Below are 144,179 nucleotides of genomic sequence, written 5' to 3'. Positions count from 1 at the left end.
GTTTCAATGTTGGTTGGTCAGCCAAAGGTGGCAAGACCCCCTAACCTAATGGCCAACAGCTTTCTCTTTAAATAGGCTGGATATGTCGTGCTGAGGTATGCTCCTGGATTGCAGTACCATCCAGGCATGTGACCGAACCATTAGGTTGTGCTTGTCGATGATGAGAGAATGCAGTTTGGTGAAATTCTGTTCAGTCATGTTTTCTGTATCAGAGAGCCAAGGGCCAGATGTATGAACACATTTTTCCATAGCCACAGAATGGGTACAACTGTTTCATACATCCGGCCCAAAATGTCCAAAGAGAATTAACATTGAAAATTGTACTTTTAGGACCTCTTTTTTCTTGGCCCTGCTTGATGAATCAGCATGACACTTTCCATGAAGGGACAAAGGTGGAACAACTTTGCTTTTGAAAACTTTTGTGCAGATTTGTCAAACAGTGCCAAAGTTATTGAAAAAACAAAAATGCTCTTTCCATGGAAACTATAATCTTGCTATAACTGCACCATGGTATTATAAATTACACAGAAAAAAACAAAGGATAAATTGATATTATAGTTAAGGGATTGAATAAGGTAAAAACTAATATTTAAAATACAAACCTTTGAAATTTATCATTTATTCTTTGCTGGGAAAATTATAACCTGCAATCCCCTGCACGCACTGCTTATGGCCTCACATATGACATCATCCAAGACAAGTTAAATGACATAACTCATTGCACCACTGATGACATCTCAGACTACATCATTAAAGACATCACTAGTGATAACACCATAGTCAGATAGCGCATAGAGTTACTGATTGTACACATATGGATTCACATCATAGAAATTGTGTAAGCCCTGGAGGCAAGTGTAACTGTGTATTGTAAAGGTTATATGGTGCTTGGTTTACAAATCACTAAAGGTTCGGTTGGCAGAAGTACTCCATTATAAACAGGGTAAAGGCTTTTCTTGTGAATGCATCCAGCAGGTCAAACCTGTAGAACGTTATTGGGGGAAAAAGGTCTGTAAAAAACAGGCAAAACATGCTATGTGTTAAATGGAGATTGTGCATGTTATGCTTAATTTTAAAGTTCACAACTAGGAATAGGAGGAATTTATCACACATGGGGAATAACCCACCCAATGCTGACCGACTAGTAATGAGTGTGTAAGCAATAGAAATGCTTGTTTATAGCGTACACTCCTGCAATAAAATAAATTAATAAATGGGATGGACGATAGCCTGCCACAAGTAATAAACTGGCACATGCATCAAGCAAAAATCCAGTCGGTAAAATACCGAATCGCTAAAATCACCCGTTAGCGAGTGTCAGAAACCGAATCCCAATGCATCAACCCAAATTGTGAGCAAATAAAGAATCGCTAAAATACCGAATCGCAAAATACCGAAGTCGCAATCACCGAAAACACTAATAGCTCCCGGAAAGTGCCAATGGCTAATAACGAATCGCTACTCTATGCAACAACAATCGCAAATAACGAAAATCCCAAAAATCGCAAATTAGCATGAGCTAAATAAGGGGAATCAGAACCTGGAGGTAAAGTTAAAAAAAAAAAATGATAAAGACATAAAAAAAGTCTCACATGTGCAACTGATCGTGCCAATCAGCAAACCCTTAAATGTGGCCCAGGAGACCCTGTTGGCTAGCACAAAATGGCTGCCCTCTACGTGCTTGCAAGGAGGATGCGAATCAATGCCGCAGGACAGCGCAGGAGAAGGGCCCAGGAGAGAGTATTCAGAGTGCGCATCACCTTGCTCGGACAGAATGAGGACGAGGTGTACGAGAAGTATCGACTGAATCGTGCCATGATCATGCGCCTCATTGCAGACCTGGAACCACTACTGCAGCACCAGACACATCGGACCAATGCAATCCCTGCGCACATCCAGGTCCTAAGCAGCCTGCACCTACTGGCCTCAGGAAGTTTCCAGGGGGTAATCGCCGTAGCCGGAGGCGTATCGCAAAGCACACTCTCACGCTTCTTCCACAAATTCATAGATGCCATGCTGACAATGATACACACCCACATCAGCTTCCCCACAACCCCACAGCAGTTGGACCGCAACAAACAGGCATTCTACCAGGTGGGCCATTTCCCCCATGTAATTGGATGCATCGACTGTACGCATATCCCCATCTGTCCACCCTCTGCCAATGAGTACATATTCCGTAACCGCAAGTCCTACCACTCAATCAACGTGCAGGTTGTGTGCGATGCCAAGCACATCATCACGGACCTAGTGGCACAATTTCCGGGGAGCACACACGACTCCTACATATTCCGACACAGTGGCATCCACAGGTGTCTACTCAACGGAGAATTTGGAGAGGGACTCCTGCTTGGTACGTGCACATACCTCTTCCACACATGAGCACCACACATGTATGAACATCACCCTTGCTAAGTCTTTGCTTCTATCTTGTAGGTGACAGTGCATACGCCCTGCGTGAATACATACTCACCCCCTACCTCAATCCAGCAACACCACAGGAGCAACGATATAACGCCGCCCACATAAGCACAAGGAATGTCATAGAGAGGACCTTCGAGATTCTGAAGAGTCGCTTTAGAATCCTACATAAGACTGGCGGTGCCTTGCTATACAAACCTGATACCTGCTGCAGGATTGTAGCTGTATGTGCTATGCTGCACAACATTGCGACCAGAAGGGGGATACCCATAGAGGTGGACAGGAATGACGACTACCGGGATGACCAACCAACCGCCCAACACCGACAGGCACACGTCCCTAACACAGCAGAGGGCCATAGGAGGTGGACATACATCATGCAACATCATTTCTGAACCAGGTAAGGATGAAACATGACAATTTCATTGGTGGTGCAACTGTTTAATGATATCAAACAAGATGAGGGAGTACTCACAAAAGACAGAGAGCTGTCTATAGAGTATTGGTATGAGGAGCAAAAGAAGAAAAAATTGTTTCTTAAGAAGACCTCTCACTCACCAACCTGGTTGGTGACATGCTTCATCATCGAGGTCCCACCCAGATAGCCGAGTGCCATCCGGGTGTGCTGCGACACCTGACTACAGTGGAGCTGGTTTTTTTTGAAGGTGAATAGTGAATTTTTTTGATAAAAATTGGCCGAATTTAACCCAATTGAAAAACTTTATTCTGGGGTAATCGGGACAATGATTACAAATAGTGAAGACACCAAGAAGGGTTAAATTGACCCCTGGTATCTAAGGATTTAGTGAAAAAAGATAATTAGGGTCTACATGTTTCAACCATATTGTTGCGATTGCTAAGGTTTTCATCAGGACCAATAAAACATGACTCGGGAGGTACACACTCGCTAAGGTGTGCCCTGTCCTCGGTCAAGAGTAGAAACCTAACCCGTTACTCACGGTTAGGGAACCTTTCTTCAAGTCTTTGAAAGGAAAAATCTGTGAAGGAAAACAAACGAACACAAGACAAACATGTAATACATATAGTCGTCATTCTATTCGTAAGGTCAGTGCTCCTACTTAATGCCAATAAGAGTAGTGTACATCACACGGTCGGAAAAACACTTAAGTGAGGGTGTGTGCTCACACAATCACAAACATACTTGATAATGCTGATCTATAGTCATATATCTCAATCTGCAGTGAGCATAGACCACACACATCTGATCCATCGCCACTCATGCAGGTCTCAAAAGAGTGGGCGTCTAAGTACTCAACTCCGAGTACAACCATACTAGTGCACCAGTGTAACCAAGGGGTAAACGGGAGATATCCCGATAACCCTGGTTAAAATAAACCCACATGTAACTAAAATAAAGTGGTGGGTGAAAACAAACAACAAGCAGCCTCACTCGATGTGGTGGGCATGCTAGTTACGAAATTATTGTTAAAAGTGAAGTGAACCGTACGTCGAGCTAGGGGGAGAAAACAAGCTTACTTAGAGAGCAATGTTATCGCATCTCCTGGGGAACGGGAACACGCGATTCGTAGCTTCTAAATCTAAATAAAGACAAAGTAACATTAATCACGTCTTAACTATCAATGTTGTTAAGCGGGTTATGGAAAAGACCGCGTTACCACAGGTACTCACTCAGAACCACAAATCAGTCTGCTATTGCGCCTAATCGTGAAATGCCCGATCTCCCGGTCGAATGATAGGGACTCCGGTCAGAGCCTCCCAGATAGGAAGCTAGTTCCGGGTCACGTGGGGAGACGCTGGCGTGCGTGGCACGTAATGACGTGCAGACATAATGAAATCGATGTACAGGACAGAATTCAATAAACAATAAAGTTACAAGTAAGGCTTCTTTTTTTGAAACAACAAGATATGCAATTCAACAACAATTCGCCATGAACTTTGAGAATTAATGCCACAGTTACAGCTAGACTTATTTTATATAGGAGTACGATTTCAACTCGCCAAAAAATAAGAAAGTAAACTTTACTTTCATAATTGAAAATGGACCACTGCATGATAAGGCAGGTTAAATCGAGAATCGTACCCCTGATCAAATCACGATCACACACAACACATTTTCTGTACTAAGATATAGTAGGGGTTACAGTGACATAAAAAAGGGGGAATTGAGCCAACAGTTGGAAAATAATCCCTTTAGAAGTAATCCCACGGGCCTCAAAGAAAGTGTGAAGGGGGCCTATAATTTGCTCCTGACCATAATAATGTCTGACATAACCATAAATCTCATTCGAATGGCTCATTAATAGTGTAGTATATTCATACTGGCCAGTAATAGGTGTTTTGGTATTCTGTGAGAACATTAGCTATACAGTGTACAATAATGTGATAAAATACTGTACTTCAAATGACAGTTTAAAAGGTAAGTATGATGAGACATTGTAATCCAGTAATAAGCAAATACTTATCTCGGCAACACGGTATTCCAAGGAATGTTCTCATTGAGGCCAGTGGTATGGGTAGATAGCCTATAAACCCATCTTTGTTCCTTTTCGAACAGCCTCTGTTGTACCTTGTCACCAGATTTTATTTGTTCAATGATTGTCCACCGCATGTCGTTTGTGGTATGGTTTTTGGCAAGGAAATGTTCTGTTAGCTTAGTCGTAATCCTTTTGCATCTGATGTTACTACGATGCTCGCATATTCTCTGTTTAATCTTCCGTGTCGTCATGCCAACATATCTAAGATTGCACGGGCATTTAATCAGGTAGACCACGTTGGTACTATTACAATTTGTGTGTGTCCTTTGAGTCCAAGTCTTACCTGGTTCAAGATCAAGAGTTTTTGTGTTACTGGTCAGATGGCAGACACTACAATTACCACATGGGTAGTGGCCTACAATGTTAGGTAAACCCCAGGCATTCAATACAGTTGATGGATTAGCCTTCTCAGTGGTTATTGGGCGGGTGTTCACCAAGGTGTCTTTTAAGCTCCTTGCTTTCTTGAAAGAAAAGAGGGGTTTCTCCCAGTGTAGGTTGCCAGTATTGATGATTGACCAATGTTTATTGATAGATTTGGTCATCAAATTAGATGCTGAGTTGTAGGTTGTTACACAAGTCAAAGGTGGTTCACTTTCTGGGTGATTCTTTTGTTCCAAGAGAACTTCTCTCGGTTGGTTCCTTGCTCGTTTTTTACAGTTTTGGATGATTCTTTTCGGATAGCCTCTATCGGTAAGTTTTATAGTCAGATCTTTGGCCTGGCTTCGATAATCTTCAATTTTGCTGCAGTTCCTGCGTAGTCTTAGAAACTGACCAAAAGGTAGATTCTCCCTCAGAGCTCTGGGGTGGAAGCTCTCAAATCTCAACAGATTGTTCTTCGCACTTGGTTTGTGGTGAGTTTTCGTTTCCAGACGGCCATTCTCTTTCATAATGACTACATCCAGGAAGATCATTGTCTTGGGGTCCACATTATGTGTGAACCTGAGGTTGTTATCACAAATGTTAATCCAAGATAGGAAGTCATTCAAGGTTTCGATAGGTCCTTGCCAAATGGCAAGGACATCGTCTATATATCTCTTCCAAAAGATGATATGTGACTGGAAAGGATTTTGATCGGTTAGTATGAATTTGGTCTCAAAATCGAACACATAGAGCCCCGCTACACTAGGAGCAAAGGTGCTCCCCATCGAAGTGCCCCCTATCTGTAAAAACAGATTCCCTTCAAATTCAAAGAAGTTCTTCTTAAGGGCTAGTTTGGCACATTCCAGTATGAAACCTTTGGGGGTTCTATATGTCCATGTTGCCATGTCAAGGGATTTTTTCAGAACTTCCAAGGTGTCATCTTGAGGGATGCTCGTATAGAGACTCTCTATGTCAAGGCTAACCAGAATTGTGTCTTCATCCACTGTTAGACCCTCGAGTAATCTCAATAGGCTCTTGGTATCCTGGAGATAGGTTGAAGTCTCCTGTACCAGTTCTTTGAAGAAGAAATCACAAAAGCGTGAAAGAGGTTCCAAAAGTGATCCGATACCTGAAACGATCGGTCTCCCAGGTGGTGGAATTTTGTTTTTATGCATCTTAGGGAGGGTATAAAAGTATGGGATCTTGCCTTCACTATTGGTCAAAAAAGTGGCTTCTTGTCTTGAGATGTGACCCATACTTTCTGCATGTTCAACCAAGAGGGTGATTTCTTGTCTCAAGTCATTGGTAGGGTCTAGTCGAATAGGCAGGTAGTTCCTATTGTCAGACAATAGTCTTAAGCATTCAGCTTGATAAGCCTCTTTATCTTGAATAACAACTCCACCTCCTTTATCTGCCTGCTTAATCACTATGGTGTCACAGGATTTTAAATTTCTTAGTGCTTGATCTTCTTCGTTACTCATATTGGAAAAAGGTTGCTTCACAGTGAGTTGTTCAATATCTTTGTAAACAGCTTGCTCAAATGCTGCCAACTCAACAGGAGTGGCATGTGGAGGAGGGATAAAAGTGGACTTCATCCGTAGTCCTGTTTCATTGTACTCCTCTGTATTGGTTGATATGTCGTTTTTTTCGAAGAAAGCTTTTAATCTCAACTTCCTGAAGAAGGCGGCTAGTTCACAATGAAGGTGAAATTTATCAAAACGTGAAGTTGGAACAAAACCAAGTCCCTTACACAAAATCCTTTCTTCCACTGAAGTGAGAGGTCTAGTTGATAAATTCGTCACTAGACTCTGCTGGTGCTCGGTCCTGGCTGTGGTGCTTGCGTCTTGCTCCTGGTGTTGTTCCCTACCGGGTCGTCTTCCTCCCAATGCACTTGATTCATACCTCTTCTTTTTCCCCTTCCCCTCCTGCCTCTGCCTAAAAAAGGCGGCCTATAGGTGTTAGGGGGGAATAGAGGTTGCGGAAAAGGTGGTTGCCAACCATAAACCGGGTATGGTTGATGTTGATGAGGATTGAATGCACCCTGAAATCCAGGTGGGATAAAAGGGGCATGTGGGTTGAATCCTTGCCAGTTGTTCTGGCTTTTATTTCTTCCCCTTTGTCGTTGTCTCCCGCTTCCTGTACTTGAGTTGCTACTGCCTGTAGAATCAGTGCTCGAGGTATCCAAATCCTGTTCATTTTTAGTGGAAGGGATGTAATCTGGGTCTGAATATGGATAAACCTTTGTGTATGAGAAACGTTTAAGGTCTTTTTGGAATTTTTGTACTTTCTGTTGTGTTAGATGATCTCTGTACTCATTGATTTCCTTATTGAGTTCATCCAATCGTTTCTTATATCCTGATATTGTAGTTCTTATCTGGCCTTCTGTTAATTGTATGTCAATCATGATTGCATCAGAAAGGCGTAGAGCTGTCTTGATGATCAATACAATCCAATCGCGTGTACAGTGCCACGCGATCTGAGCCCAATCCTTCCTAAACGTTGCATCATCGAGAAAGATACGTGGAGCATTAGTGACCAGGAGGCCTTTAGGTGCCATATTGTTTCTCAGGTATTCTTTCAATATTGTTCCATGTAATATTGTTCGTATACGATCTCTTTTCATTTCTGAAAATGTTTAATGCACAGGAGCACTGAGGTATGTGCGACCAAACAAGCTATAAAATGAATGCGCCCCAGGAAAACTGTAACAACTATTGGCCGTTGTAGTCACGGCTGTGCAGCGTCAGGAAGGGGAGGACCATGGTTGCCCCACCACGGTCAAGTATGACTGACAGTTAGTCTAGTGGCGCTTGCCACGAACGCCAAGCCTCCTCTCAGGTGTCTCCGACGCCTCACCACGGCCTGTCCCTGTGGAGCACCGCGAACTGTGGCGCCTGGTGCTGGCCTCTGCCACAGACACACTGCTCACACTCGAGGCAGCCTCACTGCCGTCTTCCCCTCCCAAAGCGCTAGCATTGAATGTACCGCTCTGCACGTGTTCTACTGCAGCGGTGACCTGTCCTAGAGCCTTGGCAACATCCCCGCAAAAGTGTCCAAGGTCCACCTGCAGTGACACCGAGCGGTGTGCCAACACTGCGGTGCTGTTGCTCATCCTTGTGATGGCCTTTGTAGAGGCTGCGGACCTGACCAAGTTCTGACGGTGACTCCTCCTCTCGCTCTCATGGCCTTCCCTCATGGCACAGGTGAGCTCATGAATGTCCTCCCTCAGGTACCCATTGCCCTCGGCCACCACAGTGGTCATTTCCCTCACTGCCGCAGTCATGGCACGCATTTTTTTGCCAGGCGCGCTATGTTAGAGCTGATTGTCGCCATGTGTCTCCCCTGCAGGCGCTGGACACGCAGCATCCTTTCCTCTATGCCAGCATTTGGGGAGATAGCAACGTCGCCTAAGGAGAGTGAACTGCGCAGAGACCTGCGGCGCTGAGGGAGTCTGACACGTGCTGGTGGTGCAGCAGGCGGTGGGATGCCTCGCAGACTCTGACCCGATGGTGTAGCAGGTGTTTGGCATGTTTCCATCACCTGCATGGGTGGAACTTGTGACCTGCGTCTCCGCTCTTTAGTAGCAGTTGTTGCAGCAGCAGGTGTTGCTGGTGCTGGCGGTGGTGGTGGTGTGGTTGCTGGTGGAGGTGGTGAGTGCGTATCCTGCGCTGTATCCATGTCCGAATCGGCTGGTGTCTCCGAAATGATCAGCCGGCCGCTGTTGTCCGAATCCCCAGGAGATGCATCTGTGTGTGAAACAGTGCATGGTTAGTGGGATAGTTACACCTACGTAGTATTTTAAACATACATGTCCCTCTGTGATCCACTAAATAAACAGTCTATATACAGCTTCTACTGATGTGGTGAATTTACTTATATATTTTCCTGTGCATGCACACCGGGCTGACTTGACTACAACTCCCATGATGCACTAGTGTTATGAGTAAAGTTGTGTGTGGCAAACCTGCATGCACACTCTGATCGTGCTGGGGGCTTGGGAATGGATTTACGCAATGCTGGGTATGGGCACAGGCATGCATCTTACCTTGGGCACTTGTCGCTGCGCCGGAGGTATCCATCTGGGTTACTCCCACGACGGCCTCAGGCTCGATGGTCCCTTCCACCAGCTCCTCCAGGGCAGTGTTGGCTTGCACTGTAGAAGGTCCGCCTCCCGTTCTGGATGCCTCCCGGAGCCTCTCCGCAATCCTCTCCTTTGCTCGCTTCCTCAGGTCGTACCACCGCTTTTTGAGGTCGTCAATGCTGCGGGGCGTCACTCCAACTGCGTTTACCCTCTCTCGGATGCGCAGCCATATGCGCCGCTTCTCAGGCTCTGGCACCTTTAGGGACAGCTTCACAAACAGCCGATCGTGCTTGCTGCTCACCCCCTCGATGAGGTGCTCCAGCTCCCGGTCCGAAAACTTGCGATTCCGCTTGCGTGCAGCCTCTGCGCTGGATGGTGCTTCTTTCTCCATCCTGGTAGTGTAGGAGGGTAGTGCAGTTAGTTTTGCCTCAATGTGCTCAGGCAGTCTCCAGTCCCAGCTCCTGTTTGCTCCTCTGGCGAGGCAATGAGGGTGGGGCTGCAGTATTTCCTGGATGGTGATGTCATAAACCCGTTCCCGGAGCGACCCGTAAGATCACGTAATCGCTAATAGCGAAGTCGCTATTACCAAATTCGCTTTTAGCTTATTCGGTAATACCGAATTCGGTTTTTGCTCTTGGGTGTTTGCTTTACTCGCTATTGGATATTCGGTAATATATAGCGATTTTTAAGGAATCGCTAAATTTTACCGAATCTGTTGATGCATTCACAAAACCGATTCCTTGATACCGATTCCTTATTTGTCGCTATTAAGGAATCGGTTTTGCTTTTGTTGATGCATGTGCACCCAAGTCACTAACCTGTTGGGTCCAGGCAAAGTTTCAGAATTTAAACCTGAGCTTAGCCCCTGGTAGCTATGGCACAGAGCAGACAGGTTTAAAACATAGAAAAATATGTAAACCAGTTAAAAATCAAAAACACAACACCCTAAATATCCTACTTAACTTTATAAAAATACAGAACAATTAAATGAGCAAAATGACATTAAAATGACAAAAATCCAATAAGAGTAAACAGAGATATGAGTGGAGCTTAGATGTGATTTCAGTCCAACAGAAATGAAGCATTGGTCAGATACACCAAACAGGTTGGTCCCTAGATTTTACCTTGGAAATGAACCTCTGAAATGGAAGGCAAACTCCTCAAGTGGGTCAAAGTTGCAGTATTTATCCAAGGACAGTTCCAAGAAGCCAGATAGCCATTGGATGAGGTCCAACTGATGCTGTTAGTTTTAGAGTGAAAGACTCAGAGCAGGAAAATTCTAATTTCACACCCAGAGAAGTCTACTCACCGGCCATACTTTTCACGTCTTTTCCCAGTCCTGCTTTGTATGTTCTTTTCCAGAGCTCAGAATTCTCCAACCGGGCAAGGTAGCAGGCTATATCCAACACTGAGTTCCATGAGGCCAGACACATTCTTGCTGAGGGCCAATGAAACAGATTTGCTATTGCGGTACATATCAACCATCCTACTTTGCAGACCACAAATCCTACATAGGGGTGATTTATTCATATTTTAAAGGCAGGATTTTACCCTGTCAAAAAAGTATTTTGACAGGTAGGGCTGCAGGTTTAGCAATAAGCCCTACATTCTACAGGTGACATTAACTTTTAATGCCTTGGGTGTAGTTGTACACCACATACTAAGGCCATAAAGAAGACTTAAATAAGCCAATCGGTGCAAGCCAATTTCTAAAATTTTTAGGGTCAGCAGAGCACATAGGACACATACACTGCACACTGGATAGCAGTGCTTTAGTGTACAGATTCTAAAAATAAGCTATAGAATTAGGCAGAAAATGGGGATGACAAACAAAAAGAAACTTTTTCTCACACATCCCTTAAAAATCTTTCTTTCCAAAATAATGAATATCAGAAACATTCTTTCATGCGTGTAGTATCTAATCGAATGGAATGATATGTTTTACTTTATTACGGTGTGAGCTACGTGTTTGAACAATGAAGTTACCAGCCATTGTCCTCCTGAATACATTTATGTAGAGATTGCGTATAAATATTTCACATCCACAAATGTAACCTTCTCATTGCTAGATCTGTAAGTGAATTGGAGGTCTACATCATTAAAATTCAATGCTGGAATATAATGTTTCAGCTCTTAAATGCTGTAAACACTTATAATCAAATGCCATTTATAAAACGTAACCAGAGAAGGCTTTGTGTAAGGCATGGGAAAGAACAGCATTATATAAACCAAAAATGAACAAATCAAAGGGGAATGGATCACTTGTCCTGTTGTTACCAGGCTCTGGGGTTCTGGCCGTCTTAAAAAAAAACTAATTCATGTGATAGTCGTGGGAGCGGTATATCTTGATTGTCAGCTTCAATCTGTTACGTGAACAGCATCATCATTGGGTCTTTAGTCATACTTTCCTCCACCAGGAGGGAGACCAACTGGATATTCACTGGATATTCACAGTAGGGATCAGAAATGGTGAGGGTGAGAGTGAGGTGAATTAAAATTACCTCCAATCCTCTGTTTCGAATTTATTCTGTCAAGGATGGAGCAAGCTCAAAAACGAAAATGGTGCATGAATAGAATCGGCTATCTCTATCTGCCGTGCTTTGGTGCCACCTTGGTCCTGAAGAAAGCCCCTTGACCCTATCGGGCACCAAAGGGGCTGAAACATGTTGACCATCCGACCAATCACTTTTTTGATACAGGTGTGATAGAACAGTAGCCCTTCTATTCATGCAACATTTTCGTTTTTATTCTTGCTCCATCCTTGCCAGAATACATTTGAATCCTGGTGGAGGAAAGTATGAGTAAAGACCCAATGATGATGCTGTTCATGTAGCAGATTGAAGCTGACAATCAAGATATACCGCTTCCACGACTATCGACTATCACGTGAATTTGTTTTAAGACAGCCAGAACCCCAGAGCCTGGTAACAACAGGACAAGTGATCCATCAGTCTAAAAATAGTCATCCCAAGGTCTACAAATTATTGCCATTACACTAACCCAAGCCTGTAATGGCAGAACCGCATCCGACAGAGATGGCAAACATGCCTTTAAGTGGCCAAATAGCACCAGTCAAAGTGATTACATCTGTTGATGTATAGATCTGGCACCATTTGATCGATATGGAGGTCTGTCAACAGACAAAACTGTGATCTCAAGTGTTATTGGATTCCTAGGCTGTAGCGTGTTAGACAGCCCATCTGATCCCTTTGACAATAGACTGAGGCCAACCAACAACATGCGCAATGGTGTCAAATGGCCGTTTCTGAGGGACGACTAGGGGCAGTTTACAGAATAGCAGCAAACCATCTGGGTGGTCTTTTAACCCAGGTTGGATGGGCAGACAATTTTGTGGAGAGTTATATAGTCTTTTCTTGGTAGAAGCTAAAAAGTCTGCAGGGAAGTTCCATCCCTCTACATGGTACAACCCTTCCTGTAGTAAGGCCAGGGCTGCCATGATGCAATCTTTCAAGCTGCAAGACAGGCAGGAGATCCAACCTGAAAGTGGTGGTTATAAAAACATCATACATCAAGCCAAAAGGGAGTGGGAAGTAGCAAAGTGGGAAGGGCTGCAAGAACAATATGTAAGGTGGACCAGTGGTCTTGTTGAAACTTGATATCTGCAGGCTCAGCCGGTGGATAATGCAGTGTGAAAACTAATGTCCATGCGGCTGATTAGGTCACTCACTGTTTTAGCCTTTATTCTGCGACTGGAACTGAAGAAGCCAGGCTCACTGTAGCAGCTACTAGTTGTGACATGCCAATAGGACTGACACATGTGCATGAAAAAGAACAGACATTCAGCATTACGCTGCAAGAAGTTAGATCTGCTATCTCTAAGATCGTCCCAAATAAGGCACCAGGCCCTGACAAAATGCCACAAGACCTCCATCGTAGTGAGATGAACGTCTGGGGCCCATACCTTACAGTTGTCTTAAATGGGACATTAAATGGGGTGTCAATCTCACCCCACTTAGCTAGGTGCAGAAACTGTTCCCCTGCACAAAAAAGGTTGTCCTTCGCTCCCAGTTAACTATATGCCCATAAGCCTGATTGAGGGGTCACAAAAGATATTTAGTAGAATTCTGTTTAGAAAGCTCCAAGAATGGCTGGCAACTAAGCAAGTGCTGACTCCCCTACAGGCCATCTCCAGGGACAGTACAAATACACTGGACCAGGACTTTCACATTTAAATGCTATTTTGGAAGGCAGTGGTCTTGTGGAGAGGCAGGCTCTATGTCGTGGTCTGGTATATAACGAGTGCCACTAACCTGAAAGCCGGATACAGCAGGAACGATGCTAGGTAATCTCCTCCCCTAAGAAGTGACACCTGCGCGCAGTGTATCTTTGCGGCACAGATAACACCCCTACCGGGGAAGGGAAAAAAGGGACAAAGCAAACAAAAACAGAGTTGTCGCCTGTACTGCGGACCCACTTGGCAAGAAGGGCGAGGTCTCTCTTCAGCTTCTACCCCTATGCCAATTTGTAACAGCAAGGAGAAGGACGTAGCAACAGGCTAGTTCTATAAACAAATATCAGCACACATGGACTTGATTCTATAAAGCAGTCTCGAAAATGTAAGTAAATGGATACTTATCAATTTGACGCTAGACTGGCAGGTTATGCGCCAACGTCGTTCAGTTTCATGCTGAAATCCGGCGCTATCATAAGCGCACCATGTGATCTGCCTTCCAATCCTGGACCAAGGTTTATGGCACTCTGGCAAGGGGGAAACTGACGGGACACAGGGATAGGGAGGAGCCCGACTCCGCTGCTGTGTCGCGTTATGATGGTGGTCAAGCAGAAAACAGTGGTCAAAAGTAGTTCAGCCCTCCACGGGACTGCGAGCCTCTGGTAGTTCCGAGCGAATGAAACGCTGGGAGAAAGAGCTTCGGGATATTAACGATACACCCCCCCTACTTCCGCATCTGGGAAGGGAAGGTAACGGAGTAGTGGGTGGAGCAGGGGGCATGCGCAGCGCTCTCCTTCGTCTCGAAGAGCCTGCGGCGGTTCACGTTGGGAAAGCAAGCGTCTCGCTGGTTAGCTTCGGGAAGTTCGAGCGAAGATCTCAGTCTCTCCAGGTAAAGCCTAAAACGGCTTTGACTTGTTGCTGTCATCGCGGTGCTTCTGCGCTGAGGGGAATACACTGTTCTCTCCTTCGGGTGGATTAGAAGCAGGCAGCTTAACTCGGAGTAGGAAATATGTGGCTTCTCGGCAGGTATCAGGAACTTGTGTGACAAGCACCACTTCACGTGGGGGCGGGGCTTATATAATGAATGCAGTTCTTCCCCAGTGCACCTTGGGAATTGTAGTTTACAAGCCCCTCTGTCATACATTCTCATTCCGTACCTGCTCTACGGCGCCCCCTCTGCTGGACCATGACACTCTACATAGTTTTTGTAGACTTTTGGTCAGCAATCGACCAGGTCCTGAGATTGAAGCTCTGGCAGGTAATGGCTGACATGTGTGTCCCTAAAAACCAACAAGCTAATATTGAAGACTCCATGAGCAGAACGATGTCCAGGTCAGGTGCGGTCAACAAGGTGAGTTGACAGACCGCTTCCCTGTCACAAAAAGGGTACGACAGGGCTGCGTTCTATCCCCTAACCACTTTACAATTTATGTTAACGATTTTATTGATCACCAAATTTACAACCAACAGGTCAAGGAAGCAGCCCTCTATGGGGTGCAGCTCTGGGGACAAAAAGATGAAAGTACTAAGTTTCCAGGCATACCTGCAGAAGGAGGAATCCCATATCCAGAGGCCCCGATTAGACTAATTAATATCCGTGAAATCATCAAACAGAATTACATTTAGGTATTTAATCTGCATCGCAACATATTTAACTCAGAAAAGATAAACAGTGACATCTGGTCATCCACAGACTTCACTGAGCTCCCCTCCTTACCCAAGCGACGCATTATTTTCAACCATTGTCCATGAGAAATACAGATTACTTTTGAAATATCGCATTGCCTTTATTGATTGTTCAGCATTACAGTTTTCCTACCCATATCAAAAATTCTTCAATTGCCTTTACTGTGGCCCTCTTCCTGACGAAGGCACCTTGGCTGTTCCGAAACGCGTGTAGAATTCGTTTTCAGTATGGTTGTGAGTCCGTGTGATGGATATGAATGTGAATGAATGATTTTCCTATTTTTTCCATTGTTTATAAACTTAATAAATGCCAACTTTTGTACTTTTGATAAATTTATCGTTGTCATTGGTTCTTTCTGATAATTATCGTGTATGTAGGAGTATCAATAATGGTCTACATTTTGGTTGCCATAAATCTGTACACTTGTTATCAACATTGAACCATGGCTGGATTGTGGGCCTGGTAATAATAAGAGAGGAATCAGACATAGTGTGTGTGTGTGTGTGTGTGTGTGTGTGTGTGTGTGTGTGCGGGTTTGTGTTACTATCCTTGTGGGGACTTGGGTGTGATAACACACTCACGCTGTGGGGACTTGATTGCACTGTGGGGACCTGAGCCCAGGTCCCCACAAGGCAATGTCTTCTAAATGATAAAAAATGACTAAAGGAACATCTGTGTCAATTTTTACAACATTTTGAAAAATTGCCTTGTGGGGACCTGTGTTTCATCAAGTGTGTTTATATTTCTGCTCAGCTCTGCCCCTGTAGACAGGAGGCGGTACTGCAGTCTTAAACACACTTTGCATTTAAACACACTTTCCTCATTGGAAACTCCTACTTGCAGCAGAAAGGACAGATCTCTCGAAGGAAAAGCTGCATATCCAAATATTTTTCATGTCAATTAACCATTTCCCTATTTATTAAAAGGAAACTTTATTTTAAATGAAGCTATTGAATTTAGATTTAGAAAAAATATTATTATAGGGGAGATTGAATTGTGTTTCTTCTTTGGAATTTGCCTAAAGTGCTTGCAGGTTTTACATGGATGAGGGAGGGCTTCTTAGATTGTGGTCAGGGCCTACCAGAATATTACAAGCACACACTTTTGTGATGCAACCCGGGAGCAAAGTTCAGGCTTGGATAATACCACTACTCAGTTTTACTTGTGTTTTTATTTTGGCCTTTAGTGGCAGACACTCTTTACTAATTAGGATGAAACTGCTAAGAGCTGTTGTCACTCCCAAACCGCACAGACCCGGAAGGGTCACGCCTTTTTACAGGACGGTTCATGTCTCATTAACACACAAGTAGTTTTGTTTCTCTCTTGATATGGTGAAACAGAAAGGAGCGTACTGCAGGGGTCAAGTATAAGAATAGTTATGTTCTTTTGTACTCCAAATACCTAAAACGGTCTTTTCTTCCTCCATCAAAAACAAAATGTTAGCCATATGTATGTATTTTTTAATATAGCGCTGTAGTTTCCATATATTTTAGTTATACTCAGTGCTTTAAATGGGCAGGTACTGTCCTGCACTCAGTAAGTACACTTCTATATTTCCATTTAGAGCACTGCCTATACTATTAGAGAGTAGAATCACGAGGTAACCCTGGCGAATATGACCTTACAACACAAACAATTACAACACATGCTTTTACAACACGGTTTTTACATTGCAACTACCATTAGATCGCATGATTTTACAACACATGCCATTGCTATGCATTTTTTAAATCTACCATTACAACGCATACAATTACAATGCATAATATTTATAGTGCAACAGTAGGGTAAGTGTTGGATAGTGTAAGGGTAAAAATTACTATTCCCACTCCAGTAAGTGCAACAGTAGGGTAAATGTTGGATAGCGTAGGGATAAAAATGACTATTCCCATCTACCCCAAAGCCCATAACCACCCTAAAACAAAACAAATCCATTACAATGCGTTGCAATGGCATGCGTTGTAATGGTATGCGTTGTAATGGCATGCATTGTAGTGAAATGCTTTGTAATGGCATGCGTTGTAATGGCATGCAATGTAAAGGCAGTTGCTTTGTAACAGTTGCGTTGTAAAAGCAGTGCGATGTAATGACTGTTGTAATGGATGTTTCACACCCCTGGCTGGGTAGAAGGAAGGAAGGAGGATGCAAGACACTTGGAGACCTCTTTCACGCTGACAACTGCATCACCATTGAGAAGGTGGTGAGACATTTGGGGTGGTCCCTGGGTGGTTCCTGCAGTTTGCTGCCCTGACTGGTGTGGCACAAATGCTGTGGCCCGACGTCCCTCTGACTCCTAAACAGAACTTTACTCTGGTCATACTATTAAATTTGGAATCATCCAGACGATTAGTCTCTAACTTGAATGGAGCCTTTAAGGACAACCAATTTCAAGTCGCCTTCCTGGCATGGGGTCAGTGGGAAAGGACTTACCGGAACCCATATCTGATGCGGAATGGATCAAAACTGGTGCCCTCGAGAAGGAGGTGTCATTCAATGCACACTGTAAGTTGGCCCATTTCAACATTCTTCACAGACTGTACTTGGCCCGCATGAGGCTTAGCAGGATATGTCCAACTCACACAGATGAATGCCTGAGTTTTAGGGAGCACAGAGTGGGATTCTCCCACATAATCTGTCGCTGTAGCAAGATAGACCAGTCCTGCATTCAAGGCTGCTATATGATGATCCAACACTCAATTGTGAGCTGGTCCCTGAACAGACTCTTAAGCATTCGAAAGACCAAATTCTTCACAGCACTTAAGCAGAGCTTTTTATTTGAATATGATGCTAAATCTTTATGGCAACACTTCACTTGGTAATAAACGCTGCCTCTTTCAGGCACTAGGATCCTTCAAAAGTTTAGCTTGTGACCACATAGCTTCCAATGTGAGAGCCTCAGGAAACCCCAAAAAGATTTTTGGAAAAGATTAAAATATTTTAGAAGTGCTTCCCAAATAGCACCCGTGTCCGGCAATAAGACTGACTTCCCCTGTGGCCACAGATTGTTATACAATTTCTGTGGAACCCTGGAAGAATAGTGTGGCAGTAAAAATGCATGTCTGTTACTTGTACAAGGAGCTTGGTGCCTTGATATTCCAAATATCAAACTGCTTATCATAGGGTAGTCTATTAGTACTGTTTATACCTCTACTTCACCATGTGAGGCCAATATTTATTATAATTTTACATGAATGTTTCCACAACTCTGTGCAATGCTTCATTATGCAAAGCGTTCAAATGAGCAGTGCTGATCAACTTTTGCGCAAAAAAAAAAAAAAATTGCACCAAAATTTGATACAAGTGCTACAGCATAATAATTTGCTTGCCAAATCACCAGGCCCAGGGACTTTGAAACATTTTGTTAGTTCTTTAAAGTGCCTTGCTAGACACCTCTGTACTGTGCTTGCTTCATACCAGTTCTGGATGGGTAGATGTTTGCACTTCCCTTTGTGACCAGTTGCTCTTGAGGGCCTGTATTTACACCTTGAAAAATTAAACATGCTTCTCTGTTGTCCATGCAATATTGAACAAAGAAGCAGGAAAAGGTGATGCCCTCAAAGTAATTTATTTTCCTTAGTTAGATGCTTTCAACCACAGCTCTTTTTCATATTTTAGAAATGATGAACACTGAGGGTGCAGAATAACAAATTCCCATTCTTTATGGGTATAAAGAAACTATTTGCAATGTATATTCTTCCATAATCTGTGCCCCTTTAAAAATCAATTTTGGCACAGCACTGGAGAGAGACGTTAGAACCAATCACTCTTTGACTATGTACACGCCTGCTTTAAGGACCCACAAGTTGTGAAGCATTTGCTGATATAGAAGTGTTGTGTGCTGGTGGTGGGCGCAACAGGTAACATACACATAGCCCTACATGTCTTGGTCACGATTATAGTTATAAACACATTTGCAGTGCACCTTATAGTTGTGTTGATTTTGTATGTACACTTATTTATTGTATGAGCACGAAATGTATGCCAGGGAGCAGGTGTGCCACAATTGTATATCCAGTGCTACCACTCCTCCTGCTATAGCAATAGGTACCCGAAACAACTTCCCTGTACTCTGTTCAGAACCTAAATATTAACTATGAATTATTTAGGTGAAGGGACAGCATCATGATATTTCTCGAAATTGGTGCTTTAGTATCAGACAGCAAAGGTCAGAAATAAAAATAGTCAAGCTTTGACTGCTATTTCTGAGCTGTACTGTCTGAAAATAATGTAGTAACTGACATAAATATGGCGTAAATACGTTTTCTTTATCCACTACAGGCCTACAGAAGCAGGTGCTCGCACTGCACCAGAAAAGCTTGTGTAAGACTATGTTAAACGACAGAAATTAAAAATGCATGTACACACTATATAAAACAAAAGGTATGCCTGTTTCATTCTGCACTTCCCAATTGTCTTCAATTCCCAATTGTGTATATTGTGTGCTGTATGTAGCCTGGGTAACATTACACACGGACACATTCAATTTTGTTTGTTTTAGGCACTTGGAGGTTAACTGATTAAAGTCATCAGGTCTTAAAAGAGAGGTGCGCTTGTTTGGCATGATTCTAAAATCTGTGAGGCCTTTCTCAAAAGCGTCTGTGAACACTCCCTGCTTTGAGAGGAAACTCAGGGCAGGGCCTCAGGATGCCGCTGGACTGGAGATGCAAATGCATCTCTCAGCATAACAAAGGGACAATTAGCATTGCAAGAGACCCGCGGTCTCTTAACTCTGACTGGGGGATGGGCCCTGCCTCTAACACACCTTTCTACAGAAAAGCAGCATAGGATTCAGGTGTGCAAACCGAGGCTGTCTCTGTAAAGCTTCAAACTGCGAGAAGTTAAACAAACCAGTGCAACTGTTAAGTGATGTATGATTTAAAGGCGCAGAATAGTTTACTGTGTAAATTATTTAATTTGTACTTACAAATACTGCAGCTCCATGGCGAGCTTGCGCAGAGTGAAAGGGTTACATGATTCTCTGATCTCTTCACCAGCTGAACATTTGGAGTTACGGTGCTGAGGTTTTTTTTAGGCTTTTCGCATCTTCAGTAGTGCGCACTACAAACGGGGATATGTGAGTAAACACAAATTATATGGCTGGGGACTGGAACACATAATGTTGTGACCAAAGAGAAATCCAGGAAAGTAGAGGATGTGGGGAAATAACCAGAGCTGCCGCCTTTAAGAACTGGGGAGTGTTGGAATTTCGGCATAGGATCGATATCTTCTTATTCTGGATGCATGTAAAGACTGCTCACTATATGATATTTTAACATGGCTTCAGCACCAAATTATTTCAGGTCTTCTGATGAGGTCAAATTAAAACTGCTGTTAGCGCTAATCTCTCATTGAAGACTAATTGTTAGAAATTCGTTTCTTTTACAGTGCCAAAGTTGCAGAAGGCTTACATGGAAGTTTAAAAAAATATTATTGACATGGCGCATTTTTACAAATGCCTGACGATTAGGGGTCCATGCAATTCACAATATTTGCTTTTAAAGCATGAAAGCCTTTTTTTTTTACTCCATAGCGTGCAGGCAAAGCCCTTTCCTCAGTCTACCATTGAAGATGTTAAAATATGTGCCTTGAGAGGAAGCTTATGGCAGGACTTCGATTTGGGCAGCTAACAACGTGCAAATAGGCACCTGTGCATTACAAGGGCCATTAGAATATCAAGAGGCAGTGTGCCAGGATCTAATGAAGTCAGTTTACCCTGCAGACTGGGGGATGGGCCCTGTTGCAAGGAAAACACTTTCGAGGAACAAGGAGCATCAGGTGCCTCTGTTCTGAGACCCTGGCTGCAGCAAGGATGGGGCTGTGGTGTTCAAAAAGAGGCCGACTGATCGCATCCTCCTGCTCAGCGCGAGTTTACATTGAAAACAATGAAACAACAGATGCAATTTTAAAGCGCATAGTACATTTAAATGTATCCATGTTTTCTACATACAGTTATAAATTCACAAATAATTCCTTCTACGTCTACAGATGTCTGAGGCGTTTTTACTCAGTAAAAGGGACAAATATTTCTCAGATCCCTTCAAATGCTGAATACATATTTGTAGCTTTTTCATAAGGTTCTCACGTTGAAGTTAATTGACGGTCTGGTATGTGGAATATGTGAGTAGGTACGAATGGTAAGATCTAGAGTGATGTGGGAGGGAAGAGGATGACTTACATCCAACATTTATAAATAGAGAAAAGCATAGTTGAGATTTAAGAAGATGAAGTGTCCACTGACCCCGTCAATGCAGGGTCAAATGGCAGTAATAACAAGCATTTGCAATGCAATAGGTCTCACATTAGTATAAGTTTTAGTATTTGGCTTAGCAAATATTAATGCAACATTACTAGCTCGAATTTTGTTAATGTAGACCTATAGAGTGTAGTGTGGTACAGTGAAGTGGTGTAGTATAGAGTAGAGGAAATTATTATAGAGTGTAGTGGAGTTGAGTAACGTGGAGGAAGGTTTATAGAGTGGGATTGTGTGTGCTTATATTATGATAAAATATAGTAATATTATGTATTTGCTGTACCAATTTATTTATAGTGTGTTCTGTTGTGCAAGGTAACTTTACTTGTAACTGCTTGTTTAGTTGCCTGTTTAGGCTTTAAGCAGTGCATATAAAAAAATAGTATCATAAGGAATTTTCTGTAAGCAGAAATGAGAGGGAAACATTTTGTACAGCATGCAAAAAGCTGGTAATTTAGTTGGAAAGATACAGTCAGTCATTATCATTTTCTGAGCTGCCCTGTCTGCCCTGTTACAGCTGTTAACTGTACATCACACAGGAGTGTGTGTTCTTACTGACAGTAAGCTGTGTTAGTAGTTGCTTGCACTAACTTGTTTTTGGTAAGGTGACTGTGAGAGCCATTGTGGTGCTTGCTAACAAAACTTTTCAGCGCGCCAAGCATCACTGAGTCAGAAGAGCCAGTTGTGTAGCTTTGTGTGACCGGCTGCGAGGTATGTAGGTGGCACTTTGCAGGTAGTGGGCAGCATGCAGGACCGGGGCGCACAACAAAGTAATACAGGTTGTGGGGTGGTGGCACTTTGCAGGTAGTGGGCAGCATGCAGGACCAGGGCGCACAACAAAGTAATACAGGTTGTGGCTTATGATGTGACTCGTATTAGAGTTCCTTGTTATTCACATGAGTTTAATTTCTGATATTTATGTTTCCCTAATTTTCACTGCTTGAGTTTTCTTACGAGAAAATGTCACTGATAGTCATTGAAATGTCACCGATAATTACACTGAAATTAAGAAGATGTCACACATAGCAATCCAATGCCTTGGTAGCTATGTAGCTGAACCATAACATTTAAATAAGGGATGGCACAGAGCTAGGGAGCGAGCGAGCAGGAAGTGTGATGATGCCGTGCGCAGGACACGTGTATATATATATATCTAAAAGGTATCCCAGGACGGGTGCATATTTTTTTGTGTTTTTAGTGGTTAACGCTGTTGTACGTGTGCGAGGAAGGAGGGGGCGTGTTAATGTGCCGCTTGCCGTACGTGTGCACATGTCCTGTCCTCGGAGTTTTGCTAACGGAGTTATACGCGTGCACAGATGCTGTTTGTACGTTTGCACATATTTGGGGTGGGTGGCGAGAAGCTGAGCAGCATTGGAGTAGCAGTTTAAACGGTAAGTCCTTGGTAAAGCATTATGAGTAAGTTTGTGGCACGTGGCCTGCAGAGGTTTGGGGCTTGCGTTAATGCGCAGTGGAGTTTTTAGTTTTGGCGGTTGGATAAGCGGTGTTGCTGAGTGTTTATAGGGAAGTGGCGTCGGTTAGGGCGGCGGCTTGGAGTGTGTAAGTGAGGTTACAGTTTTTACTTGTGAACGTCGCTACTTTGAACATAGTCGCTAGCTTTGGCAGTAGATTGCAAATGTGAGTTAAAAATGATAAGGAACAGTGAGTTTGCTTTATTGTTTTAACACTTGCAGCATGAGACAGCTTGATAATGGCTGTGCCAGGGACTTAGAGCAAGGAGAAGGTAGGGATTGAAAGTTGAATGGGCTTTAGAGAGAAGGAGGGAGGGAGGAAGAAAGCAGAAGGTGCGTTATGGTAAATCGGTATTTAGTGGTAATTCCGGTAAAATGATGCGGGCAACAATAAAACAACTGTAAAAAGGCATGTGTATGGAGATATAAGAATGCAGAAGAGGCCAATATTATACAAGCATTCGGCCGCGCGGCCGTGAAAACGAAAGTAATAGCGATCGCGATCGAAGCGAAAGTGATCGCGATCGCTTGGACGGGAGCGCTGTGGGGCAAGCACGCGAGTGGTGCGCACGCAGCAGTGATTGGCGGCTGCGCGCGTGCACGCTCACGTGCACTCAAGCTTTAGGCCACAGGCAGCACTTTAAAAATCCCAACTACAAAATGTCTCTCCGAGCCAGCGCATGCGCTGGCCCCAGCGAGACCTAAAAATGCACAGCGGACTACATTGAGAACTGACAAGCCCATTCAAACAATTTCGCTTATGAAACTTTCCAGTTTGCAAAGCAGGCTGCAAAGATTAAGTGCAGAGTTTGAAAACATTTGGAATTTGTCCAAGATAATAAGAACGTCCTAGGACAGGGAGAAATGAGGCGAAAGAAAATCATGGATAGAGGGAAACTGAAAGAGAAAAAGACAGAGAGATACATACAAAGTCCGAGAAAGAGAAAAAGGGATGTGAGAGAGACAGCAAGCTGCAAAGATAAGTCAGGGGGAGTCAGAGAGTGAGAGAACAGGACAAAAAGAACGGGACAGAGAAAGACAAAAGGAGAGAGAGACATGGGAAAAGACAGAGAGAAATACATTTGCAGACCTAGAAAGACTGAGATAGAGAATGCCAGGAAGAGTCGGAAAGACAATAGCACTTCTCATGGTGGCTGATATGTTTATGAACAGGATTTCTGGCCTTTGTTCAGACTTTACAATCACTTCAGGACAGCTGCCCCTTTCATGGGATTGGAACTATTGGTAATGGCACCAAGAGGCACACCCAAACATCTACGCATAAATATGCCTTATAACCAGGGCAACTAGAATTGTGCAATTCTGAGGTTGCCTTTTATATTACTAACTTGCCGCATTTGCCACATAATCTGTCATCTGCTGCTTAATCTGCAAATTTTACCAACAAAAAGTTTCTAGTGCAAAAAGTACTAAAAATGTGTGTCATCTTTCAGTTGCTGCTTTCTGTAGTTGGTTGTTAAACTGGTCCTAACGGGGTGAAATCTTTGCGCAGAACACTTCATTTACATCCCAGACAGCTCCTATATGCCATATTATCTATTGTGAGGTGGCTTCGATGTTTACCAGGTTTATCACACAAAACATCAACACGCACACAATAGAACATGCCTCTGTTCAATATGCCTCTGTTAGGTCCTAAATTATCAAGTATACGATTGGTATAGGGTCGGTGTGGATGTTTGGGGGCAAGGGATCTGTTAGGGTTTTGGATGGGTATCGTTTTTTGGGTGATGAGACAATTTTTAGGGTTAAGGTGGGTATGGATTTTGTGGGTGGTAAGGGATTGTTTAGGATTTAGGCTGGGTATGGGTTTTTGGGTGGTAATGAATTGTTAATTAGGTGTGAGGTGCATTGTCAGAGCTGCTTTTGGGGTCTTAACTACTGGAGCACCAGGTGGATTCTGAAGCTCATTGAAATATCAGACGATAAACTAATACTCACATGGAACATATCCATAGAGAAGAGACTATTCAAAACATGGTACTTACAGAGGAGGCAGTATCATGAAAGGAGAGAGAGAGTATCCACAGAGAACAAAGTTGTCCTTTACAGAGGAGAGAATGTTGGCTTCAGTTTATTTCCAGGCTACTTGCGATCCTTATATAATGCATAAACCTTGTACTGAGACTTCTCTACGTGTATGGGTAAATTCAGATTATGAGGGGTTGTGCATGATGGTGCACCTTGTGCAATGTACATGTCCATGAGTGGACATTGAGAGGCAGGAGTTTACTCCACGTGATGTACCACCAGAAATTGTGGATGTCATCCTAACAGAAAGGTGTTGTACTATAAAATCCAACTACACAGAATGCTGGGACACGTTTGTGGCTTTCAGCCTCCTTTTGTTTGCCGAATCAACCTTGTTCAAATCACCTGTTGTAATGCGTTTTCTCAAATGTTTGTTCCTTATGTTTCCTCCAAAATCCCTTGTGATGCCAGAGTTGGACTTTATTTTGGTTCTTATGATGTTTTCGTGAGTACTCCTTTTGAGGCAATTTTTTCTAATTGTGATAACATCAGCACATCAAGTGAGTGAGCTTCCAGCTCTGTTAGTTCAGAACCCTTATACCACCTTCTTTCTGGACAAGCTGGTGCTGAGGACCAGAGCGGCTTTTCTCCTGGATGTTGTGGCCTCTTTTCACATCAGGTAATCCATCACTATTCCGATATTGTTCACCCTTCCTCACCCTTTTAAAATCATTTGGGCCCAAGTTTTTATATCAGTCATGCCAAGGAACATCAGGTGAATGATCAGCTTTTTGTGGGGCTTTCTCAGGCAAAGAAAGGCAAGGCAGTGCAGAAGAGGACAATATCTAGGTGGATCGTTATCTGCATCAAGATCTGCTATACAGTGGCAAAGGAGAAACCTCCAGAAGGGTTGAGGGGACATTCCACCAATGGCCAAGGCTGCTACCACTGCATTGGCATATGGGGTTCTGGTCCTCGATATCTGTCAGAAGGAAAGGTGGGCATCAATGCACATGTTAATGAAGTACTACTGAATTTACAGCCAGAACTGATGGAAAGGGCATTTTCTCTGGTTAGTCCTGCAGAACATTTTAGTCTGAGTCATTTCAAACACCCACTCCCTGGGTGGAAAACTGCTTAGGCATCAATTTTAATGGTGAGAAATCTGTGGTTAGAAGTATCCATCAGAAAAATAAGTTACATACCTTCGGTAACTCACTTTCTGCTGGATGCTCTATATAACCCCAGACTCCTCACATTCCTCCTACCTTCCCATTTTGTGGAATGGACTCCTTTCCATCTAAAAAGGCCCGAAGTTAGAGATATGCACACTATGCTCCCTGGCATAATTTACTACTTTTGAGATTTCTATCTGAGGGCATCCAGGATGAAAGTGTTGTCAGAGCATTTGGGTGGTGCCTATATACAGTTTTGGTTGACACTTCCAGGGAAGGGCAGAATCAACACATGGCTGCATGATGCTACCTTTCAGCATGTAGGGACTATGCTGAAAAATCTTCCAGATCCAGTCTGGCACCTGGGAGTAGTCCAAAAGTGAGAAATATACAGTTAGATTGAGTATCCATGAGAAAGAGTATTGTTGAAGGTAAATTACTTGTTCTTTAGTGCCGCTACCCTCTCATATATCGGACTACCTCTACCCCTGCTAATAACATTGTTGGTCTACACCTGCCTATATCTTGTCTCTTTCCCATACGTTCTCCACTGCTTATATCCTACTAGCTCTAAAATTCAGGCTTTCTTCTGCCTAGGAGAGGGAGATACAATCTTGGCTTTATAAAGATTGCATTATTTCTACTCTGGTTGCCAAACTTGATTCCACTTCCAGTCTTTTTTTCACTAACACGTATGGCCACAGGAATAATGGAATTCTGTGTTGTTTTCTGCATAATTGTGGATTTTACTGTGCTTGCCACGTAATCTATCATCTTCATATATTTTAAGTTCAGTATTTCATGCTGTGCCATTTGCTGCTTCTTCTGAATCCTCTCTCTCTTTCTCTCTCTCTCTCTCTGTCCCTCTCTCTCTCTCTCTCTCTCTCTCTCTCTCTCTCTTTCTTCAAGCATCCCTCTCTGCCAAATACATCTGTGTATGTGTGCACGCAAATAAATACTTGTCACTCCACACATGCCACAAATATTCGCTTTGTCAATGTTTTTTTACTTTTAGAAATAGTGAATATACAGGTCATTTTATGTTGTGAGTGCGAAGCGTTCTAATTTTCCACTGGGACAAACTAGCACCTTGTTAGGTTGCTCGCTAGTTCTTTAGCTGTTCGGTGATGTGCAACAGGTTGAAAGTAATTTAGTTTGCGAGCATGTTAAGTGGTTAACAAAATACATGTGAAAAGGCAGCGCATTACTTACAATATTAATGTTTAGTTGTATACAAAACTTAAATAGCATGAATAATATTGTCAGAGACAAAAATTGTACAAGTTGCATAAACACATGATTTTCTAATCTAGTGAAAGCCAGGAATTTAAAACATGCCATGGCAAACAGACATATTACATTCTAAAGTTGCATTCCATGCTACGATATATTTTCTTCTTCCTATTTAGAAGCCAGCAAAAGAAATGTATAAATAAACCATGTTGTGCGAGAAACCCCAAACTATTCTTTAGAACCATTAACGGAAAGGAAACCAGAAGCAGGGCTTCTACCTCAGCACAGCCATTCACAGAATGTAAATGCACGATCGCGCACAGGAAAAGGTAAATTAGCATAACAAGAGACCTGTGGCTGACACACCTAAAGCGCATGAAAACTCCCAGAGTGGGGGATAGGCTGTCCTGCAAGGAATGCACCTTGAAACTCAGCCTACAGAAAGCAGCATTGAATTTGACGGACATTATACCCTGACAGAAGCTAGTACGTCCGAGGCACACGGAAGAGAGACTCACAGTGACACTGGCTCGAGCTCGGAGCAATTTTATAACACAGACCGAAAATTAAAATATAGCATGTGTAAGTGCTTTACAAAATTCCATGTGCGTAAGCACACACTTTTTTTGTTAATGATTGCATTGTTAAAGCCTCTCTTGGTTGCAGGTGGGTCAGAATTTGCGAACTGTTAAAGGCATTACAGATGAGACACTTTTACAGACTCAGCAATATGAGTTTTTTTCTTCCTTTTTTTTCTTTCTTTATGTTTTAAAACATGGTTTCCTTGACTGATTCAAAATAGACCTGTGGATACGTGACTGCATTACAAAATATTCCTTTCATTTGGGAAATCAGTATGGGGGCAGAGAAATCAATGACATACAAATGCAGTTATGGAGGAGAAGAGAAAACAAAACGAAAACCGTAAAAAAAGAAATACAGGGAGAGGAAGAGGCAGGAGAAGGAGAGTGTGTGGAGACCAATAACCTTAGAGAACTCCTATAAGTGAAGTAAACATGCACATAGAAACATGATCTGCCTAGGAGAGAGCACTGTGCAAAATTAAATATAGGGAACTGAAAGAAATAGAGACACTGCAACTATCAAGGGAGGATGGGCAGACACAGAAACGGATGGTGAACAGGAGCAGCTGGGGAAAAGGAACAGATAAGAAAGCAAATGGCAAGCAGCACACATTGCATTGATGTTGTCCCATGTCATACTTGGGTAGATATTCTAGACCTGATTTTTTCCTTGCATTGAAACACTTGTGTTGAAATTTTAGTAATATGCAAAACAAGAAATACAAATATTATGATGTAAAAAAGAATTGAATGAGCAAAGACATACTGGGTGCTGCTCGGCCTGAGAGCTATAGGAACTCCAACAGAAAGCTGAGATTAAAGAGGAAAGGCAGGATACAGTACTATGTAACTATTTTAATTGATTTTTGTGTTGAAACACATCCCCTCACCTACATCCAGACTAGTCGTTGAGAATTGCAGAATTCCCCAAAGCATATACATGGCAAAGCAAACCTGCCAATATAATAGCCCGTAGGGAACTCCCCCTCTGCCCTGACTTCCTAATCCCACCTCGGTTCAGGATTGAGCCAATGCTTTTGATGACAAACATAGTGGCAGGCAGCATGGCAATTCTATAATAGGCAATCAGTTCAGCCCTGGAATCTTCTTCTTCTTTGCCATTTGACGGCGAGGGCTCTCAAATAACTATAGTCTAGAAGCTCTCCAAATTCTGTTCATAAATAGTACTAACAAGGTGAGCACTTCAACTAAAAGGCTTCAGGTTTACGTTTATGTTTTATTGACAAAATTAGTTCCTATATTGCTAGCAGGTTGCACTCTATCTGCTTTTTGATTGTCTTTTTTGCCAAAGTGCTGTCAAGATTATGAGGCTGCACTCACAGCTGGCGCTACTTGTTCCCCCTCCTAGAGTATAAGGGAAAGGTCCCAGTGATCAGAAGACCCAAAAGAGAAGCTTTGAGGTCCTAAGCTGAGTGACATCAAACATCAATAAAAATATCCATAACTTCAGATAGTGTCATGGTAGATGTACTAACGCACCCATATCCTGCATCCCTTTCAGTGTCTATCTGATTGTCTCAGATGTGTGATACCAATCGAGAGCTACCTAACATAAGCTTTCTCTACCTCTTGCACTCGTAGTGGACTTATAGTCGCATTTAGAGACCATGTCTCACTCAACTTCAATGAGCTCCCTTCCAAGATCTTTCTTCCATTTCTTTTGTCGAGATGATTTTCCTACTCTTACATTAAGCAGAAGTAACTTGTAGAGGTTAGAGACTATGGTGCCGATTACGATCCGGCAAAAACCGGGTACGAACCGTCGGTCGGAGCATTTTCTCCGTGCGACTCGTACCCGGTCGTAAAACTTCACAAACATGGAATTACGATTCGCACGGAAACACCATTTCCGTACGAATCGTAAAAAAAAAACACCGACCGACGAAAATATACATACAAATGTGCTCCGGAAATGCTGCGACGTGACGTCGGGACGCTGTCAGGCAGCGTTTCACGACCCAGGAACCACGATTCGAACCGACAGCAGTCCGGACGGCAATATTTTCACGGCACCAAAAAAGTGCCGGAAAAGCGAAGTACGTCGCGAAACGACCAGAGTAGGTGGCCCGGTACGCGCCGTACCCAGCCCCCGTACGTACGCGCCGACCCCCCCCAGCCCCCGTACGTTCGAGTCGTACCCCCCCAGCCCCCGTACGTTCGAGTCGTACCCCCACCCGTGTATGTACACCCTTGTACGTGTCGAACCTCCCGTGTATGTACACCCGTGTACGTGTCGAACCCCCCGTGTATGTACACCCGTGTACGTGTCGAACCCCCCGTGTATGTACACCCGTGTACGTTCGAGTCGTACCCCCACCCGTGTATGTACACCCTTGTACGTGTCGAACCCCCCCGTGTATATACACCCGTGTACGTTCGAGTCGTACCCCCACCCGTGTATGTACACCCGTGTACATGTCGAACCCCCCGTGTATGTACACCCGTGTATGACTCGAACGTACAGGGGTGTACATACACGGGGGGGTTCGACACATACACGGGTGTACATACACGGGGGGTTCGACACGTACAAGGGTGTACATACACGGGTGGGGGTACGACTCAAACGTACGGGGGCTGGGGGGGTACGATTCGAACGTACGGGGGCTGGGGGGGTACGACTCGAACGTACGGGGCTGGGGGGGTACAACTCGAACGTACGGGGGCTGGGGCACATGTCTCCATGGTTGCTATGGGAGTTCGGTGCGGACGGTGTTTTTTCCATACGGTTGTAACATCGGACGCACGGGATGGATCGTAATTCCTCGGTCGGACTTCACTTTTCACATTTGTACGGTAAATCGTCCGTGGACGTGTCGGACACATTTTCCGACCCGAGGACGTGTGGGGAATACTTCCCAATGCGATTCGTATGGACTTTTTACCATGCGAATCGTAATTGGCAGTTTGTACGGCACTTGTGCGATTCATACGGTAAAAAGACCGGATACGAGTCGTACGGGGAATTTTTTTACCGGATCGTGATCGGCACCTATGTGTTTACTTTTGCCACCCACTAACTCTCAATGCCATACCTGGTAATAGTAGAATAATTTGGATTCTGATAGACCAAAACTCAACCCTAAGTTCCTCAGAAATTCTAACCATTTTAGTCTTGTTCAAATCTTCTGTTTTGTAATATCTATTCTGCTTTCCGCCATGGATCCGTCCCTCCTCCAGAGCTCAGGTGAAATCTTGATAGTAGCCAATGGGAGTAATTGATGAATGAAAGGAGGTAAGTTCCTTTGTTATGCACACTTAATATCAGGTTATCAAGGTGATCCTTGAAATCAGTGAAGAGTACAGTTTCCTCTCAAATTAAGCTCGCTGCTTATGCAGATGACATTTTACTTTTTCTTTCCAATCCTGTAGAATCCATCCCCGCTTTTCTAGACGAAGTCCGAAACTACTCCTCCATTTCTGGATATAAGCTTAATCATGATAAATGTGAGATCTTACCCTTGACTAAATTCACTTTCAAACAAGACTTTAGCGTCTCCCAGTTTACTTGGTGCCCCTCTCATATTAAATATCTGGGATTATATATCACTTCTTCCATTCCAGACACTATCTCTTTATGCATGTCCAAATGCGCACAAAAGCTCACGGACCTCACTACAAGGTGGCATCCTCTATATCTGTCCTGGTGGGGTCGCTTGGAGACTATTAAAATGATGATTTCCCCCATTATTCTTTATACACTGTCCAACATTCCAGTATCAATCCCATCGCGATTCTTTAAAAAGTTCAATTCTATATTATCCTCTTTTCTATGGAACTCAAAAAAATCCAGAATGTCTCTCGCCAGATTGATTCGCCCTGCTTCTGAAGAAGGTGTCAATTTTCCTGACTTTCCTGCATATCAGAAGGCCTTTTTGTTACGTCAAGCTTCCCTCTGGTTGCATGATCCCACCTCTCCCTGTCCTTTGTGGGTTAAGGTTGAACGCGATCTCTTATCCCCATTCTCTTTTGCAGAATATCTTGCTTTCTCCCGTAAACCCTCTTCACTTCCCACTCTTATCCACAAGTATACTCTCAAGCTCTTATTGTCTGCGGCCCCTAATCCTCCTCTGACCATTGATGATTTCCTCTCTTCTACCATCTGGCATAATAAATATCTCTTAATTAGTCGTAAGCCCTTCTACTGGAAATCTTGGAGAACTCGAGGTTTGATTTGGATCGCGCAACTTTTCTCTGGTCCCACCTTTCTTTCTTTCTCTGATCTCTGCTCTTCCTTTGGTCTACCCTTATCCTTTCTTCCAAAGTATCTTTTACTCAAAGCTGCTGTTCTTGAGACTTGTGAGCGGATCTCGAACTCTCCGCCTCCCCTTGCTCCACCCATCCCTACCTCTCAACTCCACTCTTTCCTACGTACCGCCCCCAAGGCATCTCTTATCTATAAACACCTTCACACACATGAATTGCCTAGACCTAAATCCAAGGTTGAACATCAATGGGAATCTGATCTCGGAATTTGCTGGCCGATATCTATATGGGATAAGATTTGGGCAAAACTCCGTAAAACCTCCAGAGCGGCTTCCCTGACACAATCCTTATTCTTTATCTATAACAGATTGCTCCTTACACCTTCCACACTAAATAAGCGTTTTTCAAACACCCCAGATGTTTGCTGGTCGTGCGATACCCCTAATGCTACCTTACTCCACATGCTATTTCTCTGTAAACATGTGCACGACTTTTGGTTACAGGTGTGGGCTCAAATTAATGTTATTTTTCATACTTGTATTCCTTTCTCTCTCTCTCATCTCTTTTTAGGTAGCCTGTCTCCTTGTTGGGACAATGTAGATATGCATGTCCGCATTGTTGATTTATTACCGGCTATAGCTTTTCAACAAATTACTGTTAACTGGAAAAATGCATCTAATGTCTCTCTCAAAGCGTGGTGGTATAACGTCTGCCATAATCACAGACTTGATAACGCCTTTGTTTTTCCTGTTCACTTAGCAGCTAAACGTGCAGACTTATGGCTTCCCATTACGCTGTATTTAAATAACTGTGCTACTCGTTCTTTCAGTCCTATGCCTGTTCAACAAGAAGTCTCTAAACCTCCATGATACCCTTTTCACATTTTACATATTTCTAACATATTGTTTTGTTTTTATTCTTCTAAAATTTGCTGTTTAATTTATAACGGTTATGCCTTTTATGCTTCTTTTCTAATGCCCATGATTACTGTTTCATTGTAGTTTTCTTAGTTCCTACATTTTGATTTGTTAACCCTCCCCCCCTTCCCCTTCCCTCCTCTTTCCTCCCCCCTTTTATAGCTGATATTGTGTATTGATTATTCCTTTTTCATTCTTTAATAAAATTTCATTGAACTTAAAAAGAGTACAGTTTCCAGCTACTACACCTCTTCTCAACTGACAGAACTATTGAGAGGGGATGCCTGCAATAATAAGATCAATAAAGCATCACTATTTATTGGAGTTGGTCTTACCACACTTCATAAGAAAACATAGATGCTTAGCCTAAAAATAATAAAGATTATTGAGAAAATCCATACCTTCCTTTGCTAGGGGCATATATAGCAATTTGGTCACTTTCCTGGGGTTTTCTCATCTGACACCAAATTAGTATGACTTTTTGTTTTAGCAGTAAAGGGGACACCTGTGATGGTATTGTCTGGAAAAGGTACAAGTTCCTAGGTAATACTCATTTTAACGACCACATTCCCCCAGGCAACGTGAGTGCACTTATGTGTCAAGCTTGGTGATCCCTCGGTGTATCTCAGAGGATCGGAAGGTAGTTAGTGGGATTGATTGGACACTAGTGGGTGCTATTGAAATACCTACATGTTTGAAAGATTCATAGGTCCATTAAAGAAGGAGTAATTCACCAAGCCAACCTTCCTGTTTCAGGGGTGCCATGATGCTAAGTTCCTCAGATGTGGAATCCTGTAACCAAATGACAATATGGCCAGTAGTTCAATCAAAGGATGGCCAGAATGCATTGGGTCAGGTAGAGACACCATAAACTGTTCTACATATATTTGATAAATTGAAATCATCTTGGTTAATCTTTATCCCTGTAAAAGTAGAATTAAGGAACGTATATTTGACCAGTAATTACAAGGTCAGTCCAAAAATAACAAGAGACACTGGGCAGCCCAGAAAACCATTCCAATGAATAAAAAAAATGACAGGATCTGCTGTTGACTCAATTGCTCAGCTTTGACGCGGTATAACCGGCCATGACCCATATGCTGGACCTTTTAGGCCCAACCCTTCCATAAGAAGTTCTCATTTCAGAAAACAACGTTTTTTCCCAACTAAATACTTTCTCAGCACAGAAGAGCCAAATGGCATTCATACATGCATGGAGTAAATTCTTAACTGAGTGAAATGTCTGTTTGTTGTTCCATGAGGGATGTTCCTGGATTCCTGTACTTTGAGGAGGCTCGAGAAGGCATTGTGCCAGAGAGACAATTTCCTGGAATGGAAGATGAGGTCGCTGATGACAGTGCCCTGGTTTACGCAGAGACGATGGTCAGATATCAGGGTCTCGGGATGACTTTTCAGGATGGAATGTTCAAGGGATTTGGAGGCGGATTTGGAGAGATTAGGAGGATAGATAATGGTGTAGTAATGGTCTCCCGTGGAGGTCAAGCAGGGCTCTGCCATGCTGGGGAGAGTGATGAGACTACTGCCCCAGTGGTTGGTTTGTGTGGTGAGATGTATCCGCAGGTCTGCCCTACTATCAAGGTTTGCTTACGGAAAGTTCTACCGAGCCAAGATGGCCCATCATAATTGAGCAGCGAAAAGCAAGTGCAAGGGCAGTTAGTCATATGCCTATTCTAGGGTGGGGTTTACCAGGTCTCTTTCAGTAGAGTAAGTTAAAAGGACTGTAGAACAAAAGCCCATGCCAAGATGGCCACTGTAGAAGTCCTCTTTCTGTTATTGTAGATAGATTCTGGCTCACTCCTCTTTCTCTTGTTGTGAAAGCATGGATCTGTCCTCTTTCACTTACTATGAATAGGGCAAGTGAGGACAGCTTCTATTATGTAATGCAAGCGTCTTCAAAATGGATGAACCAGCACTTAAATGGTCAAGATGGCCATCTCAAACAGTTTCAATCTTAGGGTGTATACAAAGTAGGCGTCTTTCAATTGGTTAAGTCGGCACATATAAAGACCACCCCTATAAGATTATAGTAGATAGTGTGGCGCTCACCGTTTGTTAGGTTAGGCAGACAGTCAGCAGAAATCTCACAGCAGGCGAGCCGGGATCCGAAGTCAGAGGGACTCAGTGAGACGCCATGCAGGGCGCTCCCCGCTTCTAATTGGCAATTTGAGTCAGGGAGGTCCGCCAAGTGAAATAAATCGCAGGACTCGCTCGTCGAGACCCATGAAGAAACCAGACGCGTACCAGCCGGCTCTTCGCTGGGGCGCCGTGAAGAAAAATGGCATCAAAGGCGGGCGGAAGGCGGGCTCAACACCGGCATCAAAGGCAGGCGGGAAGCACAGGCCTCAACTCCAGCATCAAATGCGGGTGGAAGGGGGGCTCAGCATCGCCATCCACTCTGGCTGAGGACGTCGCGGCAAGCAAGACCAGCTCCTCACCAGGGCACCTTTGAAGTTTCGTTGGACGATCCCTCCGGTAGAGCAAGTCGAGGACCCGCTTCACAACAGGGCGCTGCGGTGTCTCCACGAGAGGCAATCAAGACGGTCGGCGTCGGAGGGAATGCAGCAACCTTCTCCCAGAGATCTTCGATGTAGGTAAGCCCAATATCACACACCTTGTTGCTCAGGGAACGCAGCTTGCGGTATTTTTGTGGAGTGCTGCAGCGCTAGGTGGATGGCAGGGTTTACCAGGGATAGATACCGATTTTGGTGATCCCCAACCTGGGAGCTCTGAAGCAGAGTTCCTACCTAGCGGCCATCTTGTCAGTACTGAAGAGAAGCTGCACCCTTCACGTCCACATAGGAATTAGAGTGGATGTGTGCTTTTGAGTGGTATAGTACTTTTTCGGGTTTAAGTTGGATATAGTTTTTTTGGTGGCCAGAGAATTTTTATGGGATTAGGGTGGGTATGGGTTTTTGAGAGGTTAGGGATTTTTTAAGGTTAGGGTAGGTATGGGTTTTTCAGTGGTAAGGGATTTTTGGGGGTTAGGGTCGCAAGTAATTTTTAGGGTTTAGCGCGAGTATCATTTGTTTGGGTGGTAAGGGAATTTTTAGGGTTTAGGGTGGTTTGGGTTTTTGGGTGTTAAGGGATTTCTTAAGGTTTAGTGAGGCAAGGGAATTTTTATTTCTAGGGTGGGTATGGGTTTCTGATTGGTAAGGGATTTTTTAGGGTTTAGGGTGGGTATGGTTTTTTGGGTGGAAGGGAATTTTTACTGTTTAGGGTGAGTGTGAATTTTTGGGGGCAAGGGAAATGTTATGGTTTCGGTGGGTATGGATTTTTGGGTGGCAAGGATTTTTTTAGGGTGGTAATGAATCGTTTAGGTGTAGCGTCTGTATGGGTTTTTGGGTGGCAAGGGATTTTTCAGGGTGGGTATGGGCTTTTGGGAGGCAAGTGAGTTTTTGGGGTTTAGGGTGGGTGTAGGTTTTGGAGTGGTAAGAGATTTTTTAGAGTTTAGGATGAGGATGTTTATTTGGGTGGGAAGGGACATTTTAAGGTTTTGGGTGGGTCTGGATTTTTGGGGACAATGGATATGTTAGGGTTTTGGGTGGGTATGGATTTTTGGGTGATAAGGTAATTTTTAGGGTTTAGGGTGGGTATGGATTTTTGGGTGGTGAGGGATTTTTTAGGGTTTAGGCTGGGTATGGGTCAATCGTTTAGGTGTAGTGTTTGTATGGGTTTTTGGGTGGCAAGGGATTTTTCAGGGTGGGTATGGATTTTTGGGAGGCAAGTGAATTTTTAGGGTTTAGGGTGCATGTAGGTTTTTGAGTGGTAAGGGATTTTTAGCAATTAGGATTGGTGTGGGTTTTGAAGTGGCAAAGGATTTTTTTAGGGTGGGTATGGGTTTTTGGGAGGCAAGTGAATTTTTAGGGTTTAGGTTGGGTGCAGTTTTTTGAGTGATAAGAGATTTTGTAGGGTTTAGGGTGGGTATGGGTTTTATGGGTGGCAAGCGAAATTTACGTGTTTAGGGTGGATGTGAGATTTTGCTGGCAAGGGATATTGTAAATTTTACAATGTGTATGGGTTTTTGGGTTGCAAGGGAATTGTTAACGTTTTGGGTGGGTGTGGATATTTGGGTGGAAAGGGATTTTTTAGGATTTAGGGTGGGCATGGGTTTTAGGTGGCAAGGGAACATTTGGGGATTTGGTCTGGTATGGGTTTTTTCGGTGGTAATGAATCATTCAAGGTTCAGTGTTTGTATGGGTATTTGGGTCACAAGTGATGTTTTATGGTGGGTGTGGGTTTTTGGGTGGCAACGGAATTTTTGGGGTTTAGGTGGGTGTAGGTTTTTGAGTGGTAAGGGATTTTTAGTGTTTGGGGGAATGGGTTTTATGGGCTTCAATGGAATTTTTAGTGTTTAAGATGGGTGCCATATTCTTGGTGGCAAGGGATTTTATAGGGTTTATGGTGCGTATGGGTATGTGAGTCACAAGCAAATTTTTTAGGTTTTCGGGTTGGTGTGGGTTTTTGTGCAGCAAGAGAGTTTTTAGGGTTTAGGGTGAGTATAGGTTTTTAGGAGATAAGGGCTTTTTAGGGTTTAGGGTGAGTATGGTTGGTTTTGTCTGGCAAGTGAATATTTAGTTTTTAGGGTGGGTGTGGGTATTTGGGTGGTAAGGGATGTTTTAGGTTTTAGGGTAAGTTTGGATTTTTGTGTAGCAAGGGACATTTTAGGGGTTAGGTTGGGTATGGGTTTTTAGGTGCAAGGGAATTTTTAGGGTTTAGTGTGGGTATAGGTTTTTGGGTTGCAAGGGAAATTTCAGCATTTAGGATGGGTGTGGCAAAGGAATTTTTAATGTTTAGAGTGGGTGTGGATTTTTGGGGGCAAGGCAACTTCATGGTTTTGGGTGGGTATGGGTTTTTGGATGATAAGGGAATTTTTAGGGATTAGAGTGGATGTGTGTTTTTGAGTGTTAAGGTACTTTTTGGATTTAGGTTGGGTATGTTTTTTTGGGTGGCCAGTGAATTTTTATGGGGTTAGGGTGGGTTTAGGTTTTTGGGAGGTGAGGGATTTTTTAACGGAAGGGTTTTTGGGTGGTAAGGGAATTTTTGGGGTTAGGGTCGCAAAGAATTTTATAGGTGTAGCGTGGGTATCTTTTTTTCGGTGGTAAAGGAATGTTTAGGGCTTAGGATGGGTATGGGTCTTTAGGTGGCAAGGGATTTTTTAGGGTTTAGGGTGGGTATGGGTTTTTGATTGGCAAGGGATTTTTTTAGGGTTTAGGGTGGGTATGTTTTTTTGGGTGGCAGGGGAAATTTTAAGGTTTAGGGTGGGTGTGGATTTTTGGGGCAAGGGAAATGTTATGGTTTTGGGTGGGTATGGGTTTTTGGGTGATAAGGGAATTTTTAGGGTTTAGGATGGGTATGGAGTTTTGGGTGGTAAGGGATTTCTTAGGGTTTAGGCTGGGTATGGGTTTTTTGGATGGTAATTACTCGTTTTGGTGTAATGTTTGTATGGGGTTTTGGGTGTCAAGGGATTTTTCATGGTGGGTGTGGGTTTTTGGGAGGAAAGTGAATTTTTAGGGTTTAGGGTGTGTGTATGTTTTTGAGTGGTAAGGGATTTCTCAGCATTTGGGATGGGTGTGGGTTTTTAAGTGTCAAAGGAATTTTTAAGGTTTAGAGTGGGTGTGGATTTTTGGGGGAAGGGAAATTTATGGTTTTGGGTGGGTTGGGTTTTTGGATGACAAGGGAATATTTAGGGATTAGAGTGGATGTGTGTTTTTGGGTGGTAGGGTACTTTTTCAGTTTTTTGGGTATAGTTTTTTGGGTGGCCAGTATATTTCTTATGGGTTTAGGGTGGGTATGGGTTTTTGGGTGGGCAGGGACTTTTGGGGGTAGGGTCGCTAGGAATGTATAGGGTTTAGCGTGAGTTTTGTTTTTTTGGGTGGTAAGGGAATGTTTAGGGCTTAGGGTGGGTATGGTTTTTTAGGTGGCAAGAAATTTTTATTTCTAGGGTGGTTATGGGTTTCTGAGTGACAAGGGATTTTTTAGGGTTTACGGTTGTTATGACTTTTTGGGTGGCAAGGGAAATTTTAAGGTTTAGGGTGGGTGTGGGTTTTTGGGGGCAAGGGAAATGTTATGGTCTCAGGTGGGTTTTGATTTTTGGTTGGTAAGAAATATTTTAGGATTTAGGTTGGGTATGGGTTTTTTCGGTGGTAATGAATCGTTTTGGTGTAGTGTTTGTATGGGTTTTTAGGTGGCAAGGGATTTTTCAGGGTGTTGGGAGGCAAGTGAATTTTTAGGGTTTTGGGTGGGTGTAGGTGTTTGAGCGGTACGAGATTTTTTAGGGTTTAGGGTGGGTAGGGGTTTTATGGATGGCAAGGGAATTTTTGGGGTTTATGGTGGGTGTGAGATTTTTGGTAGCAAGAGATATTGTAGATTTCAGTGTGTATGGACTTTTGGGTTGCAAGGGTTTTTAAGGTTTAGGGTGGGTGTGGGTATTTGGGTGGAAAGGGATTTTTTGGGATTTAGGGGGACATGGGTTTTTGGTGCTAAGGGAGCATTTAGGGGTTAGGGCTGGTATAGGGTTTTAGGTGATAATGAATCGTTTAAAGTTTAGTGCTTGTATGGGTATTTGGGTCACACGTTTTTTTTATGGTGGGTATGGGTTTTTGGGTGGCACGTTAATTTTTGGGGTTTAGGTGGGTGTAGGTATTTGAGGGGACCTAGGGATGTCTATGATCTCACACATTCTCTTTGGCATCCGTGGCAATATTATAGTCACACACCATCTCTGTAGGGACCTCAACATCTCTATAGTCACACACTATCTCTGTGGGGACCTGGGCATTTCTATAATCACACACTATCTCTGTGGGGACCTCAACATCTCTATAATCACACACTATCTCTGTGGGGACCTTGACATCTCTATAATCACACACTATCTCAGTGGGGACCTGGGCATGTCTATAATCACACTCATTCTCTTTGGTGACAATGGTAATACTATAGTCACACACCATCTCTGTGGGGACTTGAGCATTCCTGTAATTACGCGCAAGCTCTGTTTTGGCTTGAGCATCAACAGCTTCGCATTCTCTGTATGGGGCTTTGTGAATACGGAAAAGTAGTAAAGTTAGACTTTTGGTCTAAGCTTACATTTGTAAAACTGAAAAGTAGAAAAGTTAGATTTTTTGTCTAAGTTTACCTTTGTGAACGAGGCCCTATTTTAATGAGGACTTAAACACAATCATCTTCATGCACTATCTCTGTGGAGACTTAAACATCGCTATAATAACGCACTATCTTTGTGGGGGCTTGAAAAAAACTATAATAAAACATTATCTTTGTGGGGACTTGAACATTACTATAAAAACATACCATCTCTGTAGGGACTCTAGCATTCCTGTAACTAAACGCAAGCTCTGTTTCGACTTGAAGCACCAGGGGGTGCCATGAGGCACAGGGTCAAGACTGATTTGCATATAGCTGGGTCTGAACTGGGGTGGCGAAGTGAGCTAAAGAACAATGATGGATTCAATCCAGATCTGAGACTGGGGGTGAGTGATTGAAAAGTTTCAGCACTCCGTCCATCATCTCCTTGTGTTCGCTTTGTTCACCCTAAGTTGGCAGGGTATGCCCAGACGTAGGTCCCTTGGTCACTGGATTCAAGCAAGCCTGGCTGATGAGGGGGTGTTACCCCAATACCGGTCCCAGGATGCTTGTTTCCAATCAAGGAAAGACATGGCTTGGCAGATCGGGCTGGACTTTTCCCATGAGGCACAGAGTCAAGACTGATTTGCATATAGCTGGGTCTGGACTGGGGTGGCGAAGTGAGCTAAAGAACGATGATGGATTCAATCCAGATCTGTGACTGGGGGTGAGTGATTGAAAAGTTTCAACACTCCGTCCATCATCTCCTTGTGTTCGCTTTGTTCACCCTAAGTTGCCAGGGTATGCCCAGACGTAGGTCCCTTGCTCACTTTGTCACTGGATTCAAGCAAGCCTGGCTGATGAGGGGGTGTTACCCCAAAACTGGTCCCAGGATGCGTGTTTCCAATCAAGGAAAGACCTGGCTTGGCAGTTCGGGCTGGACTGTTCCCATGAGGCACAGAGTCAAGACTGATTTGCATATAGCTGGGTATGAACTGGGGTGGCGAAGTGAGCTAAAGAACAAAGGGGCATATTATCAAGACAGGCAATAAAATTATCGCCGCTTTGGCGGCAGAAAACTGCCGCTAAAACAGCGATAATGGGCTTGATAATATGCTCTATCGAATTCCAATTGAAGCCCATGTTAGATGTCCTTCACATCTAACATGGGCTTCAATTGGAATACCATAGAGCATATTATCAAGCCCATTATCGCCGTTTTAGCGGCAGTTTTCTGCCGCTAAAGCGGCGATAATTTTAACGCCTGTCTTGATAATATGCCCCAAAGATGGATTTAACCCAGATCTGTGACTGGGGGTGAGTGACTGAAAAGTTTCAGCACTCCGTCCATCTCCTTGTGTTTGCTTCGACGTGAACATAATCAGCTTCACATTCTTTGTATGGGGCTTTGTGAATATTGAAAAGTAGTAAAGTTAGACTTTTGGTCTAAATTTACCTTCGTGAATACTGAAAAGTAGTAAAGTTAGACTTTTTGTTTAAGTTTACCTTTGTGAATCGGGTTCTATTTTAATGAGGACTTAAACACAATCACCTTCATGTACTATCTCTGTGGGGACTTAAACATCGCTATAATAACACACTATCTTTGTGGGGACTTAAACTACACTGTAATAACACACTATCTTTGTGGGGACTTGAACATTACTATAATAACACACCATCTCTGTGGGGACTTGAACATCACTATAATAACACACCATCTCTGTGAGGACTTGAACGTCTCTATGATAACACACTATCTCTGTGGGGACTTAAATATCACTATATTAACATACCATCTCTGTGGGGACTTGAGCATTCCTATAATTACACATAACCTCTATGTGGACTTGAACATCATTAGCTTCACACTCTATAATAGGATTTAAGCTTTGAATGTACACACTATTTCTATAGAGACTTAAACACAATGATCTTCACCCACTATCTCTGTGGGGACTTGAACATCTATTTTGGCAACAATGTTAGCAGCTAATCAAGCTCTGGGTTCCACTTGACCATATTCCTTAGTTCCATATGTTAATTTCTTTATGTGTTAGTTCCCTTATCTCCTAAGATTTTAAGCACTGATAAATAGGTTAAATACAGCTTTAAGGGTCTTTCTTTAAGCGTGATATGATATTTTCTGGCACATTAACATCATCTGTCCATAATGTATACCCGTAGTATATATGCAGCAATTCATATATGAATAGATTATAATGTTGTTTGTGTATATTGTCGATAAAATAAACATTTAGCCATGTGCCTTCAACTGTATTAATTCACAAATAGTGTTACGGACTAGGTCCCCACAAGGATGGTAGCACGTGTTCAAGTCCCCACAAGTATGGTGCTGTGCGCACGATTAAATAACAATATATTTGCAAATTTGAAGCAGGATCCTGTATCCTGATTTTTTTCTTAACATTTTTCTGTTATTAGAGTATTTTAAAAACATTGGGAAAGGTTAGTCCCCACAAGGCAGGTATTCACACATAGTCCCCACAAGGATGGTAACACGTGTATGTGTGTGTGTGTGTGTGTGTGGGTGTGTGTGGGTGTGTGTGTGCGTGTGTGTGTGTGTGCGCGTGTGTGCGCGTGCGTGAGTGTGTGAGTGCGTGCGTGCGTGCGTGTGTGTGTGTGTGTGTGTGTGTGTGTGTGTGTGTGTGCGTGTGCATGCGTGTGTGATTGTGTTTGTCTTAAGTCAGGCCACTCCAGTTGGGTGGGGATCAAATTTAGAAGGGAGGCCTATATCCAAGTGCTGGAATATTGGGTAAACCTTTTCTGAGAGAATCTTTTTTGTCTCCCCTACTATCAACATGAGCTATTTCTATCAAACCTTGTATATGTGGGCCTGCCTTAGGAATTTGTCAGTGATACCGAGTTTCCAATGAAAAAGGGGTGTTGGTAATTATAACTTTGTGCATTTTGAAAAGTTTGCACAAAACCTTCCAAAATAGATTAACTCTAGGTTAGTTTGGGATATCATATTTAGTGCAGATCTGTCTTCGAGGAAGTTGGGGGGTGTAAAAAACTAAAGAGTGCAAAATATTAGCATTTTCCATTTAAGCTCAAATAGGAACGTTTGCTCTCTGATACAGCAAAAATTGATAAACAGAATTAAACATAACGTGTCTCAAAATAGAACTTTTCTCACAGGAGTGCCTTTGCTTGGTTTTGTGTGTATAGGAAACTTACAGTTCAGTTGTGTTTTAGATACTAGCATTTGAAAAAGGTGTCTGGTAGGCTTTGGATGGTTAAATTATAGAGCTATGTTGAGAGTTGATGTTTTGATTTTCTTATAACATTAGTACAGTTTGATGAATTTTCACAACATTTGACAGACCCTTTTCAAGTTTAGGCTTGAAAGGGGTCACAGTTAGGCCACTGTTGAAGGACTGCAGCATGGAAGGTGCCCTACAACATGATACAGAGCTCTTTGGATTCTACACCACAACAAACGCATACCAACCACATATTTCCACCCAACTTTTCCACGAAAAAGAGACCAGTTAATACTAAGTTAACTTTGGCTTTAGAAATAAGACAAATAATGTAGGCATAAAAAAATGTTGAAATTAACTTACATGCATTTTACGATCGGTTATGGTTACAAATAAAGCAAGAAAGCTCTCTAATTTCTCCACTATGGTTTACTCTACTACTGTAATTTGCCAACCAAATGCAATACTCATGACCTCACCACTGCAATTACAAATGAGAAATAAAAAAAAAGTTCTGGTGCCGAAGCTCTGCCCAGATGTCTTCAGCCAATTCAATTAAATGTCGGGATGCAGAATGCTAAGGCTGATATTCATAAACTCAGTTATTGTCTATTTTATCCATTACCTGGCACTTCATTATCTGTTATCTAACTCTTGAAGGTTCCATCATTCTACCTTTGTGGCGGTTTTCCATCTTTGTCTTCCTCTGCCTTTCAGATGTGTCTGTTTTTTAGGTCTCTCCTGAGCCAGCGCATGCGCTGCACTGCGAGACATTTAGTAAGTGGGTTTTCAAAGTGCTACCCACGGCTTTTGCTGGCCTAAAGCTTGCGTTCACGTGAGCGTGAACGTGCACGGCTGCCAGCTTTCAGCGCCCGAGGCGCCATCTGGAGCGTGATTACTTTCACTTTTGTCAGTGCTGCGCACGCACCACTCGCGTGTTTGCCGGCGTGCGCGCACACCCCTGCTTTCACTTTTGCCGTCTTTTGTTTTTAACTTCTTCAAATGCAAAGCACCTTGTTCTTTTAGCGCGCGTGTGTGCGCACACAACTTCCGGGCTTGTTTTTCATTAGTTTTGGGTGGGTAAATGGCCGAGAGGAACAGGGAGGTTCTTCACCTACTGAGCCGTGCTTCCTGCTGCCGCGCTTCCTGCTAACCATGTAAATCTGGACAATTCTTGGGTTAGTGGTGTTGTGATTCCGCCCCTGGCCGAGGTTAAAGCTCTCGGCACAGGGCGCACATTAGAGCAAGGCATGGGGTGATCCCTAGCAGTCTGTGAAAGGCAGGCTTGTCTAAGAATCCCTCAACTCAACCCCGGAGGAAGGCAGGGGATAATTACTACAAATACCAGACATTCAAGCCGGCTTACTCACGGGCCTGGAATGATGCCTGCTCCTCTCTCTGTCTCCTCCGTCCACACGCACAGCGCACAAGAGCAATAAAACAGCTCTCCGGGTGGACGTGCCCTTCCTTGGCGCACGGCACAATGGCCTAGGCGCCTCCCATCCCTGGTCTCAGTGCATACCGACGGTCTCCGTGCAGCTTCCGGGTCTCGGTAACCTCCAGTGCACACCCCTGGTCTCGGTGCACACCTTGTTTTAAAACTTTCAGCGCAAGGCGCACGCACGCGAGCTGTTTGTTCTCCGTACTCTTAAGTGCCTCCATGGCTTTCTCTGCCCCTCATAATCTCCATTCCACTCTAATTTGGTTTGCTTTTTTAGTTTTTAAAACCTTTTACAGCTCCTACGTGGTAAGAACTAAGGAGCTGTAGCGGGGGGCTGTTCGGTTCCAAGACTTTACCTTCTGCTGCTGGGAATCCCATACTAGGATGAGTGCACACTTAGCTTCAGATAGCAGTGATAGCGCCTTAAAGCCATCTTTTTACCAGCGGTAACATATCACCCTCATGCCTCATCAAAGCACTCACCCTCCAATGAGAGCATCCAGGCTACAGGTACTACTGAGAGCATTTAAAAGCAGTAGCACTACCAGCTTCATACCACAACAATGAACTCGCAGTATCATTAAATTAGCATAATGCTATATTAATGCACACGCATCATGCCATAATGCACCTACAGCTTCGATGCGAGCATGTCGTGCTTCAGATGCTACTGACAGCCTCTTAAAGACACAAGTCCACCAGACACCAGAAGTAGCACAGCACTGTCTCTCATTAATGCACTCACCCCCTCCAGTGACAGAATCCTGAGCTTCAGGTGCAACTTGCAGTATCTTAACACCATAGCTCTTTCAGCAGCACCTCAGCACCAGGCTACTTGATAGCATTTTTCTACACCCCCCACTTCCACCCCCAAGATTGCCCCTGAGCTTCAGTTATGACTTGTGGTACCTCACAGTTGCCGCACCATAGTGCAATGGCACGTTAATTCACTACCACCCTCCAATGACAGCCGTCTTCGCTTCAAGTACTGGAGGCACCATACACCACTGCCCATCAGTGCACCCCAGTACTAAACCTACTACTACCCATTTACCTGCATCATTGCATCCATGTCACTTCAAACTGCCAGCACCGACTACTGCACTTCCTTCCAGTGACAGCAGCCTCAGCTCCCTGTAGCGGAAGCATCTTAGGACGGGCACACTCCTGCCGTCACGCATGAGGCGTGACCGCACTCCAAGGCTAAGTCATCACTGCACTCATGGCATCGAGAACTGACAGCATGTACTGGGAGCACCTCAGCTCAGGGACTCTCCTGCCTTCAGACATGACGTGTCCCTGTGCTCCGGGGCCCAGCCATCACTGCACCCTTAGTGCCCACAACTGACCATCCCAACGAGCGTGCTGGACCACAGCACTTCCCTCCAGTGCCAGCCACCTAAGCTTCATATACTGGGAGCACCTCAGCATGGGGACTCTCCTGCCGTCAAGCATGAGGCGTGGGGGTGCCCTGGAGCTTAGTCATCACTGCACCCTCCCATCAATTAGGGCATGCTCAGGTGAAGTCACGTTCTAATGGGGAGTATGAAAACAGTTGCAACTATCTCACATTGCACCTCCACCCCCAAACCTTAAGTCCGTTCAATATCTTGAGGCATCTGTACACTACCTATCCTGTACTCTTTCATTACAAGCTTGAACGCATTGCTGCATCCTTGCCAACACGAACTGACAGCGCCACCGTCCCATTGCACTAACCTCCATCGATGGCACCCTCCTTCCAATGCACGCACAGCACCCCACACTAAGCCAGGCTCACCCCCTCTAGGGACGGCACCCAAGCTTTTGTGTACTGCTGAGAGCATCTGCAAAACAAAGTGCGTACAACAACTCCCACTGCCACCAGCCACCAGTGGACTCCTTATGCAGTGATAGCAATCTAAGCACCGGGCACTGCGGGCACCACAGAACTGCCCATTCTCCTCCACCGTTTACCCTAGTGTTGCCACCAGGCCGATATATTATCTTCCAGACCTGTATTGTTATCTCCATGCCACTAAAAATGTGGGAAAGCAGTGACATGCACTATTTTCCTCTTTTTAATAATAATCGGAAGCAGCAAACGCATGAAAAAAATATCATACTTTAAAAGTATTTGAGGGCAGTCTAAATTAATTCTATATAACTTTTAAAGCAAAAAGAGGGATAATTGTCATTTCTTACAAAAAACTACGGAAATTTGAAATTAAAGCATAAGAGCAATGCACAGAGCAAGAAGGAATGAATAGAACAAGCAGTAGAAATGTACACATTTTTTGAAATTTGATCATCGGAATTAGGAAATGTTTGTTCTAACTCTAGGGCTTTCTCCACAAAGATTTAGGCGTGAGTTGATGTGACTCCTGGCTTACTGTTGAATTTCTGGAGCAAGACAGAAGTACTCCTACCTTACTCCTGGAATTATGTAGTACTTCAAGAGTAAGTCACAAAGACATATTTGTAAATTTGGCTTTTAGACTTACGAGTTAGTCAGTAGAATTTATTGGCCGACCAGGAAAACAAGAGGTGCAACATGGCAGCTTTTATTGTGGGTCTGCAATACTAAACCCAAGTGAGTCTATTTGCTATAAAACAAATTTGCAGTGTTACAAAATATACAGAATTGTAGCTTTTCTGTGATTGCTGCCTGAAGTTGCAATCCATGATGGAATTAACCTTTTTCCTGTGATGTAATTGTTGCTTAGATCATATTGTATATGATTCATATATAAGAAGGCACTGATAAATTAAAGATAGGGAACAACTTTTTTTGTTCACTTATTTTTCATCAAATTTGTCACCCACTGTCATTTTTGTCCATCATTTATATTCAACTTAGTAGCTTGATTCCTGTCTGGCTTTCTAGGTCTGGAAGATCCATGCTTGTCTACATCTAAACCTTTGTTCAGGTATGTTTTGGTGCCTTGCTTATCTACAACTGCATTTACTAATTATCTTCAACCAAGAATTACCACATTTTACAATCAGATTTTCTTTGCAATTTGTGGCATTTACCTGTTAATGGGGATCCTCTTAAGGAGATTCTTGACACCTTTCACATGTATGGTAAGTGTAGAGTGGCACTCTGGCTACTGGGATTAGCTCCCCTTTCCTCTGGCTAATCAAGAAGAAAATATGATGGTCCTTCATAGCATTTCGTCTTTGAAACACACCAATGACTCTGTAGGGCTTGTACATGCACTGGATCCTTCACCAGACCTAATGCAAGAGTTACAATAAATTCCCTCTGAAGATTCAACCTCAAAATAGACATTATCAATGAGGTCCACTGACATCCATGTAGCCCCTTCAAGTGCCCCACATTTGTCGGAAATCCAATGAAGTTAAAGGATTGTAGGCATACCTTGATGGTGCATTTTGCTTTCCGCTCTGCACAGTTTACTCAAGACTGTGTAATGGTGCAATATATGGTTAATTGGACCTGCCTAAGTTTGGGCTACGCATTTAGTATTGACTTCTGATTTCTATTTGGATAGTTCTGATACCTCCTTTAAGAATATTTGAGTGCTTACATTTGGAGCATTCTCTGATATTCAGCAAGGCGAAATAGATGTATTGACTTTTGCAACCAGTTTCCATCAATTGACAGGAGAGACTGCATGGGTGGAAGACACAAGTGTCATTTTTCCATTGGGAATTGAAAGAAGCAATTTAGGACAAGCTGGTCATTATTCATTCAGAGATAGGGTTGATTGTGTTTATACTGAGGTGAAAATAAACACGTCGGGCAAGATTCCCAAAGTTAACCCCTTGTGTGCCACGCCCTTTCCCCGCCCTGTGCCGGCCGTTGCATTAGCGGGCGGGGTTCATGACGAGCTGGACTCGTCATGGGCACAGCGCAACCGCGGCCCATGACGAGTCCAGCTCGTCATGGGCACACAAGGGGTTAAACTTAAACTTTTGTTTAACTTTACGATTGTTTACTATTCACATGGGCAGTGGTAGCTCCTCCATTATAGCGAAGGAGTATGACCCCACTGAAATGCCCCCAGAGATGATAAATAAATGCTAATTAAGTTAATTCATTACGATTTTATTTTTCCTCACGTCGTCTGGAACAAAGTGTCAGGACGGAGTGGGGCCTGCTGAATGTCAGCAGCAGGGAGGAGGGTGGGCATTTGTACTTATTTAAAGTGTGCATGTCTCTTTGGCCGGATGTCTTGCGACAGTAACTTACATACGCACTTTATACCTCTCCACCCATCTGCATGAGAGCAGGCAGGATTGGCTTGGGAGCCTGCCTCGAGGAGAGAGGACGATTGAGGATGTAGCTCTCATTGCAGGACGGTGAGCATGTTTTATTTAATTTAATGAATTTCTTTTTTTTGTGTCACCCACCTCACCGCCCTCTGGACTTGCCAGCCACCACTGCACAAAGGTATTTCACTAGTTATATAGGACGGTCCTCTCTTTTTATGTGCTGACACTCCTCAGTCATAAAGATACCACTAGTAAAATACCTTTGTGAATAGCAAACTATCATAAACTTACACAAAAATGTAAGTTTCTCTTTGTGAATCAGGCCCATGATTTGGGTCTGGCGTATACGTTCTCAAAAGGGTTTGGGAAAAAGTCACCATCTCAAAAGGAGAAGAGGCAGATGAGTTGTGTATTGACTCCTCATATTGGATTTTTTTATGAGTTATACTGACAGTCATCAGTTTTCTTTTGACAATTACTTTGAGAATGAAAGAAAGAGGAGTTGTAAATACCTCAGCACTGTTGTGAAGTGGAGCTTTTAAAATGTTCATTGGTCAGGACTGGGCTATGAAAAATGTATTAAGGAAAAGAGGTAAGAGTTTCCCTGCAGTAGTTCAAACTTTTGTTGGTTTTCCATTTCCTACATCTCCAGTAGGGTAGCTTTTATGCCATTACAGGTTTTTTCAGAGACCATAAAGGAGCATTGTATTTGATATCATAACGTTTCCTAATTATGTTGTAATATTTGGAAGTCCTTGGTTGAAAAGACACAATGCTTTGGTAATTGGGCTACTAGACCATCATCATCATACCTGTTCTGCCATGATCATTGTTAAGCTGCAGAGGGTCACTGGTCACTAACCGAAGAGATAAACAATTGCACATCAAATCTAATTTTGGCTAATAATTTTTCTGTGTCACATCAATAAAATACTTTTTATTTATTTTTCTTTACTTAGCATAAGGTCTGCTTACTTCTTCCTCATAAGGAATATGATTGCACTATACCAGTTGCACATGGTGCTAGTGTACCATTTGTATGCATCTATTTTCTTTCGGAAAATGAGTACAAGATAAGGCCTATTTACAGGAGGAGAATTTGCTAAATCAATTGAGTGTTCCTGTCTCCTTTGCGTGGTCTAACAAAGGAAAACAAAAGTGTTATTAAGCTGAAAACCCACTTCAAAGAATGCTCACTCAAGGTCCAATTCTGTGTCCTCCAGAAGGGAATGTTTTTTCTGAAAAGGCAGTGATGGAAGCTCTGTTAAAATTGCAAGATGGATGAGAACTTACTATCCACTCTTTGCATGTTGTTTTGTCAGAGAGTGAAATGAATTACTCAATCCTTGAAAGAGAGCTAGTAGCTATGAATATGGCTGATATCAAATGGAGGCATCCTTGGATGGGTACTATGGAACTATTTGAAATTTGAACTGATCATAGGAATTTAGAATATTTATGAAATCTTCACATTAAGAACACTAGTCATACCAGATAGGCATTTTTTCGCAAGAGTGCAACTTCACTATTTCTGATATTCCTGGTTCATAGAATTGTTTAGCTGATGCCTTATCTCATCACTATTCAGACACATGACCTGCCTATGATCAGCTGATAATTCCATTGTATCATGTGGTTGGACCGTTCAGTCCATCTTAGAAAGGGTTAAGTTGACTCAAAATCAAATGGGTATAAATGGAGTCGAAGGGTCTTCTTCTTAAGATGGCTCTTGTATGATGAGATAAAATCACTATGAATTGCGAATTGTGAAACATTATCTGTCACAATTTATGATTTCTTATTTGGAATCTTTGTACATGAGGCCCTTACTTCAATAACCAATGGTCCGGTTGCTGCTAATGCATTTCATAGCATGATCCCATAGGATCTCTGGAAGGGATATTTTGCAACATACATCAGCATCAGTGCTGTTTTTTGTCTGATTGTTACCTACTCTTGAAATCCTCTGAGTTGTAACCAAGTAACACGCTACTGTTCTATAGGGTGACCAACCGTCCGTAAATTTCACGGACAGTCCGTAAATTGGACCTCACGTCCGTTGTCCGTGAGGATCCTTTTTACGGACGCCTTTTGTCCGTAATTTTAGGCATGTTAGGGAACAGAGCTGTTCCCCTGCGAGAGGCCTCAGCTCCGTGATGGGGCCGCTTCGCACTCCTCTGAGCACAAGAGCAGCCACACACCGCCCATTGTCATTCTGTATGCGGCTGATGATTGCCACATACAGAATGACAATGGGGCAGGCAGGGCTGTTACAGCATGTGGTGGCCTCCTCTTGCCACGGTCTAGGGCAGGGCATTCTGTCAGATGGAAGTGCAAAAACGCCCATGCTGCTGCTAGGTGAGAATCCAGTTAATCGAAGGAAGGCGGTAAAAGAAGTTCAAAGGAAAGGATTATAGTTATAGTATAGCAGCCATGGTTTCTGCTTTTTTATTTTATGCATCTAACAACCATTGACAGAGCCAATAGTTCTGGTTTGTTGTAGGTGAAACGTTACTTGTTCTAGGTGTAACGTTACTTGTTCCAAGTGTAACGTTACTTGTTGTATTATATATCTGGTTGCAATGACAGAAGCAACAAAAATACCAGTCTGGCGGCACATTATATTGAGCACAGATTTTTAGCTTATGTGTTTTAATCCACACATTTTATTACATTAAACACCCTTTTGGAGAGACCCCCCTAGTTTTTACATCCCACTTAAAGCTCTGGAAACAAAACCATGTCACAGTCACCCCACGTCCAGGCACTGTGCATCAGGCATGACTCATGCCTTCCACTTTTTCAGATTGCCTAAGTGCAGGGGCATAGTGAACCCTACCCCACCCCACCCCTTGCTTTAGGAACTACAGCGAGGGTGGAGTTCTTGATGGGTCTCATAATTAATGTGAAAAGGTGAGTGAGTAAGTAAGTGAAGGGATGGCTGGATGGATGAATGAAATGATGGATGGATGGATGGGTGGGTGGATGAGTGAAAGGGTGGATGATGGGCGAGTGAATGGGTGGATGGATGAGTGAAATAATGGATGAATTGATGAGTGAAAGGGAGGATTGATGAATTGATAAGTGAAAAGGTGAATGGACGGACAGATGAGTGAAAGGGTGGTTGTAAGTCTGGATGAGTGAGTGAAAGGGAGGGTAGATGGACAAAAGGATAGATAAATGCGTGAAGGAGTGAAAGAGTGGATGGATGAGAGAAAGGATGGATGGATGAGTGAAAGGTTGGATGAATGATAGGTTCAATGGATGGATTCATGAGTGGATGAGTAGATGGATGGGTGGGTGGATGGAAGGGTGGATGGCTAAGTGAAAGGGGAATTGAAAGAGAAAGGGGGATGGGTAAATGGATGACTGAACGGGTGAATGGGTAGAAGGATGAGTGACTGGATGGATGAGTAAGTGAAAGGATGGCTGGATTGGTTAATGGCTGGATGGATGAGTGAATGGATGGGTGGAAGAGTGGATGGATGAGTGTACGGATGGATAGGGTGAAAGGGTGGGTGGATGGATGATGGAGGACTAAAAGGGTGGATTGAGGGATGGATGAGTGAAATGATGGATGGAAGGATACGTGATGGATAGGTGTGTAAATGGTTGAATATGGACATGGATGGGCACAGATGGAAGGACAGAATGAATGGTGAAAGACTGAATGATGGATGAAAGTATGATTACACATTGTAAGCCCCATTATCATAAGCAACATTTCTTATACATTGACTATCACATTTATATGAGTCATTGTCTCTATATAATATGTGTGTGTTGTAACGCCCTCCAACACTCTGCCCCACATACTTGGGATGAGTAGCACCATAGAAGAAACGAAATACACATGAGAGAGGGTCTATGTGAAGATGAGGGGCACCATTGGAGGGTGGTATCAAGGCCGGACTGGCCGGACCGGGCATATGGCATTTTCTCTGGGAGCTGGAAAGGTGGGGGCGGTTTTGTTACCACAAAAAGACCTGCACATTTGCTTAAAGCTGCGCGCATACTGACAAACCATGAAGTGCACAATTGTCTCAACCTAATATAAATTTATTTTCACTTGTACTTTAGTAGTTGTCTATTTACTTACGTATATACTATTGCGCAACCTTCTCTGATGTGTCTGTAAAATGTACCTTTTGTCCTGAATTTTGACCTCCTGTCCTGAATTTTTGTCCTGAATTTTGACCCCTTGTCCTGAATTTTTACACTCACTGTCCTGAATTTGCACCCATGTCAGTTGGTCACCCTACTGTTCTATCTAATATGCTTACAAAAGAACAGTTCGGCACCCGTTCTTAAAATAGTGTTGTGGCAACCCTCAACCATCCTGTAAATTACAATTTACATTCCAGAAGCGTCCGACCAGTGTTAGTCCCTAATGGATTTACACATGCTCCTATTCGATGTTTCATTTGCTCCCGGCACTGGCACTACATACCCCTCGAAGAGCAGCCCTCCGTTATCCACGTGTTTACCACCCTTTGCACCCACAATGTCCTGTGTTTAAAGCATGCATAAATAAACACTACTTTCCGAGCAAGCGCGCATTTGTCCTGAAGACATTTTCTATAATCTTTCTGTGCAGTCACAGTGCGAACGGTGAGAAATGTAAGTTATTTCAACCACTTCTTTTCTTGTCCAGGTGCATTAACCTCCCTTGAGGTGGGAGGAGCTCCGGGGCTTAAGCCGTGTGAACAATGATTCAAAAGAACAGATTAAGCTGGGTATTGGAGAGTAGTAAGGATGCAACTTCGGAAACGATCACGTTCCAATTTAAAAACGCAAACGACATCAACGCTATGCACCTTGTCATTAAACCCAACCATGCCATCTTTTTTGAGCGCCTGCTGCTTCTGTGTTCAGCCTATAGCCCCAACACCTGGCAGAAAGCAATGTTCTTAAAGCAGCACTAATAAACCCACCTAATTGGAAATTCAATTGATATGTATTATCTAAAGTGTTCCTTGCAATTATTGAGTTAGGTTATTAGCAAGAAATGTGGAGGAGATAACACACTAATCTATTCAAAAGTGTTAAGTAGTTTGATCTTGACACGGCTCTGATTATGCGGCTGGGAGCGGTGCCACGGAGGCCGCGCGGTATAATTGTAATGTCAGCCGTTGTGCAGCAGAGCTGGTTGTACTGAACAAAGGGAGAGAAGTCAAGGCCGGGATCTCTCCCCGGGAGCCAAAGGTGCCATATATTTCCCAGCAATGAGCCTCGGCAGAAGAAGCCACCGCCTCCACGGGAGATAAAACCTCGCGCTTTAATGTCAGGAATCCCACCGCTGGGACACGTGTAACCGTAAAATGGCGTGGCCTCGAATTACACCTCACAATAGCACGGAATGCGCTCTGGAAGACTGCTTTCGGCCGCGTTTAATTCGAGGCGCGCTGCCCGTCAGGAGAACCTATATCATTGTAATGGCGAAAAGACAGCCCTTGGAGATGAACGTACATCATTTTAATAGTGCCATTTTTGCATGGGAGGCAGTTTTTCACGTATTCCTGTTCTTGACCTTATCGTTTATTCCTCAGGAAAGCGTTTTTGTGATGGAATTATGTTAGTTCAACAAATTTTCTAAAATATCAAGATTTGCATCTTGAACAAATAATGGGCAGTAAAAGAGGTTTCCAAAGATGCCACATGTGAGTGTATATTTCAGGAGAATTTGTAAATCAGCAAATATTGATTGCTGAAAGTCTTCCTCCAGGATAGCGTATCCCCCCGGTGATCACGTGTCCAATGAAGAGGCAGGATTCTGCGGTGCGTCATTACCGCAGACTGCCCACAGCCCTTCTTATTCGGGTGGGCCGTGCAGTGTTATCCTTGCATTTGAAGCATACTGTATGACTTAGAAACCGGCCAAGACGTAATAATTTGACATTCTCGGACCTTATCTTCAAAACTACCTCTCTGTCTGACAATTTCGGGTGACACATATTCAACTATAGTCGCAGAATAAACAACCATTGGCAATCCCAATTAGATTTGCTGCTAATGTTGAGGGAGCAAGGCAGACTGTTTATTTTGTTTTATTTTTTCATGAAAATTGAGTTTAATGCGAAAACTCGAGGGGTCGAGGGAGGAAATTTAATGACAAGCATTTGCAATGCAATTGGTCTCGCCTTTGGCGCCTTATATATATTTAGCTATGCAGCACATTAACCTGGGTGCTGAAACATCTAAGGGCAGATTTACAAGCCCCTTGCGAGACATTTACGCCGCCGTTGCATCACTTCTGTGACGCAGTGGCGGCGTAAACCATGCGCCATGTTGCGCCTTATTTACAACGTGATGCATCTAGGGAGATGCATCACGTTGTAAAGCCCTGCACTACATTAAACCTGCGTCAGGTTTAATGTATGCAAGGTGGGGGTTCCGTCGGAAAAAGCCTTGGAAAAGTGACGCAGTGAAATCTACAAGATTTCACGGAGTCACTTTTCCGACGCTGCTGCGTCAAAACCCTGCGCCTGCTTGAAGCAGGCGTAAGGCATGACGCAGCATGTTTGGTATGGGCAGCCCCTGAGCATTGCTGGAGTTGCACCGTGCTTGCGAAACAACTCCAGCAATGCGCCGCCCTTATGCCATCAGATGCGTCGCGCATCTGTTTATCCTTGCGCCATGATGCGCTGCATTGTAAATGCGGCGCATCTGTGGTGGCGCAAGGGTAAACTTGCGTGACGCATCTTTCCTGGCACATCCCTGCTGATTTGCAGGGATGCGCCAGGAAACATAAATCTTCCCCCTACTGTTCTTTAACATGGAGGGAAAGTAAGCACCAAACTGCGTGACACACCAGGTACGAGAACACATGGAGAGAAAAATTGCCTTTCAGCGGGAAATGGCATTGTCCAAAGCTCTATTTTTAATATAAAATCAGGGCCTCCGGCCTTTATCGCTGGCTTGTCGCCATACAAACTCACTGCATGTTTTCCCAGAATGCAAACATTTGCATGCAGTCATAACATTTAAAATATGTATAACAGTACAGTTAGCAAAACTAAATTCTCCTCTTAAGTGGGCCTAGCAGGGATTTTTATAGTGCAAATCTTGTACTTCTAAGGGTTTGTGAGAAAGGTTAATCATCATCAATATCCTTGTTTTCTGTAGCAATCTGTGAGATTACATGTATTAAAATATCTTTGTACAGGTTTTACCATAGTCATATTCATTAAAATTATGTGGCAGGGGCGCACCAAATTATGTGGGCGATTTGACTGAATCATGCAGCAAGAAAAGCCAAATTATGCAGCACAATGAGACATTTTTGCTAGTATTCGTAATTTTGTCATTTTTATAGATGCTAATATTGTCTGGGCTAAGATTTCACCTCATTAGTACAATTTTACCAACCAAATACAGAAATAAGCAACTGAAAGACATCTAGTTACCCTTTGCAAAGGACCTTCCATAGCATGCCAACATATGTCCCATAATTTAAAAAAACTTTTGATCCGTTTGAGCTAGAAATAATGTTTTGGTTCAAATCTGCAGATTATGCAGCAGATAATTTGATTTGGAAAAAAAATTAGCAAATAATTGTGCAACAACAAAAAATGGCCACAGACTTGCATAATTTTAGTGGGCATGATCATAGTGTAGTAATAACGCACCCTTTGAGGCCTAATATATGCTTCTTACAATAAATGTCATGCCTGCAGCCTTCTTTGTGACAAATGCGCTGTCAAGCAAACCCTAAACACGGGCAAAACTGAATATCAATTTATTACAAATGACAAAAAATTAAGAGTAAAACAGAGAGAGAAAAAACACGAGTACAGTCACAAAGCTCTGTGGCGCGGTTACTCCCCGGATAGACAGGCATTTTCTAAACACGAGATTCAGTTTTTGACATACTTTTAAACAACCAGACCACACAGAACAGTAAGCCGTTTGAATGTCAGGGAAAGAAAATCAATGACGTTAACACATTTACAGTGAACAAAGATCTCTAGTTCATGTGCTCAATTACCCAAGCACGTTATATGCACGTTATGTTGAATGACAGCTACTTCTATAGACTGATAGCTATTTCCCTATAACAGTCCACACAGAATGTATGAAAACAGACCCCACGTACTATAGGAAAGCAGCGATACGCAAAATAGCCAGAACAAGAAAGGATTACCAAGCCAGACTGAGGAAGAACTCAGCACACATAAGAAATAAGATCCTGACAAACTTATAAGGAAGCGGATCTCTTGGGGCGTTGAACAGATATAATTTAAGACCAAACTGTTATTTACATCTTTGAATCATGTGATCGCATTCATATAAAGGAAAACAATCAAAAATGCTAAGCATGTGAAAAGAGGGCCTAGCGTGGTATGACACCACAAGTAAAGAACACAAATGTTGTTAAAGTGTTTTAAAATTAAACATGAGCCTGACTTTTTAAATAAACTGCAACAACAACAGCGGTTTTCCATGATGGGATGATACAGAATAAATCAATCAATCAATCATAGCATTTGGAAAAAACACTACATACCTGTGAGGGTCTCAAGGCACTAGGGGGGGTGGGGGGGGGGGGGGAGCTGCTCTCTGTTCAAAGAGCCAGGTCTTGAGAAGTCTTCTGAAGGTCAGAAGGTCTTTGGTCTGTCGTAGGCAGGTGGGCAGGGTGTTCAATGTCTTGACGGCGAGGTGGGAGAATGATCTGCCGCCCGCGGTCACTCTTCGGATGCGGAGGACGGTGGCGAGGGCACGGTCTGCGTAGCAGAGCTGGCGGGTAGGGGTGTAGAGGCTGAGTCGGCTGTTGAGGTACGTTGGTCTGGTGTTGTGGAGTGCCTTGTGCGCGTGGGTGAGGAGTTTGAAGATTATCCTCTTGTTGACAGGGAGCCAGTGCAGGTCTCTCAGGTGGGGTGTGATGTGGCTGCGGCGAGGGATGTCGAGGATCAGGCGAGCGGAGGTGTTCTGGATGCGTTTAACCCGTTTCAGGAGTTTGGCCAGGGCTCCTGGGTAGAGTGCGTTTTCGTAGTCCAGTCTACTGCTGACGAGGGCCTGGATGACCGTCCTTCTCATTTCGGTGGGGATCCACTTCAAGATCCTGCGAAGCATGCGGAGGGTGTTGAAGAAGGCGGAGGAGACGGCGTTGACCTGCTTCGTCATGTAGAGGGTAGAGTCGAAGATGACCCCAAGATTGCGTGCATGGTCGGTGGGTGTTGGGGGTGTTCCTAGTGCAGTCGGCCACCAGGAGTCATCCCAGGCCTAGGGGGTGGATCCGAGGATGAGGACCTCCGTCTTGTCCGAGTTCAGCTTCAGTCGGCTGTTCCTCATCCAGTCGGCGATGCCCTTCATTCCTTCGTGGAGGTTGGTTTTGGCGGTGTGGGGGTCCTTGGTGAGGGAGAGGATCAGCTGGGTGTCGTCAGCGTAGGAGATGATGTTGAGGTCGTGCTGTCGTGCGACGTAGGCGAGCGGTGCCATGTAGAAGTTGAACAACATTGGGCTGAGGGATGAGCCTTGGAGTACGCCGCAGATGATCCCAGTGGCTTCGCAGCAGAAGAGGGGAGGTGGACGCTCTGTGTTTTGCCGGAGTGGAAGGAGGAGGTCCAGTCCAGGGCCTTCTCTTGGATTCCGGCTTCGTAGAGGCGTGTTCGCAGTGTGCGGTGGCAGACCGTGTCGAAGGCGGCTGACAGGTCCAGGAGGATGAGGGCCACGGTTTCTCCATTGTCTAGCAGGGTCCTGATGTCATCAGTGGTGGCAATGAGGGAAGTTTTGGTACTGTGGTTGCTGCGGAACCCGGACTGGGATGGGTCCAGGATGCTGTTCTCCTCAAGGAAGCTGGTCAGTTGTTTGTTGACAGCCTTTTCGATGACCTTCGCCGGGAAAGGGAGCAGGGAGATGGGTCGGAAGTTCTTGAGGTCCTTGGGGTCCGCCTTGTGTTTGAGTAAAGCGTTGATCTCTGTGTGCTTCCAGATCTTCGGGAAGGTCGCTGTCTTGAAGGATATGTTGATGGTTTTCCGGAGATGGGGTGCGATGGTGCTGCTGGCTTTGTTGAAGATGTAGTGTGGGCAGGGGTCTTCCGGGGATCCGGAGTGGACTGTGTTCATGATCTTGATGGTGTCGTCGTCGTTGATGTTGGTCCAGGCGAGCAGGCGGTTGGTGCGGGTGGTGGTTGTGGGAGCGGGGGTCTCAGTGGTTGCCGGGGTGGTGACGGCGTTGAAGCTGTCATGGATGTCTGCGATCTTGCGATGGAAGAAGGTGGCCAGCGAGTCGCACAGGTCTTTTGAAGGTGGGATATCGTTGGTGTTGGAGCTGGGGATAGAGAGTTCCTTCACGATGTTGAAGAGCTCTTTGCTGTTGTGTGCGTTGTTGTCTAGGCGGTCTTTGAAGGAGGTCCTTTTGGCGGATCTGATGAGGTGGTGGTGTCTGTGGGTGGCGTTCTTGTGGGCTGTGTAGCTTTCTGGTGTTCGTTCACGGATCCAGTTTTTTTCGGGTTTTCAGCAGGTTCGCTTGGAGGCCTGGAGGTCTTCGGTGAACCAGCTGGCTTTCTTGCTGGTGTTGGTGTTGGAGGGCTTCTTGAGCGGGGTGAGGGTGTTGGTGCAGTCGTTGATCCACTGTCTGAGGTTGCGAGCAGCAGTGTCGGGGTCGGTCGGATCTGCGGGTGGGCTCCGGGTGAGGGTGGTGGAAAGCTAGTCTTCGGTGACTTTGCTCCAGCAGCGGCACAGCATCTGTTGGGTGTGGTGGTGCATGGTGGGTTTCCCGAAGGTGAAGTGGATGCAGCGGTGAACGGTCCAGTGGAGCTCGGTGGTGTGGTTGAAGGAGACGTGGGAGCTTGCGGAGAAGATGGGGTCAAGCGTGTGGCCGGCGGAGTGGGTAGTTGTAGTGACGAGTTGTCTGTGTCCGAGGTTGGTGAGTTTGTCGATCAGGGTGGAGGAGTTGGTGTCATTGTTGTTCTCGAGGTGGAAGTTCAGGTCCCCAAGGAGGATGTAGTCCATGGAGGCGAGGGCGTGTGTGCTGATGAGGTCGGTGATAGAGTCACTGAACTGTGCTCGGGGTCCAGGGGGTCTGTAGACGAGGGTTCCTCTGAGGGTGGTGTTGGGATCGGTGTGAATCTGGAACTGCAGGTGTTCTGCAGTGCTGAGGGTGACTTCGGTGTTGGTTGAGACTTTGTTAGTGTTCCTGTGGATGATGGCGATTCCTCCTCCTACTCCATTGGTGCGGTCCCTGCGGGTGATCTCATAGCCTTCCGGGATGGCTATGGCGATGTCGAGTGCCGAGGAGGGGTTCAGCCAGGTCTCCGTCAGGAAGGCGACGGCTGGGGTGTTGGAGTCCAGTAGGTCCCAGAGTTCCACGGCGTGTTTGCGTGTGGAGCGGGTGTTGAGAAGGATGCATCTGAAGTAGTTGGGTTCTTTGGTAGGTGGATTGGCGGGCCAGATGCTGGTGAAGCTGCAGTTCCGGCAGGAGAAGGGTCCTTGGGTGCGCTTCAGGGTGGCCCGGCAGCAGGTGCGTGATCATCCGGCGTTGAGTGCATGAAGGGTGCTGGAGTCATAGCAGAGGCGGGTGTCGTGGCGTTCGCAGGGACCTGGGAACCTAGCCCTGGGCGCGGTCCAGGCGCAGACGTGCTTGCCTTAGGTGCACCAGCGGCGCGCCCGCTGCGTGGCCTCCATATGAGGGGATGTGGGAGGGAGGAGCAGCTGGGAGACGGGAACGGGGCGGCGAATGGGAGTACAGGGGGGCAGGGCCACCGGAGACGCAGCGGCGGGAAAAACAAAAGGGGAAGCGAGCGGGGGTTACAGAAGGCAAAAATAGGGGCACAGAGGGCAAAGGTAGCAGCAACAATTTGATACGAAAACAGGCAAGACAACAGAGCTGAATACAGCAGTAAACAAAGTAACAAGAGTAAACAATGACACAGTAGAATGCAGGCAATGGGGAGTATGCGGGACACAAACCAAGCGAGCAGCAGTGGCGGGGTAAGGGCACACAGGTGGAGCTGTGTGGCGGCGAGGGGAGCGACCTGCCTGGCAGCAGAGGGAAATATGAAGGGGGGAGCGGGCGGGGGGTTACAGAAGGCAAAAATAGGGGCTCAGAGGGCAAAGATAGCAGCAACAATGTGATATGAAAACGGGCAAGACAACAGAGCTGAATACAGCAGTAAACAAAGTAACAAGAGAAACAATGACATAGCAGAATGCAGGCAATGGGGTGTATGCAGGACACAATCCAAGCGAGCGGCAGCAGCGTGCTCAGGGCACATAGGTGGAGCTGTGTGGCGGCGAGGGGAGCGACCTGCCTGGTGACAGGGTCAAGGGTCGCCGCAGAATAGCTAGCAAATGTCAATGTAGTCACAATGGGAAGGAAGACATACAAAACCCGTTATATTACAAATCTGTACCAAGCGGTGGATGACAATTTGCCAAGGAAACACCAAGGCTAGTAATGGGCAGAAGGATAAATGTAACCGCGGGGAAAAAATGCGTGCCCCATACCTTATAAGGACAGGCAGTAACCCGATTACTGGCAAAATCCTTCCCCGTAGCGATGGAACTCTTAAAGCTGGCAGAAATTAAAACATAAAAGGAGGAATAGCCTTAGCCTTCCCTTTCAAAATAACCCGGCGATCTTCTCATCATTGTAATGCTCCTCAAACGGCACGGAATACTGAAGTAACTTTTGACACCACCGGATGTGCGTTGTGTTTGAAATGCATTGTGCCTCACCGATGGGATCACGTTTCAAGTTGTTGGTCAGCGGCCGTTAGGCCAGCGAGTGACACTGAAGTGGAGGTGGTGTATAATATTGAGTGTCCCGTCAGGTTCGCGTAACCTCTGCCCTTCAGCTACCTTTTGGTTTCCTTTCTCACTGTCTGCGATGCCAACATTAGCACTGCCTCGTCCAAAGAACTTGTTCTAAACCCCCGCCCTTCTCTCTCTGATAGGAGTGCCTTAATCCAGTTTTAGGTGGAATAAACAGACCAGATCAGCGACTCCCTGAGCCAACTCTGCGGCGATGTTCTGTCATCCATACAGTAATTTTTCGAGATGGAGCTATTGTCCGCTCTCAATTAACTGTGGCCCGGTTGCACCCCTGCGCCAGCAGCACTGGCTGTGCAGGTCCGCTGACACACCTCGGCCTCCTCTGAGTTCACGCCGAGGGTCACCGATCTGTGATGAGGAAACACACGAAACACGCAACCCCCGGCGCTGCTGAAGAGGCTGCAGCTGTGGGTGTTCAGGTGCAGCGCTCTTCTCTTCCTGCTCTGCTGCTGGGCGGCTGCCTGGGTCCTGGTAAACACCTTCCTCTTCATGCACCTGTATAGCGGCTGCTGGACGACGCATGCATAACACAGCCATCTGGACAAGTCAGGCTAAATAAAGTGCAAGACTCAGCCAGCCAAAACCAGCAGCCATCCAAGAAGGCATGCTAGGGAGTGGGGGAGGGTGGTGGTGAGCAGAGAAGTTACTTACTGCGGGAGGGAAGGGGAGGCAGAGGAACAAAAGAGTTTGCAAAGTAAAGGGGCCGATAGCAATGGAAGGAGAAAAATTACGACATGGCCATGAGGAGGAGGGACAAACAAGTCGAAAACAAATCAGAATGCAGAATTTCCGATTTAAGCCAATGAAAAACATGGACGGAAAGTGGGTGGAGCTTCCCCCACTATACAGTATACTACATGCCTCACAAAGCGAACAGTGCGTTGCACTGCAACGCTATGCGAGACCTAATAAACGTACACACAGAATAAAGTTGTTCTTCTTAGCCCCATCTGAAATACGGTGAACATTGTTCGGCATCGCTTTGTATGCTAGAGCTACAGTGGAAACCAAAAGAACCTGAATGCAAAACAAGTAGGTATAAATGATAGGAGCGGGTGAATAAATCACACTTACGAGTGGAGAGCACTGAAGATTTCCAAGGTGCAGTATCACATTCTAACAGACCTCCAATAGGTATCACTATTCGTAGATCTGCCTGGCCCTGGAGCCACTGATCAATCAGAGGCTTCTAAGTGACACTTTAAAAATAGCACTTTTGCCAAAGATATCAGCCTCTTGTTGAGTTGAAATGATTGCCACCGTCAGTGGTAGTAATGAAATGCACAACCACCCCCCTGCAGCAGTGTGCGTGAGCACATGGCACGCAAGCAGCTCTGCATGCCACCCATCAAGATAGCATGCAATGCATGCACTTCAAAGAAAATAGTTGATGATTCTTGAACTCCTGGAGGGTCACACTACCACAAGAAGAATCCCTCAAGAGGCTTCTGGTCCCATGAAACAGAAATACAACTCTGCCCTAATGAAAGCTCTGTACTATTTCTCTTTCTAGGCAGTTCTAATTTGTGGTACATGCTCCCTTGTATCAGGGAGCAAATACCCTCAGACTGCCCATCACCCCTCACGCAGTGGAGTTCCCAGGCTGTCCTGGAGTGCCCTACAGCAAGAGTGGGCGTTGGCTTTGTAGGAGCCAATGAAAGCTCACCACACTTCAGTGGCAGTGCAGGTCAAGAAGTGCCTAGCCAGGCATCTACAGGAGTATGACTGCCGCTCTCTCCATGTCAGCCCTGCCATTGCACGTCACCCACCGGAATATGACAACATGAACAGCAGGGTTAACTCAAGCATCCAGCTTATGAGTCTCTACAATTCTGGATTGGCAAGCAATATGTTTCCTGCTGATAGCCAAATCCCTGATGCTAAGCAACTACGCTCAACAGCAACACAACCTGCTCAACTTTCATGCAGGGCCCAAGACCAGCAAGCCAGTCTCCACTGCACATCTGCTGCACAAGCCCAGAGGAACTGAATGGAAAAGTGGAAGGTTACCACGGAGAATGGAGAAAGACACATCGACAGCGGATAACGCAGCAGAGTGAAGCCTGGCCTGCAACACGATGAGAGCAATGCATTACAGGGTATAAGACAACATTCAGCCTATCGAGTCCCACCCCAGCCTCCCTTTGCACAGTCCTCAACTCCCAGTGTACTCCCTCCCAATTGTGCAATGCACCCATTGACAACCCCCAATGTATCCACACTGTGCCTGTGATCCACCATCATAAGCTCAATCTGGGCTGCTGAAGCCAGCTTAGACTTCAAGGGAACAGACACCCTCATACCTACTCACCATCTCATCCCTGCAGTGCACCTACACCACACAAATGGGCCTCTACTCTAGCAACCATATGAACTGAACAAGGTACACTAGCAACCTGAAAAGTGGTGAGAAGCACAGAAATCCCTGCAAGATGGTCATCCGTGATTAAATTTTTTGCCCAGAGCATGGCACTGCAGAGTGACAGAGATTCCATGTCACTGTCACTAACAGGTGGTCAATATCAATGAACACCTTTGTCTTTAAAATAACCTAAAGGGGAGGTGGTGTGGGCTGTGAAATTGCATAGAATTTCCTTTTCTGAAGCACGGGAGGAGTGGTGCAAAAAATGTACTTTCTGTTTCTATTTCAGCACCAAGGCAGTGATGAAACTGCATTTGGGTTGGAAATAGTCCCTGGAGTAATCTTCAAATGCTGCTCTCCTGTTCCAAACGCCTCCATTGTCCTCTCAATGCGGGGTGCAACAGTGCTCTTCCCTCCACTGCCTGCACTAGAAGTGTGTGGTGTTTTTTCCTTTACACCTCATCCAATGACCAGTACATTCCCAACTGTCACCAAACCTATGTTCTTTAAATCCCATGTTCTCTGACTTGGTTTTACAGCTGACCTCACATAGCACGAGGTTCCACGCCACACTTCTCCCTCCCCCATCGAACAAAGAATGATAAAGTGAACAAGAACAAAATCCCAACACCCACTCACAAAACATTACAAAACAATGTAGAAAAAGTACCTGAAAATATCCTGCAGTACAATTTAGAACATACTTGGGTAAATTTCCAAACAACAGAATTACACTACAAAATCTTTAAGATATGACGGTTTCCTGATTTCTCTAACACTCCTCCTGCGTGTTGTTGGAACACTACTATGAGCAACTTGCAAGCCTAAACCTCTCAACTCACAACCATCATGTCGTAAATTAGATGACATAGGAGTTGAAGATACTTGTGGAGGCCTGAGAACTGCAACTCTGGACTTGTTCCAAATGCTACCATCGTGTGTCTTGATAGCATTTTTAAGAAATTTTATCACCTGTAATTTCTTTGTGAACCTGGACCAATTTGAACACTTTTTGGGTGCTCTAACATTTACAAACTCACCTACATTAACCAACACATTTCTCACACACTTACTGGAGTCAAAGTTTTCTTTTCTCGTTTGTTGGGCAATAATTTCCTTCTCTGTCCTTTGTCCTGGAGTGTTATCAATACAGCCCTTGTTCCAGAAACCCAACCAGGACACATACTAGTTAAAGGAGTTCTTCCTTTGAATAACTCAAAAGGAGATTTACCAGTGGAAACATGTGGAGAGAACTGATAACCAGCCAACCTATTAGACAACTCATTCTTTAAACACAGATTATTGACTCTAGCCAGTTGTATGCGTTCTTTCAAAGTCTTTATCACTCTCTCTATGGCACCATTGGTTTCAGGCTGGCACAAAGCAGATTTTTTGTGTTCAATACCACACTTCTTCAAATAAGATTCAGTCTTATGCGAACAAAATTATACTCCATTATCTGTGAGCAAATATCTGGGATAACTCTCTTTTGAACACACCTTCGAGAAATCTGATAACAGCTGAGGATGACATGTCTTGCACACACGACACTTCTACCCACCTGGAATATAAGTCCATTAAGACAATTATGTAGGGTGTGGCATGTTCCCCTTTTATAGGGCCTAAAATATCCATGGCAACCTCCACCCAAGGATATTTGGGAAGCACACGACAACCCATCGGTAACTGATTGGTTTTGAGAACTTTGTCGCAACTTACACATTCTATACAATCCCTAACCATACACTCAACATCATGATCAAGGGAGGACTCCGAAGTCTCCCCTTGGTTTTCACAATACCCATGTGACCCTCATGAGCAAATTGTAACACTCTCTGTCTCAGATTCATGGGCGGAATCAACCTTGTCCCTCTCAAAAAAAACCTCTGTCAACAGCCAATTCTTCCAGAATCTTACCCCACTTCACCTTGTGACATCCCAACTCGGAAATGCTTGGTTTACCCGAACTCACAACTCGAAAAACTTGAGACATCTCTTCATCTAGATGCAATTTGTCCAACCACTCTTTTTCAGAGATAGTTCCCTCAGAAACTTCACACACACTCACTACCTCCTTCTCATCCGTGTCCAGACTTTCATTTAAATTAGAAATGGTGACATTCACTAACCTGGACAAACAATCAGCAGAGTGATTGCCCACTCCAGGAACATACTGCACATCAAAACTGAATTCCTGTAAGCTAACTACCCATCTCCTGATGCGTGCGGATATTAAGTCAAGGCCTTTCTATGAAAATATCTCTACAGGCTTGTGATCAGTATGGGCAGTAAATCTGACCCCCCATAAAAACTGCCAAAATCTGTTGATGGCCCACTGCACAGCATGCGATTTTCTCTCCATGACAGAATAATGATATTCTGAATCCCTCAAAGTCTGTGACATGCAGGCTATCAAATGTTCCTTTCCATTTTTGATCTGAATCAATAGAGCTCCCAATCCTTTAGAACTGGCATCACATACCACCCGTGTGTCACCCTGGGGAACATAGGCTTGTAAACAAGGAGCATTATTCAACTCACGTTTCACAGCTGTGAACTCATTGGTACATTGTGTGTCTCATATGAACTCAACATTTTTTTAAACTGTTTCCTCATACAAAACGTTTTACTAGCAATCACTAATGAACTTGCTGTAATATTCAACTATTCCAAGAAAAGAAGACAGCTCCTCCCTTGACTTTGGAACTTCCAATGGTTCTCTGGTCTTTACAAGTTCAGAATGTGGCTTAATTCCAAACTCAGAGATATTGTATCCCAGATAACCCCTCTAATGGTTAAACATTGGGACTTAATCACTGTAATTCCAAATTGAGAAGGAGTAGCACCTTCATGTCTAATATGATTGGAACAGTAATAATACATCCTCTGTGCTGGCAAAGTTAGATTTACCATTACTATTTCAGAAATGCCACTTCAAGAAAGATGGCATTTCTCTGCTCCTAAACTCAGTGTGTATGCAACCTGTTTTCAATACATGTCTGGTATGGGTGACAGCTGAACTTTCTGCATTCCCTCAATAAAGTCACACACAAAGGAGGATTAGGTGTGACTGAGTGGCCATCTGCATCCTGATGGGTCACCCTGAGTGGGATGGAAAGTAGGAGCTGCTGACACTTAAATGGGCAGTGTTCTGGCTCCAAATAAAAGGTTGCATACCCCTCTGTAGTGTGTCTGGAGCCAGGCCTGGGAAGGGAGGACCTCTGTGCAATTCAAAGCTCCTCTTTGAAGTTAGCTCCACCTCAAAGGCACTGCTAAGTACTGGGACTCTGACCCCACCAAATCAGACACTTCTGGACAGTAAAGAAACTTAGCAAGTAAGAAGCACTGCTGTGCTGCCACAAGAACTGCCACTCTGCTGGAAAGCTGCTCATGAAGAACCGGTTTTCAGCTGTGCTACCATTCTGCCTACTACCCTCTACTCCTGCTGAAGAAGAACTGGACAGATCTTTGAATCCAGGATGATCTCAAAGGGTATGCTGGCTTGCCTCCTGTTTTGAGACTCAGGGATATGAAAGTTTCATCTCCTGGTCCATTGGAAGTGGATCCAGGTGCTTGCCCCAGTGTGAAGAATTTCAAAACTCCTTCTCAGGGTTAAACTAACAAAAAAAAGAAGAAGAAACTGAAATATAAAAGAACATCTTTATTAAACTCAAAATGAGTGTGACTACGTCACCCAGAAGCCCCAGCAACTGAATGAGGCAGTCCAAAGAAAGCAGAACACTGGGGCCTTATATATGTGAGGGTTACATACTCATCATAAAAGAAAGGGGCAGTCCTGGCTCATGCAAGCATGCAAAATGCCAATATGGACATACAAGATCTGCCAAATATTTGCCAATAGGAAAACATTCAAAACAAGGCATCATGTAACCAGAACGTCCCCCTTGAGTCGTGTTTTTGCCCAACCCCATAAGTCAATCAATGACAGCACCTATAGGTCAATCAGTAACGGCAGGACATGTTTGTGTGCTTCAAAGGACAACTTGCAAAATAGGATAATGCGGAGAAAGAATACTGAAGGCCAACAAATAGTTGGGATAGGCAGGGATTTAGTCAGTCTGGCTAGTTCCTGGAATTGGCTTCACAACAAGGAAGGGAAGGTTATTTGACACGTGGCAGTACAAAGGGCAAAAACACTCGGTTTACCAAGCTGCCTGAGTGAGGGCAACAAAATGGCGACAGAATACAGAATGGAGTTAAAACTGAATTACCTCAGACCCTCCTTTTGCCATTACTCAGGCAAATCCTAATTCATTGCTAGTTGAGCATTTTCCATTCTACACATTTCATTTAAGCAGGTATATGTAAGCTATCAACAGGGATACAAAGAGAACAAAGCATTGAGTCATAATTAACATTCAGATAGCAGAAGAAAGTAATGACCATTATTACAAACAGGATTATCATTTTTTCGCAACCCTAGGTAAAAGCAAATCCTAAAATTATTTAGTGAACCTTTTCAAGGCTCTTATGCATTTCAGTGACTTTTGTATACTCAGGTGAAACAGTGGCGATCCTTATCAATGCTCTCGGGTGAAATGGGGATACTCTTCAACAGAGGATAGACCTCATTCTGCTTTTACTAAACAGAATACTACTCTAAAACAATGCCAGCAAAACAACAAGAATCAGTCTCCTAACACCCATTCTATGCAATTGCACGGGAACCGCTTGTGCAACCATAACTATGCCAAAGTCCGTTCTAAGCCTCTCTGGTAGGCTTCTATCATCCATCGAATCTGCTTCTGTTGTTTTCTTCCGCATTGGGCCTCTTCATTCAGGCCTTCCATGAAAATAGTGCTTCTCAGTATCCGTTGGAGTGCCCTCCTGGCAAACACTCACAGCTTACTCGAAAGTCTCAATGTCTCAAGGCAGTGCACCAATATATTTCCTCTGCGGCAGGCACTACAGATATTGTGCTCTTTGTTGGTCATGGGCACAGATCATCTTGTGCAGACCCAAGTACTATTAATCGGAAAGAGCAACAGACTTTCATGCTCAGCAACACTTTCAGGCTCCAACACTCGCTATTCAGTGTCAGAGGATGTTTGGGCTTCTCTTTCATTTAATTTTCCTTTCATCATGTAGTGCCTTAGATCCTCCGGTGCACTGCCCTTCCGTTGGAGCAAAGAAAAGAGAGGGGGGGTGGCCAAAACTCAGGCCAAGGGGCTCAAGAGACTGCACACTGTCAGAGGTTACCAGCACATGACAGGTAGAAAACTGAAGCCTCAAACCAGCTCTGCCATCAACAACAGGGATCCTTCTCTTTTGCTCTTTTACACTGAAACTCTGGTTTTGTGATGTCCAACGCCATCTAATGGAGCAAGTACGATGCTTTGGAGATACCATTGATGGCGCGCTGGCGATCGCTGTCCAGCCTTGCTACTTTCTGGGTGCTGGGACTGTAGGGCCAAGACGTCCGTCTTTCATCTGTAGCTGTCACTGATGGGAATTAGGCTTAAATCAGTGTTCTGCAGGTTATTATGTCTTAATTCCCGCAGAATCTAGTGACGTAGGAAATGTGACACAGTTGTTAGTTTCCCTCAGTTTAGTATAAAAACAGTTAATTGTATTTAACAATGGGACTGTAAGCAGGTGGCCTACAATTTGCAAGGGAGTGACCATACGCCATAGGACAACTCTGGTCTAGAATACACTGTCATTCTCAAAGGCAGTACTTCTAGTCTCTTCAATTTGGATACCCTTCATTATCATCTGCCATCTGAGGGTAGATAATTACATGGGAATTCTATCACATGGTGGCATTGCCTAATGGGGTAAACATTTTTTTTTTATTCTATTTTTTTTTTTCAATGATTACGTCTAGGTGCTCCTAAAGTCCTTATCTAGAACACCTCAACAGAGAAATCACATGATACAGATTATCAGGGACATGTAGATACCTCCCTTTAATTACTGTGCATCAGGTGCACTATGCAATACACAGGCTAATAATCAAATGTGGAAACAAAAGACAAGAACTAGAGAGTCCTGGTATTTCCATGATTTAGAACACATCTGTTCCCTCCCAAAATTAAAGAAGCAGGAACAAAAGGGTAAAAAAACAAATTAAAATAGTCATTTAAAATTTGTCATGTTCAAAAAAAAAATGTAAGGTATCTCCTATTGAGGTGCAAAACTTGTCTTACTATAGTATTGAGTCAGTTAACCAGTCCATCACTACCCTGACAGTCAGACTGGAAAACATTGAAGTAGGCCTAAAGAAAATTCTTAAAAACCAGTCTGGTCATACAAAAAGGTAATTATACATAATATGGGGGTCCCTGGTACATTACTACAGTCTGGAAATGTGAACCTGAACAATACACCAATAAAAACTAAAAGGGCTGACTGGTGAAAGGAATTCGAAAAAGAGAAATGGGACTAGGACATAGCTAAAATCCCCAATAACTAGGCACAATGCAACATCAATCAGGGGAGAAGCGGCAAAAGAAAAATCTATAGGAAGAACGAAAAATTACTCGGGTGATAGTCAAGTTTGTGACACAATACCAAGAATATGGGTGATACACAAAAGTCAAAATAGTACACAATATACGGTAATCTCAGCTAATGTTCCAGTTCCTCACAACACCATATCATGTACTTTATGCACTATGAACCTCCAGCCCAAAACCCAATATTCGGGCCTGCTTAATTTGTCAGGCTTAAAATGAAAATTACACTTTTTTACTTTCCTAACCCTCCGTTTGACAGCTGGTCACCAGTTAGTGGTGACCGGCTGTCAAATATAACTTACTCTGTCGCTTCTGACACACAGGACCAGCAGGAACAATTCATAGAAGGACAAAATGCAAAAACATGGAAAACACACAAACATTTTGTTTTGTTTTCAAAGAAGCCATACAAACAAAATCATCTTGTTTCAACCTACTGCTGATACTTCACATAACACACAAAATATCAATTGTAACCAACCATCTTAAATTAAGGCAACTACATGGACAGTATTTTCAAAAGCAAAAATATTCATGTATCACCCCCTTTGAGGCCCTGCTTTGAGCGAGGCCGTGCAGGAATGCACTTCTCGACCTTGCACAGTCCTCCAAGAGCTAAGAATAACACCTCAGCAGAACTTTCTGGGCTGCTATCCAGCCTCTGCCAGCATTCCTGGTCCCCGCCACTTTTCAAGGTTCCTATAGTGTGCAAGCATTAATGTCTTCTTGTCAGAGAAGCTTTTCCAAGCAATGGTTTCTCCATCTGTTTACACTCACTCCTAACTCCCACCTTACTGACCTCAAGGTCAAAATCTGCCTCGCGTTCTGCGCTCCTCAGCCCTGTCTCTCTCCTCACCCTGAAGCTTGTCACAGACAAACAAAACCTTCCTAACTCTGCCTAACCTGCAATAATTAACCCTTTTTAAAAACATATGTTATATATATTACTTCTTTTAGGGGCTACAATTTATTTCTATTCTTAAATTAAAACATTTACTGTGAATAACTCACAGAACATAATAACATAACATACTAGCTTTAGAACAAATGTTTGTTACTACCCTATGCAACGGTACTTAGTTCATCAACCTTAAAAGGATGAACGTCTCAGTAGGTCTAGCTAGAGTTAGAACCTTCAATCTTGATATTAAACCCAAACCTCTGCACTGGGCACATTGGCTCACTGAGACATTAAAAGCAACCCCAAATGGGAACAACCTGCAAATTTGTATTATACCTAAATATATGCATTTACTGAAGCCTAAGGCACTTTAAAGCTATTGTAAAGGGCAAGAATGCTGTTAAATAGTCTCTTTTTCCCAATTTCGACTTTGATATGTGGGGCACTTAAAAATAAATATCCTATAATTATGCTACATATTAATCATCCTCAGAATGTTATTTACAGATTGCAGATATTGGACATTAGACATATCTCTTGCAAATCCTTTAGAAAAATGAGTTTTTTTAAGCCTGCGCCAAGTGAAATTCCATATACAAATGTCCTCATTATGCAGTACAACACAACTTAAATTAAATTATAATGCTAGGAGGTCACAGTATGAGTATTAAGCTTTACAAATAGTAAAAAAATGAATTTAGAAGCACTTATTTTTAATAATTATTTTTCATAATTAATAATTATTTTTGATAAATCCAATCATTTTTGACAATTTCACATATAAAAGCAAGCTGCATCCCTTGCCTATCATTTTAGATGCATTCATTTATAGGCCTAAGCACAGAAGCCTAACTTAAAACATAACAAAAAAAAAAATTCTTCGCCTCTTTTTTTTTTTTAACAGAACAATTATTTTAACATTAGAACCAAAAATATTCTTATAAAAATGTTTAAAGAGAGGAAACCCTTAATTAAAATGTCTTCCTGTAATACAAACTAATGAACCTTAGTTTTGGAACCTTTTTAAAACAACATTTTGAAATGCAAAGTTTCACCCGTGTTCAACTGAGGGCGAAGTCCTGGCTGAGTAAACATTCCTGTCTATTAGAGCTGCTTGCTTAGCGACAATAAAAGCTTGTCTCTCAGTGTTGTAACATGAGCACGGTGGCAGTCTTTTTCAAACTAAGACATATCAATGCGTGTTGCGTTTGAGTTCAGCAAAAATTTACTTCAGCTGAAGTGTTTGCCTGTTAATATCTAATACAATGTATGTAAGTAAAAAATACTATAAGTTTATTTTTCTACAAAACACACAATTTCGTTTTTGAGGCCATTGTATTCCTAGTGAATGTAAATTTTAATTTTATTTTTTAAGCACTTAACAGTTTGTACATGTGCATAATTGCTTACTCTATAAATTATATAGCAACATATAGCTATTTAGCATATCACATGGTTCATTTCTGGATTTTTATTTAATTTCTACTTAATATTAATTAACTGACATTTTGCTTAACAGACTGAAAACATCAAGAAAAACCACAAACGCACATTGAGCTCATTTCAGACATAAACAGAAAGGGGTCAAACACTCAGGACACATATATTTAACCCACAGAAACACACATTTAACCCACAGATCAACACTTAGGACAGAAACAAAGGACAGCCCACAGACTGTACTTAAACCAAACCATTTATAAATACTAGTTGGAAGTCATATTTACAAGAAACGCTTCTTAATAGTGTTCCAAAAGACTGCAAAAAAAAAACAGCCCAACAGACTGCTATATGTCCAAGAAGCCAAAATACACTCCATTCATAAGATTGCGCAGAACAAAGGATCCTTGTATGTATTATGTCCATATTTTAATTCCCTGGGGATACAGAATCACCAAGGAAGAAATATGTTTTTATACCTAAACCTATTTAGGTATTCCCTCATGGGAGCCGGCTAATTTAATTCACATCTCACTAAGAAACAAAAAAGCAACACATTCTTCGATGTGAGCTTGAAACAGGCATGCCAAAAAAATACTGCAGAATATGCAAGTATTTATAATCAAAGTAGTGCTTAAGGTACTCTCCATACGTTGCACCATTCCAATTTTATACAAAGTAGAGAAAAATCTCCTCATGACCTGCCTACACAAATTGCAATTTGCATATCAATCCAATACAAATCCAAAGTTGGCCAACACAAATTCATAACGACTCTTACCAATAAAAAGGTTGTCCAAATTCTGACTGCCAAGTTCTGAATGACCTAACGGTCTTTTTTTAGAATACTCACGCCAAAAAAAAAAGTTCTCAGTCAGGAGTGATATCATGTGGAGGATCAAAATCAGGAAGATCAGAAATATACAGGGCTGCAGAGACAAAGAATCCCCAGAATCTCCGTGCACAGAGTACCTCCTTAGTAGAGTCCTGTCCTGTCCTCCTCAGTAGATTTCAGTCTCCTGACAAGATCGCTCCCTTAGATAGCCACTCATGATGATCCTCAGAGAGGGCACCAATTGAAGAAATTCGAAACTCCTTCTCAGGGTTAAACTAACAAAAAAAAGAAGTTGGCACAGAAACTGAAATATAAAAGAACATCTTTATTAAACTCAAAATGAGTGTGACTACGTCACCCAGAAGCCGCAGCAACTGAATGAGGCAGTCCAAAGAGAGCAGAACACTGGGGCCTTATATATGTGAGGGTTACATACTCAGCATAAAAGAAAGGGGCAGTCCTGGCTCATGCAAGCATGAAAAATGCCAATATGGACATACAAGATCTGCCAAATATTAGCCAATAGGAAAACATTCAAAACAAGGCATCATGTAACCAGAATGTCCCCCTTTAGTCGTGTTTTTGCCCAACCCCATAAATCAATCAATGACAGCACCTATAGGTCAATCAGTAACGGCAGGACATGTTTGTGTGCTTCAAAGGACAACTTGCAAAATAGGATAATGCGGAGAAAGAATACTGAAGGCCAACAAATAGTTGGGATAGGCAGGGATTTAGTCAGTCTGGCTAGTTCCTGGAATTGGCTTCACATCAAGGAAGGGAAGGTTATTTGACACGTGGCAGTACAAAGGGCAAAAACACTCGCTTTACCAAGCTGCCTGAGTGAGGGCAACAAAATGGCGACAGAATACAGAATGGAGTTAAAACTGAATTACCTCAAGTGGAACCGATGAATCCTTTGTTGCATGAAGCAGAATCGATGCATTGCCTCTGTTGCAGTAAACAAAACTTGTGCATCGCACTCTGAACCAGCGCATCTCCTCCAGAACCTATGCATCGGAACCGCTGCATTGCCTCACTGTAATGACAGATGATCGATGCATCCCCTTGACTGCACGGACAAACACGACGCATCAGCTTCGGAACCAACGCATTTTAGCTTTGACATTTCATCTTTGGAACCGGCCTATCGCAATTGGATGCGTGGATACCAACACATCACTCGGCTGCACCTCGCTGTTGTGGCCCACCTTGTTCAGCAGGCCTTGCATGGCTCCTGTATCTGGCCCAGGGTCCATCGCGGTTGGTCTGAAGAAAACTAAACTCCTATGAAAAAGTGGACTATTATCCCTCAAATTATTTTCCTTTGTGTGAGACAACAAAGGATCTTTGTGCATTTCAGCCCGGGCTATGTCCACCAAAGACATGTGAAATATTACAAAACAAGCGAGTGCAGCACAGTCCTACTAAAATCAGTGATGTTTTTCACTCAAAGACTTGTTTGAAAAGCAAAGCAAAATGGTGCATTTTGGGTCAGTTTAGTGGCATTTAAAAGACACTTGAAATTGTATCACAAATTAAAAGGTCACCCCAGCAACACAATGACAACATGAGTAGCATTTGCACCTCATAAATACATTAATGACAGGACTCAGACATGTGTACCTTCATGATAGTTTACATCATATAGTATGATGTTCATGGTGACAACCTGAAAAGGTGTAGTGGGTAAAATGTGCACACCCATACCAAATACCTAGGATTCGCAGAATGTATAACTCATGAACTGGGAAATACAAAGGCTCTTATCATTAAGCTAGAGCATGATTGTCATCAAGTTAAGGCAAAAGTGTCCAGCATAGGTTCAGAAGGGCCATATCAAAACCATATTTTCAAGCTATCTACTAAAGGTAACTTTCCATACACTAATGCAAAATAATATTCAGTTACATTGCCAGTCTTGATCTGGAAAATTAGGTATGAACACAGCTCCTCCTAAACTATTTGTAACCACAGCTCCCAACAACTGCATTATGTCCCAGTCAATGATACTGCTTAAAGCTAGTAATATTGGTCTCAAACAAATACGGCCAATCTCTATTTTTTGGGTAAGATCAATGAACATGACTGCCATATGACTCTGGTGACTTACATCTCAGTGCTGATTTTCACCCAATAGCACTACGAATGCAGGGACTTGGAGTTTCACTTTCTTTTATAATTATCGGTCTAGATATACTGGCATGCTTGAAGCTATTGAGATATAATCATTACTAAGTTTCTTGGGGTCAGTTGGAAGATATGCATGAGGTTTCATCACAATTTATTTCCCATCGAACATGATGCTAAAGATACTGCAGCAATAGATCACTTTCAGATCTCTCTGCTATGGAAAAATGTGAGTTCACACACAATACCTGAGCTTTTCAACATCTGATCTAAGATATCTCCTAATTCCCTTCCGTCTTCAGGCTCCATGTATCCATTGTATTACACTGAATATTTCTCCTAACTTTCACAAACATCTTATTAAAAGTAGTCTTAGGTACAATCCTCAGAACAAAATGCTACTAGATTTCTGGTGAGCTGTGGACAACAAACTCACATGTCACATCTAATCAACATTGGTAGTAAGCATGTTAATTGGTAGTTGACTGACAACTATTACAGTAGTTTTTCTATTCCCCCAATAGTTTTCTGTTTTACAAGGAACTTCGGCCTCTATATATTGAAACCATTTATTGAAATCTAGACACTGTCAGCACATACCCTTTTCTGCAAAGGCTCAAACCAAACTATTGGATACTGCATCTTACCACTTTATCAGATGTGCTATTATAAACACAAGGTTTTGGAAGGCATGTTTCCCAGCAGACATGCCTTCACCAATAAAGGTGAAACACATGACTTTGTTACCGCAAAAATAAATTGTTTTCGCCATTCAAGAGTGCAAAACAATGCCCATGATACCTGCATACACGTTTGACTATTTAGTATGTTTATGTCTCCATTACCCACTGTCAAAACTGTAAGCACTTACTAAGAAGTTAAATGTCAGTTTTAAACACAAAATAAATAGTTGTTATTTACATATTTGTCTCTATAGGAGAGAGAGAAGGAAAGGAGGAACATCATACCATTTTAGAATTTTGTATTGCCCGTATGCAATCTTTAAGCTTCTTACAAGTGCTGTGAGAGAATACAAATATGAAAGAAGTGGCAGAAGAGAAGAAAGATGAGGAGATAGAAAAGGGAAATTTTGGGGCATTCTGGAAGTTTATGTAGCACATGCAGGGCCGGCTTTAACACTGGCGGCGCCCTGTGCGACAGTGTTTGTTGGCGCCCCCCCCAATGACCACCTCTGCCACGGATCCCCCACTTGCATCCTTTAACAGTGCCCCTCAAGTCTCCATAACCCCTGTCTCTCAGATACATTATTTTTATAGCAACACTCATGCCAGTGTAAGGTGTTAGAGAACTTTATATCACACACAAATTGCAGGGACAATCATATGTGTGTAAATCAGTGTATAGAGGTTATATCAGACAGGACTACAAAGTGTAATGTAGGAGTGACATGTCATAGTTACAAGTAGGCAATATAGTTTCAGAGTCGCTATTCTTTGATGCACAAATTCAGAATTTTAAAAGTAACAGCATTGTTAGGGGTTCTCGTTAGTGAGAAGAATTGTTTTCTACCCAAATGAACCCTTTTGGCAAGATTAGGATAATGAAAGACTAGGCAAAAATACACAGCGGTCTAACATAAACCTTGCAGATAGCATGCAGCTCTAAGAGGACCGTCAATAGCTCATAGTATTCCCCCAGACTTTTGTCATCTTTTACTTACCCCATTTACATTGGCCATTGAACTCTGCACACTCTACCCCTGCTAACCAGAGGTAAAGTGTTTGTGCTCGCCTTTTTAAATATGGTAAAATTTGTATGCATCTAAGTAGCATATTTAATTTACTTACATGTCCTTTGCATATAGTGCTACTTGGGCCCAGGGCCAGTAAATGAAATGCTACTAGTTGGCTGCAGCACACATTGTACCATCCGCAGCACTAGCCCTGAAAACTCCAGTCCTGCCACTACATCCTGCGTGTGCAGTTTTAAACTTCCACTTTAACCTGGAAAATTAACCTTTTACAAGGACCAAACCTTCCGTTTTAATCCATATTAGTCATCTCTAAGGTAGGTCTGAAAAACCCACAGGTATTTAAATGTAAGACGTGTATTTAATGTTTTACATGTCCTGGAATTGAAAAACTTTAAAAGTTGTCTTTCACAGTGGCAGGACTGGCACACCCATAGGTTAACACTGGTTTACACTATTACATTAAATAAGCACAAATTGTCAATAGACAGAAAAATACTCATTGTAATACTGATTTAAAATTCAAATTAATTGTCAAGTTGAACTTTACATGACTATTTTGGAAATCACACTTTAATAAAGTTGTCATTTTCCTGCTTAAATTAACAATGCTTTCTTGCCCCCTCCTTCCTTTGTCCACTGCCCATGTTCTGCTGTCACCTGACTCCTAATGGCACCCTTGTGTTGAGATGTACATTGCTTCCAGGAAGTGGAGAAAGGGCTTTGGATGTGGGGAGTGAGTTTACTGTCTTGACAGGATGACATGGGGTCTTTGCCTAGCCCCTCCTCAGCTTCAAAAGATGGCTACCGTGTCACTGGCCAATAAAGCTCACACCTGGGTCTGCACCCCTTTTGCCTTTGCAGTGAGGTTTACTCAACATACAGTGGGAGGGGAGGAATTGACCAGAACTGGTTGAGGGGATGGACAAAGGATTGCCTTATATCTAAAGGCTGGCACTGGGCATAAATGTGTACCCCACAGACCTATCACCAGAACTCTCCTTGACCTGTAAAGAATTATAAGAGGGACTTCCATGCTTTCAGAAGCACCTGAAGGAAGACTGGACTTGCCATCCTTGATCTCAGCACCACAGATGTGACTCCAAGGATTAGTTGACTGACCTCTAGTTTGAGTTATAGGGACACAACAAGCTTCCATAGGCCTCTCTCCCTGCAACTGCCCAGCTGATCAGTTCCAATTGGACTTGGAATGGACCCTACATCTGACTTCTGTTGGACTGAGTCCTCCTCAGCCCCTAGTTGTGCCCACCATATCCTGGTCCCTTGGCTGGGGATTTAGTGTGCTCCTTGTGTCCACAAACTTGAAATAGCAGGACATAGACTCTTTTTGTCAACTTTCTGCCTGGAGATCCAACTTGAAGGTTTCCTCGCCGTTGACTATTTGACAACCACTTTTTTTCCTTAAAAGTTTATGCTGAAGGTGAACTTTACACCAGGATGAACCCGGTCCCTCTCTCTGATCGGCAATCCATTACGATCAACTTTAACTTTTGACTTTAACTTAGTCTAGTGTGACCAGTTGCCCACAGTTGATTTTGGGACTATTTTTTTCATTCAATGTTTAAAAAATGATATCTTCTGTCCTACTTATTTGATTTTTCTCATTTGTTGTTTATTTAATTAAATATTTTATATTTTTCAAATGGTTTGAGATTTTTCTTGTGCTGTAATTGCAATTTATTGCAATTTGAGACCTGCATAAATAATTTACACATTGCCTCTAATTAAGCCTAACTTCCTTGCGCTAATCTACCAGAGGGTTCTTACTCCTGTCAACTTTTACTCTAATTTCCTACACAGTCCTTCTTCTGCTTTCCACAAGCCCAGTAGTGTTCAGAAGAGGATGAACAGGGGTGTCACATTAATGCCTGGCACTAGCCTGTGGGAGTCACTGACTCATGGCCCCTATCTAACCAATAGATAAAAAGTTCCAAGGGATAACCCCACCCATTTTTGCAGCAATTCCAGAGTACCCTATTGCAAGTAATCACACCGTGTGCCTATCTACCTAAATCTCACGTGGCAGAACCTTTCTCTTCTTAATTAGAGCTCCTGTGCCCATCATAGAAGTGTGGAAAGGCAAATGAGCAATCCCTCCTGTGTGGTCACTCAAATCGGTTCTAGCAGCAGCTCCTCTTCAACTGGAATTGGTGCCTGCCTGACTAGGGGGACAAAAGATGGTGCAGGTCCAGGTGTTAGAAGCAGATGCCAGTGACAGTGCAGGCCTCTTTAGTTCCTGGCACAGCCCAGATGATCATCTTCTCAGAGGAACAGAACATCCCCCAAAACCAAATGGTCTATTCAGTTCCTGGGTGACGGTTAGAAGCTCATGAAAATTGGCTTCTAGAGGCTTTAGGCAGGTATAAGGTACATTTTTAAAAGTACATACTGTAAAATATTGAGTACAAATCTAACTTTACCAAGGACGTGGAATTGTAATTAATATTTTTAAAATTCAAAAAACAATCTTTTTAACTGGTTGCTAAGACGGGATAACATTATTCAATTTTAATATTACACCCCAATGTTATTCTATGGAACAGCAAACCCCTCTACAGTGAAAACAGCTTTTGTGGCCTTGTCACTCTAAGGACATGTTTTCCATTAAACTTTCACATGTCTTACTTTTAAATACTATGCACCCTTCCCTATTTGGCATTAGGGCCTACTTAGGGATAACTTATTAATATTTTGAAAAGAGGGTTATAAGCCTGTCAAATACAGTTATTTGGACAGGTTGAAATTGCATTTTTAAGGAGATGATGAACCTATGCATTGAGGATTTCAAGTGGTAATCAGTTGTTGTATATGTTGTAATCAATAAAAAGATTTAAAAAAAAGAAAGTTCAGTTTTAAAATTGCGCGGACAGGCTACAGTGGTAAGCCTGTAGTCATGTTTTGCACTAACACTCTAGTGGTGGTCAATATATGCCCCAGTTCACTAGGGATATTGAAATTACAGGCCCTGGTTGTCCTTTGCACCATGTACTAGAGACATAGAGGCAAGTTAAACATAGTATAGCCAATTTTGACATGTTTTAGGGGTCAGAGCACATACACTCGGGCCTGATTAGCAAAGTCCCAGGACACACAGTCAGATAACCAACAGCACTAGTCCAAGAAAATGTGGGTGCTATTGCAAAAAATGCCTTTTCCTACAACCTCCATATACTGCATTGACTGCCAAATTCAGGCCCAGGTTTACAAACATTCTGGCGCCGATCACGATCCTGTAAAAACCGGGTACGAACCGTCGGACGGAGCATATTCTCCGTCCGACGCGTACCCAGTCGGCAAAATATACAAACATGGAATTACGATTCGCACGGGAACACCATTTCCGTACGAATCGTAAAAAACCCCGACCAAACAAAATAAACCTACAAATGCGATCCGGGAAAGCGCCGACCTGACGTCGGGACGCTCGCAGCCTGCCATTCACGAACCAGGAATTACGATTCGCACCGACGTCATCCCGCACGGTGAATATTTTCCGGCTGCCAAAAACTGCCGGGAAATCAGGACGACGCGAACAAGGACTACCAGTACGCGACGGACAGACAGGACGACGCGAACAAGGAGGACCAGTACACGACGGACAGACAGGACGACGCGAACAAGGAGTACCAGTACGCGACGGACAGACAGGACGACGCGAACAAGGAGGACCAGTACGCGACGGACAGACAGGACGACGCGAACAAGGAGTACCCGTACGCGACGGACAGACATGGACCCGAACCTACGTGTCATCCCGGCCCTCATAGCAGTCGACCTCCTCTACAGGTTCGGACGCAGACGCCGCAGAAGGTCAGAACAACTAAGGTAGGGGGGAAAGTGGGGGGGTGGGGCAGGACCAGGGCAGGCCACAAACCCCCCACCAAAGTCACACAGCACACATGCCCTGGACATACCTGACTCCCAGGCCCTGGTCACTACGAGGGGGTGGGGGCGTGTCCAGCTAAGCCAGCGACCGCCACAACGGAAGTCCTTCACGACACGAACCGCCAACACAACCAGACAGGTACGTCCCGTACCCACGCCTGAAGAGCGTGGGTACGAGTCGTACCACGCCCACACCCACGTCACCCCAACAATGGCGGGACGGCTCGTACCCACGTGCAAAGGCCTGGGTACGGGCCGCACAAGCATCACATATCGTGGGGACGGATATGTACGGACCGTACCCCCACCCCGTATGCATGGAGCGTACCCCCACCCCAACAGTGTAAGTACGACCCGTACCCTCACCTCGAATGCATGGAGCGTACCCCCACCCCAACAGTGTAAGTACGACCCGTACCCCCACCCGCGTACGTATGGAGCGTACCCCCACCCCAACAGTGTAAGTACGACCCGTACCCCCACCCGCGTACGTATGGAGCGTACCCCCACCCCAACAGTGTAAGTACGACCCGTACCCCCACCCGCATACGTATGGAGCGTACCCCCACCCCAACAGTGTAAGTACGACCCGTACCCCCACCCGCGTACGTATGGAGCGTACCCACACCCCAACAGTGTAAGTACGACCCGTACCCTCACCTCGAATGCATGGAGCGTACCCCCACCCCAACAGTGTAAGTACGACCCGTACCCTCACCTCGAATGCATGGAGCGTACCCCCACCCCAACAGTGTAAGTACGACCCGTACCCTCAACTCGAATGCATGGAGCGTACCCCCACCCCAACAGTGTAAGTACGACCCATACCCCCACCAGCATACGTATGGAGCGTACCCCCACCCCAACAGTGTAAGTACGACCCGTACCCCCACCCGCGTACGTATGGAGCCTACCCCCACCCCAACAGTGTAAGTACGACACGTACCCCCACCTCGAATGCATGGAGCGTACCCACATCCGTGTATGTCATGAGCGTACATATTGTGAAATAGGAGGGGTGTGTGCAGAGTCCTCCCAGCAGTGCCCAGAGATAGGAGGGGTGGGGGCCTATCACTCCCAGCAGTGCCCTGAGACAGGAGGGGTGGGTGCAGAGTCCTCCCAGCAGTGCCCAGACACAGGAGGGGTGGGTGCCTATCACTCCCAGCAGTGCCCAGAGACAGGAGGGGTGTGTGCAGAGTCCTCCCAGCAGTGCCCAGAGACAGGAGGGGTGGGGGCCTATCACTCCCAGCAGTGCCCTGAGACAGGAGGGGTGGGTGCCTAACACTCCCAGCAGTGCCCAGAGACAGGAGGGGTGGGGGCCTATCACTCCCAGCAGTGCCCTGAGACAGGAGGGGTGTGTGCAGAGTCCTCCCAGCAGTGCCCAGACACAGGAGGGGTGGGTGCCTATCACTCCCAGCAGTGCCCAGAGACAGGAGGGGTGTGTGCAGAGTCCTCCCAGCAGTGCCCAGAGACAGGAGGGGTGGGGGCCTATCACTCCCAGCAGTGCCCAGACACAGGAGGGGTGGGTGCCTATCACTCCCAGCAGTGCCCAGAGACAGGAGGGGTGGGGGCCTATCACTCCCAGCAGTGCCCTGAGACAGGAGGGGTGGGTGCAGAGTCCTCCCAGCAGTGCCCTGAGACAGGAGGGGTGGGTGCCTAACACTCCCAGCAGTGCCCAGAGACAGGAGGGGTGGGGGCCTATCACTCCCAGCAGTGCCATGAGACAGGAGGGGTGTGTGCAGAGTCCTCCCAGCAGTGCCCAGACACAGGAGGGGTGGGTGCCTATCACTCCCAGCAGTGCCCAGAGACAGGAGGGGTGTGTGCAGAGTCCTCCCAGCAGTGCCCAGAGACAGGAGGGGTGGGGGCCTATCACTCCCAGCAGTGCCCAGACACAGGAGGGGTGGGTGCCTATCACTCCCAGCAGTGCCCAGAGACAGGAGGGGTGGGGGCCTATCACTCCCAGCAGTGCCCTGAGACAGGAGGGGTGTGTGCAGAGTCCTCCCAGCAGTGCCCAGACACAGGAGGGGTGGGTGCCTTTCACTCCCAGCAGTGCCCTGAGACAGGAGGGGTGGGTGCAGAGTCCTCCCAGCAGTGCCCAGAGACAGGAGGGGTGGGGGCCTATCACTCCCAGCAGTGCCCAGACACAGGAGGGGTGGGTGCCTATCACTCCCAGCAGTGCCCAGACACAGGAGGGGTGGGTGCCTATCACTCCCAGCAGTGCCCAGAGACAGGAGGGGTGTGTGCAGAGTCCTCCCAGCAGTGCCCAGAGACAGGAGGGGTGGGGGCCTATCACTCCCAGGTGTGCCCAGACACAGGAGGGGTGGGTGCCTATCACTCCCAGCAGTGCCCAGAGACAGGAGGGGTGTGTGCCGAGTCCTCCCAGCAGTGCCCAGAGACAGGAGGGGTGGGGGCCTATCACTCCCAGCAGTGCCCAGACACAGGAGGGGTGGGTGCCTATCACTCCCAGCAGTGCCCAGAGACAGAAGGGGTGGGGGCCTATCACTCCCAGCAGTGCCCTGAGACAGGAGGGGTGGGTGCAGAGTCCTCCCAGCAGTGCCCTGAGACAGGAGGGGTGGGTGCCTAACACTCCCAGCAGTGCCCAGAGACAGGAGGGGTGGGGGCCTATCACTCCCAGCAGTGCCCTGAGACAGGAGGGGTGTGTGCAGAGTCCTCCCAGCAGTGCCCAGAGACAGGAGGGGTGGGTGCCTATCACTCCCAGCAGTGCCCTGAGACAGGAGGGGTGTGTGCAGAGTCCTCCCAGCAGTGCCCAGAGACAGGAGGGGTGGGTGCCCATCACTCCCAGCAGTGCCCATGGAACGCAAAGGGTGGAGTAGCTACAGATACCATGCCCACAAATGTCAGTCAGGTGCACAAAGACCCTGCAGTACATGTACCACATGTGTGCGAGGCTGGGAGTATACGCATGCATAGGGCCAAAAAGAAAACATGTCCACATGAAGTCGTCAATAGGCCACATACACAAGTACAATGACTACCAAGGATGCCACGAATGATGCAGGTGGAAAATGGCTCAGCATGCATGTGCAAAGGTGAAGGACTACGTCACACACCCAGCTAATGGACACACAGCTCTGCGCTAAAGTCAGGGGACACCCTGCAGGGAAGAAGTCAGGGTACACAGAGGAAGGAATACACCTTGGGACAATTGCAACATGCAGCAACTGCTTACATGAATGGAGAAAGGTAGCTAACACCGTGTGAAGGCACACAGATCCCAGGGTCCCCCCTATGAGCAGCACACTACTACATTTCCCACACACCCAACACATGACCAACACCCACAACCATGTAGCAGCCCCACCAACAGCAATGCCAGCAAAGCAGGAGTGTTCCAAGGGCAAAAAATAAATAGCTTTATTCAGCATGAGCAAAAAACTAGTATGAAGTAAGTCCAAAATTAACAAAGCCCATAGGGCAGTCCAGGAGTCCCAGCTGGATGGGGGACACAGTGGGATGCGTGTCCCCTAGCTTGCCTGCACAGTTACAAGCCGTTGTCTTCCACAGGGGTCAGGGCATCATGTTGGGGGGAAGGAACAGGCACCGCAGGGACAGGAGGGCGAAGGGTAGGCGACGTGGGTGCAGGGATGGAGGACTCCACCAGAGGGGGTGGGGCAGGGCCAAAGGTGGATTCTAGGAGCGCGCTGCACACCTCGGCAAGGTCCTCCAGGGACTCCCCTGCACCCGAAGGAACCACAGGCCCCAAGGAGGGGGGGGGTCAGAGGGATGGATCGCAGCGCCACTGGGGGAGGGTGTGGACAGGGGGGGGGACTCAAGCACCCTGACTGTGGACCTCCTTGACCGCTTGCGGGGTGGTATCACTGTGGGGCTCAGGGACAGAGCGGCCATGAAGGAGTCTTTGGGGGAGATGTGGCCAGGAGAGCTGAGGGGAGGGGATTTGGAGGCAGTGGATTGGGTGGAATGTGGATTCCCACTCTGGCTGCGTGTCACACGTTTGCCCCCCGACCCAGTGGGTGTGCCTACTTCACCCTGTGTGTGCGTGTCAGGAGGTGTGCGGCGGACCTTCCCTGCTGGTGTGGTGCCTGTGTCTGTTGTGGTGGGTGCATGCTTACGTCTGGGTGTATGTGGGACAGGCATGGGAGTGGGAAGTGTGGAAGGAGCAGGGGTAGGGGGTGGGACGTAGCGCTGCAGGAGACCCACTGCTGCAGTCAGTGTGGAGTCTATGGACCTCAGCAAGTTGCGTTGGTCAGCCTGCGATGAATGAATGCCCTCCAAGTATGCCTCCATGTTGTTGAGGACCTGGCTGTGGGCATGGAGGACATTAAGGATCGCAGTCTGACCAATCTGCAACTGCCGCTGGATGTCCACAGACTCAGCATTGGCGGCAGCAGTGGAGACAGGGGCAGGGGGTGCGGTGCCTGGCAGGAAGGAGACATGTGGTGACCGGGCACGTTGGGAAGGGACACGAGAATGTGGGAGGCGGCTGATGCCAATGGAGGGGGCGGTGCCAGATGTAGGGCTGCTGTCAGATGGTGGTGCAGCCACCGCCCACTCGGAGAGATCATCCTCGGACCCGTCAGCTTCATACTCTGTTGTGCCAGTCGACAGGTCCCCGGGTTCACTCTCCTCCGCCTCAGTCCCACTCGAAGTGCCAGCCCCGATGTCACCGCTGGCACTGGTGCTCGGTCCCTCCACGCCGTCTGTGTCCATGTCTCCCTCCGTGTCCCCCGACGATGCTGTGGGCAGGGTGAAGAGACAGAAATTAATCATACACCTGTATACATATGTCACATGAGTCAAATCTACTTAGGTTACAGTGCATAGCCTGAAACAAAGGATGAGTTACAACTACAAAACAAGGTACATATGTAGGCCCTGCAAGACACAGTTGTGTGACCCACCATGCCATGGAAAAACTATGGAGGGCATGACACAATAGAAAATGAGATGACATGGAATTTTGACTGAGGAGCAAGGCCCTGGGGACAATACAGCACTGCATCTGCACCACACAGCGTGGCAGGAAATTGGGATGAGCAGGGACCACATCCAGGAACTAGAGGCACATGCAGCATAGGTAATACAGATAACATGCCCACCCTGACTGGCACGCTGCACCTGGAGTGTATGTCCAGACAAACATCACACACTGGCCAGTCCGAGCAAGGAGATTACAGGTCTTGACATGTAGGCCATGGCCGCACCACCCACCCCCTACATGAGACAAATCTGTGGAGACACAGGAAGCACTTACATCTCTTAGTCTGGGTGAAATACACATGGGATGCAATAATTCAAGATTGCACACCAAATACCCAAGGTGCGCCTGTCCAAATAATCATGTACAAATGGGCATCATCAGATGATTGCTACAAGACACACAGGCAATGGCCACCGTGAGTATGTACTTGGAAAATCAGGTCAGGCTGGACAGTGGACACTTGTAATACATCTCACGTCAATAAACATGGTGCCAGGGGACAATGGCACAGAGCACAACCTATGCTGTAGGCACAGAGATTGTCGACATTCTCGGATTACACACATGATACCTAGGAAAAGATGCCCCTGGGGACAGTAGTGGCCACACAACTCCATGCTCCTGAATGGAAATGACTGCAACACACGCTAACATCCCTGCACTATGCGTAACGCACACTCATGCACATCATGTCACAGGCCACCACATGGGACATGCCTGCTGGAAGGCCTCGCACTCAAGAGATTAACTCCCATGTCTGCAATCAGCATTAGTGCCAACTTACATGGAACCCACAAGTCCAGAACTGGACAGGGCACAGGCAAGGTCACTAAACCTGTTACACACCACCCCCACACATGATGCTGCAGGCATTGTACACTTGGAGAATGTGTCAGGCTACATAACTTTGTGATGGAGTGACTACACAGAGACCAGTGAACACATTGCAAGGTGGGGAAGGGAGGCAGGAGAGGCCTGCAACACTGTGGGTAACAGGATCTGCACAGCACCATAAACCCTGGAAGTGTATCCATGGAACAGTGCACTTACAAATGCTGGTGAAACACAACAAACACACACATGTACCTACCCCCTTCCGGCTGCTGCATCTCCTGTAGGCGCCTGTCCAAGTCAGGAAAGACCACCGCCAGCACACGTTTCTAGATGTGGGAGAGACGGCGGCGCCCGCGGTTCTTATGGCTCTCAGGTGAGTCCCCCAGCAGGACCCGTGCGATCCTCCGCGTCCAGCACCGGATATCCTGCCAGCGTTTCCTCACCTGGGGCAGGCGCCGCTTCCGACCATCCGCACTCCTCACGGCGCTGACGGCGTCCAGCCATATCTTCTCCTTGGCAGAGGCGTCTACCTGTGAGGATGGACAAGTGACACTACCTCAATACACCTGGCACATGTCACAGGGACACAGATTATAACACATTTGCTGTTTACAACAAGGCATAGTATGCATCCAACGCATTGCACCTTTGTCATAGGGACATGATCCTCTGGGGGAAGGCCAAAAGCAGTACGTGCCATTTAAAGGACACAGGTGGAATGAGGGCAACTACACAAGCAATGATCCAGGCTCACACTGTGCATCACACCCACCCCTCCTGTCTCTGGGCACTGCTGGGAGTGATAGGCCCCCACCCCTCCTGTCTCTGGGCACTGCTGGGAGTGATAGGCACCCACCCCTCCTGTCTCTGGGCACTGCTGGGAGACATCAGGCATTCCCCCCCCCTGGGTCCCCCCCTACAGTACATAGCATGTGTGTCACACCTGGACACAATGGCAGAAGTCACAGTCACAAAAAAGGGACACAGTCTGTGCCAGTGGACACTGAACTCACCTGATAACCTGGTCGCCCATACAGCATGGGGTACCGTGGGAGGATCACATCCACCAAAGCCATGTTCTCCTCCAGGGTGAATGGCTGTGACCTCTCCACAGCCCTTGACATGGTTCCAGGGAATCAGTAGCAGCAGCTGGGTCGTGGAATACAGAGATTTGCAGGCAAGTGCTCCCTCATGGGACCTGGCTGCCTTATATCTGCCTTGCTGGCCCATCTCATGCACAGGAGTACAGAGTGATTGGTCACTCACATATGCATCCTATGTTTCCTCCAATCCCTTCAAACCTAGCAGTCTGTGGGTTCTCAATCTGTTTTTTTCTCCTGCATGATGTCAGCCCTACAAACACATTGCAACAAAGTAGATTCATTCCAACTGACTTCTGCTGTGCACCTTCCTGAACAAAATCAAAATTTGAACTTGGTCTCCATGACAACCAGCATGCATGTAGGCCTTAATACTTGTCCCTCATGTGTCCCCTATGTAATTTGGAGCTTCACACATAGGTACGGTGCGTTCCGGGGCCCTAGGGCACCCCAAATGCATAGCAACGGCCTGTACACGCGTGCCTACGTTCACTATCACTATGGGTGTCCTCGCGTATGCGTACACGTAGTTGTACGGGCCGTACACACGCCTGTACTCTCCCTATCACTATGGGTGTCCTCGCGTATGCGTTCTCGTAGTGGTACGGGCCGTACACACGCCTGTACGCTTACTATCACTACGTGTAAGCACACGCGAGGACACCCATAGTGATAGGGAGAGTACAGGCGTGTGTACGGCCCGTACAACTACGTGTACGCATACGCGAGGACACCCATAGTGATAGGGAGAGTACAGGCGTGTGTACGGCCCGTACAACTACGTGTACGCATACGCGAGGACACCCATAGTGATAGGGAGAGTACAGGCGTGTGTACGGCCCGTACAACTACGTGTACGCATACGCGAGGACACCCATAGTGATAGGGAGAGTACAGGCGTGTGTACGGCCCGTACAACTACGTGTACGCATACGCGAGGACACCCATAGTGATAGGGAGAGTAAAGGCGTGTATACGGCCCGTACAACTACGTGTACGCATACGCGAGGACACCCATAGTGATAGGGAGAGTACAGGCGTGTGTACGGCCCGTACCACTATGGGTGTTCTTGCGTATGCGTACTCGTAGTGGTACGGACCGTACACATGCCTGTACGCTCGCCATCACGATGGGTACACATACGGCAGCACTCCCATAGTGATATGGGAACGTACACAGGCCCTCTTAGCAGCAGTACGGCGGTTTTCACACATCACAGTGGTGACAGGCAGCACACAGGAAGGAATAGGGCGGACATACTTGTCCATGGATGGACATACTTGTCCATGAATGGACATCAAGGCATTGTCTGTGCATTACTACATGTGTGGGGCACAGGTGTGACAGGCTGTGATGTGGCACATTACTCCTGAGTCGAGAAGGCACCAGATGTATGATGAGATGTGTACAGATGTAATGTGTGACGGTGCAATGTGTGCCAGGCATGCCCTTGACTCCTTGGACATGTGTGCATGTCGTACTGCACACTTGGGATGACCGACACTGGCATGGCACGGACACCAACACACGGGAGTGTCCCCTGATGCCCGTTACAGGGGTTACCACACCAGACTTGTCACTACCCACGGTGCATGATGTGACTATGTCATGTATGTGTGGGGGCTTCCCTTTTGGTTGATGTTGGAGCACCCTCAAAAGCTGCAGCTGTTGCAGCAACCAACATGTGTCTGTGTGCAGATTGACATTGCACACTGTTCCGCACACCATGCCACAAATGTGGTTTCGGATGTGAGGTGCGCATGTATGCATGGGACACGGAGTAGCGTGACCAGGACATGTCTGCATCCTCTCAATGAATGTGTGGTGAGTCATGACATGTGCACCTTCATGGCAAGGTGTGTGGGCTGTCCTAGTGTAATGTCATGTGACCTGTGGCTCTAGTGTTCCGCTACCAGTCTCTGCAATCGGCCTCCTACTTCTGCTGATGTGTGGGTGTATGTCACTCCTGTCTTGCGTCTGGCTGTTCACTTGCACTGGGACACAGCTAATCCCATGGCATGGCATGGGGAGGTTCTCAATCTCCGTGTGTAGCTGGGTCTTGGTAGGAGTGTCACCTGGCAGGCATACGTGTCCAGGGCATGTGGCACATACCTCACTCTGTATGTAGCATATGTGTATAGACAGAATAACATGTGCTCAGTACAAATGATTTGTTGTTGTGGTGCACTCACTCTTCCTTGTCACTTCCAAATTACTGCAGAGCGCCGCCTCTTCCCTGAGCAATGCCGGACTTGGCTGCCATGCAGGAGAATGACAGTATCCGGTGCTACCGCTTCCCCCAACCGTTGATTCTGGAGTTGACGGCGAGACTGGCACCACACCTGCAACCGCTGCACAGGTATCGTACGGCACTGACACCCAAGCTGAAGTTAATGGCAGCCCTACATTTTCTAGCCACGGGTACCTTTCAAAATACCATAGCTCATGTTGGTGGCATGTCCCAGAGCATGTTCTGCCGTGTGCTGCATGATTTCTTAGAGGCCATGTTGATTCACCTGGATGACTTCATCAAGTTCCCAACCCCTGAACAGATGACTGGGGTCAAGCGTGGATTCTATGCCCTGGGAGGGATGCCCCATGTCATTGGGTCCATAGATGGGACACATGTAGCTTTGGTACCACCACACGCATGGGAGGTAGCGTACCGCAATCGGAAGCACTACCACTCCATCAATGCCCTTGTGGTGTGTCTGTCCAACATGGTGATTTCACATGTCTGTGCTCGTTTTCCAGGATCAGCACACGATGCCTACATCATGAGGTGTAGCAGGATGCCTGAAATGATGATGCAGCTGCGCAACAAACAAGCATGTGTTGTTGGTGGGTACAGTCTGTCTGTCCTGTATTTTGCATAGCCTACCAGCACGACCGCTTCACCACTTCTTACGATGTCCATGTGCTTCCCATGTAGGGGACGCTGGCTATCCCAACATGCCATGGCTGCTCACACCTCTCCGCAACCCCATCACGCCGGCCCAGCTCCGCTACAACACCGCCCATGGCCGGACAAGGCGAGTGATAGAGAGGACGTTTGGCCTGCTGAAGAGCCGATTTCGGTGCCTCCACAAGACCGGCAGCGGGCTCCCATATGCCCCTGCGAAGGTCTGCAAAATCTTCATGGTCTGCTGCATGCTGCACAACATGGCAGTTGAGAAAGCTGTGCAACTCATCCTGGATCAACATGACGAGGACCATCCACCCGTGGAGGACGAAGGGCTTGGCAATGGGGCTAGTGATGTGGAGGATGTGGAGCCGCAAGAGGACATCCGGACTCGGCTCATACGCGACTTCTTTGCTTAGTGGTGAGTACCAGTGTCTGAGTGTGCACGCATTGGTCCCCGTGTGGCAGGTGTTGTGATGTGTGTCTCCACCTGCATGTATGGCACGTGAGTCAGAGGTGTGTGTGGGTGTGTCACTGGAGTGATGGTGCCAGTGATGGTTGTATTTCCCCAGTCATAATTGTGACCTAGCATGTTGTCATCCATACATGTGTCAAGTAAATGCACATGCAAGTGGCTGTGCTTCTTGTGGCTGACTTCTTGTGTGTCTCTCTTCCCCAGGTACTTGCGCATGCCGTCTGCTGCTTGCATTGTTGTGGCACTGCTATTCCTCATGGACACGTCATCGTGTGCTGACTCAGCATTACAGGCACGGACACGTTTGGAAGTCTCCATAGGGTAAGGGATGCATCAGGGGTGTATTGGGTGTGGCAGTTGTTCACGATGTATGCACACTGCCCCTGTCGATGTTTGGTTCCTCTGCAGACATGTAGCATCACCATGGTACACATAACATGCAGCTGGGTACACCTGAATAGATGGTCAGACTTGTTTACTGTCATCAGTGATGGGATAGTGGATTGTGATGATGGCATCAATGTGTGTAACACTGCCCTCGGTCACATACGGTTTGCATTGGCTTGACATGGTGTGGGACTTCTACATCAGCGGATCTATGGTGTATGGCAGGATCTCCGTGAGCAGCTGTGGGTGTTTAGCTGTTGGCCGACAATTGTGTGCCAGTTCCATGGCTATCACGCATTTGTGCTGCAGAAGGGTGGTGCCAGTGTTGGACCCACATGTTACTCCACATGAACTGTTCATGTGTACTTCAAGTTGCCTCTGCAATCCCGAAAACATGACTAATAAAGGTGTCCCTATGCCTCCAAGGTGCCTCTTCTCAGTCAATGCTGGTGTGTTGCCACGGTGCATCCAGCATGTTTGGCATGGTTTCCCCTGATAGAGGCTATGTGTCTATGTGTTGAGTACCAAGATGCAAGCTGTGTGTGTGGGCTGAGACTGTGTATTATGCATGATGTCCATGACTGTGTGGGTATTGTGACATGTGCCATCCCCATGCATCCAACGTTGGCCAGGCCCCCATTCTCTGCATCCACTGGACTCAAGCTTGCAGGGCATGGTTCTGCCACCTGTCTACACATACCTGGGTGCCCCCCAGGACACTGGACTGGATCCCTGACCTCTGCGCATGACTGTTGCTGTACTCAATGTGTCTGTCAGCACGGTTGTTCGGCCACCCCCTCAGCTGGTTGGGCCCATCACGGGTGTGTGTGGTGCTCCATGTCTGTCTTGCCTAATACACTGTGGCCCGTGTGTCCTGTGCCAGACTCAGGCCCCAGGGTGTGGATGGTTGAAGTCAAAAGAGAACTCTGGCATGTTTAGACTTTACAAGACACATGTAAGGTAATAATGCAACCAGCAGGCATCTTCTCTTCATGGTGTGAATTTTTATTTTGGGGGGGGGGGGGTATGACGTGAGGGGCTTTCCGGAGTTTGGAATCCAAAGTTCAGTAGGGGAGTTGGTGTCCTTGCCATTGGAAGTCCTCAGAGTCCATGCCACAGTCTTTGTCTACATTGGTCAGACAGTGACCAGCAAGGCCATGTGGCAGAGAATGTCTCTTGATGCTGTGATGCTGTTGCTCCAGTGGGCCAGGTGCCAGGCCAGGTGTCCTGGGAGATGGTGATGTTGCGCCGACCCTCACGGTCTTTTCCGTGGACGACCCGCCCTCCTGCGGGGACCCTCAGAAGCAGGCCGTGACGACGTCTGGGATGCTCCATCGGATGTTTCCTCCTCCTCCTCCTGATCCCTCCCTGTGGGTGGTGATGTTCTCCGCCTTCTGGCACAGGGAGGGTCGGCCATGTTGTCTGCCATCCGACGGAGTGTATCGTGAATTCCCGTGTACGCCGTCACGAGCTCAGCCTGTCCGTCCTCCATCCTCCGTTGGTGTTGCAGTAGACAGGCATGTAGCTCCGCATGTTGCTGGGCCTACTGGGTCTTGATCCCCTCGAGGACGGACACAACCTGGGCCAGGCCCGTGGTGTCCTGCCGGTATGTGTCCAGGATGTTTCGGACATGGGAATACACCGGTTCCGCAGCCAAGTGGTCAGGCTGGCGCCTCCGCCATCCTCCACTCCCACCACCCCTGCCCACTTGCACCTGGCCTGCCCTTGTGGGCACATCGGGTCTCCGGGACCCCTGAGGGGTGGCATTTGCGTTGTCGCCTGCCTCCTCCTGGGTGCCCGGGACACCGTGTCCCTCCTGGCCAGCCTGGCTGCTTTGTGGTGGTGGGGCAGGGATCCTGGGTGTCTCCTGGGATGTGGCAGGAGAGGGGGTGGTGGTTGGCCCCGTTGTACCTGACGCAGGTGCTGCAGGTGGTTGGACACCAGAGGGGCCAGGTTGGTCGGGGTCGTCCACAGAGTGGTGAGAGTCGTCGCTGCCGGTGGGATCGGCCTCCCGCAGATCCGGGTCCTGTGAGTCTTCCCCCCCAGTGTTGGGGGGTGAACCACGACGTTGACCTGTGTGTGAGAGAGACAATATTAATTGTGGTCCATGCAACATCCATGTTTCATCAGTTTCAACGTTGGCACATTTCCTCTTGGAATTAGGATCTGTCTTGCATTCCACTCACAGTGCACTTGTGCATGGGTGTGTCCCTTGTGCTCCACTTTGGCCCCTTTAACTATGTGTGGCACAGTCTTACTTGCTGCGTCAAGTGTGACTGCAGTCAGCAGTGGAGTGGGCAGGTGTGGCGAGCCATGCATTGGCGCCTTCCGTGTAGCACTGTACATGTGCACATGGAGTGGATCCACACACTTATATAATGCAGGTAGCTGTCGTTGTGCTCGTGAACAGGTTGTGAGATGGCCCTGTGTTTGGCCATGGAGAAGAGGGGGGGTTCTGGCACTGGCCACCCTTGGCTACATGCACGCAGTCTACCTGCTGACGAGCAGACATTCCCACACACCACACGGCTGATTTGCTCTCCCTGTGTCTCCCTCCCTCTCTGTCCTCCTCTCCCTCCCTCCGTGTGTCAGCCTCCTCCCTCTGTCCGTCTCCCTGTGTCTCCCTCCCTCTCTGTCCCCCTCTCCCTCCCTCCGTGTGTCAGCCTCCTCCCTCTGTCCGTCTCCCTGTGTCTCCCTCCCTCTCTGTCCCCCTCTCCCTCCCTCTCTGTCCCCCTCTCCCTCCCTCCGTGTGTCAGCCTCCTCCCTCTGTCCGTGTCCCTGTGTCTCCCTCCCTCTCTGTCCCCCTCTCCCTCCCTCTCTATCCCCCTCTCCCTCCCTCTGTGTGTCACCCTCTGTCACCTCAGCCCAGCTTCCTGGGCACACACTGTTAGCAGATCTTTGAATGGCCCTTGGCTTGTTGATGTGAGTTTGTTTCTGATCTCCAGGCACCCATTGGGTGTAGTGTGTGTCTCTGCGCTGCTGCTGTGGTGGTGTGTGCTGCCACTCTTTCACAATGTTGGCTGTTCATTAGCTGCTGTCATGTGCAAAACAGTGCCTTCACCCCCATGTGTTGATGCAAGGCGTCCGCCATTTGCTGGCGAGTCTTTCCTGTGTGGGGACACAGTGTTTGAATGGCTGTGACCTAGGCCATATGGGCAGAGGGCATTGTTGTCTGCTTCTGAGTTGCACTATGTGAATTTTGGGGCCCACCCTCCCGCCATCCGGGTTACCGTGTCATGTGTTGGTGTCTTCTGTGGCCTGTGACTTGACATTGTCCAGCTGGGTGCATGGGGCATGGTGGCGGCAGTGGCATGTGCGTGTTCATGGAGTGTGGTTGAGTCATGCGATAGCTTGGGGTGGTTGCGTGCCTGTTAGTGATTTTGGTTGTGGATGACGTTCCCCCCATGTGAGGTGCGTTGTTTGTGTACTCACCCGGGTCTCGGAGTCCTCCTAATCCTTCGACTGCCTCCACCGGCTGTATGGCCATCACCCTCTCCTCCCAGGGCTGGTAGTGTACGGGTCTGCGGGAGGGCCCTCCTCCAGTGGCGTTGGCCTGGTTGTGTTCCTCCAGCATCTTGGCTCGGACCCTCCTCCGCAGATCGTACCACCTGGCTTGGCATTCATGCCTGGTCCTTCTGGTGTCCGCAACAGCATTCACAGCATCGACGATGGTCTGCCACATGGCTGTTTTTGCTGCAATGCTGGTCTGTCTGACCAATGTTCCAAAGAGCTGTGGCTCGACTCTGAGGATTTCATCAACAAGGACCTCCAACTCTTGGTTACTGAACTTTGGATTCTTGTTAGTGGGCATGGTGAGGGGTGTGGGTGTGGATGGTGGGGGGGTGTGTGGATGGTTGTGGGTGTGTGGGTGTGGTTGTGCAGGTGTGTGTGTGTGAATGTGATGAGGGGGTGTTTGTGAAGGTGGTTGTGTGAAGGTGTGCAAGTGTAAGGTGTGGTGAAGCTTGTAGGATGGTTCTGTGGTGTCTGGCAGCAGTGAGTCTGTTGCAAAGGCTCATGGTTTGTGTGTGTGGGCCCTTTTTATTGGTCCATTGGTGGGTGTGGCTGTGTTTGAAGTTTGGGTGGGTGTGTTATAAGGAGTGGTGGTGTTTTGGGCCTCTGTTTGTTTTTGGCAGTTGCAGGTCAGTGAATGTGTTTTTTTAGTGTTTGTTGGCCATGTTTAGTGGCTTTGTGCCATTCGAATAGTGTATTCTTGTGTTGTTTTGTTTTGTCCTGGTTGTGTATGTGCGTTTTGAGCGTGTGTACGGTGTGTACATGGGCCATTTGGTTGTACGGTGCTGTCCTTGTGTGTGGCTTGGTACGACTCGTACATGCGGTTGTGATGTTGGGGCCTGGGGTGCGCTCCGTACTTAGGAGGTTGTGGTGGGGGTGCGACTCGAACGTACTGGGGTGTACATACAGGGGGGTAGGACACGTACAGGGGTGGGGGTACGACTCGGACGTACAGGGGTGTACATACACGGGGGTAGGACACGTACAGGGGTGGGGGTACGACGCGAACGTACTGGGGTGTACATACACGGTGGTACGACACGTACAGGGGTGGGGGTACGACTCGAACGTACTGGGGTGTACATACACGGTGGTACGACACGTACAGGGGTGGGGGTACGACTCGGACGTACAGGGGTGTACATGCACGGGGGTACGACACGTACAGGGGTGGGGGTACGACGCGAACGTACTGGGGTGTACATACACAGTGGTACGACACGTACAGGGGTGGGGGTACGACGCAAACGTACAGGGGTGTACATGCACGGGGGTAGGACACGTACAGGGGTGGGGGTACGACTCGGACGTACAGGGGTGTACATACACGGGTGGGGGTTCGACACATACACGGGTGTACATACAGGGGGGGTGTGTACATTAACGGGGAGTGCGAATCGAACGTATGGGTGCTGGGGGGAGTGTTGGGCGCGTATGCGGGGACATGTCTCCATGGTTGCAATGGGAGTTCGGTGCGGACGGTGTTTTTACCATACGGTTGTGGATCGTGATTCCTTGGTCGGACTTGACTTTTCACATTTGTACGGTAAATCGTCCGAGGACGTGTCGGACACATTTTCCGACCCGGGGACGTGTGGGGAAATATTCCGACTGCGGTTCGTATGGACTTTTTACCATGCGAATCGTGATTGCCAGTTTGTACGGCACTTGTACGATTCGTACGGTAAAAAGACCGGATACGAGTCGGACGGGGAATTTTTTTGCCGGATCGTAATTGGCACCTCTGTCTGGAGGTGGGGTAGGCTTAATTCTGATCCACTACACTAGAAGCAAAATACAAAGCCAATAATCTTTTCAGAATTTTCAAAGGATAGGTGAACAGCAAAAAGGCAGATGGCTTTTCATCTCCCTTCCAGCAATTATATATAAACCTGATGTTGTTCATCCTTACAAATATGAATTCACCGCATAAATATGAATCTATGTACATGCCCAGACAAAGTGAGTACCCTGAAGGTCACCTTTAGTGGAGACCATGTCATAAGTTGTTTGGTCATAAAATCTATTTATGAGACTCTCTCATGCTACTCCTCAACAAAGTAATTTTATCCCTGATTAAAGGTATTTTGAAGACTAAGGGCCAGATGTAGGTTAAATCAAATTTGCAAATCCATAATAGCGAATTTTACCGATTTGCTATTAAGGACTCGCAAAATTAAATGTAGGTAGGAATCGCTAAAATTAGCGATTCCTTAACATTCCTTAATAACGAATCTCAATTTGAGATTAGCTAATAAGGAATACCTGCCCATTCACTCCTATGGGCTAGGAGGCCCATAGGAATGAATGGGAAGATATTCACTATTAGCGATTCGCTATTAAAGTATGGCAAATAGCGGGCGCTATTTCAAGGGTGCCAGGGTGTAAAAAGGAGACCCTGTTGCACCCCTGAAATGTGCATGTGTGCACATGTGGTGCAAATTCATGCCCTAAGGGCATGAATGTGTGCCACATGGCACTTTAAAAAAAGCAAAAAATTGCTTTTTTAAAGGAAATCGCTAATTACCACCAACTTGAAGTTGGTGGTAATTAGCGATTCCTTAAGGCTAAAGTGCACTTGCTTTTGTGCTACTTACATTGCATTTTAAGGAATCGCAATTTCTGATTCCTTAAATGCAAGAGCAAAATAAGGAATCACAATTTTGCGATTCCTTATTTTGCTAGTAGGTTTAAACTCAAGTACATTGCTCGCAGCCAAATAGCGATTGCAAATGCCGGAATTCTGCTAATTTCAGCATTGCCGATCGCTATTTGACCACCTACATCTGGCCCTAAGTGAAAACTGGAACAACCTGCCACTACTGAAAAATGCAAACTCCACCTGTGTGACCTCATCAGTTACTGCACCATCACAACATCAACCTGGTAGACTTGACTCCACAATTTACATACAGAAACAAATCACTAAGATTCCTCATCAATAGCAACTATTCCTTTGGAATGCTCATAACCGGGAAAGCATGAAGAGCATGTTTACTCATAAAATCAAATCTCAGTGTGCTAAAACAGAGTTCATAACATGCACTCAAGTCCAGGGTCTCTCAGTCCTGGATGATGGTAGTGTCCGCCTCACTAGCATTGCAAAATGTAGGGAATGACAGCTACGGCGCTCCCCGCTAGCACGTAGGTGCGGTGATGCTCCTCCCCCTCATTCAGATGGCATCTCGAGGATCAGTGTGTGAAAACGGCGAGGGCCGGCATAGCAGGCAGCTCCTTTCTCGTTCCTGGTTTCTTGCTTTTGGCGTTTTTACTGTGCAGCCGGCGACTGGTTCCAACTGAAGGGGAGAACTGAGGGCTCGTGTTCCGCGGTGGTTCCGGTGGAGTCAGCAATTTCGTTGTTGCTGCTGCTTTCACTCCTGTTTGGTTTCCGCTGGCCCCGGTGATTTGAATGGTGGCTTGGACCGTGGGTGGATTTCATCTCTGCTCTGTTAGTTTGTGGCTCCGGGTCTGTTATCTCCGACTCGACTGGACCAGGCTGCTTTCCGGAATGCTAAAGATGCATTACTATAAGAGCACGGACATGGTTATGGACATGTGAGTACGATGGGGGAGTCTGCTGTCAATCGGTGGTGATTCCAAATTTATTCAGGAGGGAGAGCTGGGCGAGTGATATAATTTTGTTATAATGCCTTTTTTGGACTTGGGACTGCTGGTGAAGGACCTATAAAGTAAAAATATAAAAACTTTTGGAACTATATAGGAGAGTTTGTGAGGCAAAAAAAAGAGAGAAGAAGGTGCTATTAATTAAAAACATTCTTTACGTGAATAAAAAATAATAAAAAATGAAACATTTTGCTACAGAAGTAGTAGGAGGAGGCATGATGAGGAAACAGCTCAAGTTGGTGGCTGCAGCGAAGGCGGATGCCGTGATTGTCGTAAAAAATAAAGTACGCTTTGCGAATGCCAAACTGAATCAGTCCAAAGGGAGTAATAATTTACAGCATGCAGAGTCCTACTTCAGCTCACAAAGTTCAGGAATTGAGGATTCCCCTTTAAAAGCGATAAGAATGGTGGCACCTACAGAAGTTGTTCCTAAGGCTCAAAATCTTCAGTCAGGGATCTCTGATGCCAGAGATTTCCCTCTTTTTGTAAAAAAGATGGCACCCCTTGCTACTTCCACTGGTAATTCGAAAAACAATGTTCTCGGGCAGGACGCTGTGCAGGCTATTGTTGGGGGTACAGGGGATGAAACAGCAGGAGTCTCTTCAACAAAATCAGTATCCTCTTTGAAGGCTATCTCCTCTTTTTCAGGGTCATCTTCTTCAGGGTGGCATCCGCCATTGATTCAGGTACAGGATCCAGTCCCAGGCATCCCGATTTCGACCCTACTTAATGGAGCAACTATGGCAATGGCTACTGCGACCCCACTCCCTCAGTCTCCCCCCTCTCTTCTACAAATTAGTTCAAATGGTCTTCAAATGCAATTAAATGGCATCACCGTGGCCCAGGCTCAGGGTCAGTCAGATAAGCAAGGCCAGCAGCTCTCGACAAAACAATCAATGCTCTCAGCTCGTCCAGGTCCCCAAATCCTATTGGAAAGTAGCTCTAGTATAGTAAACGCCAGGGCCGACTTAGATGAAAGCAGAAATCAATCAGGAACAAATGAGCCTGTCTTTATATATCAGGACGAGAAGGAAGTTTCATGCCAGATGGATATCAAAACTATGTTAAATATGATTCTTGAGGAAATCAGAGATATGAAGAAAACACAGCAGTTAGAAATTCAATCGATTCAGCAACGTTTGGGAAGGATAGAGAAAGCAGTTGCTAGTCTTCCGGGTTGTCTCTATGAGGCTGAATTAAGGATTTCCACTCTAGAGGACCAAATGATTGGTGTTCTTCAACAAGTAGACTCAGTGGCATGTGAAAAATTAATCATGGAGACCAAGATCGAGGAACTTGAGAATTTTTCCCGTCGTTCTAATCTTCGGATAGTTGGTGTTCCCGAACGGCTTGAAGGGGGTGACACCCTCAAGTGGGTGGAAACATTTATAAAAAAGGCAGTGCTACCTGACTTCGCGGGAGACTTAACACTAACTAGGGCTCATCGGGTCCCCGCTCATCTTCCTCCAAACGATAAGTTCCCCCGCACGATACTTGTCAACTTTGCGGATTATCGTGTAAAGGAAAAAGTCCTGGCTTCGGCAATTCAGTTGAGACAGTTTGAAACTGAAAATGGAGTAAAGTGTAGAATTGTTTCTGATATGTCGGCAGCAGCAGCTAGAAGATGGAAAGAGTTTGTTAAATTATTATATTTGTTTAAAGCTCAAAGGGCATAAGCTTCGATCGCACAACAATCAAAACTTAAAGTTCTTGTCCATGGAAAGTTTCATTTATTTACTCGTCTAGAAGAAGCACAGGAGCTGCTCAAGACAATCTCTGCTGGAAGTTAATGGACTAGTTGGTTATTTTTTATTGGTTTTTTCTTAAGAAAACTTTCTTTTTTTTTCCTTTCAGATTTCTGATTTGGCGATTCAAAGACTTGTAGAGTCTTATTTTTTGAAGATTCGTTTTTTTTTCTTTTGTGAGGGGGAGGGAGATCACTTTGTGGTGCAATATCAGAGCACCAGTATGTGCTTGGGGGGGTGGAGTATGTGGACAGCGGAAATATCCACATTTCCTAAGGGGTGGAAGGTTTTTTGTTGAGGGAGGATTAGGGTGGCTTGGGTTAGTTGGAAAAATGAGCAGGTGCTATGAGGAGTGCGTTAAAGGGTGTAGAAATCAATTGAAAATAGAATTGCAGTGCACTGAGCTTTTTGATCTTTTTTGACCTTCGTGAATGAGCTCATCCAGTAATTGCAAAATTCTTTCTGTCAACGTTAATGGAATTTTGTACAGACGTAAATAAGGTGGCTAGTTACTTTAAAACCTCAAATTCTTTTTTTACAGGAAACTCATTTGAAATCCAATATCCCAAAATGTTATATTCCAGGAATGTTTTCAAGGTTTTTTTTATGCTTCAGCAGGTGTTGCAATGCGGGGGGTGGCCATATATTTTTCTCGTGAATTTGATTGGCTGTTTCTTCTGGTACAAAGAGATCCCCAGGGAAGGTGGATATGGATACAGGTGTCATTAAACGGCCAGATTCTGAATTTTGTTAGTTATTATGGACCAATATTTGATGACGAATCTGCATTATGTTCACTTTATAAACTTCTGATTGGGGTCACGGGGCAAATCGTTTTGGGGAGCGATTTTAATTATATTCAGGACTTGAAAATGGATACCTCAAATAGAGGGAAAAAAACTATTGAAACCTAAAACAAAGAAGCTTTTTGATGCTTTGATAGATGATCTCCAGCTAATTGATGCATGGCGGTTTTTAAATCAGACTGGTTGTAAATATACTTGCTCTTCACGCCAACATCAAACTGCTAAAATAGATTTTCTATTGTTGTCACGCTCTTTGATTCTTAGAGATGCAGATATTGGTGCTAACGCTTTCTCTGACCACTCTTATGTTCAAGTATGTATAGAATTGGGTCTTTCTAAAAAGCGTAGGCCTAAGTGGCAGATGGACCGTCTTCTTTTGCAAGATCCAGACTGGATTGATGAATTCAGATGCTGGATAAAAGACTACTTTTCCATTAATGAAGAGACCGCTGATATGTTTTCTGTCTGGGGGGGCTTTAAGGCTGCAGCCCGTGGGTAGATGATTGCCACCACAGTTAAGAAAACTAGGGAACGTTTAGATAAATTACCACATCTTAAGCAGTCATTAATTTATGCTGCTAATCTGGTGGGCTCTTTAAATCGGACTTAGTTGGAACAGGCTAGGAAGGCTTTAAGAGATTTTTTCATTTTAGAAGAAATAAATAGCTCCCAGACTTATTCTCAGAAGGTCTATGAAGAAAGTCAAATGGTGGGTAAGATGCTCGCCTGGTCGACTAATGCTCGACAAGAATCCGCCTGCATTGTCGAAATAATAGATCCCCAATCCAATACAATAGTTACTGATAGAGCTGATATTCCTCGAATATTTCTTAATTACTTTCAACAAATTTATACCACCAATCATTTGGTAAATTTCGAGCTGATTAAGGAGTATTTTGCTTCACTTCAAGTTCCTAAAATATCACAGAATGTAGTGACGATGCTGCAGATGAAAATTTCTGTTGCCTAGATAGCGGCAGTGATTAAATCTTTGGTGGGAGCAAAAGCTTGTGGTGAGGACGGGTTCCCAAGTGAACTATATAAATGTTTTGTGAAGGAGTTGACCCCTTTTTTGGCAAAGTTATTTGATTATATTAAAATGGGTGGGGCGGTGTCTCCTGAATTTAAAAAAGTAATAGTAGTTAGCTTTGCAAAAAAAGGTAAACCCTCGAACAATTTGAATTCTTACCGTCCAATCAGTTTATTGAATACCGTTTATAAAATTTTTATGAAGATTTGGGCACAGCGTTTCACTTCTGCAGCTAAGGAAGTGATTCATGGGGATCAAACGGGGTTTATTGCGGGCCGAATGATGTCGACTAATACACGCTTTTTGATCCCAGCGCTTGAATTTTTTAATATGAATAAGACTCCTGCGTGTATTATGATGGTAGATGCAGAAAAGACCTTTGAATTAGTTAATTGGGATTCATTATTTTATGCACTTTTTAGGTTTGGTTCTCCACCATTTGTAATAACTATGATTAAAAATATTTACCAGAGGGCACAGGCTCAGATTATAGTCAACGGGGATCAAGCAGGGTTAATAAAGATAAACCGTGGGACCAGGCAAGGCTGTCCCTTATCACCTCTTTTGTTTACTCTTTTTATCGAACGTCTTGCTATTAGATTACGAGCCAAAGGAATATTAGAGCCCCTATAGAAGGTATGGCAAAACTGAAACTTTTTGCTGATGACGCTATTTTATATTTAGATCCAGAAAATTCAAATTTACAGTCAACATTGGCAGAATTCAGGAAATTCAAACAAATAGGGGGCTATAAAATAAATCCTTCCAAAACTGAAATTTTAATGCTAAATTCTGGGCCGGTAAGAAAAACTGATCCTATTCGGTATTTGGGAGTATACGTTACAGGTCATTATGGGGAATTGGTTAAGAATAATTATGAAGCCACCAGTATCAAGATTCAGAATTTGTTGAGTAAATGGTCTAATCTTCCTTTGACTTTGATAGGACGAGTGGCATTAATTAAGATGTCTATTTTACCTCTTTTGATTTTTTTGGTCAAAAATATCCCGGTCAAGGTCAACGTTAGTTTTTTTAAAGGAATCGATGTTATGATTAGATCATTCGTGTGGAATAAAAAGACTGCTAGAGTTAAGCTCCCAATTCTGCAATTAGATACTCAGTTGGGCGGGTTGGCACTTCCAAATATTCGTTTATATTATGATGCATCACTTTTTGATTATGTAGCATGTTTGTTGTCTAAACCTTATCAGGTCGATAATTTTTTAATCAGCAGGAGGTCGGAACTCAACTTCCTACTTTTTTAAAGACTTCGAAACTCCCAAAGAGAACTCGATATAAAAAATTATTAAATTTTTCAAATCGATTGCGTATCGTTTTAAAACAAAAGGATCTCTCGGGGTTCTTTTCGTTAAAATTAATTGAGTGTCGCGATCTAGGTTTATATATTCATTCTACTCAATTGAAAAAATGGAACGATTCTGGTTTGGGGGTTGTTAGAATCCGGGTTCTCTGGTTGGCACAGGTAGGTACTTGTGACAAGCAGGGAACCTTTCCTCTAGTAAGGATGAGGGGTTACACTACTAAAACAACCCCTTGCTCACCCTCTAGGTAGCTTGGCGCGAGCAAACAAGGCCTATCTCAGAGCGTTATAGGTTAAGCATTTGTGAACACATACAGTAACCAAGTGACAACACTACAAATGGACACCACACAGGTAGTTATACTAAAAATAAGGAATCTTTATATAGGATTATCACAAGACCATTAAACGATTAAAAATACACAATACGGTTGCTTAGTTGGTAGAAAATTGCTTAGTTTCTCTTAAGTTCTTAAATGCGACACTTTAAGTCAATGTACCTTAGATGCGACACGCTGGGCAACGAAGGTGTTGCAGTGATGCAGATGCGTTGAAGTTCTTGGTGCAAAAGAAATAAAGACGGGATCTTCCAGATGCGTTATACTTCTCCGATGTTGCGAGAAGACTCGACTCGATGCGTCAGCTACAGCGGCGTCACCCTTGACGAGATGCGACGACAGCGGCCTTGGCAGCGGCACTCTCCTCCGACGTTGCGAGACGCTTCCGCTCGATGCGATGCTGCACCGGTGACACCACTTCTGCGAGATGCGACGACAGCGGCTCTGACGGCGGCACGCTTCTCCGTGGATGCGAGGCGCTTTTCTGGATGCGGTGCAATGCGACAACTACGATGGCTGCGATGGCGACACGCTTCTTCGGCGTTGCGAGACACTTCCGGAATGATGTGAGACGCTTCCTCTCGATACGATGCTGCAGCGGCGGCACTCTCTGCGAGATGCGACGACAGCGGCTCCGACGGCGGCACGCTTCTCTCCCTTGCGTCGCGCTTCCAGCTCCTTGCAACACGTTCCTCAGAAGGCCCAACAACAGCAGCAGGCACTTCCAAAAGACTCTGGGGAGCTGGGGATGAAGTCCACTGGTCCTGGGACTTCGTTCAGGGGGCAAGCTCAGTTCAAGCCCTTGGAGATCTTTAAGCACAAGTTGAAATAAAAGTCTTTGTAGTCTTTTCTCCTCTCCTTCAGCAGCAAGGCAACCACTGCAGGCCAATCCCCCAGGCCAGGGACAGTTACTCCCCCTACAGCTTTCCCAGTTCCTTCTCTTCTGGCAGAGGTCTTCTTGTTTCAGCAGGATCTGATCTAATTTCTTGGGAGCAGGGTCCCAATACTTATACCCCTAATTCCTTTGTTCCTCTAGGGATGAGGGGCCTTTGCCCAGTCCAAACCAGTTCTTGAGCACTCTGTTGACATGACTCTGCCTTTCTATTCAGGGTGCAGGGCAGAGACATCAGCCGCTCCGCAGGAGGTGGAGCCAGCATTGTGATAGCAGAGCACAACCCTATTCAGAGCCCAGGTGTACTCCTCCCACCCATTTGACTGCCAATCTTCCTATTCACCACCAGGCTGCCTAGCCCTGCCCCTCTGGGTTTCCCCAGCCCTGTCACCCACACAACCAGACAGGCAGATACACATCACAGCAGAGGCGGGCTGAAATGGTCAAGCAAACAAATACCAACTTTCTAAAAGTGGTATTTGCAAACACAGAATATTAAAATAAACTTTACTAAAAGATGTATTTTATTATTCTGAGTTCAGGCATACTAAACTCGAACTTCTACCATGTTCCCTGGGTCTGTTAGGATCATAGGATGTAACAATTCTAACAGCCCATTCTGGCCTATGGAGAACAGGTTGCCTTACAATAGTGAAAAACGAAAATGGCTGTAATTCACCATTAGGACATGTCACACACATCAGGGCTTGTCCTACCTTATGCTTACAATGCACCCTGCCCTTGGGCCTACCATAGGGGTGACTGATATGAAGTTAAGGGAAGGTTTAGGGACTGGCAAGTGTGTGCACTTACCCAGTCAGCATGACAGTACCAGACTGCATGCAGGCTCTGCAATGGCAGTCCTTAGATACATTTTACCAGGCCGCTTCTGTGGGTGGCACAACCAGTGCTGCAAGCCCACTAGCAGCATTTGTATTTACAAGCCCTGGGCACTCCTGGTGCACTTTACTGGGGTCTGACAGTAAACCAATAGGGAGCCCTTGCACTGTGGCACTGGTTGGCAGTGGCACAGAGCTCTGAGCGGCCAACACCATAAAAACACATGAGGCACAGCGACAAAAGTGGAAGAGAGACTCACGCCAAGGTGCCAGGTCTAACAGGGGTTTTGAGTCAACTGGGCATTCAGGGCAGGTTGATTACCTGGGAAGAAGTTCAGGCTAGAAGTCTGGGTCCCAATAAACCTTCTTTTTTTTAATTCATCCACATTATCAATTTCTTTAAAAAGTAAAATTTTATTTTTAACATCCCTCCTGGTAAAATTGCTTCCGCACAATATGTTGCGAGATTATCTGGAGTGGGCAATTGGTATCGTTTATTGAATTATCAAGATGAATCTCCTTTGGTACTAAAGATGTTGGAGAAAGTTGAAGCTCATACTCAATGTGTTTTTTCTTATCAGGAATGGCAAAAGATCTCATCTTTATGGAATAAGGTTTTGAGAGCTGCTAATTATAAAAGAATGGCATTTTTTGCCAACTGGATGGTATATTATACTCCAGAAGCACTAAATAAAATGTATCCAGAGGTGATAAATAGTTGCTTTCGCTGTGGTACTTTCGCAGCAGGGGGATGGCGACGTATTTTTTTTTCCTGCCCTATGTTAAAGGTTTTTTGGGAAAAAATATTTGCATATTTTAGTTGCACGATTAGGAAAATGTATAAACCTCCAGTAGAAGCTGCTCTGTTCGGCATAGGTAGTGAGGAGGTTAAACTCTCTGAATTTCAGGGAGGTTTTCTTGCTATCGCTATGTTGGTTGCCCGATCATTGATTTTAAAAAACTGGAGATCATTGGAAATACCGTTATTTGAGAAATGGTTGAGTAAAATGAAATGCACAAATTGTTTTGAAGAAGCTTATGCTAAGCGGGTGGGAGCAACTAAGAAATTTTCGAGGGTCTGGGATTATTTTGCTCATTGTTAATTTGATAATGGGGTCTGTTTTCTTTTTTTTTGGCTGCTATATGTATTTATTATGTGCTTAATGAGGATGCGATTTGTTTACAGTGCAAACTTTCTTGTGATGTGTAAATAATGACTGTTTCCTTTTTGGGTCTGCTCAATAAAAACATAAAAAAGCATTGCAAAATGTAGTCTAAGTCAACTGACAAGTTTCCTAAACACAGCAGTCACACACATCAGTGCGTTGGAAAAGTATGAAAAAGTCAGTCCTATCTAGAAATACTTTCAATGACATCCCCATGCAGCCTGTATCATCTTCACAATATGCTGTAGTATTTAAAATGCATTAACAAACAACATGCCTAGCTAACAGTCAGATTAAATAACAACTCAGGTGACCAATGCGATAGTCTAGTCATAATGCTGCCAGAATGAAAGCCATCATTGCAAAAAAGTAGAATGCCAGATAATAAGTGTTCTTAAATTACTCACCTGTGATTTCAAGTAAGAAGCTACTAAATACCCGACTCACTCTGGTGCACCTCCACATCATGGAACCTACAACGGTGTTTCAACATGCTTGCAAAACACATAGCTTCATGTCAGTTTACCAGAGTGCTTCAGAAAGGACATCAAAGGGCAGATTTACAAGCCCCTTGCGTAAATTTTGTGTTGTTGTTGCGTCACTTTTGTGATGCATCGGCAGCGTAAAAGTTGCGGCCCATTTACAACGTGAAGCATCTAGGGAGATGCGTCACGTTGTAAAGCCCTGCGTGACATTATACCTGCATCAGGTATAATGTATGCAGGGTGGGCGTTCCCACGCAGGAAAGCCTCGTAAAAGTGACTCAGTGAAATCTACAAGGTTTCACTGCGTGACTTTTAGGACGCCACTGCGTCAAAACTTACGCCTGCTTGAAGCAGGCGTAAGGAGTGACGCAGTGTATTGGGAATAGGCCAATACACGCATTGCTGGAGTTGTGCCGTGCTTGCGACACGACTCTAGCAATTCGTGACTTTTCCATCAACAGATGCATCAGAATTTCTGACGCATCTGTCAATCTTTGCGCCATGGTGCGCCATATTGTAAAAATGGCGCATCCATGATGAAGCAAGGGTTTTGCATGGTGGCGCAGGCAAAGTGACGCATCTCTACAGATGCGTTACTTTCTTGTAAATCTGCCCCCAAGTTGCAGTCGTTCCAAAGAACAAATAACACTGAATGCACCAGCACTGACTTTTTAAATATTGCTGCAGCTAATTTACTCCTCACCACCCTCATTGACTGATGAATGCTCAGTTATCTTCACTGCTACTTGCTAAAAAGGGAAATATCTGGGAGTTTGATCGCACGGAGAAACCTAAAATGCATTCTATTACTTCTACCTGTTACAAGGAGTCCTCATACTAGTACATACAACTCCGAAACGCCTCCTGATCCACTAATTGGAAAGACCCAGGAACAAGTACTGATCCTCCTGTACAGGGTTTTGCATAGTAGGGATATCCCTATAACCCTAGGAGAGTAAAGGCTGGAGAAAATGTGTAAACTGTGGACTCGTATTAGTAGCAGATTCCATCAAATTCACTAACCCATTATATGTCATTTACTCTTTTCCTTTTAGTTTGTTATATTACATAACCTTTGGGGTGTATTTGCCTTCCTCCACACATGTGCATCAGTTGGTTTGACAGTTGTAATTTACATTCAGCACAATGTGCATACTATTTATTTTCACAGTGTAAGAATGTTTAAAATCAGTTTTCCTTTGTAAACTTCTACAGTCCTTGTTGACCTTTATGGAGCAGAACACCCTTAGTTCAGCACTATCATTTGCACTCCAAGGTGAATGAAGTCAAACGAGTTTTGTTCCTTTCCTTGTCTTTTTAGTCTTAGGATCACTCTTCAGTAATTAACCATTCTCTTCTATTCATAATTTACAGATTTGTTGCAAAAGTTGTATCTACATATAAAAACTATATAAAGTGATGGCCTGATTTAGAAGGTGGCGGACGGGCACTCCACCACCAATGGTGATGGATATGCCCTCCGCCTTGTTGCCAGTGCATTATATCCCAAAGCACTTGTAATTAGGTGGATTGGTAATCTGTCATGTTTCCGACTATCTGTCTGCCAAACATTAAATCACGCGCAAAAATTTGAAAAAATAGATAGAATCTTTACAATGCGAGCAGGCAAACAATTGCCAGTACCAATTATTTTATAGTATTTGACTGATCCTTTTCTCAAGCCTGGACTATATCTGCATTTTGCAAACAAGTATAAACATTGTACATTGTTACTTTTAGCTGCTCTTGGAAGAGATACATTCTTTAACTTGGAAACATAAGCAGCACTAGTTTTGGCGTAGTCAGTGAAGTTGTTATCGACGGGGATGCTGGGACCTTGGTTTGAGGAAAGCATCATGCAGTGGTGGTTCCAAAGGCAAGGCAGCATGTCAGAGCCATGCAACAGCAGCAATGTGTCATTCTGATTCATGCAACAGAGGTAATGCACCATTTCTGAACTACATGCAGTAGTGGTGATGCATTGGTGCTGACTCAGGCATTGGTGGCGATGCACCAGTTCGGTTCTCCGCAGCAGTGACAATGCATCGGTTCTGTTACAGCAAATACTTTAGGCCCACTACCACGGGTTCAGGACTGAGGCTTCAACCACTTTGGCAGGTCAAACTCACAAATGGCAGAGTCTAGGTGCAGAAGCTGGATACTTGGAATTCTTTTATGTCCCTGAAATTTCAGATCAGGATGACAGCCAACTAGCCCTTGGAGTCTATCTGTGTTCTGGGGACAAGTGATGCAGGTCCAGTCCCTCTCACCCAGGTAAGGAGGACAGAAGGCAGTAGGTCAGCACAGAAAGAAAGCAGTTCTTCCAGAGCAGCAGTACACCAGAGTGACGTCCTTCGGTAGCCCAACAGTCCTTCTTCCTGGCAGAGTATCCACAGGTCCAGAAGTGTACTGACGTTATAGGGTCTGAGGTCCAGTTCTTATACCATGTGGTGCCTTTGAAGTAGGGGACACTTCAAAGAATAGGTCTTCCTTTCCTTCCCTGGTGCCAGACTCACTACAGGGTGGTATGCAGCCCTTTGTGTGTGGAAAGGACATAGCCTATTGAGGTGTAAGTGTGAGTCTGTGCCCCGCTCCTCCCTTCCATCCTCCCAGGATTGCCCATCCAGTAACATCTAAGCTCCCATTGTGTGGCTGTCAAGAGAGAATATACAAAGCTCAGCTGTCATCCAACTCAGATCTGCTGTCAGAGGCAGGCTGCAGGCTCACAGGGCTAAGAGCAGGAAAATGCCAACTTGGGTCCGAAAGAGTTTGAATATTTATCCAAAAAGTTCCCAAGGATCCCAGTCTTATATTTTTTACCCAAAGTACATAAGAGGTTGGATAATCCCCCGGGCAGGCCAATAGTGTCCGGGAGTGATTCTCTATTAGAGCCCATTTCCAAATACGTGGACTTTTTCCTTAAACCCTTCTTGACCAAGGTGCCTTCCTATGTGCGTGACACGGCTGATTTTATCAATAAGATTGAAGGTCATGAATTTGATGAGTTGACCCAATGGATGGTGTCGTTTGACATCACCTCATTATACACGCAGATACCCCAAGATGAGGCACTTCAAGTGATTGAGGCCTACTTGGAAGAAAGACCTCGTCCTCATAGGGTACCCTCACAGTTTATTCTTCAACTAGCAGAGGTTGCCTTAAAGAAAAATTATTTCAGATTTGATGATTCTCTTTTTATTCAGATCAAAGGATCAGCTATGGGCTGTCCGTTTACACCAGAAATGGCGATCCTCTTTATGGCCAAATATGAGGATAGATTTATTTTTAACAACAATCCATTTAAAGGGCATATAGAGCAATGGTTGCGCTATGTAGATGACATCTGGTGCTTGTGGAATGGGTCTAAGGAAGAGTTGGAAAGTTTCTATGGTTGGCTAAACACCCGCCATCAGGATATCAAATTTACATTGACCATGAGCAGGACAAAGCTGACGTTTTTGGATGTTGAAGTAGCGTCCAATGATAAAAAGTTAACAACTACTTTGCATAGAAAGGCAACTGATAAAAATACCATCCTTCACCATACAAGTGCTCATCCTAGGAGCTTGAAAGAAAATCTTCCGTATGGACAACTATTAAGAATACGTTGCAATTGTTCATCAAAATCAGATTTTGAACATCATGCGGCGTTATTTAAAGAACAGATGATCCTTCGTGGGTACCCAAAAAAGCTCTTGAAGCATTCAATAAAGAGAGTGTGGTACACACCTCAGGAAGATCTTTTACAAAAAATGGAGAAACCACCATTGGAACGTATGATTTGTGCGACCACTTTTGGTCTGGATACAAACAGATTCAGGCAAGTTATAATGAAAAATTGGCACGTGCTTGAAAAATTAGAATGCGGTTTTCCAAAACCCCTGTTTGTAATGGGAAAAAACAAGAGTATTGATCAACAACTAGTACGAGCAGACATCTTTCCCATTCAAAACAAACAGTCTTTAAGATCGCAATGGCAATTGAAACCGGTTGAGGGCCATCATAAATGTGGAACGTGTGCAGCTTGCGATTCAACCATTGAAGGTGTTGAATTTTCCCATAATGGTACCAAATGGCGCCATTCAGAATTCACTAATTGCAAATCAAAAAACATAGTGTATGCAATTGTCTGTCCGTGTGCCTTATTATATATTGGCAAAACAAATCAACAAATAAATCAAAGGTTCACGCAGCACCGTTCTAGGATTAAAAAGAAAGTGTTGAGTCTGTTGACTGCCCCTATGGTGCAACACTTTATTGACAATTCCCATACTGAGAAGGATTTGAAATGGACAGCTTTGTCTAGCTTTGAAACAACCAAACGCTACTTTGATGTTGATGCCGCATTATTGAGAAAGGACGCTTATCTTATTTTAAAATTTGACAGTGCTTCCACTGGATTGAATGGTATGACTGAATTATCTAGAGTGTAGTATGTATACTACAAATCCCATTGTAAGGAGGACGGAGGTGGGTCGGACCGGAAGCGGGATACGGCAGCGACGCCGCAACCAGGACCGAAAGGTGGCAGCGGTCTAGCTGCAGCCGAGGGAAACAGGGAGGAGACTCTGACGCAGGCGGAAGAAGGCGGAACAAAGGACGCGGAAGGCGAGGAGTGGGGGAGAGGTACAGCGAGAGGAGGACAGAAAGCGTGGCGTACGGCGAAATAGTGGGAGAAGACGGGACCGAGAGGGAACAGGCATGGAGACGACCGACGAGATGAATATACAACGTGACCATACCCGGTGGGCTGCAGGAAGGAGAAGACGCCCCGGGTCCAGCCGCCACGGTCCTGGGGATGGACCGTGGCTCAAGGCAAGTATCCCTACGGGGATCGTTCTGGTGGGGAAGGTGGGGAGGCACGGGGAGATAGGGCACTGGAGCGGTGATAATTTTAAAGGCCCCACGACAAAACCTTTTCCTCCCCACCCCCAAGACAGCTGGTGACGGTAGCACAAGAGCAAACACCATTTGTGAGCACAATATTGACCCCAACCTGTGTTTTCCTCTTTCTTTTGCCCGCCCCACTGAGTGGATGCCAGCCAGAGTGCAGGAAAACGGAAGACCCAAATACACCCTACTACGCCAATCTGGAGCCAGGAGATAGAAGAAGAAGTTGCCTTCAGCCACCTGTTGTGTTGTTTTTGTTTTTTGTTTTGTTGGACTTACCTTTGTGGCAGCAACTCCTTGCCAAACGTACCCTCAACTCTTTGCTATCCCTACCCCCTTACCAAAAAGGAAATAAAAGGAGAACAGTACAGATCATATTCCGGCGTCCTGTGGTCCCTTCCAGCCTTATAACCACCCCGGCCTACTACACCCATAATGCAATTCATGAGTATTTGCAAAAAGAGGGACTTTAGAGCGTTTTGATTGGGCACATTTCCTTTTCCCATGAATCATAGCTCTCCAAATAAGGAAGTGCTCTGGTTTGAGATGCCGAGTTGAGTTACAACCAGCATGGTGCACGAGTTGAATATTACTTCTCATTTTTGAGTGAAAAGTAATTCACTGTTTTGCCCCTGTGTTTGTTTGGTTAAAAATTACAATACTAAAAAACATACGACTGTATGCTTAAATGCACTTACGTTTGTACTTCTTATAGATGATACCCATGAGGGAAAGCACGCCCGTATTTGAGCAAAATGAAAGTCCATTACATTCAGAGTTTTGAATTGGTGAAGATGCGGTAAAGTAAGTCCGCTAGTTAATAGTGTTTTAAAGTGCTTCATGCATTTTGCCTGTACATTGTTAAATGAGGACAATATCGTTTTTTCACTCGTAGAATAAAGAGTCTTCAAGGAACTCAGTCCTGCCCATACTATGCAGTAAAGGTACATATCTTTTTGGTGCTTCCCTCTGGGGGTGTAAGTCGAGAATAGCAGTAGATATATTCAATACTTTGGTTCTTTCATTTCAGAAATTCATACTGGCAAAGTGTTAAGGGAGCCTCGTAGGCAGTGACATGCCTTCAGCCACCTGTTGTGTTGTTTTTTTGTTTGTTTTGTTGGACTGACCTCTGTGGCAGCAACTCCTTGCCAAACGTACCCTCAACTCTTTGCTATCCCTACCCCCTTACCAAAAAGGAAATAAAATGACAACAGTACAGATCATATTCCGGCGTCCTGTGGTCCCTTCCAGCCTCATAACCACCCCGGCCTACCACATTTGGTGTCAGAAGTGAGATTGAGGTCCCCAGGTTTCGGACTGTGACACAGCCCACGCCGAAAACCATGGAAAATATCATCAGTCAACTGGCCGAGGGGCAAAGGCATCTGCAATTGGCACTCGAGCAGCAGGCCCAAACCGCCCAGAAAGACCGAGTAGTGCTTCAGAATGCCCTGAGAGAACAAGCCACCCTACTCTCTACAAACCAACAAGTACAGGACACGGCCATACTACGGCTCACAGACACCATAGTAAGCACTCAAGTACACCCAAACGTCCCTGGGTCCGTCCTGCAAAAGTTTCAGGACGGGGATGACCCTGATTACTTTTTCATCAATTTTGAGAGGGTCGCCTCTACTGCTGCATGGCCTCAAGAGAGGTGGAGTCAATACATTGCCCCTCTCTTGTCTGGGGAGCTACAGGCAGCCTATCAGGCCACTAACCCCGCTGGTATAACACCCTATGAGGAAGTGAAGAAGACCATCTTGGAACGACTGGGGTGCGATCAGGAGTACTATAGGGCTAAGTTCAGAAAAGAAAGGTGGACCACCGGGGATAACCCGCGTGCCCTGTACTATCGGATCAAGGATCTGGGAAATCGTTGGCTGACGCCCCAGACTTCCAGTATGGAGGAAATAGCAGAAAAAGTGTTCATAGAACAGTTTCTGGACACTTTACCCGCAACAACCCGCACTTGGGTAAAACAACACCCCAATCTCACTTCCGCAAACGGCTGTAGACTTGGCCTGTGCTTTCCTTAGGTCCCCCGAGTTCAAGGCGGGTGTATCACGAGTGCCTTTTTCGGCCCCAAGAACCAACCCTAGACCTGATACAAAACCCCAACCAGTACCCCGTGCGCCTCCCCGACCCATACCACCTCTACCAGGTCCAGGGGGACAGGGCCCTCAGTGTAACCACTGCGCCGAGTGGGGACACATCGCCCGACAGTGTCCCCATCCAACCCCACCAGCGGAACCAATGGAAGTAGGATACACTAGGGGACGCATCTATGTGACTGGCAAGGGTCCCCAACGGGACAGGAAGACAGTGTTGTTAAATGGAAAAAAATATCAGGCCCTGTTAGATACAGGGTGCCACGTGACTGTGGTAGATAGAGCCCTAATCTCCCAACCTCAAATACAAGAAACAGAGAGGGTACACGTTACCTGCGTACATGGGGACACTAAATCCTACCCTGTGGCAGAGGTCCTGCTGGATGTATCCAATGACCCCCAACTGCGAAAAGTGGGAGTCATACCCTCACTGCCTGAGGCGGTCATCATAGGCACAGACCACCCCAGGTTTGAACAGTACTTAGACGGAAAAAAAGGGGAGGACTTACCCTGGTTACAAGAAGCCCCTTTTTATGACAGTGACTTAGAAGAAACAGCTGGGATGTTATTGAAAAGAAAATAACCCCAGTCACTTACAGTGTCTTACAGCCCCAACAGGTTGGGGGAAAGCAGATGTATCATGTTAATCTGCTAAAGAAATGGGAAGAACCCGCTGTACCGACTACTATAGGACAAACAGCATTACTGGTAAATACCGAGAGACCCCTAGAAATCACTGTAGCCAGTACACAGAGAGAAAAGACAGAGAAAGTCCCGACATGGAACATAATGACCCCCGCACAACAAAAACAGTTATCGACCCTCCTGGAACAGTATCCTAACCTCTTTTCCTCTACACCCGGACTGACCACCTTGGTTCAACATGATATAGTCTCCCTGAACCAAACAGTCATAAAACAGAAACCCTACCGAATCCCAGCTGCTAGAAGGGAGGCCGTGGAGAGAGAAGTGGCGGCCATGCTACAGGCCCATATCATAGAACCCTCATCGAGCAACTGGTGCTCCCCAATAGTGATCGTACCAAAACCAGACGGAAGTCTACGCTTTTGTATCGACTTCCGTCAGGTAAACAGTATCACCAAATTCAACTCCTACCCAATGCCCCGTATTGATGAGCTAATCGAGCAATTAGGAAACGCCAAATATATGACCACCCTAGACCTTACGAAAGGGTATTGGCAAATTCTTTTGACTCCGCAGGCCAAAGAGAAAACCGCCTTTTCGACCCCTTCGGGTCTCTACCAATTCCGGGTACTCCCTTTTGGACTCCATGGGGCCCCGGCAACATTTCAGCGCTTAATGGATCACTTACTGAAACCCCATGCGGTCTACGCCGCTGCATATTTAGATGACATTGTCATCTTTAGCCCAACGTGGGAGGAACATATGAGACACTTGGCGGCAGTATTCACTGCCATACAGGAGGCAGGCCTGAAAATAAACCCTAAGAAATCTCTTTTGGTCACAGACACTATACAATACCTAGGGTACACGATACAAGAGGGACTACTTAAACCTCAGATGAGCAAGATCAAAGCCATTGAACCGCTCCCGGTTCCAAAGACCAAACAAGATGTCCGATCCTTGCTGGGTTTTATTGGGTATTATAGGAGATTCATCCCGAACTTCTCATCCGTAGCCAGTCCCCTAACTAATCTTCTGACTAAAAGTTACCCCTCCAAAATAACCACCAGGACCACAACACAAGAAAACAGCTTTCAAGCCCTAAAGAGCGCCATATGTACAGTACCCATATTGCATTTCCCTGACTTCCAGAAACAATTCGTACTCCAAACGGATGCCTCTGGTCTGGGGCTGGGTGCCGTGTTACACCAACCTGACTTGAATGGGGACCTCAAGCCCATTCTCTATATCAGTAGGAAATTATTTCCCAGAGAAGGGCACTAGTCGACTATAGAGAAGGAATGCCTGGCTATCAAGTGGGCGGTTGAGGCCCTCCAATATTATCTGTTAGGACGTTCCTTCATTATTCTCATTGACCATGCTCCCCTCACCTGGCTTGTAAAACACAAAGACTCCAACCAGCGCATCCTCAGATGGCTTTTAGCACTGCAAACTTTTTCCTTCCAGACTCTGCATCTACTTGGTGCTAAACAGACCTGTGCTGACTACCTGTCCCGGAATCCCTCCACTGAATGGCCCCAACGTCCATTCCTAGGGGGAGAGGTGTGTAAGGAGGACGGAGGTGGGTCGGACCGGAAGTGGTAAACAGCAGTGGCGCCGCAACCAGGACCGTAAGGTGGCAGCGGTCTAGCTGCAGCCGAGGGAAACAGAGAGGAGACTCTGACGCAGGTGGAAGAAGGCGGAACAAAGGACGCGGAAGGCGAGGAGTGGGGGAGAGGTACCGGCGAGAGGAGGACAGAAAACGTGGCATACGGCGAAATGGTGGGAGAAGACGGGACCGAGAGGGAACAGGCGTGGAGACGACTGACGAGAGGAATATACAACGCAACCATAAACGGTGGACTGCAGGAAGTAGAATACGCCACGGGTCCAGCCGCCACGGTTCTGGGTCGGGCCGTGGCTCAAGGCAAGTATCCCTACGGGGATCGTTCTGGTGGGGAAGGTGGGGAGTCACGGGGAGATAGGGCACTGGAGCGGTGATAACTTTAAAGGCCCCACGACAAAACCTTTTCCTCCCCGCCCCCAAGACAGCTGGTGAAGGTAGCACAAGAGCAAACACCATTTGTGAGCACAATATTGACCCCAACCTGTGTTTTCCTCTTTCTTTTGCCCGCCCCACCGAGTGGATGCCAGCCAGAGTGCAGGAAAACGGAAGACCCCAATACACCCTACTACGCCATTCTGGAGCCAGGAGATAGAAGAAGAAGTTGCCTTCAGCCACCTGTTGTGTTGTTTTTGTTTTATGTTTTGTTGGACTTACCTTTGTGGCAGCAACTCCTTGCCAAACGTACCCTCAACTCTTTGCTATCCCTACCCCCTTACCAAAAGGGAAATAAAAGGAGAAGAGTACAGCTCATATTCCGGCGTCCTGTGGTCCCTTCCAGCCTTATAACCACCCCGGCCTACTACACCCATAATGCAATTCATGAATATTTGCAAAAACAGGGACTTTAGAGCGTTTTGACTGGGCAAATTTCCTTTTCCCATGAATCATAGCTCTCCAAATAAGGAAGTGCTCTGGTTTGAGATGCCGAGTTGAGTTACAACCAGCATGGTGCACGAGTTGAATATTACTTCTCATTTTTGAGTGAAAAGTAAGTCACTGTTTTGCCCCTGTGTTTGTTTGGTTAAACATTACAATACTAAAAAACATACGACTGTATGCTTAAACGCACTTAGGTTTGTACTTCTTATAGATAATACCCGTGAGGGAAAGCACGCCCGTATTTGAGCAAACGCAAAGTCCATTACATTCAGAGTTTTGAATTGGTGAAGATGCGGTAAAGTAAGTCTGCTTGTTAATAGTGTTTTAAAGTGCTTCATGCATTTTGCCTGTTTGGATACATTGTTAAATGAGGACAATATCGTTTTTTCACTTGTAGAATAAAGAGTCTTCAAGGAACTCAGTCCTGCCTATACTATGCAGTAAAGGTACATATCTTTTTGGTGCTTCCCTCTGGGGGTGTAAGTCGAGAATAGCAGTAGATATATTCAATACTTTGGTTCTTCATTTCAGTAATTCATACTGGCAAAGTGTTAAGGGAGCCTCGTAGGCAGTAACATAAACGAGTCCAGTGGCAGAAAAGCCGAAAACAGGTACTCACTAAGGGGCATATTATCAAGCACGGCGTTAAAATTATCGATGCTTTAGCGGCAGAAAACTGCCACTAAAGCAGCGATAATGGGCTTGATAATATGCCGCAGAGAATTCAATAGAAGGCCATGTTGACACCAGAACATGGGCTTCTATGGGAATTCTCTGCGGCATATTATCAAGCCCATTATCGCCGCTTTTGCAGCAGTTTTCTGCCACTAAAGCGGCGATAATTTTAACGCCGGTGCTTGATAATATGCCCCTAAGTTAGTTACATGTACAAGAGAGAGAGTTAGTTCGGGTTGATGCTGTTTTTGCATCATTTATTTATTTTGTTTTCTGTAGAATATCCGGTCCATTTATATGAAGCCCTGATGATAGTCTCAGTACTATTCGCCTGGGTCTTGAAACGCGTTGGCATTTTGGGAGGCATTTAGTTAATTCTGAATGAGGCAAGAGTTGAAGGAAATTATTGGATAAAGGATTGATATACTATTCAGACACTCTTTTGATGCTGGAGTTGGAATAACACATGTGGTTCATAACATTGGATATTTTCATGTTTATTAGTAAATTTTGTATATGATGTAAATTTTCCTAAAAATGTGTTTTGCATCAGATTAATGTATGAATTCATTTGCTGCTTTTGTTATGTTGCAAGCTGTTGCCAATAATTTTTTCACAGTTTCTAAGTCCATTTTTGCCTTTAAATGTATGTTAATGTGAATTGTATATACGTGTAAGTTCATGTGTGAATTTGATAAGTCTGTGTTTCTTTTTCAGTCCAAAAAATGTTTTGATCAATTTTTAAATTAATAAGAAACAGGAATGGTCTAATAAAAATTCCATTCGGACAGATAAAAGAGTTGAGTGTTCGTTACTCCATGAGTAGTAGGAGTGTTCTGAACTTTCTGAAAGCGGCATTTTCAAAATTGTAACAAGAAATCCGACTTTGCCATTAAAGAGGCTTTATCAATACAATTCCATGGGTACTAAACATGAGAAATCTACCTCTTCTAAATTTAGGTATTTCAGCATATCAAATGTAATAAGTAGTCACCAATGTTGCGCTGTGAGAGGGGTAGGCCTCACAGTAGTGAAAAACTAAATTGGGAGTTTTTCAATTCCAAGACATGTACAAATTAAAAGCACATGTCCTACCTTTTAGCTACACAGCACCCTGTACTATGGGATACGTAGGTCCTACTTTAAGGGTGAATTAGATGTAATAAATGGAAAAGTTAAGGTGTGGCAAGCAGTTTTAAGTGCCAAGCTGACATGGTAGTGTAACTCTGCATTCAGGCCAAAATTGGCAGCCATGACACAAGTTTTGAGGTGCCACCTAAGTGGGTGGCATAGTAAGTGCTGCAGGGGCGCAGGTAGCATTTAATTTACAGAGCCTGGGTATATGGTATACCACTCTACAATGGACTTACAAGTAAATAAATATGCAAATTACATATATGCCAATCAAAGCATGTTTATGGGAATGAGAACCAGCACTTTAGCACTGTGTTAGAAGGCGACCTCAGAGGGGCCCGGAGGGGGCCCTGACTGCCCTGAGACCCACCCTCGAGGTATCGTAGCCGGGCACTGGCGGGAGACTCCTCAGGGGAGGAACCTCATATCTAGGATCGTACACTCGGCACCACACGACAGAGAGACACCACACGAGGAGTTCTTAAGAGCAAATCTTTATCAGATCGGCGTGGTAGGATCTTTATGATCCGCAAGGCAAAATATATACAAGCAGAGCGCGGGCTCACAAGGTCTTGGAGGGGGTTAGGAGGTAGCGGGACAGTCTTTGGAAAGAGGAATCAAATGCAGGAGCGTACTCGGCGCACAGCCCACAATCCTCGAGCTGGGGGATACGCTTGTCGTCGTAGGGTCCAGCGGGACCAAGAGAGTCTGTGGGAGCTGCGAGTCACTCAGCAGGCTCGAGTGCAAGTTCGGAGGTCTTACGATCTTCAGGGAGCCGCGAGTCACTCAGCAGGGCTCAAGCACAAGTTCGGAGGTCTTACGATCTTCAGGGAGCCACGAGTCACTCAGCAGGGCTCAAGCACAAGTTCGGAGGTCTTACGATCTTCAGGGAGCCGCGAGTCACTCAGCAGGGCTCAAGCACAAGTTCGGAGGTCTTACGATCTTCAGGGAGCCACGAGTCACTCAGCAGGGCTCAGGGGTTTCCAAGGCGAATCTGCCAGACAGTCCCAGAGCACCCCTTGTTATAGGGCGACTCCTCTTTGATGTCCGGAGTCTGTGCAGGCAGGGGTCTTGTCACCTGGGGGGTCGCTTGTTGGGGTTTCCTGCCATTGTCCTTTGATCCTTCCAGGGCCGGGTCGGGAGGAGTCCCAGACACCCAGCAGGCGTGGAGCCAGCCCTCGGGGAGGCCGGCAGGTCGATCGAAACCCACCTTCCCAGAGAAGCACAGAGGTGTGATAGAAACTGCTCCTCCCTCTCTCATCCCAGGGGGAGCGCGATGTTCTCCAGCCGGAGTGGCGCCTCTAGGCCAGGGTCGCGCTGGGGCTGGGCGGCCATCTTGTTGCATGAAGTGGGCACGCGGGCCCGGTGTGGCCGAAAGGAGGAAGGCCACGGACGGGAAGTCCGGGTTGGGTGCGTGTGAGTTCGGGTGGGAAGAATCGGCTAGGCCGTGGGTCTGGGGGCTGGTGTGAGGTGCAGGGGTCAGGTCTAGCTATGTTACGAGGGCCGGGTCTAACACGCGTCCCCCCCAGCTGAAAGCCGGAGAGAACTACCCATCCCCTTGGGGGTTCTCTTCGCTGAGGCGGAAGAACCGGGAGAGGCCATCGGCGTTGGCGTGGTCAGTCCCAGGGCGGAGTTCCACGGTGAAATCCATCCCCTGGAGGGAGATTGACCACCGCAGTAGCTTGGGGTTTTCTCCTCGCATCTGCATGAGCCATCGCAAGGGGCGATGGTCGGTTTGGACCTTGAAATGGGTGCCGAACAGGTAAGGGCGTAGTTTCTTGAGGGCCCAGACTACGGCGAACGCCTCGCGCTCGATGGTGCTCCATCTCTGTTCCCTGGGCAATAGTTTTTGGCTGAGGAAGGCTGCGGGCTGGTCGAGGCCTTGGTCATTTACCTGGGAGAGGACTGCCCCGATGCCATGCTCGGAGGCATCAGTTTGTACTACAAACTCTTTGGAGTAGTCGGGGGCCTGGAGGACGGGGGCAGTACACATGGCCTTTTTCAGGGCCTCGAACGCCTCTTGGCAGGCAGGGGACCACTGTACCTTCTTGGGCTGCTTTTTGGACGTGAGTCCCGTGAGGGGACCGACCAGGCTGCCGTAATTCCGGATGAATCTCCGGTAGTAGCCCGTGAGGCCCAGAAAGGCTCGGACCTCCGTTTGGGTCGTTCCCAGGCTAGGATGGCGTCGATTTTGGGCTGTAGGGGGGCGACCTGCCCGCTTCCGACCTGGTGCCCCAGGTAGGTTACCGAACCTTGCCCAATCTTGCACTTGCTGGCTTTCATGGTGAGACCTGCCTGGTGCAGGGCGGTCAGCACCCTCCGGAGGTGCTGGAGGTGCTCACTCCATTCGGAGCTAAAAACTGCGATATCGTCGAGATATGCCACACTGAATTTTTCCAGCCCAGCCAGGACTCTATTTACCAGTCGCTGGAAGGTGGCCGGGGCATTTTTCATCCCGAAGGGCATCACGCGAAAGCGATAGTGCCCATCCGGGGTGGAGAAGGCGGACCGCTCCTTGGCTCCCTCTGTGAGTGCAATTTGCCAGTAGCCGCAGGTGAGGTCGAAGGTGCTGAGGAACCGAGCAGCCCCGAGCCGGTCAATGAGCTCGTCGGCTCGGGGAATGGGGTGGGCATCGGCTCGGGTGACTTCATTGAGTCCCCGGTAGTCCACGCAGAAGCGGAGTTCCGGTGCGACCCCGGGGGCGGCTGCTTTCGGGACCAGGACCACGGGGCTGGCCCAGGGGCTGTCTGAGGGTTCGATCACGCCTAGGGTCAACATTTTCGAGACTTCGGCTTGGATACAGGACCGGACCCGATCAGGGACCCGGTAGGCCCGGTGTCTCACTGGCGGGCTATCCCCGGTATCCACATCGTGGACACACCAGTCGGTGACCTTAGGGACCAGGGAGAAGAGGTCCGAAAACTGCCCTAGGAGCTGGCGGCAATCCTCACGTTGCTGGGGAGTGAGAGACGGGGAGAGGTTCACTCCCTCTACGGAGCCGTCCTTCTCTTTGGTGCACAGGAGATCAGGGAGAGGATCTGACTCCTCCTCGGACCCGTCATCAGTGGCCAGTAGGAGGCTCAGCTCCATCCGCACAAAGTGGGGCTTGAGGCGGTTCACGTGGAGAACCCGGAGGGGGTCCCGAAGGGACTGGACGTCCACCAAGTACGTGACCCGGCTCTTCCGCTCAACCACTTTGAAGGGCCCGGTCCATTTATCCTGGAGGGCGCAGGGTTTCACGGGGGCCATGACCCATACCTGCTGGCCCGGCTGAAACTCGACCAGAGTGGCGTTCTGGTCGTACCAGCGCTTCATCTCCTCCTGACTCGCCTCCAGGTTGGCCTCGGCCATCTCTCGGAACCTCCTAGTCTGATTTCGGAGGGTCAGGACGTAACGGAACACATCTCGGGGGGGGCCTCGGGGCGCCGCCTCCCAGCCTTCCTTGACCAGGCTGAGGTGCCCCCTGACGGGTTGCCCGTAGAGTAACTCAAAGGGGCTGAACCCCAAGGATTTCTGGGGAGCTTCTCAGTATGCGAATAGGAGGCAGGGGAGCAGGATGTCCCACTTACGCCGGAGGGGCTCTTCCAGGCCCGCGATCATCCCCTTCAGAGTCCGGTTAAACCGCTCTACCAGGCCGTTCCCTTGGGGGTGGTACGGGGTGGTGAACTTATAGGACACCCCGTATTGTTGCCATAAGGACTTCATGTATCGGGAGGTAAAGTTGGTACCGCGGTCGCTCACGACCTCGCGGGGAAAACCCATGCGGGAGAAGATTCCCATCAACGCCCGGCCCACCACGGGGGCTGTGACGGTGCGCAGGGGGATGGCCTCAGGGTAACGGGTGGCATGGTCCACCAGGACAAGGATGAACCGGTGCCCTTGGGAAGTTGGGGGGTCCAGAGGTCCTACAATGTCGATCCCGACCCGCTCAAAAGGGGTACTGACGACAGGGAAGGGTTGGAGGGGAGCCTTGCGCTTTCCTCCGCTCTTCCCACTGGCCTGGCACGTGGGGCAGGACTTGCAGTGGGCTTCTACATCTGCTTTCATTCTGGGCCAGTAGAAGTGAGTCACGAGGCGACTGTACGTTTTGTCCTGGCCCAAGTGGCCTGCGAGGGGGACGTCGTGGGCCAAACCCAGGAGGAGGTTTCGGAAGCGTAGGGGTACCACCAGCACCCGGCCGGACCCTAGCTCCACCGACTTCTGTTCGCTGTACAAAAGGTCATTCTCCCAATACACCCGGTGCGTCCCCGTCTGGTCGCCGGCGGCCTGGGCCTCTGCCTGTTGCCGGGGCCCGACCAGGGAAGGACAGGTAGCCTGCTCTCGGCAGAACTCCTCTCGGGAGGGGCCCCCTTCGTGGTGCCACTGGGCTAATTCGGGCAGATCGCCTAACTCGGTGACTTGGGGGGAGTCGGAAGGCGGGGGTTCGTCACTGGCGATCGACTCTTCTGGTGGGGAAATGTGGGGACCCTCGGCCGGGACCATCCTATCTTCAGGGGTCGGGGCGTCGTCGACTTCCCTCAGGAGGGTCAGTCGAGCCGCCATGGATCGAGTGGTGGCGCACACCCACTCAGGGAGGCCCATCATCCCTAGGTGGGTCTTGCGCTCGACTTGTCTCCAGGGGGAACTTTCTAGGTCGTTCCCCAGGAGACAGTCGACGGGCTGGGAGGTTCTTACCGCGACCTTCAGTTTACCGACCACCCCTCCCCACTCAAAGGGCACCAGGGCTACCTTACATAGGCTTTCTGTGTTGTCGGCTGAAATGACAGGGCAAAACACGTTGGGGAGGACCTGGTCTTCGTGGACTAAATGGCTGAGGACATCGGTGATGCTGGCCCCGGTGTCACGGAGGGCTTCTACTTGGTGGCCATTGATCGTTACGAGCTGCCCATATTTCTTTGTGTTAGGGGGCAGGAGGCTCCCAGGGACCATCTCTCTATCTCCTAAGGATACTAGGGCCATAGCGGCGGGTTCCCACTCCTCGGCCTCCTCAACCTCCTCCCCCAGTGCTACATTGGCTATCTGTCTAGCGGGGGGTGCTGCCTGGGTGGTGCGTGGGGCCATGGGGCATTCAGGGTCATTGGCGTAATGCCCGGGCTTCTGGCAACGGAAACAAGTGATGGTTACCCGGTGCCTCCGTCTCAGGGGGGGGCCGGATACAGCTGGTGGGGGTGCCGGGAAAGGTGGAGGCTGGGACTTCGGGGGACTAGCCTGGGACTCTCTCTGCCCTCCCGGGTTTCCCCCCCCTCTCTGGCGGGGTGGTCCCTGACTGGCTCGGGGGTATTCTCCTACAGGGCCCCGGGAGACCCGGGTGTTGGTCCAGCGATCCGCCTCGACAGCCAGCTTTCTTGGGTCCGTGAGCTTGCTGTCGAGCAGATGCTGGCGTAGTTCCACAAAGCAGTTCGCAGCCAGGTGTTCCCACAACATAAGGTCTGTTAGTTCTTCCAGGGTGGTTACCTTGCTGCCCTTGATCCACCCATCGAAGGCGCGGCTGAAAAAATTCACATATTCCACCCAGGTGGTACCCGGGATCTTCCTGCAGTCCCGGAACCGCTGGCGGTACATCTCCGGGGCGAGGCCGTACCTTGTGAGGAGGGCCGCTTTCATGTGGTCATAGGAGGTCTGCATGGAGGTGGGTAGGTCGAGCAGGGTGTCTCTCCCTTCGCTCAGGAATCGTCCCCACAACCCAGCCCCCCAATCCTTCTGCGGGACCCGATGGGAGGTCATGGCGACCTCGTAGGCCCGGAACCACTGCTGAATGTCATAATTTTTGTAATATTCTTTGACCACATCCTTGGGGATGTGGACCTTCTGCTCCGCCGGGGCGGCCGCCTCCCAGTTCCCCGGGGGCCGCGCTTCTTCGCTTCTTGCTTTCAGTTCTATTTCCTTCAAGCTGCGTTCATGTTCCAGTTGAAGTCTCCTTCCCTCGTGTTCTCGTTGGAGTTTCTTCTCCTCTAGTTCTCCTTGTACTCGCAACTGTTCTACTGCTAGCTTTTTCTCGGCTAATTTCAACTCGCCCTCAATTTTGAGTTTAGCTAATTCGAGCTCGTGATGGCGACTTTTTTCTCTGTCTGCGAGTTCCTCCGGGGATAAGCCCCCGTCTGGTACGAAGCCTCGCACCTGGTTGCTATTGCGTTCTCCTTGGGAGGGTCCAGCTTCGTCGTGGGGCTCCCCTGCTCCTTCTGGGCGGGGGGCCCCAGAATCCACCCAAGCTTTCAGTGCCTTTTGCATATCTTCTTTGGTGTTGAGACCAGTGGTAGCGATTTTGAGTTCCTTACAGAATTGTTTTAGTTCTTTGTGAGTGTACTCTTCCAGCCGTTCCACCTGGAACACGGCACTGGTGTCGTTTTCTGTGAGAACCACGGCGTTTCCTTCTGCCATCTTTGTCGGTAGTGCGTCAGCCGTTCACGGTACGATCTCTAGATGATGAGCCCGAATCCCACCGCTGCCACCAATGTTAGAAGGCGACCTCAGAGGGGCCCGGAGGGGGCCCTGACTGCCCTGAGACCCACCCTCGAGGTATCGTAGCCGGGCACTGGCGGGAGACTCCTCAGGGGAGGAACCTCGTATCTAGGATCGTACACTCGGCACCACACGACAGAGAGACACCACACGAGGAGTTCTTAAGAGCAAATCTTTATCAGATCGGCGTGGTAGGATCTTTATGATCCGCAAGGCAAAATATATACAAGCAGAGCGCGGGCTCACAAGGTCTTGGAGGGGGTTAGGAGGTAGCGGGACAGTCTTTGGAAATAGGAATCAAATGCAGGAGCGTACCCGGCGCACAGCCCACAATCCTCGAGCTGGGGGATACGCTTGTCGTCGTAGGGTCCAGCGGGACCAAGAGAGTCTGTGGGAGCTGCGAGTCACTCAGCAGGCTCGAGTGCAAGTTTGGAGGTCTTACGATCTTCAGGGAGCCGCGAGTCACTCAGCAGGGCTCATGCACAAGTTCGGAGGTCTTACGATCTTCAGGGAGCCGCGAGTCACTCAGCAGGGCTCAAGCACAAGTTCGGAGGTCTTACGATCTTCAGGGAGCCGCGAGTCACTCAGCAGGGCTCAAGCACAAGTTCGGAGGTCTTACGATCTTCAGGGAGCCGCGAGTCACTCAGCAGGGCTCAGGGGTTTCCAAGGCGAATCTGCCGGACAGTCCCAGAGCACCCCTTGTTATAGGGCGACTCCTCTTTGATGTCCGGAGTCTGTGCAGGCAGGGGTCTTGTCACCTGGGGGGTCGCTTGTTGGGGTTTCCTGCCATTGTCCTTTGATCCTTCCAGGGCCGGGTCGGGAGGAGTCCCAGACACCCAGCAGGCGTGGAGCCAGCCCTCGGGGAGGCCGGCAGGTCGATCGAAACCCACCTTCCCAGAGAAGCGCAGAGGTGTGATAGAAACTGCTCCTCCCTCTCTCATCCCAGGGGGAGCGCGATGTTCTCCAGCCGGAGTGGCGCCTCTAGGCCAGGGTCGCGCTGGGGCTGGGCGGCCATCTTGTTGCATGAAGCGGGCACGCGGGCCCGGTGTGGCCGAAAGGAGGAAGGCCACGGACGGGAAGTCCGGGTTGGGTGCGTGTGAGTTCGGGTGGGAAGAATCGGCTAGGCCGTGGGTCTGGGGGCTGGTGTGAGGTGCAGGGGTCAGGTCTAGCTATGTTACGAGGGCCGGGTCTAACACACTGGTTAGAAGTGGTAATGTGTGCAGAGTCCTAAGGCCAACAAAAATTAATTTAGCAAAATTTGAGGCTAACAGGTCTCACAAGCAGTAAGAAAATATGTTTCACAAGAAGAAAAGAAAATGTTTGAAATTCTCAGGTAATGGGCTAGAGTAAATTCCCACATCGATTTGAGGTATTAGGTGATACACATTAGATGTTTGTAAGAAATTATCTTGTATTTCCTGGAGTTTGTTATGTGTGTGGAAAGAATGCCTAGTTCAAGCTTCCTGCAAATTGAGTTGGAGATGCTATTTAGCATTAGTGTTCCCCAAAGTGTGCCATATAGATAGGTTGGGTGATCAGGGTGTTGGGTTTCATGGGAGAGCTAAATGCAGTACTTCACAAATAGTAGGTGACTTTTTTAGGGATATTATCCCCTCTGTAGGAGTAGTTTTAAATTATCTGAAGATTAGAAAGCTGTCTACATCTTGCTTGCAAAAGAATGTGGAGTTTGTAAAATGCTACACATTCAGAAATGCTGAATTTATGTGTTCAGGTAAAATCAGGGAGATCAACAAGTATGTGAAGAATATCACAAGTCTATCAAAAGACTTAAAGGAGTTGAAGAGACTGGTGCGAAGGAACCAATTAGAAAGAGTTTTTATTCCATAGTCAAATGGCTTTGTGGGTTTGGTAGTGGGCTTTCAGGTGCTATATTTCACCTTTGTTGATTATTGCAGTTTGTGTAATTTGTTTGTTCTTGATGGTAAAGGGAATCAAGTTGATGAAAGGAAAAATATGAGGAGAGAGATATACTGAAATCAAGAGAATGAAAAGAAAGCTAGAACAAATAGAATTGGAAGCGAGAAAGTGCTAAGTTTATTACAAGCTAAAAGAGCTAGAGGATTCTAGACATAAGCAGCAGAAGTCAAGAACAGGTTTCTAAACTGCAATGAAAGGAAAAGGTGAATGTTTTGTGTGACTTCATAGGATGGAAATTGGTGATGCAATGTCACTCTTTTTCATTTGCATTTAATGATATGCTAATATAGAACACATATAATAATTGCATATATGTGCATAGGATTTTAAATATCAGATTGACTGTGACTAGTGATTTTTACATTATCACTAATATGGAAATCAGACTTGGTCCTGCTCCAGTACCAACAAACTCCCAAAACTGCAAGGCTAAATCTCCTTGAACCGAAACACAAGCAAGCCCAGACCTCATCAGCAGGGTGCATTTTGGTTCCAATGGCACGGTAAGCATGTAGCCCACACCTGGTATGCCTATCACACTTACGGAGTCACACTGAGGAATACAGAAAAGTGATGGGTGGAATGCTTGAATTCATCTCAACCACTGGTAATTACTTGGGCAGCATTCCAGTCCATCACTTCTTTGCCCACCATGCCGCTTCAGAGAGAAACCACCCATATGCAAATCAGTCTTGATCCTATTCAATAGAAACTGTCCCATTTGAACTGCCAAGACAGGTCACTTCTAAACCAAAAAAAAAGCAAGCTGGTCTGCTTCCAGCCTATTTGGGCCTCATTAGTAAGGTGCTGCTTGATACCAGTGCCACAGTGAGAACAGGACCTATGTCTGATAATTTGACCAGTATTCACTTTTTAATCCAAAACTGTCCTTCTTTGCAGCTAAATACACACAGTGCCCTTGGGTACGACGCAACAAAGTAAACATCGAATAAGGGAAACAGACTGACTTGTGGGGTAGGTTCCTTTTTAAGGATGGTTTCCCTCACACACCAAGGGTGTCATGCTTCATCATGGTGAATCCTCCTCGCATCATGAAGCCTAGTTATGATGCAGGCTACAGCCCCCTCTCTGCGAGGGGTGAGCATTGATGTTTTCAAGTATGAAGGATATTTCTAAAACCCAATGTGAGCAAATTGGGGGATGGAACAAGTGCAGTGCAAGAAAGTGGGTGACTAAATCTAGCTACAAGATTTGCCTTATGAGCTTTATTCTTGCTACCCTGTGCTAGGGTTCAAAACAAATAGCAGAGATTCTGACTGCAGACATTAGATGTAGTCATACTGAGTAGTGATCAACATGTTTCGGCCTACAACCTAGGAAGTGTTGCGGCTTTCTTCAGAATCTTTATAATAGCTAATGCTGCATGAAAGAACAAGAAAATTAACAACGCATAGTCATGTTAGATACAAGATACTAAACTAGTGATCCAAGTAGTTCAATGGATTCCCCGGTAGGACCTGTGGGTAAAACATAAACAACAAACCGCACAATTAAATCAGTATGAAAAAGTGTTGTACATTTGTCCCATATTTGACATTCCAAAGATACGAAAGCATATAAATCATCGACATTAATTGTTCAAGAAATAATCAAAAGTCTATTATTTAACAAAGTATGTGTGGTGTAATCAGACATGTTATGCTCTTGTAGCAAAATATCTACGAATGACGTCACTCACCTGCAAAAGTCAGGTAAAGTGACACATCTGTCCTAGGCAGTTCGCCTAAGGTACACAAGCTCCTTCAACCTGTTGAGTTAAGGTTGTGGCCTTAAAAAAAAGTATTGCCCAATATTGTTTGGATTGACAAGCATAACAAGAGAAGTTGAGACTGAATCAAGCTCTAATGTATGGTAGGGTTTTAGTTACAGTACACAAACATGGCTTGTTGAAAAGAGAGAGAAGTATGTGGTGGAATAGGACAATTTCTTTCAATTAGTTAAGCTACGATTTATGGTGGTATCCCCATGCTGCCGCTACTTCGCGATGCTATGGATGGATAGCTGCTGCAGAGTCCGTGACATGTGCTGTTTAGGTGAGCAACCTTGTATGACCAATGTACGTGGTCTCTGAGGGTTACAGGATTGTATAGCCGCCAGTACATAGTCATAAAGTACAGTGTTAACTCTGAGCCCAGAGTGTGTGACTTCTCACGGGAAAAAGAAAATAGGAAGAACTTAATTATAACAGTCACATCGGCGATGTATAATATTTGTACTCAGTAAATACCGCTGCCATCTGATGGCGATCTATTGTGGCTGGATGCTAACTACTGTGCGCTGGTAACATGTATGGGTCTTGAGGGAAGCGCTTGTCCTGGGTAGCTCGTTGGGATGTGTTAGATGTCTTTAAGAGCTTGCGATAGAAGTAGTGTGCCCAAAACTATAAAAACAACTCTGTCGGTGACCAGGCTGCTCACCGGCACCCAAGCTCGATACTGATCGAACCCCCATGACATCTCTGTAGTTAGACCGGGAAATGGCCCATTCGTGTACAGGACGCTGCCTGTTCAAAATGTTTCCCTCTACTTACCGCCGACGTTCGCGGGGCGCCGCCTTATGTGTCCTTGGACAGGACACTCGGTGAATGCAAGCCTGATCCAGTGTGTAAATATGGGGGGCGTTGACTGTAGCCTCACGACTGCTTCTTAAGCATGCCTGGAATTGTAGTTCTGCCTGGCTCTCAGTGCAGAAGCGTGGGCTGATCACGGTGAAAGTCCCAAGTACTGATGGGACTGGTAGTACAGAAACCAGTTAGTTGACGAATCTATGACCGCGTACTCCAGCGAATATTTCATGGACAGATGTGTTTACTATTTTTTTTCAAAGCTATTTGGAGCCTTACCATGCCTATGGTGCGCCTCAGAGGTTGAGTTAGATAATGCTTAGTACTAACTACTGGGCCGGAAGTATGGAGACCAGAAGGCAGGAGCATGCACTTATGGGTACTCGTCTATATAGTTTCAGTGTCTCAATGTATGGAGACCCAAGTTTGTAATTGGGCTGGGCTTAGTCATGGGAGAGGTGTTGTGGGCTTGGAAGTTAATGTACCCGGAATTTCAGAGTGGTGTTGGGCTGGTAACGTTCTGCATGAGGTTGCTGGGAGTGTCTAGGACAGGGATAGCCTTGGCATGTCATCATTCAGCCCACTTTCCTAGGTCCCCAGCCTAAAATACCCATCTCTGTTCGATCATCAGTAGTTTCTTGGTTATATTAGGTGTAGTGGGGTGCACATTGGGTTTGTCCAAGACTGCCCATCTCATGGTATCTGCCTGTTGGTTAATTTACAGGAAGAGTTTAGTGAGCTTGGTAGTCTGCTTATCACATCTGATGGTACTTCTGTGTTCCAAAATCCGGATTCTAACTTTGCGAGTGGTCATTCCCACATATCTGAGTCCGCAAGTGCAAGTAATGTGATATATCACTTGTTCACTGTTACAATTAGTTTGCTGTCTTAATTCCCAGAGTTTGTCCGTGCTGATATCAATCATCTTGGTTACGGTGGTCTGGGCGCAGATTGTGCACGTTCCGCAGGGGAAATGGCCCGGGACAGGTAGAAGGCCCCAAAGTGTATTCTGCCTAGTAGGCAGTGCTGGAAGTGGTCTGGTATGTACTAAACTATCTTTGAGATTCCGACTCTATTTAAAAGAGAATTGGGGTTTCTCAAGGGATTGTTTGCCTTTATTGAGGATGTGCCAGTTCTTGTTGATCAATCTTTTTACTTCATTGGATAGAGTACTAAAAGTGTTTACATAGACAAGTCTTTTGTGGGGTTCCTTGTCTGGAGTGGTGTCAAGCAAGGCATCCCGTTGTAATTTAGAGCTCTTTTTGCTGATTTCCTTATTAAAGATGCAGGGTAGCGTTTGTCCAGGAGATTACTTTGTAGTTTGGTAGCATGTTCTTCATATTTCTCGACTTTGGAACAGTTCCGTCTAAGGCAATGAAAGAACATTTCTTTCAGATTGAAGAGCAGTTGTACTTACAAGTGTCTGGTACTTCAATGTGTAGTGCCTTCACCCTCACCCTGGGGAATCTGTATATGCATGTCTTTGAAGAAGAAAAGGTCCTCTCAGAAAACAATGAAGTAAAAAGATCGATCAACAAGAACTGGCACATCCTAAATATGATGCAGCATGACCCCTTTGGTGTGTGGAGGAAACCGTCCTTAAAAGGGACCCCCCCACAAGTCAGTCTGTTTCTCTTATTTGATGTTTACTTTTTTGCGTCGGACCTTAGGGCTCTGTGTGTATTGAGTCTTAAACTAGGGAGTTTGCCCTCGCTGGTCCATCATAACTCCTCAGGCCCCCCTTGTGTGTATACACTTCTTTGCAGCTCATCATGTCTAAAGTGGCACCTTGGTTGAGAGCAAGTTTGAGTATTGTTTTAAATTATTTTCCTGTAGAAACTTTGAGCACATTTTAGCTACTGAGAGATGACAGCCCAGTCAATAGTAAAATCTCCAATCACTATCAGTTTGTGGAGAGTATATATTTCATGAATTCCTTTAGGAAGTAATTGTTTGTTCGGGGACCATGGTATACATTTTTTATCAAATTGGTGCTACTCTCTTTCATTTCTATTCTCCCGGACACAATGAAGGAATGAACATCCTTGTGGAAGCTTGTCATCAATCTCAAGGCGGCTTCATGCAGCTGCTCAGCAAACCCTCAGTGGGACTATAATATTTTAGTTCTCTAAGCAGGAGGATATCTCTTATATGAGTTTGGTGTGCTGTGGCAGATCTGTAGTTGTTTAATATTTAGTACTCCCAATCTCTGTTGATGGAGCATCTATTTGGACATTTTTTTTAATATTCTAATTGTGCTTTTTACTTATTGGTGATTTTCTGGATTATTGCTTATCTCACCTGCGAATATATAGACAAGTGATGCTTTCACTTACATTTTGTCTGCAGTCTGAAACTCATTACCAGTGCAGTTCCAGATCTTCTAAAGCAAATTGCCTTTTTCTAGTCCCATCACAGCTATAAGCAGACCTACCAAATAATTTACTAAAGTCTATGAGTGAAAAGAAAGTCAGGCGTTACTGTTTATTAGTGTTTTCTTAATAGCCTTTCTATAAATCAGACTGTCTCTGATGCATGGTAGGACGTGTGTAGCAACGTACATGCTGCTTCTCCACTCATCCTTATTACTACCCTGACATGGCTGAGGTATATATAGGAATTTGTCAATGCAGTTCCTCAGAATCAGAAGCCTAAGAAAAAAAATAAGAAACATATATGTGAAGCTAAACAAATAGGAAGCAAACAAGGGTTATTTTTTTCTTAGTATGTAAACGTCATGATACATGAACATTCTGGGTTTATTTAACCTCCATGGACAAAACTGGCACTTGAAAGGGCGAGAAATAATATATAAGTCAATATATGGCAAAACTTTGTTCCATAATTATATTGTGAAAACAATATTAAAGCTATAAATGAGGCAATTGTATCAAATATCTCAAATCTAGCTATAGAATCAGACATGCAATTGTGTAGTGTAAAATCTGTAATTATGTTAATCAGCAAAGCCAAATCCGATGGTTCACTGGGACCAAATGGCCTCCCAGCTTCTCTGTATAAGTCTGACAAGAGTACTGGTCTTCCTGGTTACTCCCTTAATTCAATTTACGTTATTTCATGGGGGTTTCCCCACCTACCTAGAAGAGATCTGTACTCTGTCCAGTACACAAGAATAGCTCAATGGCCATAAAATTACACAATGATCACTATTCTGGACACAGAGGCAAATGTATATGCATCGCTACTTCTAAACAATCTCTCTCAATGATAATAAGTAAATATGCAACATAAGGAACACCAGATAAGTATGACTGTTTTGTTGACTTTAAGACTTCTTTGGAAGTCCATATGGAAACAGACACTGGCAAAGGCAGAACTCCTTTGGGGTAGAGATCACTTTTGTGTAAAAACTATCCAGGACCCAGACAAAATTCGGTAATAACGTATACCTATAAAAAAGGAATGCCAGTTCGCTGACATCAGCAAACATATAGTCATCCAAGCGCCTGTCCATCTAAGATCCGAGGAATACTGGTACCAGTGCTGCTGTATGCAAATGATTTTTTTTATTTTTTTTATCAAACAGTGGCAAACCCTTTTATTCCTTGAAAATTACTTCAATTGTAACAATTTTTCTGTAAACCTTAAAAATTCATGTGTTCATTTTTGGGAAATGCAAAATTGTAAATCTTAGTTGGGAAATGAATAATGAGAAGATCATCAAGATCTATTTCTTTAAATATTTAGGGATTTAGGGCTTTATTAGAATTTAGTGGACAGCCTGTCTTTCCACCGGGGGACAGAGTAAATTGCTCTATCCCCATAGCAGAGGGACTTCCCACCAACCTTTTCAATGACAGCCGAGCATGTGGTCGTTTCTAATGCGTTGCCAATGCATTACCCCCAGGTCCCTCCGTCCTCGTCCCATTCCTTACAAAGTGGAGATTACTATCTCCGCGACAGAAAAAAAGAACAGGAGCATGCTGGGATACCTAACCCACTCCCTCCCGCTGGGAGTACATAAGCGGTACCAGCCCAGCATGCAGCCTGTTCTTTTTTTCTGTCTTCCGACAGATTAGGACGTGCTGATCTTACCTGTGATTTCTTCGTTGGATGTCTCGTGGGGCTGCTGGGCTGTCCTCGACATCCTCTTCCGCGTCTCCTGGCCTGCTGGGCTTGCTGGGAGTCGCGTTGATTGGCGCCCGGCCCTTTGCGGCTGGGGCGCCGGATGTCCGGATTCCTTCCGGGTTACCGCGCGCGTCCTCCTACGGCTTGGCCTGGCTGGAGGACGCGCTGCTGTGGATGAGATGGGAGCCCAGGGGCTGCGCCGGGCGGTGCTCCTGGTCTCCCTTGGTGTGCTGCTCGCCTCCTTTCCTACCAGTGCCCCTGCTGTTCCTGAGGTTGGTGCAGGGACGATGCTTGATGGGGGTCAATGTCTGATCGGTGGCTGCAGCTCTCTTCCTCGCCCGGCGCTGGTGTCTTGGAGGGCGCCTGGGCTGGGTCTTGGGGGCAGGGCGCTTTTGGTGTGCTCTTCCTGCCCCTGTGGTGAGTACCGCATAGCGGTTCCGATTTCTTCCATGCTTGTTCCTCTGTCTCTGTGCTTTGCCTGCTGGGTCTGGCTGTGCACGGTGGGCTGCTTCGGCGGTCTTGGCTGGGGGTCTTGCTTGGCTGCTGCAGGGGTATTCTCGCCGTGCTTGCTGCCTGGCGATTTTTTACTCTGGGGCCTGGCGTCCTCTGGTCTCACCGTTTGCTGGTTGATTCCTGTTGGGGTTTGTCCATGCTGGCTTCTGGCGCTCCCTGTTCCTGCTTGCTGGGTTGGGGGCGTTGCGTGGCTTTCTGCGCTGTGTCCCTGCCTTGCTTCCCGATGCTGCGGGGGGGGGGGGGTGCTTCCTCCTCCGGTTCTGGGTTCCCTGTCATCAGGGGCTATAGCTCAATGGTGAGTCTTGTGCCTACGGTTGTTAAAGGTCTCACAGGACAAGGGTTCGAGTCCCGCACACTCTGTCAGAGTGGCATGAGGTGGCAAAGTTTCTCCCTCATCTTTACAGCTCCTTGTTTCCGCTTGCTCGACGCTTGTTGCTGAATGGCGTCTGGGCGGAGGGGTTGGGGGGCGGTCTCTGTTTTATGGGGTTGGCCTGTCCCCCTGGTGGGTGCCGTTTTTCTTTCTTCCATGTGCTGCGCTCTTCTGCTGTGCTGGCCTGCGGCCTTGGCTCCCTGTTTTCCACTGCTGGGGGTGTGCCGGGGCGGGCGGGTGCTATGGCTGTCCCCCGTTCCCCTGTGCTCGCTTCTGCTCCCCTGGGCTATTTTCCTTTTCTGGTGAGGTTCGTCCTGGTTCGTTCCTCTGTCCTGTGGGCTTCCTGCCTTCCTGCCCTGCGTGCTTCTGTTTCCCCCTGGTTGGTGCTTGGTTGTCTGTTCGCACGGATTCTTCAGCCTGCTGCCTGTCCGCCCTGTTGGTTCCTGCTGTTCTTTTATGGCCAGCCCTGGTGCGTGCCTGTCTGGGTGCCTGCCTGCGGCTCAGGCTGCTGGGCGCTTCTTGCGTCCTTCCAGGGGTGTTGGTGTGGCCCGTGCTCGGGGTGCCTTGTTTTTTTCTGCCCCCCTGTGCCTGTCCGGTGCTCTGAGCTTCAACGTGTGGGGTTTCCTGGCCTGTGGCCTTCCCTCCCTGCTGGCGCCTGCTCCTGTCTTGGTGTTGCGGCTGGGCACGCCGGTGCCCTTGCGTCCGCTCTCTCCTGCCCTCCGGCGTGTCTTCCTGCCTGGGTTGGTGGGCTCCTTCCCCGGCAGGTTCCCTGTGGGTGTACTTCGTGCTGGTTGTGGTCGAGGGGGGTGGGCCTGTGGCCCCCGGTGTTCCCCCGTCTGAGGATCCTCCACTTTGCGCTTGGCCTCTGCTTGTGTTTGGCTGGGTTGCTTCTTGCGTCCTGCATCTGGGTCCTTGTTGCTTCCGGACTCCCTGTTTCTTGGGTTCTCGGGGGGGGGGAAGGGGCTGTTGTGCCTTCCCTCTGTTCCGGTGGGTCTTGGCCTTGGTTGGCTGTTGACTCCGGGGCTTTCCTGGTGGGCTTTCTGGCTGGTGTTGCTGCTTGCCTCTTCCCTCTTGCCTGGTGCTGTGTTTTGGTGCGCTGGGTTGACTGATGGGGTTTGGTTTCCTGTTGTGGTTTCCTTTCCCCTCGTGTCTCTTCTTTGTGGCTTGCGGTCGTTTGCCTCTCGCTGCCGCTCCTTTGCCTCCTGTGGTGGCTGGGGGTTGTGGGTCTTCCTTGGCTTCTGCCTGGGTGGTTCCTTGTTTCTTGGGTGCACTGCTTCTGGGCCTCTCCCTGTTTATGGGTTCGGGTTGCCCTGTGCCCTTCTTTCATGCTTTGGGTGTCGCTCCCGATGTCCTCCTCGCCGTGCCTTATCTTGGGCTTGGCCAGTGGTTAGGTTGGTGGGACTGCCGGTTGTGGTCTAGCCTCCCGTGGTGTGTGGGCCGCGTTGCTACGTCCCCGCTCCTCTTTTCGGCCTTGTGCTGGTGGTTGGCTTTGCCTGGGTCCTGGGGCTCTGGTTTTCCCCTTGTGGGCCTTTTCCTTGGGCTTGGGGGTTTCTCGCTCCCGTACGGCCTGCTTTCGGCCTGTGGTGTCTCTGGCCGTTGCTCTTGCTGGCTCTGCGTGCTTTGTTCTTCCCTTTTTGGGTGTGTGCCCGCTCCCCCCGGGGGTTGTGCGCCTTTGGTTTCTCCGGGCTCCTCTCCTTTGGTTTGGGGGTGCCGGGGGTGTTCCGGGGTGCTGATGTGTTTCCTCCCTCCGGTCCTTGTTTTTGGGCCTTCCTTTGCGGGTTCCCTGCCTGGGTCCCTGCCTGGGTTCTTCCCTGGCCGCTCGTTCTCTGGTGCTTTGGGCCTCTTTTTGGCCTCTTGCTGGCCGGTGGTTCTGGCCCTGTTGGTCTGGGTGCCGGGTTGGTTCTGTGTTCTTTCCTGAGCTGCTCCTTTGCGCCTGGCTGGTGTGCTGTGACCTCTGTGTTGGTTGCCTGTTGTGGCTTGCCGGTCTCCCTCTCTGTTCCCCGGCTGCTTCTCCTCTCTTGGTGGCTTGGCTTGCTTTGGTGCCGGTCCCTGGTCCCTTCTTGTTTAGGGTTTTTGGGTTTGGGTCGGTTGACCCTTTGCCTCTCCTTTCGGGTTCTGCTGCTCCAATTTGGGGCCTCCGGGCTGGCTGGCTTGTCCGTTGTCCGGTTGGCTTCTTGGGTCTTCTGGGCTGCCTGCGTTGTTGGGCTGTTGGCCTCCTTGTTGGTCGTTCCTGTTTCGCCCTTTTTGGGGTACGCCTTAGGAGGTTCCTTGGTGTCCTCCTGACCTATGGGTCGGCTCTTGGTTGGTGGGGGTTTCTCCTTTCCGGTTCTGGGGTTTATTTCCCCGATTCTGTGTTCGGCCCTTGGTTGTTCTCTCCTGGCTGTTCGCTGACCGTGTGTGGAGTCTGCTTTGGGTGGCGCTTGTTGCTCTCCCTGGCCTTGCTTAGGTGGGTTCCTGGGTTCGTGTCCCTGTGTCTCCTGCCTTTGGTTGCCTCGGTCCTGGCCTTTTGACTGGTTCCTGTGACCGGGTTTTTTTTCTCCCGACGTGGCGGCCTTGGCTGCGGCCTTCCGGTGTCTCTGCTGGGATTGACGGCTTGTCTTCCTGCCTTTGGCCTGGGCCTTCTGTCCTTTCCTCTTCGGTCTTTGAGGCTCTGCGGGTGTCTTCCCCTGAGGTGTTGGGGTTGGTCCTGTGAATGGTCGCGCTCGGTGTTTTCCGAGTTTGACGTGCCTCTTCGTTCTCCTCTTCTTCCCCTCGCCTCTTGGTGTGGTGTTTGTGGATTGGTTCGGCTGTGGGTCGCCTTCTTCTCTGTTCTGGGGGGTTCGCTCTCTGGCTTGCCCTACTATGTTCCTTCCTGGGTCTTTGGCGTGTCTCCCCGTGCGTCATGCTCTCGGGTGCTCTGCGTTGGGCCTGGTTGTGCTGTTTTGTCCCATTTGCTGCAGCTGCTTGGTGCTGCCTGGGGCTGTGGGCTTCTCCCTTGGTGGTTTTTCTCCCGGGTTGTTTGTCCTTCCTGGTTGGATTGCTCCTTTGGGGCGCTTCCGCTTCTCCGGGGTTCCCTTTCCCTGGTGGTTAGGGGTGGTGGTTTCTCTTTCTGCCCCTCTGGGGGTTTCCTTGGGTCTTGCTTCTGAGTGCGGGGCCTCCTTCGGGCTTTCCTGGGGGGTCTTGTGTTCGTTTGCGGTCCTTTCTTGCTAGTCCCCTGCTTCTTTTGGGGTCTGGGTTCTTTTCGGCTTGGTTGGAGGCATGGCTGGTTGTGTTCTCCTGCCTGCTTTTCTTGTGGGCTCCCTATTGCTTCTGTTGGGGTCCGTTTTTCTCGGTCTGGTGACCCTGGCTTTGGTGGGGTTCCGGTAGGCCGGGTTCTCTGCTTTGGTATTCTCCACTTTGTAAGGAATGGGACGAGGACGGAGGGACCTGGGGGTAATGTCCTATTACTTACCGGTAATCTTCATTACTCCTGGTCCCGTAGTCCTCGTCCCATTCCTTACTTCCCTCCCTCCCTCCCTGGCGGCCGGCCTTCCGGTTGTTGGCTTGGTATTTTCAGGCTGCATGCTGGGCTGGTACCGCTTATGTACTCCCAGCGGGAGGGAGTGGGTTAGGTATCCCAGCATGCTCCTGTTCTTTTTTTCTGTCGCGGAGATAGTAATCTCCACTTTGTAAGGAATGGGACGAGGACTACGGGACCAGGAGTAATGAAGATTACCGGTAAGTAATAGGACATTCTGCTGTTTGGTGCAGGGTTGCTTCAGCATGGCGTAGCTCTGCTCCAAACAGTTTTCTTTTATCACCCTGAAACTAGATACTCTTTCTGAAAATAAAAAATGTAATGCTCTTCTCTCCGTGGGAAACATCTCCCATGGAGAGGCTATTATTAGCATTTTAATGTCCCTCACTGCCAGGGTTCGCCTGGTGGTAATGAGCAGTAAAACAATGGCTATAAGTCCGCCCATTCTGACTGCAGTAGTCACTGCCACATCCAAACCTCAGGTCCGCCAAAACAGAAATCAGGCTCGCGGACCATTATGTTGGCAGTAAGGATACTTGGTCGCCATTGTGACAGAGTATTCCTAGCACCAACATATACATCAGCCCCTTAGTTTCAAAGCGCACTTTTTTTTCTTGCACCAGGCCAGTTTTAAATGAAAGGCAACTTCTCTAACAATTGCAATGTTCAAATTGGCTAGCACACTGACCAGTCAGTCAACCCCCCTACTTGGCATCATTAGGGCCAAATATACGCCATCATTGACTGCTGGGTGTGAGGTCTCTTCAGCACCCGTGATAAAATAGCTGGCCATAACTCCATGTAATCTATGCAGGCAACAATTGCCCTCCCCTCTTCCCCTTACAGATTCAAATTTGACTGGGACAATGTGACCAACCAGTCAGCAGCGCAAGAACTAGTATACCATGGGGCAGATTTACAAGCCCCGTGCGCCACTTTTGCGCCGCCGTTGCGTCACTTTTGTGATGGAGCGGTGGCGCAAAGCAAGCGCCATGGTGCGCCAGATTTACAACGTGACGCATCTAGGGAGATGCGTTACGTTGTAAAGCCCTGCGCCACATTAAACCTGCGTCAGGTTTAATGTATGCAGGGTGGGCGTTACGTCAGAAAAAGCCTCGGAAAAGTGACGCAGTGAAATCTACAAGATTTCACGAAGTCACTTTTCCGACGCTGGTGCGTTAAATCCTTACGCCTGCTTCAAGCAGGCGTAAGGCGTGACGCACCATGTTAGTGATAGGGTAGGTTGGAACAGTGCTGGAGTTGCATCGCGCTTGCGACACAACTTCAGCACTGCGCCAACCTTATGCTGGCAGACGCATCACGCATCAGCTTGTCCTTGCGCCACGATGCACCGCATTGTAAATGCGGCGCACCTGCGGTGGCGCAAGGCAAACTTGCGTGACGCATCTTCCCTGGCGCATCCCTGCTGATTTGCAGGGATGCGCCAGGGAACATAAATCTGCCCCCAATGTTTTTGGCAACGATGCAGAAGTTCATAACCGGGCTCGCTAAAAATATCTTTTAAGGTCAGAATTTTGGAAAGGGTAAAAGCCAACTATAGACAATATTTCCCTGATTCCAGCAGCTCACTGGATCTTCTTCAGCATGAAGCTTGGGAAACTTCTCTTCGCTTGTCTCATTTGAAAACAATTAGGCACTTCCTTGACTTTAAAACATGTCGATCTTTAAAGCTTCCCAATACTGAGCCTTATATCCAAGCACTTCTGCACCAACAGTTACCAGAGGTTCCTCCTCTGAATCCCAAGAAAGATTCTTCTCAACTTCCCTTTGGTCTGTGTGACAGAGGACATTTTAAAAAAAGTGGAAAATGACACTGCACACTGGCAGATGTAGGCTCAGGCTCTGCCAGTACACATCAGAAATAAAGCCCATATCTTACTCGCAACCTGGGGATTGGGAATGGGATTCTGCTGACCTGCTCCATGGCAGTCTTGGAATATTTTAACACCACTGACATGCCGTCAGTCAGGGGTGTTTTTTAAGTTTATAAATACAGCTTTAGCAAATTGAAAAGCCAGCACTGGTCTTTGAAAACCGGAGAGTGCAGTCGTAAAATGCTGGGCATGGTGTTCAAATTGTGACTGCAATTTTAGATACGGAATTTATATTGAGCTGCATCTATTTGCACAGCCTCCGCTTCTTCAATAAAGAATGGATGCTCTATTGATAGTTTTTAATGTTTTTTTCCTTGTGAGCAGATCCTTTTTTATTAGTATATTCTATTAGTTGTATTTTTCTTTAAATGAGATTTTCAGCGGTTCTAATTAACTTTGTTAGAAAGTATAACTGTTGCGTAGGAGTGCATCTGGATGCATTGTGGTGAGAGCAGAGCCACGTCGGTTACTGGAGGAACTGGAGTCATGGAAACGCCTGCCATTTAAGTCTCGAGCACTTGATGTAGGACCGAATTTACCTGCTAAAAACTAACAAAATAATTCTGTATCAATTATTTTGGTCTTTATGAGTAGAGTCCGTAGACTCTGCGTTCACAAAAAGTGTGATGATGCCGAAGGCACCTTAGTGAATATTCTTCACCCTATGATAAATCATGTCTCTGGTCACCGTGATATCTACAACTATCTACAGAAGATGTGACAATGGCATTACTCAAAGCCATGGAGGAGACGCGCAACAGACAGTGAAAGGCGGTAAGCTCTGAGGGCTCCGGGAAGTAGGAAAACCCACGCATGCTACATTAATGATGTAGGCAGGCGCACCTGCAACACTCGACCGGCCTCTGTTATCAAGTTCAAGTGCAGTTGGATCAAGTATTTTGAGGATCACACAGACATGATATTTTTCATGAGGGAAGTATATGTGGTCTCAGGAGAAAACTAGGCCCAGACAAGATGCTCAAGAAACCAGTGCAAAGCAAGTGCACACACGCTGGTTCTTTATTGTTTAGGAAAGAAGCAGAATTGGGAGGTGTTATTGTTTTTCTGGCATAGCATGCTGCAACACAATTTTGCTTACCAATATACATAAAACTTTGTGGCAGAATATCGTTCGCAATCTCCTGTAGATTGCAATAAAATTTAAATTATTATTATTATCCACTAATGATTTTGGATTTAAAGCAGCACATGTCATTTTGCCAATAGAGTCAGATGACTAATGTATATTACCGAGCTTTTCGAAGCAATTGTTGTTAGGAGCCACCATACGAATCCAATGATGTGCTGCACATTTCAGGAGGCGCGCTCGGGCAGCAGTTTATAAATCTACAAAAATGAAAAGTCTGGAGCAACTTATAAGAGTATATAAATGGATAATGAACTCTTAGACACACTGATAGATTGAACTCAATTTATAAGACTTAAACCCAGCGCTATAGGTTTCTATTTATAAAAATAAAATATAAGCAATTTCCTTGTGAAACTAGCAAGCACATTAAAGTATAGACATACCAAGGGCATACATGTTTTGTTGTGCTGCAGTGTTTCATACAGTAGAACATCCGCCGTTTCCAAGGACTTCCTTGCAGCTGTTTGGGTTCATTATTGGGAGGAAGCTCCTTTGCGATTTATGCCTCATAGCCCTAAATCTCGAATTAGAAGTGTTTGCTCATCAAATCGAATTGTACTGCCTGGTCTACAGAACGTTTGCCCCTATCAGTGTGTATTTTCAGCTGTTGTAGTTTGAGTGTTCATTTGTGGTTGTGGGTGCTTGCTTTCATTCTCAGTGTGCTCTTTGTGTCCATGACTGCTGAATGTTGGCTAAGCGCTTGCCAATGCACCAGATGAATATTTTATTAGGATGTCGAGTTCTGAATATCTTGGTACCAAAAGGCCAGAGCCAGGGATGTAGTTTCGTCAGTGAGATTCAGAGGGTGTGTATCTAAAATTTCCCAACTAAAAATGCAGTGGACTGCAGAGTGGAGGGACGAGAGGGCCAAGATTTGGGATGGACTATTTCCATGAGGAACAAGGTCAGTTCTGACTTGCTTTGGGTGGGCCTGTTTAGAGTGGCCCAGTGGGTGAAAAATTATGAGTTGGAATGCTGTCCGAGCTCTTGCTGCTGGTTAGATTGTTTACAAACATTCATCCCATCACCTTTTGTGTGATTGATGGCCAGTAGTATGCCTGGAAATTTAAGATTGGCACAGCTTTCAAATCATACTGCTGCTAAGATTTGTGAATACCAAAATGTAGCAAACGTGCACCCATTAAAGGTATACTTCTATGGACACAGATTTACTATTTCTATTACTATGGTAAAACAGTCACAATATACAGTTACATTTTCGCTCAAAAAAATTAACAAGTTCAAAAATCATGGTGGAATGAAAACAAGAAAAACTGGCAAAGACATAGCAAACCCAACTCAGGCCCCTCAGACCACACATCCACTTGGATGACTGGTGCAGGCCCAGTGCAAATTTGGCATCAGGTCACACTTAGAGGGTGACTCACTTGAATAGACCAATTAGCACTGCTAAGAGTAAGGTTTGCGGTGCATAGTTAGTGAGTGCTTAAGAGGTGGTACACTAAAAGGTCTTTCTCTTACCACTGACAGTGAGTTAAATTGCTTCTGTTACACAATTGTAGCACTGGGGGGGGGCTTCATTCATTACACTTTTTTTGTGATTTGTATTAATTGAGAAGAAAGCACAGTCTAGTTTAAGTAATTGGGATGTTAGTTGAGAGATGTGGACAGTCCACTTAAATAACAAATACAATTCTTGTCAGGGTGAACCTCA

Source organism: Triturus cristatus, chromosome 5_1, assembly GCF_964204655.1.
Source record: "Triturus cristatus chromosome 5_1, aTriCri1.1, whole genome shotgun sequence".
NCBI lineage: Eukaryota > Metazoa > Chordata > Amphibia > Caudata > Salamandridae > Triturus > Triturus cristatus.
The sequence above is the reverse complement of the archived record's forward strand: the minus strand, read 5'-3'. Positions refer to the sequence as shown.